The sequence below is a fragment of the Canis lupus genome, chromosome 3 (assembly GCF_048164855.1).
Source record: "Canis lupus baileyi chromosome 3, mCanLup2.hap1, whole genome shotgun sequence".
Classification (NCBI taxonomy): domain Eukaryota; kingdom Metazoa; phylum Chordata; class Mammalia; order Carnivora; family Canidae; genus Canis; species Canis lupus.
In genome coordinates this window covers 51715033-51844336 of record NC_132840.1, presented here as the reverse complement: position 1 = coordinate 51844336, position 129304 = coordinate 51715033, and the positions used below count along the sequence as shown (strand labels likewise).

Sequence of the window (129304 nt, the reverse complement as noted above, 5' to 3'; positions counted from 1 at the left end):
ACAGAGAACACAAGCAGAGGGAGCAGCAGAGGGAAAGGGAGAATCAGGCTCTCTAGTAACCAGGAGCCTGATGTGGGACTCCATCCTAGGACCCCGGAATCATGAAGTTGTGGAGGCAGATGCTTAACTGACTAAGCCACCCAGGCGCCCTGGTCACGTGCATTGTAAAACATACAAATTTTTAAAAAATGTGTTATTTGGTTTCAATGAATCCAAATTCATGCTCAACCTGTAGGAGATCATTCTAGACTTTTCATGATGAGGGATTCTTTGGCAGACAACTGTGAGAAACTCTATTTTACCCGAAGACCTAGAAAGCATGCTTATCCAATATGTGGAAAACACAAAGCTTGCAGGGATGGTTTTATGTTGGATGAAAGAATCGAGATTCTAAAATCCCTTTATAGCCCGACCTTAAAGGATCAAAATAAAAGATAAAAATTGTCCAAGTACAATAAATCATCTGCTCAAGGAAAAGATGGAGAAGAAAGTGTAAAGGTTTTTGAGTAGTGTATTTTTAACATGATCCAACAACAGAGTGGAGGAATGAAAGACAAGCTCATGGACTTTGGGCTAATATGGAAGGAAGCTCCATTTTATTCCAACCACATCTGGTGGGTTGTATTTATCTCTGCACATCATATTTTAAGAAAGCCCTCGGGGTGCCTGGGTAGCTCTGTTGTTTAAGGATCTGACTCTTGGTTTCAGCTCAAGCCATGATCTTAGGGTCCTGAGATAGAGCTTGGCATCAGCTCTGCGCTGAGCATGGAGTCTGCTTGTCCCTCTCCTTCTCCTCCCCCTGCTTTCTCTCTCTTTCATAAATTTAAAAATCTTAAAAAAAAGAAAGTCATTGACAAATTAGAACATATTCAGAAAAGAGTTGACGTGACAATGACAGAAGACATGAAACCATGCTATACAGGCGATGGTGTGATCTAAGAAATCGTAACCTCAAACACTGTGGTGGCCACTTTTCTGGTATTTCACATACCACTATGCTGAGGTCACTAACAAAGTGAATTAACATGACAAAAGTTTTTTTTTTCCCCCTCGTACTCTACATTGGTCATGAGTGCACAGAGCTTTGGCTTTGCACAGTCACACAGGGACCCAGGTTAAGGGAGGCTCCACCATCTTAGCCCTGCCTCGTCTGGAACATGCAGTCTCACCACTCACTGTGACAGAATAAGAGACAACTGGAGTGTCACATACAGGCTCCTGAACATGTCTGCTCAGCAGTGACAGATGGCCCCAATGAACTGTGAAGAGTGGGAAAATATAAACGAGCACCCACGGCCTAATCATTGTTCTACTGATCTTTTAAAAATTCTCAATTTTTAGGGGCACCTGGGTAGCTCAGTGGTTGAATGTCTGCCTTTGGCTCAGGTCATGATCCTGGGGTCCTGCACATCGGGTTCCCCGCAGGGAACCTGCTTCTCCCTCTGCCTGTGTCTCTGCCTCTCTGTGTGTGTCTTTCATGAATAAATAAATAAAATCTTTTGTTTTTAAATTGTCAATTTTTAAACTTTCCATTGTTTTATCATCAACCTAAAGGATAGTATCTAGGAAATCATAGAGTTTGTTATTATATTTTCTCTAATATACATTGGAATCAATGACTTTTAGAAATACAGAACTTAATCTACCCGAAATCATTTCATCTACTACAACGTGTGTCACTTTTAGAGCAAGATGAGCTTGTTGAACGCAGCCAGATGCAAGTGAAGGGAAGAAGGGAAGGTGGCCTATAGGGAAGGGACAGCACAAAGAAGCTGAGAAATGCTACAGGATTCCCGAGTGGAGGGATCCCTGGGTGGCGCAGTGGTTTAGCACCTGCCTTTGGCCCAGGGCGCGATCCTGGAGACCCGGGATCAAATCCCATGTCTGGCTCCTGGTGCATGGAGCCTGCTTCTCCCTCTGCCTATGTCTCTACCTCTCTCTCTCTCTCTCTCTCTCTGTGACCATCATAAAAAAAAAAAAAAAAGAAAAAAAAGGATTCCCGAGTGGAGTTAGGGGTTAAATATAATGGTGTGTCCCCAGACTGGCACAGTAATTCTGACTTGAAAACACTGAACAAAATGGATATGCATAAGAATTAAGCCACGGGGGATTAAAAGTAATAATCAGAAAGAAATGCAACATAAAAATGCATTTAAAGTTTCTGAGTTCTGACCTTTCACTCTTTTTTTTTTTTCTGGTGACTTGTATTGGTCACTTAATGAGGCCAAGGAGCTAATGGAGAAGTAAAGCTGGTTCACTTAAAAATGATTTTGCTTTGGGACCCCTGGGGGGCTCGGTTGTTTAAGTCCCGAGATGGAGTACCGCATGGAGCTCCCTGCTTAGCAGAGAGTCTCGTTCCCCTTTCCCTCTGCCCCTCCCCTTCGCTTGTCCTCTCTCTCTCAAATAAATAAATAAATAAAATCTCTAAAAAAAATTTTTAATGACTTTTCTTTGATAATAATCACTGGTCTTGTTACCACCTGCTGTGCTAAATTCTTTCCCCACGTGACCTCATTTAAACTTTTCAACCATCCTATATATTGAATTCCATTAATGTTCCCATTACATAGATGAGAGATCTGAGGCTGATTTAGAGTAAGATTGTTGTCCACGATCCTAGAGATAAACTTGAAACCTAGGAACTTCTAAAAGCCAAACCTTCCAAACGATCTCTGATTTCCCAGCTTGTTTCGGGGTCTTTCATTTTTCCACTTCTTTGTCTCTTACTATCCTTTTTTTGGAGTAGACAAGGTGTAAAATACAGTAGTTCAATGAGGACTGTTAGATGGATTTTCTGAGTGGTTATTCTGTCTTGTTTCATTTTCTTACTTACATATTTCTTTTTCCCTACTATTTCTTTTTCTTCTTCTTTTTCGCCTTTTTTTTTTTTTTTTTTGTTTAAACATTTTTCCAGTCCAAAGGCCAGAATCAACAAGATCAAAAATCAAACAGAAATCTTGAGCTTCCCTGAGGACACACATAGGGGATTTGGGAATGTCAGCTGTACAAATATGACGCCATCTTTAGACAAACTGTCTGGAAGGATGGGGGGACCTGCCCCTGTGTGTTGCATGCAGATGTCATGTGGTCATGCCTCTAGCCAGCTTTATTATCTGACAGATACGGAGCACAAATATTGACTTTTGCTATTTTTACTGTAACTGCAGCCATAAACATTGATTCCTGCATGAGAGGGGAGACTGAGAAGAAAGCAACAGGGTCTTCACAGGCCAGGAGAGCTTTGTGTTTGCCTCAGGACAGAAAGGAGTAGGATATGAATGAGGTCCTCATGGAATGATTCAATACAGAAATAATAAAATGGTGATGATGTGAAAGATCCCACAGGTTTGACGGACTTGGAAGAAAAATCCCTACTGATTCTGCATTGTCATCTGTATTCATTTAGCACAAGCAAATTCTGAATGTAGGAAGAAGAGAAACTTAAGAGAACTTATCCCCCCCCCCCCCCGAAGGTATGTACTCTCATTGAGTCAGACTTCTTCCTATTCCAATGGCAACGCAAAATCGGTATCTGCATCTCAAAGTTTCACCTCATCCATATCCCAATATGGTGCAGCAAGAGAGAAAAGCAACCACCACTTAGCATTTTATTGGTCCTTTGTTGTAGGAGATGAAAGGATTCCTCTTTTGGTGGTGGTCTCCTCATTTGGCAAATGAAAAACCAAGGGGATTTTTTGATTTAGTGATTTATGTTGTTGTGTTTTAGATCCATAGGTTAAAATTTATGCTGCCAGTAAAGAGTAACTCACATTTCCTATTTGTTCTTTTTATTTAAACTCAATTAGTTGGGCAGTCGGGTGGCTCAGCAGTTTAGCGCTACCTTCAGTCCAGGGCCTGATCCTGGAGACCCGGGATCGAATCCCACATCAGACTCCCTGCATGGAGCCTGCTTCTCCCTCTGCTTGTGTCTCTGCCTCTCTCTCTCTGTTTCTCATGAATAAATAAATGAATATTTTTTAAAAATTTAAAAAATAAACTCAATTAGTTAAAATATAGTGTATTACTAGTTTCAGAGGTAGAGTTCAGTGATGCATCAGTTGCATATAACATCCAATGCTCATTACATCACATACCCTCCTTCATGCCTATCACCCAGTTACCTCCTCCCCCCATCTCCCTCCCATACAGCAACCCTCAGTTTGTTTCCTAGAGTTAAGAGTCTCTCATGGTTTGTCTCCCTCTCTGTGTTTGTCTTATTTTCTTTTTCCCTCCCTTTATCTATGATCCTCTGTTTTTTTTCTTAAATTCCACATATAAGTAAAATCATATAGTTGTCTTTCTCTGATTGATTTATTTTGTTTGTTTGTTTATTTATTTATTTATTTATTTTTAATTGGAGTTCAATTTGCCAACATATAGGATAACACCAAGTGCTCATCCTGCCAAGTACCCATGATTGATTTATTTTGCTTAGCATTATACTCTCTAGTGCCATCCATTGTTGCAAATGGTAAGATTTCATTTTTTGATGGCTGAGTAGTATTCCATTGTATATATACACCACTTCTTCTTTATTTATTCATCTGTCAGTGGATATCTGGGCTCTTCCCATAGTTTGGGTATTGTGGACATTGCTGCTATAAACTTGGGGGTGCAGGTGCCCCTTTGGATCACTATGTTTGTATTTCTTGGGTAAATCCCTAGTAGTGCCATTGCTGGGTTGTAGGGTAGCTCTATTTTTAACTTTTTGAGGAAACTGCATACTGTTTTCCAGAGTGGCTGCATCAGTTTGCATTCCCACCAGCAGTGTCAGAGGGTTCCTCTTTCTCTGCATCCTCTCCAACACCTGTCATATTAATTTTAGCTATTCTGATTGGTGTGAGATGGTATCTCATTGTGGTTTTGATGAGGCAGCTCAACCAGGCACCCAAAGGCTTGTCATAGTACAAGGCTGCAGAGTCTCCAGTCTCAGGGTGCATCTCATGCCAGCATCAGCCCAGAGCAAATGGACGTGCAACTTCTTCAGAGATTCAGGGAGTAGGAATGAAACTCACCAAGTAATTGTCAGAAGTCAAAAAACATTCAGAAGTATTCAGACAAAGCAATGAATGTGGCCCAAAGATGGAAAAGTACCTATGGGTTGAAGGTGGAAGCATATGCTACATGTACTTGAAGGAGAGGTTAAATCCTGTGTTTCCTTTAGAGTTGTTGTCAGGAAACTGAAGACACCCGTTAAGACATTAGACTTAATGTAACAGTGGCTCTATCGTCAAATGCCGCTGGTGTCTGCCTTCAAGAGATCCATTTGTTAATTGATTAAATGAGCTTGCTTAAGGGGTTTCGACTCCGGAGCAGTAGGGTTGGAACATGTGCTTTTAGAGGCAGGCAGATTTGGATGCAAATCTATGATTAGACACACACTTCATGTGATTTCGTGAGAGTTTCTTGGGTTTTCATGAACCTTGTCTTCATTTTCTATAAAAGACAAAAATGATGGTTATTGCCAGGCTGAGAATAAATAACATCTGTACCATGGTTAGTGTATATGCTTACTCCTTCTCTTCATTATGATCCTCCACTTGCCATGAGAAGACCAATCAGTAAAATATAGAATAGTATCTATCAAGAACTCTGCAGAATAGTGTGGGACTGAGCTTAACTTCAAGGGAATTCAGTGTGACCAGTTTCTTAGAAAACTGGCTGACATTGGGGCACCTGGGTGGCTCAATTGGTTAAGCATCTGCCTTTGGCTCAGGTCATAATCCCAGGGTCCTGGGATCAGACCGAGTCCTAAATTGGGTTTCCTATTCATCGGGGAGCCTGCTTGCCTCTTTGCCTCTGCTCCTCCTCTTGCTCATGCTCTTTCTCTTTCTCATTCTCTCTCACTCACAAATAAATAAATAAAATTTAAAAAAAGAAAAGAAAAGAAAACTGGCTGGCATGCCCTGTTTGCAGAGAAGGCTGCAGAAGTACCAAATTTGTTTAAACTTCACATAAAATATTAATCTCCTGTCTACCTTTGTGTGTACCTTCTAGGATGCCTTTTCTTTCAAGCTTTTGTAAAAAGAGTAGAAAAGTGCCATTGATTTTGTTTCTCTCTACCATAAATTGCATAATCCATCAGAAGGAAGGGAGAGAGTCTTTTCAAATTCCTGGCCTTAGAGGTCTTGTCTAATTTCACACTTGGTGATATGAGCTTGTTCTTAGAATCATTCGTTTAAAACATTGTTTTTTAATGACTTGCAATCTTGAAGATTTTCCGTTGAGATTGCATAATAATTTAATTGTCTCAGATATGCATCTTAAGTCTCCAATTGGAATCATGCAGTTCTTTAAATCAAAACACTTAAATCCCCATTCATTGTTACAAATACAAAGCAAGTTCCTTGTTCTCCTTTGCCAATATCCACTGAACTCTCTCACTTTATTTTTTTGAACTCTTCACTTTAAGTGATTATTAGGTGACAGTGAAACCATCCATTTTTCTCTTCTTTTCATTTTTTTTTCTTTCTTTCTTTCTTTCTTTCTTTCTTTCTTTCTTTCTTTCTTTTCTTTCTTTTTCTTTCTTTCTTTCTTTCTTTTTCTTTCTTTCTTTCCTTCCTTCCTTTTTTTTTTCATTTTTATTTTTTTTTATTTTAAGAGAGAGAGAGTATGTGACCAGAGGTGGAGGCAGAGGGAGAAGGAGAGAGAATCTTTTACGTAGGCTCCATGCTCAGTGTGGAGCTGGATGCAGAGCTCGATCTCACGATCCTGAGATCATGACCTGAGCTGAAATCAAGAGTCAGATGCTTAACAGAATGAGCCACCCAGGCACCCCCTAAGGTGAAACCATTTTTGTGTTCAGGGTGTATTTTATATATAGTCATTTTAATTATCCAACGTAACAAAAATGATGACTGCTTTTTGTGAGTTTGTGGGGTGATGTTGACAACAACCGTTGGGTCAATTGGTCATAGGAAGAATATATTATTTTGCAATATCAGTCCTGCCCTTGCTGAAACTAGTGGCATAACATGATATCCTTTTTAAGACAAGCAGTTGGAAGGTGAGGCCAGTGCCAAGGAATATAATAAATAAACTTATGTAAGTTCAACCAATTAGGATCCAGGTCAAGGGCCCACTCTAACAGGGAACATGAGGGTAAGGACAATCTCATAGGCCCCCTGATCATGTATTTCATGGGATTACTAGGCCTAAGTATATGCTCAGCTTCATAAAATGGGAAATTGTTTACAGACCCTTTCCTACTCTAGTGGGAAAAGAAGTACTGTGTGTATTATTTAAAGATCTAAGTAGACAAATACTACCTTATTTTAGTGGTTTGACCATGATAACTTGTGGTCTAACACTAATAGGAGACTATTTAAATGATTTGGGGATGGTTATTGCATTTGAAACTATGGTATCTGCCTTTATGCCATGTTCTACTGGTTGCGTAACCTTCACTAAGTCACTGCTCACTCATGTTTTGATTTCTCAGTCACAAGGTGGGGTTGACCACTTCTGCTTTGCGATGTGGATAGGATTAGGTGCAATTCTGTATGAGAAAAGGCTTCTAAGTTAAAAGTACACCATACTCCTAAGGTCTATTCTTCTGTCCTTCCTCTTCTTACCTCCCCTCCTACCTTTACTCAAAGTAGAACTTTTGGTGACTCTGTTATTTTTTAAAAAGATTTATTTCTTTGAAAGAGAGAGAATGGGGGTGAGGGGTAGAGGGAGAGGGAGAATCTTTCAAGCAGACTCCTCACTGAGTACAGAGCTGGACATGGGGCTCAATCTCATGACCCGAGATCATGACCTGAACCAAAACCAAGAGTTGGATGCTCAACCCACTGTGCCACCCAGGCACCTTGACTTTTTGTTATTTTTAAAACTGTTAAAGCCAAATACATTAGCTTGACATTCAAGGTCTCAACTTGCCCAGTCTTGTTACCCACTATTTCCTTATACACATTTTTAGCTGAAAACAGCAGATCTATTTTTCCCTAAATGTTTTCACTGTAGTTGGGAGATCTCACTAGGATTTCCAGTCATCCTATTAAACAGGACAACACATCCAGCAGCATCACCTCAGTGAAAGAGAGGATTGTTGGCTTTTAGGGACAGAAACTCTGAGGTCAGAATCCTGGCCTAATCCCTGGCTTGGGTCTTGCTAAAAGATTCTAGTGAGTGCCAGAATGCCAGCTTGTTAATGCCCAGATATTAATTGCCAACTATTGATGTTATGCTATAGCAACATCTTCATGGAAATTCACATTATCATCATAGGTTTGCTGGATGACTATGAAATCAGAGCAGAAGGAGTCTATTTGATGATACTGATAATGAATGTGTTGTTAATGCAGAGAGGTCCAGATCCCAATAGGATATAGGTTTGTGGGTTTCCCAGAGGGGCTCTGGTCTCTTGGGAGAGCTCTCAAGGGTGCACTGGTGCAGCAGAGTAGACAGACATGAATGATTGGGACACAGAACTGCTCGCAGGCAGGGCCTGGTGGACGGGGGGGGAGCACCTGAAATTTAGTATATGTCTTTAGAGGAACTTTTAACCAGTCCCCCAGTTGACTTGGAGAGACAGAACAATGTCATATTTAGTAAGTAATGGTAGCGATGGAGAATGGGAGAAATCCCTGCCCACCTCATTTTGGTCTGCTGATGAGTCATTTTTCCCCCAATAAACAAACATCCACCTAAAACAATGAGATCACATTGACTGTCTTTGTAGCTTGTCATATATTTTCTTCCCCTCTTGCCCACATTCTGTCAAAGATGAGGAACTATCTTGCAGAATTCCTGACAAAGCTGAGATCACAGGACAGCCAGCCTGACCTGGAAACCTCATGGTAAATTCTTCTTGAAACATCCCAGCCCCATTTTCAGGGTCTCTGTGGTTAATCCTCAGATAATAATCTTCAGCTCTTTGCAGCTTGTCCATCACCTCATCTATTGCATTTGTCACTCTCAATTTGTGTCCAACTCCAAAGAGGTGCAGGAAAAACATTCTGGGGGCAGCCAGTGCAAGAAAAGTCAAGGTTGATTGGTGGCTTGGTCCTTCCACTCTTTCCCTACTGCACACCAGAGAGCTAAGTTCAAAATAACACTGTGTATAAGCAAGAAAATCACACCATCCTGATGGTTTTGCCATGTTGTTTGAGTCACTACAAGCAATCTTGTAGGATTGTTTATTAATTCACAAGGAAAAGCCCACTCTAGCCTCCCTGAATGAGTTTATCAGTCTGTATTTTTGTTACAAGATCTGTTATGTGTTCTCCATTATTCTCATATGGAACTGTGTTATTATCCCTGTGTACAGAATATAAATGTTTAGTCACCTCTAAGCTATCGACTAGAATATTCCTCAGGGGTATCACGCCACTAGGTGAAAGGGGCGTCGCTAAGTGGAGTGGCAGCCATCTGGTTGTGCTGAACATTCAGGGGCTGGGGAGGTGCAGTCTATGGAGGTGGGGGAGAGCATGTAGTCTTAAAAGGTATATTGAATCCCGTAATTGCCTATTTGTGTTCATCTGTGGTCATTATTGTGAAACCTCAAATAACACCAAAGAAGATCTCTGTGTTCTCTAATTCTGAAGGAAGGCATAGACAGGCTGGGAAATAGCCAGTATATAAATGAGTCTCAGAGCAAACACAGAGACTGTTCCTAAATGAGTTCTTTACCCATAAACATCCCTCTAATGGAGAGTATAAAGGTAATAAAATAAAGAACATGGAGCTTTTTTTTTAATATTTTATTTATTTATTTATTTATTTATTTATTTATTTATTCATTCATTCATTCATTCATTTATTCATGAGAGACAGAGAGAGGCAGAGACATAAGTAGGCAGAGGGAGAGCTGGCTCTCTGCAGGAAGCCTAACGTGGGACTCGATCCCAGGGCCCCAGGATCATGACCTGAGCTGAAGGCAGACACAACCACTAAGTCACCCAGGTGTCCCAAACATGGAGCTTTAAACAGGAAAATCTCACCATCCCATTCAAGGTCCTTTTCAGTTTTTAATTTCATCAAGGAGTAATTGAAAAATGCAATTTTATATATGTAAAGTGTCTAGTGTGATGATTTGACGTATACCTACATGGTGGAATGATTACAGACATCAGGATAATTAAGGTCTTTTCTTCCTTTGACAATTTTTGCATTAATATCCCATAAAGTAACGTTCTCTATTTCCACGGATTCATGTATGAAAGACCCTGAAAGTGAATCCTCCACACTTCTTCCGGTACTTCCCTCTATGAAAGCAGAAGAGTCACTAGGAACTTTATTTTTAGACAAATAGACTATTTGTCAAATATTATGCTGTTAGAAGGTACTCCTCTATTACTTGGGGAAGTTGAGTAGGAGGACAAATTTGTTAAAATTACACAGTACTACAAATCAGATAAGCACACCACAGTGCTAAACCTGCCGAACTGAGCAATTTAGGGAATTTCTTCAAGATTTCTGGAGCTTGGTTTCCTCATCTGAAGGAGATGTTCTTGGTTGTGATTAGAGAGTTTCTCAGGGTCCTCTGTGATTTCCCCCAGCTCCCGGCATGCCTTAGTCTCTGGGATTGGAGGGACCAGGAGGCCCCAGGAGAGGCTGATATGAGAACCCTAAGTGGGTATGAAATGTGGGTGGATGCTAGTGCTCTAAGAGTTTACCCCAGTTCAGATCCAAGCAGCCATGCTCTCACTTTACCTTTTCAAAGTGCCCTTCTGCATTAAACCAAGTCCAGAAAAATGCTGGGCTAGTAGTTTTCTGTCGGAAATTCTAGTTCTATAAAAAAAACCCAAAACCCAACTCAAACACCTGTATGAGATCCTGGATCTACAAGTAGTGTGTTCTGGGCTGAAAGGTACAATCTACGTAGAAGTCACATCGAAGCACTCAGGCTCCCCCACAACCCCACCTCAGCCAAATCATCTTGCCTGTTGAGAGAGGCTGCAAGCAAGGTTAGGTAAACTCATTGCCCAGCCCTCCCTCACTCCCTTACCCTACTATTCTCATCACAGCACTGCTGCTATGCGTGCAAGTCTCATCCCCACTGACTGTGATTCTTTTGTTTTAAGATTCAAACTAAGCGATTTTTTAAAAATCAGTTGGAACATCTCCCATGGCAAATGAGAGAAAACACAATAAAATTTCCTTTTTTAAAAAGGATTTATTTATTTATTTTATTATTATTTTTTATGTAACTGAGTTGCTCAAGACTTTACATTGAGATGAATCCAATGGCTCAGGTGATACAGTTGTCCTATCCTTTTCTTTCTTATTCTCAGATTCCAGGTGGGTGACAAGGTGGCTGTCTCTCAGGTTCAATCCAGCCACAGGGGAATCTCCCTCTCTGGTCGTTTCTCTCTGATCACTTTCATGAAAGTCCAGAGACTTACTGATTCGGCCAACTTCAGTCATTAAAAATCCGGATCCCAACTGCTAGGGAGGAGACATTGGTTACTCCAACTGGCCCAAGTCCAGTCTTCCCTTAGCCAAATGATGCACTGGGATTGGGGATGGGGGATCCTCAAAAAAAAATTACTGTTTCATTGTCTCCTGAAATGTAGAATAAATAGTAGGTCAATTAATAACATCCCTGATGGCTCCTGTGACTACTTTTACAAAAAAGTTCTGAAAACAGTAGAAGGTATGATTCCTTGGGTAACCACTCTGTTACCTCTGAGTCTAAGGTAAGAACCAGGGGCAAATGTCATCTCTCTGCAGCTTAGGTTTCTGAAAATAACTTGCTTTTAACAAATTTTTGAAGTGATAGAGCTTTTTTCTTTAAATGTCAAGCATTTTCAAGTCATGTAAAAATGTATCTCTTCTCTCTTCAGCAAACCCACATCAGTGAGCCCTGAAGTAGGCAGAAGCTGCAGAATGAGTCTCAAGTGGAATAAGAAAAGAGTCGGAGAGAATGAGAGAGTTAGTGCATAAAAAATAGCAATTGTGCACATAATTGGAACCTCCAGCCATGTTATCCTTAACAAAGTGATTTTAGTAAGCGAAGTCTCTATTTAAGCACAAGGAAAACATTATTTTAGTTCATTAAGAATTCCAAAAGTGTCTTCTAATGACATTTTGACAGTAATTTCAAATGGAAACCCATTCATATGCATATGTAGAAATGACTATTTAAAAAGGCACCTATATTCACACACACAGGCACACACGCACGCATGCGCATACACATAACTATTATTTGACTTGAATCTGTAGCCTGAGGTGACGAGGAAATAAAGTCAGACTTCCAAACACAAAACACATGTATATTGAGAGCACCGTAAGCTGGAAGGAGAAAAACCAATTCATTCCTCTATTTTGCATCAGTTTTTTAAAGTCAGGAAGAGTATAGATGCTTCTTATTGGTTAAAATTCCGTAATTCTGGATTCGATCAAATCATAATCAGGCTGTATTTTTTTAAACCATTAAGGATAACTAAGGAAAGATGGAATCAGTAAGAATTCACTAAGAGTATTACATTTTCCCATCTTTATCTTGTTAAGAAGATAAAGTTCCCCAAGTCTCTGAGGGCAGCATGGTTACAGGTGGGCAGCAAATATTGTGTTTTCCACTTCCCCTCTTGGTGCATAGAGTTTGTGTTTCTCTGTTGACTGTTGGAAAGGTCCAGATGAAGCCAGGACCTTCACATTCATGGGCTCGGAACTGAAGAGTGTCCTTGATGTGCAGATTGCTCTCAAATTCCCCCGCTGGCAGTCTCCTAAGAAACTCGGAAAGCTTCTCAGGAATTTGAATTACCCAGTTAATAGAGAGGTGTCTGCTCTGGCTGAGAACTCCGCTTTACTCAAGCTTGATCAGTATTCCAAGGGTAGAGCTTTTCCGAAGTACAAAATGGACTTGTTGCTCATCGCAGGACCAGAAGGGGGAGCCATAGTGTAAAGGTATCCGAGGCCGGTCAGATTTTTCTATGTGGATGAAGAATAGAAACAGAATTTGTGGCACACCACAAACGAAATCAATGCTATTACAGTGCGATGCTGTAAAGAATATTTGGGTAAAGATGGCTGTCTTCATATTCGCATGTATGTAACCAGGAATGAATCGAGAACAATCTGTAGCAGTCTAAGAAATTACTGATAGTTGCCCATCAATGTGTCAGAAATCTTAAGGCTCTTTTACAGCCCAGATGGAAGAAGAGAATTTATTGGCTAATGGGCTTCAGTGCTTGAAGGGACCCCCCAAAAGGAACCCATGTTTCTAGAAGTAGCAGATGCTCCTTAATTCGGACAGGTTGGCGTTGGGGAAAGATGAGTTTTGTTCCTACCTTTGACAGGAACTCAAAGCACCAGAAATCACATGGGGCAGAGAAACCAGCTGTGGCATTTGTCCTTGACCTACCCCAGCAGAGGTTGTACCAGTAATGAAGGCAGGCACTGGTCCAGCTTTTTTCTGACTCTACAACCAGCCAGGAAGTGCAACCTGAGACACAGAGGCTTCATTCCCACTTGTTTTCCATGCTTTCCAGAGGAGCGGACCCCAGTGTCAGCAAAGTAAAACTAGACCTTTCACTCTTTCTTATCCTGAGTCTGAAAGATTTATAGGTATTACAGTTAAAGCAGATCAAACTAAGCCCATTTCAGGTATGCTCACCTTTGTAAGGGTAAGCATATAACACTGTATGTTAATTAACTGGAATTAAAATAGAAACCTAAAAAGAAAGAGAAAGAGAGAGAGAGAGAAGAAAACTCAAAGAAAAGATTCTGCCAAAGAAGAGAAACAATCTGAAAAATCCAGCCAACATGGCCCATGAAATGAAATTCCTACAGGAGATAGAATACAGGCGTCAGGAAATCTCTAATTGGTATGCTGACCAAGTTTGAGAGGACGAGGCATCTTTGCAGCTAGAGTAGGCAGTCATAAAAAGGTACAGATCTGAAGTCAGGCAGATTGTTTACAGACAAAAAGCAGGCTGGTTAAATTTTAAAATGCCATGAAAGAAGTGAACTGAAGAGAGGCTGCCACCAAACACTGAGTCACTCAAGTAGAAGGAAGTTGAAGAAAGTCTCTCAGAACTCAGAGGAAAAGCATCCTGACCCTAGATGAATGAAAAAAAAAAAAAAAAAAAGAAAGGAGACATGGTTTATGTATTAAGAATAACAAAAGTAAAAAAAAAAAAAATTAGGGCAGCTCAAGAAGAAGAAATCACCAAAATGAGAGAAAAGAAAGTCCTTAAAATGAGTAAGGGTTATATTTTAAAGGGTTCAGCATGTCCCAGGAAAGATTTATTTAATAAAGTTATTCATTGGATGAAAATTATCAAGCACTCTTATATAGTAGCCCTGAACAAGGGTGGATGTGGTACCTCTTCTAATAAAATTGAGTCTACCTCATAAGACAGACAAATCACAATCAGCAGCACAAGGCATGGAAAGTTCTGGGAGATAAATGACAAGCTTATTAGAGGGGCATTTTAATTGGCTTAGGGGATCAAGAGTGATTTTCCAGAAGACATGATATTTTAGCAGCTTTGAAGAATATGCAGGCATTACCTAAGTGAATTAAAAAAATCTTAGTGGGCAAAAGGGCTATAGTCCAGGCAGAAGTAATAGCCTAGAGAAAGTCTCAAAGCTGAAAAAGTGACACAAACATCCAAAAAAATTCCTGTAAGCCTGGAAAATCAAATAAAAAATGAATTCATGAGGTTAAAGGAAAACACAGAGGTTATGTTACAAATGATCATGATCTTGTCATCTCTAGGACTCACTTTAACAGTTGTGTTAACATGGAGGATGTAACATAAAGATAAGGACTTTTAGTAATGATTACATGTGTATTTTCAAAGGGGCTCTCCAGTGATAACATGAAGAATGAGCAGTGCAAGAGCAAGACTAATTGTAGGAGACCAATTAGGAGGCTATCATGGGAATTTAGGGAGCAAAAGATAATCTTTAGTGGCCCTGGGAATGGAGAGAAGTAGGTTAAAGGTGAGAAATTTTTAAGAGGCAAACGTGACTTTAACTACATGTAGCTATCAGGATGAAAGCAGAGTCAAGGATGACAATGAAGATGCCATGTGGAGAATCTTGCCCCTGTACTCCACATATATTTGGAATGCTATTTGAAAGGGAAGACTAGGTTTCAAATATGGCATGACAGTGACATGATAAAGGATTTACATGAATTCTTTTCTCATTGAAGAGGTACTTCAACTGGCAGAGTAAAACTTTCTTGGATGAGAGGCAAGAGATTTAAGAAAAAGCAAAAAACAATATGTGGAAAAGAGGAGATAATGGACAAAGGGTTGCACCATGTGTATTGGGAAAGGATAGGAGATGTGATAAGAGGCATGAGACATGGTGAAGTAAAACGAGAACCACATCGAGGTAGATTCTGGACATATATATTTTTTAATGTCCTTTTTAGTGAAAAATGCAATAAGTATATAAGCAGAAGGAAATCAACAACTGAAGTGGAAGCTGAAAAGCCATGTGTTGCCAGATGGTGACTGCAAATATCAGACAACTGTGGGACAACACTTACAGATTTTGAAGTGGAAAGATTGTGAGACCAGAATTTTATACCCAGCTGTTATTTATGTCAGAGGGTGCTAAAAATTCTTGGAAATGTAAGGATGCAGAAAACACAGCAACCAACATATGCTTCTTGCAAATGTACTTGGAGAACTCTAGCAAATTAAGAATTGAATCAAAGTTGGGAATATGGCTTCTATACCAAGATGGCAGACCAAGCAACATACACCTCCCACCAGTTCTTGTTTAAGTCCCAGGAAAATGACCAAAGGAGTGAAAGGATGAAATTAAATCCTTAGCAGTCCCAGAAAACAGAGAAGTTTTGATCAGCAGAAATTTTAAGGAATTTTACAAAATTATAAAGTAGACTGGTTTAATGGAAAATAGAGCCAAGAAAATCACAAACAAATAGAGACATCTGGAATGGGTCACTGAAGAAGGGAGTACCAGTCTTCCCCACAGAGCCCTGGAAAAATGCCAAGATCATCATCAACAAGAGCTGGAAATATTTGTTGAATGATGTTAAATGAATGAGCAGCCTGTGTGGCAATTAGCAGTATAATTAATTGAAGGGTTGCCAGCCCAGCTGGACTGGTCCTCAGCTCTGGTATACAGAGGGCTGGCTGTGGGATTTTCTCTTAGGATGTAACAGATGAGATGAACTCTATAAATAACATGGAGGCTCTGTCTCCCAGAAAGGGAAAAATAATTCCTATTATTACTCCTTTCCAAAGCAGTTGTGCAGGCCAATGGAATGCCCTAAAACTCCCTGCTTCCAGAGAAATATCTCGCTTGGCTTGCTCTGATATTTTTGAGATGAGACCTTCACCTGTTTGTGTGCTCTCTGCACAGCTTGAAAAGAAGTCCATTGGTAGAACATCCTCACCCATCCACCCAAACTGGACTAGAATGTGGTTCCAATCAGGAAACAGTCCTGAGATAGGAAAGAGATCCTCCACAATTGCTGAGAAAGGCAATCGCTGAGTGATCAACATTGATCCACTCCAATCCTTCATTCAGAATAATAAATGGACAAGTGGACACTGAAGGAAAGTGAACCATTAGAAAGAAAAGCAACTATAGGTACACATGGAATAGACAAAAAGATGGTCCCTGAGGGGGACAGCAGAGGATACCTTCACGTTTCAACTGGAAGCATAAAAAATATTTGAAGGAATATTGAATAGGGATGCCTGGGTGGCTCAGTGGTTGAGTGTCTGTCTTTGGTTCAGGTCATGATCCCTGGGTCCTGGGATTGAGTGCATATCCTCCTTTAATAGAACAGATAGATTTTCTTTTATAATGTTGTGATTTTTATACTTCTCCAGTACCTGCCTTTTAATTTTGTGGAACTGCTGCTTTATGCTTTCTTAATTACTCCATACATTTGCCATGTCTCTTAACTTTTCCAGGGAATCAACACTATATCTTTGTGTCTAAAATATTTAAATATGCTCACTGGGCTTAGAAAACATAATTAAAGATTTTTCTTCATGGGACACCTGGGTGGCTCAGCTGTTGAGCGTCTGCCTTTGGCTCAGGGTGTGTTCCCAGAGTTCTGGGATTGAGACCCACATCAGGCTTCCTGCATGGAGCCTGCTTCTCCCTCTGCCTATGTCTCTATCTCTCTCTCTTTCCATGTCTGTCATGAATACAAATAAAATCTTTCTTTAAAAAAGATTTTTCTTCATGTCATTTCCTTCTTTTTGTTCATCTAAACTTTTGAAAATATAATGGAAAAAACTACATTATTTATAAAAATACACATTCAATCATGTTTCCCTCTTTTTGTTTTGTTTTGTTTTGTTTTGTTTTGTTTTGTTTTTTGAGAGAATTTTTGGTATTTTGTTGTAGAGACACAGCCAAACATGTGAAGAGGCAAATAGTCCTAAGGAGTTGATATGCAAATTGTCAGCTCCCTTTTGGTCTATTCTCCCTTCCCCCAAAAAGTCACTATCACCTTGTTCAGTTGATTCCTGTGGTGGTTTCTTGCATATCTCTAAATAATGTGTTGGTCTTCCTGCTTCTTGATTTTTCAGCTTTACATATTATCTTTTGACTTCCTGCTGGGGGTGAGATGAGGCTGTAACTGTTTTTCACCCCATGAGCCCCATCCTTAGAAACCCATCCTTCTCTTTCCCTTCATTCTTTCCATTTCATAATTTCTGTTTTAGCTTTATTGCTTATATTGTTATAATAACATGAAAGCTACTGAGGGCTGAACTCTGGTGACTCTTCCATTCCTGCCCAACTTTTTACGTTTCCAGGAATCAATCTTTTTGTTCATTTGTTGGCTCAATTTAAAACCCAAACTCTCCAGTAGTCATCCAAATCTCTTCTTAATATATCCATTCACTTTAGTCATCCTAACACTTTAATTTTTTAAAAAGATTTATTTCTTTATTTGAAAGAGAGGGAGAGAGCATGAGCAGGATGAGGGGTGGAGGGAGAGGGAAAGAGAGAATCTCAAGCAGACTCCCCACTGAGTGCCAAGTGCGACATGAGGATCAACTCACTCCCTGAGATCATGACCTAAGCTGAAACCAAGAGTCTGATGCTTAGCTGACTGAGCCACTCTGGTGCCCCCATAACACTTTACTTTTCTGAAGAAATTTCTACAAGATTTATTGCAGTGTGGAATGGTTTTCCTCTGCCAAGCTTATCCTAGGTTCTCAGATCTTCACCATCTTAAGTGGGATTTTTTCCTTACTTTTCTTTGATCCCATGACTTCTTTCTGGGTTTACTCTCTTGTTTTGGTGGAGCATGTCCTCCAGTGGTTTTCCTTAGGTGAATGAGAAGTAAATTTTTCTTTAGACCGTCAATTGCTGAAACTGTTTATATTTTTTGCCTGACCCTTGACTGATAATTTAGCTAAGTACATAGTTTTAAGAATAGGAATAAGAGCCTATCACATGCTTTTCCTTTAGTTTTCAATTGTAAGACATCTGAGGCCCCTGGGATTCCTAATACATTTTTTTGTGGAACTTTTCATTCATCTTTCCTTTCTGGGAGGCTACAGGGTTTCTTCTTTGTACTCAATCTTCGTTTGCCCAGTTACATGGATTAGAAACTCATTTCTAAAATGCTTTCAAACAAGCCTTCTTATTTTAGCCCCTCCTCTCTAACTCTACTTTAGAAAAGAGCTGGTATGCATACTCACTGAGACTTTTAAGGGTTCTGTGATATAATCTGTTTTTTCTATCACTGCCTTTTAGATCCAGGCTTCTTAAATAATAAGTCTCTTACTATCTATCCATCTGCTTTTAGATTTAAATAAATTTTGTTGCTTTTGACCCCTCTGCTCTATCTTTGTGTTTATTTTATGAAACCTCCCTGTTTGGGCCTTTAAATGGGGTTTTTGGAGGGAAGGAATGTACATGCATTTAATCTGCCATCTGTATCCAGAAATTGATTTTTTAGTGTATTTGCTAACAGAAATAATTGTGCAGTATTGTACCTGACTATACCCAACTCTCCAAATAAGTGAAGTCTTGGGCATCTGTTTTAGTCAATATAGTCTGGTAATGAGCTGCAGCAACAGCAAATCCAAGATTTGAGTGGCTTCATGCAATAAATTCTAATTTTCACTTTTGTTGAATGTCCGCTATGGGTAGAAGGGGTTTTGTCCCTTGGTCCCTGGGGGTTGACAGGATGTCAACCATCTTGCAGCTGGACAGTCTAAAACATACAACCCTCTTGGTTCCCATAGTCAGGACAGAGAGAGCTGGGGAATCTCACATTGGCAAATGAATATTTTAGCATGAAAGTGATATGGTCACGTTATGTTGGCCAGAATGTTCCATGATCACGATTTACTGAAAGAAGCAGGGAAGTATAGTTCACACAGGTGTTTGAAAGGAAGGGATATGAAGGAGCACTAGAAGTCCCCACCCTGGCACCTACCACACACCTTTAGATAATCTTTGACCTGAGGAGGTTTATCCAACTCATCTCAGTATCTTAAAAGGCTTAAAAGGACATGTAGTTTATTCATTCATCTCTACTGTAACACATTGAGATGAGCATCCAAAGTTGGTGGGTAGCTATGCTCCATACCAGATGCATTTCACCCTCATAACGCTGCTCCTGAGACTCAGAAAAGTTACAAACATTCCAAGAGTCCCTTCCTTGATGGGTAGGAAATATAGAGATAGAATACACTAAGGGCTAAGTTTGGAAGATCCTAGCACTAAGTTCCCAAACCTTTCCTGCTACACCTTCCCACACTCTTCTACAAGAGATGTGCCATTGTGTTTGAAAACACAAGAAAAGATGTTTATGGAAAAAGATGGAAGCTTCTAGTGGAGGATAAGACTGAACATTATGGAAGACTAGTCATGGAAAAGATGAAGAAGATTTCATGCTGGGATTCTCTGAAAAAAGAAAAGAAAAGAAAAAAAAACCCAACCCACTAACTGTGGTGCTTCTGCGGTTACTTTGGTGGGAACTTTGATTCAACATAGCCAAAACTAGAAGGCTTTGTGCTTTGCACAAGTTGCTTTCAAAAAATGTGGTCAGCGTGTCCATTTTTACAAGTAGGAATTGCTTAATTATGGAATAGACATCATGTGATTTCAAATAATACACCATAAATGGGATGTTTTCTTCCTGGTGTTCCTAAATTCATTTTCTTTCAACATGCCTCACCTTAGCTATAATAAGCTTCCAAGTGTATGGAGCTAAAAGATGAAATCTTAAAATCCTGAAATACAGAAGTATCAGGGGAAATAAGAGAGTCAAGGCATTTCTACACTGTCTGCCAGCTTCCTCTGCTCCCACAGTGCTCCTTAGGCTCTCCTAATAAACTGTAACATTTACTCAATCCTAATCCCAGATCAATTATAAGAAGTATCATAGGATGGAGAAACAAACCCGTTTAAATATAATCTCAGATTACAATGCTCTAACTGCTAGTTTAGAAATCTCATAAGAAAATTAATTTTAGAACAGAAGGAAGCATATTAAGTGGACGGTTAAGAACAGTATTGAGAGGTGATTATCAGCTGATTAATAGAGGGCCTGCTAGCAACATTTTGGCACAATGTGGAATGGAAAACACTTCTAGGTCTTCTAGGGCTGTAGATCAAAAAGGGCTTCATTTCCCTGGGAAGGCAGGGGATGCTGGGGGAAGGGAAAGAGAATTGTTTCTGCAGAAGCTGGGGGTGAACTTGATGGCTTAAGGAAATGGGTTCTTGAGTGTGGCCCAGACTGAGCAAAGCAAATAGCAGCTGGATGAGATTGATTGTCCCCTCGTTCAGGGAACTTGATTTTGATTAGACTTTTAAAACATCATGATATGAAAAAGAAATCTTAGATTTCTCTGGGAGCTAAACCCTGGGCCCTTCAGAGGATTTACATGGTATTCATAATTCCCATTTTTAAAAATCTTTTTCACATCTTTGTAAGAGGCTAAGATACACATAGTTACTTTCACTATTGAAAACAAATATAGCTTTCAAAATAAATTCAGGAAAGCCACTTGTCCTCAGTAATTATTGGGTGTGGGCATCAGAGCCACCGTAATCAAAATTGAAAAGTTGATAAAAATGGTAACTGACTTACTCTACTGTGGCCTCTTTCCTCTCTTCCTCATCCGGGTCTTCCACCTACTCAAGGGTTCTCATGCCTCCCAAGCTAATCCTAGGCAAGGAGTGAGCTAATATGTTCAATGATAGGAATGCTTTCCAGAGTATGAGTAAATTTCAGAAGGAAATAGGCTTCAGAAGAAGAAATGGCAAGACAGGCTTTTGGTCTAAGGCTGAATGGTGGGTTTACCAATGGGGTGGCATAAATAAGAAACCAGACGGGGAGAGAGACTTGCAAGTGGATACCAAGAGTGGGATCAGAACACGTGGTAGAGGCCAGCACCAGGCACCCTGTGACAGCCAGCATCCCCCAATGTCCACAGGTGGCCTGGGGTAATCTTCATTTGACTGAAGTACTCGAATATCCTGAAGCACCATATGCCAACTGGAATCCAACAATTACTAATAATTTCTACTAATTAAACTGACTTCTAAAAAATTTAGTTATAAAGTAGTGCAATCCCCTTCTGACTGTTGTTCATATTTTGTAGGCAAGAGGTTGGTCTCCTACTACTCATCCTCCCCACCCCACTTCCGGTCCCCAACAGACACTCCCCATCAGTGGACAAACAGTCCTTAGAGCTGAGAGCAGTCTGTGTCAGCTGGTCAGTGAAACCAAACACTGCAATGGTTCTCTGTGTCTGTCCTTGTCTGTGTGATGGAAGTTTTTCCTCTTCTCTGGAAAATAGTTTCTGTTCTTCCCAGTAACATTGATTCTGGGGTGGATTGCTGGTCACTTGCTGTGAAACATAGGGAGGTAAAAGACACGTTTCTTGAGGATGTAACCCCATGAAGATGCACGCTCTTTCTGAGTATGGTTCTAGCAATACCTTAGGAGAACGCCCTTGTCCTGTCCATTCCTTTCCTGCAGTTAAGGTTTAGAGACAGGGAGGTCAGTTTTAGTCCCTCCTGCATGTTACCGAGTACCATATGAGAGGCATCCATGTGAAAATATCTTTTGTTTGTATTACCATGAAGCTGATTAATATCTATAACTGCATTTTGGATACTGTAAAGTACTGTTAAGACTGACCTACCATTCACAGCTGGACCGCAGTACTATTACCAGCCTGTCTGATGCCCACAGCCAGCCCACTTCTTTTTCCTGGGGCACATAATTCCGCAGAACACCAACCTCAGGCAGGATTACCCTGAGACAATGATAAAATGAAACAAGATAGTGCCAATTCCTAATTTTGTCTTGGATAAAAAATGAGGTCACTGTGGCAGTTACAAAATACCTAATCATAAAATTGCCCTACTCCCTGACAGCATCCAAGCTACAGCGGAGCCTTGCTTCTTTAGACCATTCCCTAAATAACCCCAACCAAAACTCTATTCCTACAATGGGTTTCTTTCTAACATTCTCTTACTGATATACACCCCACCACACACACACACACACACACACACACACACACACACAATTTTCCATGGTGTATGTTCTCCCTTGTGAAAGGAGTAATCAACTCTCTTTTTTTAACCTCAGGTATAGTCTTGTCAGACTTGACTACAGGGCATTGATAAACCTCATGGTTAACCCAAACTTCGCCACTGCAAAGCCACAGTCATTAAGGATCTCCCTCTTACCCTTCTTCTTCTTCTTCTTCTTCTTCTTCTTCTTCTTCTTCTTCTTCTTCTTTTAAAGATTTTATTTATGTATTTGAGAGAGAGAGAGAGAGAGAGAGAGAGAAACACAGGCAGAGGCAGAAGCAGATTCCCTGCAAGGAGTCCGATGTGGGACTCAATCCCGCATCCTGGGATCATGCCTTGAGCCGACATTCAACCCAACTGCTGAGCCACCCAGGCGTCCCTCCCTTTTACCCTTCTTTCCCCCATCCAATGCCTGCAGTTATCATATAGATAAAGATTGTAAGGTGGGACAATTTCTCCCTGTGTTCCTAAGGACAGCATTTATTTCTGCACCCTAAGGGTCAACTTAAAACCTTTCATTTAGGCAAATGGTCAAGTGCCTTGCTTACCGATATGGAGTACATGGTCTCTTCTGTCCTTGTGGTGGACTTTCATGGTTGGGTCTTGAGAATCACCTTCATTCTAGAAAGCATATATACCCTCTAGACTCCACAGGGAAGGGTTTGTACAGAACTGGCTAGTGGAATAATGGGAGGTAGTGGTCACTAAAATGCTTCCTACATGCATAAATGTGTGTAGTTGGGCTCTTGGTCAGAAATTTAATGATTGCAGGGCCAAGTCAGCAAGTATGCTCATGAGTGAGACAGGCCAGGTGTAATGCAGCAAAAGGTCATAGAGTGTTTGGCAAACTGGCAAAAGCATGTCCTTTCTGAAAAGGGGACAATTTAATTGCTGCTTATTGCTGCCATAAGGCAATGGGGTCCCAGTGTGGCTAGACATTTTGATTTTTATAAGTGAAGTAGAAATGCAGATTTTAAAATGTGAAGTCTCCTGATTTTCTGAGGCTGAACATTCAAACATTCAAATATTTAATAATACTGTGGGTATTTTGATGACCACAAAACAAAGCAAATTTAGGCTCTTTGTTTCTGGTTTGTGACTCTGCAACATTACTTTCTCCTCTTTCCCAGATTGAGGCAAAAGAAAGCATAATAACATTTGAATCGTTATTCCTAAGTCTACTTAAAATTTTTTTCTTGCTATAGAAGTTATTCTCTGCATATTTTTCTAGAAAAATAAAATTTTAAATATTTGGTTTTCATTATAAATATACACAAGTCTTAATGATAATTATTGCCATTAGGCTAATCTCCTTGAGCAATTCTATGATAACAAATAGGAACTCAGGGAAATGAGCAAAGTCACTACTTCTTAGGTTGAAGATTACAGTTTGAGCTTATAGTAAAATATTGTAAAAAAAGGGATATATTTTGTTTTGAAAATATTAAAAATATCAAAATTATATTCTTGGTTCTGTCAGGCCCTTTAATAAAGTTATTTCACAAGAATAAATCCTACAAATTTATTTTAAAAAATAAAAGGAAACTATAAAACTATAATGATTTATAAGTTTCTCTCTTATATAGTAAAATGTAACAGAGTTTTTTCTACTTGTCCCATCATGATGTTTATATTTTAAGGTTATGATGTTGTCTGATGATTAGTTGAGGTTTTGTTGACTTGATTGACAAGTGGTGTAATTCTATTTCCTTTAGGAGTTTCTGTGTGTTTTGGGTTTTTTGTCTTGTTATTTTTGTTTTCTGGAAATAACTGTTTATGGGATGCCTGGGTGGCTCAGCGGTTGAGCTCCTGCCTTTGGCTCAGGTCGTGATCCCAGGATTTGGGATCAAGTCCTGCATCAGGCTCCCTGTGAGGAGCCTGCTTCTCCCTCTGCCTATGTCTCTGCCTCTCTCTAAGAGTCTGTGTCTCTCACGAATAAATAAATAAATCTTTTTTAAAAAAGGAAATAATTGTTTAGAACTTGGCAAATTTTCAGTACCTTCAGTGATTCAAAAAAAAAAATCTAGTCATATATGTCAGCCTACTGTGTTATATACTTGCCCTGGGAAAGGTTCTTTAGAATACAAAGACACATAATATAGCACTTGCCCTAAAAGAGCTTATAATCAAGACTCATATAGTAATAAAAATAGAATAGCCTCAATGGCCATTAAGTTCAGCTCCAAGCACTATTTGAGCAAATACTTATCCAGTCTATTCTTAAGTTCTTCCAGTAATACAGAACATAAAAATCCTAACCTTTATCTTGAATAGCTATAATGGAAAGTTCTCTTTTTTCATGGGCTGATCTCTCTCTCTCTCTCTCTCTCTCTCTTTTTTTTTACTTTGTTTTTCACATCAAACCATACAAAATAAGTATGATCCTCCTTCCACAGGGAAACCCTTTAAATTGTTGAAGATAGGTTTCTTATTCTCTCCAGGCTAAACCAAACACCGAGTTCCACAGTGTCTTGACATCATACCTCTTTCAAATATTATTCTGTTTCTTACCATCCTGGCCAGCAATCCTTTATTGTGCTCCAATTTGCCTAAATCTGCTCTGAGGGGTGGTTCCCAGCAATTATGAGGTCAGTACAGAGTGATACTGTTGCCTCCATTCTACTCTCTATCCAGGATAAGCTTGTACTAAATGCTTAAAAATGATCTCATCAGGGGATACCTGCGTGGCTCAGTGGTTGAGCTTCTGCCTTCCACTCCGGTATTGATCCCAGGGGATCGAGTCCTGCATCGGGCTCCCCACAGGGAGCTTGCTTCTCCCTCTGCCTGTGTCTCTGCCTCTCTGTGTCTCTCATGAATAAATAACATCTTTTAAAAAAATGATCTCATCAGGTGTTTGAAACACTTTGAACTTGTGTCAGCTAAAACTCACAAGAATTTCCTCTAATGTACTGCTTCTGAAACACACCTGAACAGTCCTGCATTTGTAAAGTAAGTCCCTTAGATCCAAAGGTGGGATCTTAGATCTGCCCTGGTGAGTTTCATCTGGTCAGATTTGTACTTCAGTCTTGAAATGGTCCAAAGTCTGCTTGGAGCTTTGTGCTCAGATGGAAGCTGATGTCACACTGAGAATTAGCTCCTTTACAAAGCTTTCTTATTTTGTCATACTCTTGATGTGGGTTGTTTTTTTTTTTTTTTTTTTTTTTTTTTTCACTCATCCTACTAGTGGGAGGTTTATATTTATCTTGTATTCAGAATCCGGAGGGATTTGTTCAAAAACGTGCCTAAGTTTCTCTTCAAATATTGAAGGCACAGATAGAGACAATAAGGAAGTTCAGATTTATGCTAGCTTTACGGTGCCAGATTAGAGTTTCATCTGTGTGTGGGGAGCTGAGATCAAGCTACAGCTGGAACCGGCTGTGGGGTATCACCTCAATGACAAATAGTTTCCTTCCTTTGTTTGTTGTGGCAACATGATGTGAGCTGGGACAGTGCCCATGGTTGCTAACTGGTAGGACTTTCAGGAATTCTAAAACATCCCTTGGCTCTCAAGTGTATTCAAGATCCCCAGTGCCATGAAGCACTCTCGACATCAATGGGGTACTTCCCCTCCTTTTTCAGAAAACTTCCTTCTGATGTTGTCCTTGGTCCTAGTCTGTACCTCCACTGTGGCCTGGAGGAATTCTTGTGTGAGCCTCTGGAAGTTTTATCTTCCTTGAGTTCTGAGAAGCAGGTTCCATTTGTATATAGAACCCTCACTTGAGAGCTTTGTTTATGATTCTTCCCCTTGTTTATGACAGAGTACCAAATGTGCTGTTTGAAAAGAGCAGGATAGGAGGAATAAGACCAGTATCAAATCTACCAAGATGAGTAAGTAGAAATAATCTACCAATACAGAATTGTTATAATAACATTGTTTTGGGACATCTGGGTGGCTCAGTTGGTTAGGTGTCCAATGGTTGATTTTGGCTCAGGTTGAGATCTCAGGGTTGTGGCATTAAGCCCTGTATCAGGCTCTGTGCTCCATGCAGAGTCTGCTTGAAATATTCTCTTTCCTTCTCCCTCATCCCCTGCCCTTGCTCTCTCTCCCCCATAAATAAATAAATAAATAAATAAATAAATAAATAAATAAAATCTTAAAAAAATAATAAAATAATATTATATTGCTAAGGGAGCTGGTTGCTAACTAATCCATGGAAATAAACATGAATTCCAATAGTACCGTAGAAGAGCAGATTCTTTTTTTTTTTTAATGATAGTCACAGAGAGAGAGAGAGAGAGAGAGACAGGCAGAGGGAGAAGCAGGCTCCATGCACCGGGAGCCCGATGTGGGATTCGATCCCGGGTCTCCGGGATCGCGCCCTGGGCCAAAGGCAGGCGCCAAACTGCTGCGCCACCCAGGGATCCCAGAAGAGCAGATTCTATTCACAGATCAGGGTTGTAATGGATAAACATTCTGTCATTTGGAGCTCATCTGAAATCTGGTTAAAATCTTGGTTCCTTGGGGAGGATGATCATCTTGGTACGCCAGCTCAGCAAGACATGGTCCATGGACAGTCTTACCAAGTCCCGCTGTCATGAGTGCTAGGCACAGAGAACCAATTGTAAAATACTTCCTAGTTTCCTAGAACTAATGGGATTGGACTCACTGATTCATTTCGCTGATGCACCATTGGACTTCTCCTCAGAGAGCTTTAAAACTATCAACTCTCAGTGTGTTATGGATTTTAAGATGCAAACTCTTTGTTTTTTTGTTTTGTTTTGTCTTGTTTTCTGGAGCAGTTAGGTCAGCTGTGAAATTTCTATCAGAAGGGAGACATAATCCATGACAAGTCATTCTCACACTCCAATCTAGCATTCCCACCTGAGAGACGATGATACTTGACTTTGAATCAAACCAGATGCCCTTGGGCCCAGAGGAGAGCTATTATTTGAGAATCCAGAAGCCAAAATAATGTTTTGTTAGTGAGAAGAATTTCTTGCAGTCCAACAGTCACCACAGTAAAGGGGAAAAGTTAACAGAAGAAAAAAATAAATAAAATCAAAATCTTACTTGAGACAATAAAGCAATGAAATAAACCCCTATGACTGAAGACAAAAGTAGAGAAATGAAAATACTTGGAAAGAGAAAGGAGTTATAATCACAGATGAGAAGACGAGGAGGAGGAGGAGAAGGAAGAGGAGGAGGAGGAGGAGGAGCTGTTAAATGCTTAAATAGCATTCTTTTTTTTTTTTATGTATCAGCTCTGTTCTGGTGTTTTAGAGGTATGAAGTTTTTAATCCTCACAATTCTTTTTTATTTTTTTTAATTGGAGTTCAATTTCTCACAACAATTCCTTTTTTATTTTTTTTAATTGGAGTTCACTTTGCCAACATATAGCATAACACCCAGTGCTCATCCCGCCAAGTGCCCTCCTCAGTGCCCATCACCCAGTCACCCCAACCCCCCGCCCACCTCCCCTTCCACTATCCCTTGTTCATTTCCCAGAGTTAGGTGTCTCTCATGTTTTGTCACCCTCACTGATACTTTCACTCATTTTCTCTCCTTTCCCTTTATTCCCTTTCACTAATTTTTATATTCCTCAAATGAATGAGACCATATATAATGTTTTTATGCCAAGTGAAATAAGTCAATCAGAAAAGGACAAACATTATATGGTCTCACAACAATTCTACAACATAGGTGTTATTAGTATTCTTATTTTATAGGCTAAGAAACCAAATCACCAAGAGGTTACATTAGCACCTGGTGATTTTTAATACTGAGACATTTCTGTGCTTATGTACAAGTTCTTGTGGTAGGATTTATCACAATACAACTTCTTTGATGGTGTCTTTCTCTCAATAACCATATCCAAGATCTCAACAGATCCCATAAATTCTACTTCCAAAATATATGCCAAATCTGTGACTTCTCTTTATCTCTCCTGCTGCTCTCCTTGTCAAGGGCACCATTATTTCACTCAGATGATAGCAGTGGCTTCCAGTTGGCTTTCCTCCTCTCTTGTCCCTCTCATAATCCATTCAGCGATTAAGATGAGCTTGCTAAAGAAATTGGATCCTATTTCTTTCTTGATCAAAACTTTCCAGGGCTCCCCCATTGTACTTAGAGTCCACTCTAATCTCCCCACACTGGTTTATAATTATATGATTTGGCTTCCCCAACTTCATTTCCTTCCATTCTTTTTCACTTTTTTAGTGGTTCCAATAACTTGTCCTTTACCTTAGAAGAAATCTATCCACATGCCCCAAAGCATTGGATCCCTCTGAGGGTCCAGGCAGGGTCCTTGCCACTTCTGCTCATCATATCTGATTAGTATAATATCAATATGATGGATCAATTTGCTGTTCTGTAGAATGTCAAGACAGTCAAGGTATCTGAAATTATATTATGGCAGAGAGTAAGAGAATAAACATAGCCCTGAGCAAGAGGGTGAACATGTACTTACTGCTGTCTTTCTCACATAGAAGCAAATCGCTTGTGATTCTTCTTTACTGATAGATTTGGAAAAGAACACATTCACCAGGTTGATAACCACATGCCAAATGCCAGAAACTGTGTTGTTCTGTTCTAGTAAAGGTCTCTCATCTGACATGGCAGCTCAAACTGGGGCTGATTTTAGGCTTACAGAAGTTCACTTTCATCCACCATGATTCATCTGGTGTTTGCTGAGACTAGACAGCTTAATTAAAAGAGAATGGGGCGAGACCACCAGCCCTGCCTCTTTCGATGTCTTTGATGTTGGTAGTATGCAGGATTTGTCTAATTTACAAACTTGGCTGGGGTACTGCGGAATGGGTAATTTCTGGGTCTTGTACTAGTTCTCTTATCATTGATGACTCTCATTGCATAACCTAGAGAACCCATGTGAGAGTTTGCTAGTTGTTAAGTATCTCCATTCCAATTATGCACTTAGGAATTAGAAAACCACTCTGGACTCCTTGCAGCATTCCTTTATACCCGGCTTTCTTAGGTGTTGGAACATACTTTAACTGGATGCCCATATTGACACTTAGGGATCCTGGATGTTAGTGTCAGTTAAGAATCCTTGTCCAACTATGCTTTTAAAAGTTTGGTATCCCCATTTCCCCAATGTACAATTACCTGGTGAATGGCTGCAGTTTATTTAGGAAAAGTATTGGGGAGGGTTGATGGGCTCTGCTTGTGGTAATGCTGTAGAGTTCTTCCCTCAGGAGGCTGGTATTTACTTTGATGAATAATTTCAGGTTTGTGATCAAATAGGGTAAGGGATGGTGATTTTCCATTGCAGCTAATGTCATACTTAATTTCAATGCCCCTCATTTATTTTCTTTTTCTTTTTATAATTTCAGTAACTCTCCAATTGGCAGTCTATATATCTTGTCCCTTGGAACATTATGATCTTTCTGCAATTGGCAGAGATAATCCCTCTTATTGATTCTCTTCCATTTCTACCCATTTTATTAATAATATCTATTTTGTCTCTGATAACTAAGCATCATTGCCTGGTGCTGCCATTATAGACACCTGTCACCCCTGCTGACACAAAGAGGGCCAGATATGTTGTTGGCTCTCACCCACAAAGGACAGACACCGCTTTCATTGTCTGGAGATGGAAGTGTCCACAGAGGCTCCCTTCCCCCCGAGGGTAGCATCAGCTGGTGGATTTTCTGATCTCATATGATGAATTTGCTCTAACATTCCCACTTCCCTGCCCCTTCTGATATCTTCCATAATACCATATTAAGGCAGCTCTAGCATCTCTACTTCATATGTGTGGGTCATTTTTTTGACGAACCTACAAAAAGTCTTCCCAGCAGTTTTGAAGAATCATTTCCAGGTGGCTTCACCAGGATGTTAAACTGGAGTCACTGGAAAGTGACTATGTTTATTGTCATGTTAACATTTTATAATTATATTAACATTTGTCCATGTTAATAAAACGTCACTGTCTGGTCTTGTATGTACTACCTCGTTCTCCAGTCCAACGCTCTGAGAATACACTATCACAAGTTTCCCTCCAATTCTTGCTGGTGCCAAAATTACCTCAGTGCCTTCCTACTGGAAACAGGAATTACAACAATCTTCCTGGGCTATGGTGAGCTCTGATATGGGTTAAACATAAATCTGGAGGCAGTAAGGTGCTTGTGCAGATCCTGAAAAGGATGTACAGAATAGAAATATGAATTTTAGAACTCAAGGACACGTATTCATGTCAAACAATGATACCTGTATCTGGTCCCTAAATTTTGGCCCCCCGTACAGTTCTCCACTAAAAACAAAACAAAGCAAAAAGCCGACAAAATCAAACAAGAAAACCAATTACAAAAAAACCCTAGGCATTCTTAGAGTAGTGATAATTTCATAACTTGAATATCCTGTTGCTTGGGAGCAGAGGTTCTTAAGTTCAAAGATGATGTTAAAAAGGCAACAGAGACCAAAGTAAAGGTATTTCCAAGGGTTGATCTGTGACATTATGAGAGTCAAAAGAAACAGCAGAAGTTACAGTGAATTAGACAAGTACAGTGTGTCAGGCTCGTAAATTAATCACAGTTCTCAAAAGAAAATTAATTTTTTTTCCAATTAGCTAGTGTCATGTCCAAGTTAATTTATTTCAGAAAATTTGTCTATGGAAAAGCAAACTATCAATGGAATACTTCTAAAGAAGTTAATCTCCAAGTTGAAAATGTCCTTATCCGTGAATAGCAGTAGGGCACATGCTTTATAGGGCAGATGGCAATGAAAGCACATGAAGCTTTACAGAATCAACAACACTATGACTGTTCATGTCATCTGGAATTAGATGAGTCAGTAAAACCTGCAAGTGGGACTTTTTTTCTTTTTAAATGGCCGTTTCCGCAGCCTTGAGACTTTCTGCTAAAACCAGTCATAGTCTTACAAGGACAGTCATCTATTAAATAATATTTTATTTTATTTTTTTAGCTCTTTATAAATTCATAAGGGGTTATGTTGAGACAATCCAGTAAAAAAAAAAAAAAGACATGTTCTTTCTTACAATCCAAATGAGTAGAGTCATAATCACCAGTGTGTTCTGGAGAATAATTCTGTTTCAGATTTCATTACTGCCCAAGGAAAGTGTTTTCTATCCCCAACTTGTCAGCTTTGTGGACCACTCAGCTCTCCACCAGAGTGTTTACTGGACAAATCTCTCAAGCTTTCTTTATCCCAGAGTTCCTTATTTCCATTTCTGACTCAACAGCTTGACTTCCACCACCTGAACTTAAGTCTTAAAACAAAGGGACTGTGTTGATCACCCATTTTCTGCCAGGAGCAAAATGACTGAAATACTTTCTACCATATGAGGGCTGGAATTCTACTTAAGACCAGTGACCTTGTGACAAATTCATTGCACTAAGAACTTCTCCTTTTTTTTTAAAATACAGATTTTATTTATTTGTGAGAAAGAGTGCACATGAGCAGGGGGAGGGGCAGAGGGAAAGGGAGGAGCAGGCTGCCCACTGAGCAGGGAGCCCAACTCCAACTAGGGGCTCAATCCCAGGACCCTGAGATCACAATGTGAGCCAAAGGCAGATGCCCAACCAACTGAGCCACAGGTGGCGCAAGAACTTTAGTTAGTGAAAGGACCTCTAAACTATAATCATGCAAAACCTTTGTAGCTACCTCACTGATGATCTCTAGAGGCTGTACTCACTTGTGCCGGTTGGCAGGTAAAGAGTGAATCCAGGGGCACCTGGTGACTCTGCCTTTGCCTCAGAGCATGATCTCAGGGTCCTGGGATCGAATTTTACAGCCAACTGTCTGCAGGAAGCCTGCTTCTCCCTCTGCCTGTGTCTCTGCCTCTCTCTGTGTGTCTCTCATGAATAAATAAATAAAATCTTTTTAAAAAATGAATCCAAATTCTAAGTGGGGGGGGGGAAATACATGACAAAAATAAAAAAAGTCAAGAGGCTCCACATGCCAACATATACAACACATATTCATATCATGGGTAAAATAGGATAGGAAATAATTGAGAAGAAAATTGCAAAACTTGTACAGATTCAGGTTTCTGATGAAATGGTGTACAAGGTAGAAACACTAAAATGGGGGAACAGAGGGTCAGAATGTATTTTCCTTTCCTTCAGAAGGATATATAGCACCAGAAATCAAAGTTTCTGCATAAAGTGCCATTTAAAGAAATATATTTTATTTATTTATTCATGAGAGACAGAAAGAGAGAGGCAGAGACACAGGCAGAGGAAGAAGCAGGCTCCCTGCGGGGAGCCCAATGTGGGACTCAATCCCAGGACCCCAGGATCACAACCTGAGCCAAAGACAGATGCTCAACCACTGAGCCTCCCAGGTGTTCCTAAATAACAGTTTTTAATTAGCAATTTTCTTGGTCAACAAATACTATTTATTTATTTGTTTATTGACTTATTTATCTAATCTAGCCTTGTACTCTACATTTTTTTGACTTCCTGGCACCCAAGGAGAAAAAAAGATGAGAATTTTACCATCAAATTTAGGAACTTTTGTACTATTACTTCTTCAAATAATGAAAGGATAATATGACTTATGCCCTTTCTTTCTCCCCTTTCCTTCCTGGGCTCCTATTATGAGTATATTGGTCCACTCAATCATGTCCCACAAGTCTTTGAGGTTGTGTTTAGTTCTCTTCATTCTTTTTTTTTTTTTTTTTCTGTTCCTCAGACTGGATAATCTCAATTGATGTGTCTTCAAGTTTGCTGATACGTTCTTCTGATTACTCATATCCACTGTTGATCCTGTGATAAGCAAAATAACGGTCCCCGAAGATGACCATATCCTACTCCACAATCTGCGAATACATTGTTATATTGCAAGGAGGAATTAAGATTGCAGATAGAATCAAGTATGCTAATAAACTGACCTCAAAATAAGATTCTCATGAATTATCTCATGTGCCTAGTGTAATCCTAAACAACAAGAGTCTTGAAATGGGGAAAAAGAGGCAGAACAGTGAAAAACAGAGAAATATCATCATGAGAGACACTTGATCTGTTGGCTTCAAAGATGAGAAAGGGCTATGAGTGAAGGAATGTGAGTAGCCCCTAGAAAGGCCAGAAAATAGTCCTTAGAGTCTCCAGAAAGGAATACAACCCTGCTGATGCCTTGATTTTAGCCTAGTGAAATCCATTTCAGATTTCTGACCTCAAGAACAACTATAAGTAACAAATCTTTGTTGTTCTTAAGCTACCAACTTTGTGGTAATGAATTATATAAACACAATAGGAAAGTAGCACATTTCAGCTATGAAACTTTTCAACTCTAGAATTTATATTTGATTATTGAAAAAATAATAATTCCTTTTTTTTCTTAAGAGAGAGACAGAAAGTGCAAGTGGGGGGTGGGGCAGGGAGAGGGAGAGAGAATCTTGGGAGAGAGAAAGAGGGAGAGAGAGAATCTTAGGCAGCTCCATGCCCAGCACAGAGCCTAGCATGGGGCTCAATCTCATGACCCTGAGATCACAACTTGAGTTGAAATCAAGAGACAGGCACTTAACCAGCTGAGCCAGCCAGGCACCTCCCCAAAATAATTTCTATATCTTTATTAATATTCTCTATTTGGTGAGACATTGATCTCTTTCCATGTAGATACTTTGATATGGTCTCCTTTAGTTCTTTTAACACATTTACAATTGCTGATTTAGAGTCTTTGCCTAGTTAGGCCAATATCTGTGTTTTCTTAGGACAGCTTCTATTGACTCCATTTTCCCTGGTTATGGGTCACACTGTCTTATTCCTTTCCATATCCCTATTTTTTTTGCTGAAAACAACATTTTATGTAATATATTGTAATATCTTTGGAAATTATATTCTCCCTACCTCTACCCTCAAGGTTTGCTGCTGTGACTGTTTTTCTGATGTTTGTTATTTTTTGTTTGTTTAATGACTTTTCTGAAGTGATTCTGTACAATCTCCATTTTTTGTCATGTGTGACCTTTGAAGTCTGGCTTAATTAACTTAATGGTCAGCTAAATGATAGAACAGAGATTTCCTATAATGTGACTCTTGACCTCAGGGTTGTGAGTTCAAGCTCCATGTTGAGTGTAGAGATTATTTAAAAATAAAATGTAAAAAAAAATAGTTTTAAGATTTGGTCATTTTAATTAATTACAAAATCATAAAACTGTGTTTAATGTGAAAAGTAATCGTAGCTCCAAAAGGAATAGTAAGTATAAATGCAACAATAAAAACTTTCTCAGCAACTTAAAGCTTGTTTTCAAAATAATAAATGGATACACTTCATGGTTAAGATGGGAAATCCCAGTTCTTCTCTTCCTGTGACTTCTCAGTTTTTTTGCGATGCCTAAATATAGCTAAGTGTTCTTGTTTTGTTGATTGTTTCTATACCTAGCAAATCTACATGTTGGTATTTACCTCAGAGAAATACAGATAGAAATGTATACATAAAATTAACATCATTGGTTCTTTATTTTTTTAAAGATTTTATGTATTTATTCATGAGAGACACAGAGACAGAGGCAGAGACACAGGCAGAGGGAGAAGCAAGCTCCCTGTGGGGAGCCCGAAGTGGGACTCCATCCCAGGACCCTGGGGTCACACCCTGAGCTGAAGGCAGACGTTCAACCACTGAGCCACCCCAGCATCCCCATCATTGATTATTTCTGATGAAAATTGTGAAATTGAAGCTGGATCTTGGTTGAAGGAGGGGGCATGATGCAGAGAAGAGATGGATTGTATAAAAATATTAACTTTGGGGATGCCTGGGTGGTTCAAAGTTTGAACATCTGCCTTTGGCTCAAGTTGTGATCCTGGAGTCCTGGGATCCAGTCCCACAACAGGTTCCCTGCATGGAACCTGCTTCTCCTTCTGCCTGTGTCTCTGCCTGTCTCTCTCTGTGTCTCTCATGATCAATAAATAAAATCTTTTTAAAAATATTAACTTTGAGATTTAAAAAATTGATTACAGTTATAACTAAATTCATATAAATTAAATCTAGTATAGGTATAACTAAAATGAGTTTTTATGTATGAATATATAAAATTATTGTCAGATATCACAGTAAAAGCCAAATAGTAATTTCCTTCATGGGTCCAGGAGATTAAGTATAAACGCAGTTTTCTTAAGTAGTACTTTTCCAGTTTTTGCATGCTTTTCTATAATAAACATTTATTATTTTGGAATAACAAAACTTTAAAAATTGATACAGGTAATATGGATAATAAATAGTAAACAAGGAATTTCCAAATACTATTCTAATACATTAATAATGTCGATAGTTGGACAAAAAGTATAATTTTGATTCCAAATCAAGCAGTAGTGCCTCTTTCACTTTGTGCAAAATGTGTAATACTTGGGGAAGCGTAGTTTTATGGCTCTAGAACTAAAATCTATCATCATTGATAAAATAATAGTTAAAAACGTTTTTCTTTTCCTTTGTCTTTGAATGAGATTGCTATATATTATAATCGAATTTCTTAGAGCTTCCCAGAAGGCTCTCCTTGAAAATTATACTTCTAAATAACTCTAGCACATGTTAAAATCAATCATGAGCCTGGAAAATAATATGTACTCTAACTGACTATATGTGGTTAAATCCCATAAGATGAACTGAAGTTTATTCAACTTTCCATCATAAGTTCCTAAGCTTTTTGAAGAGAGAGTGATCACAAGACTGGTATCAAAGAGTTTCTCAAGATGTCTTGAAATGAAGCAATTTAATTACAGAGTCTATTTTCTGAGCCTCCACGATGTGTCCTGGTCATTATACCCACCACAACCCTGCTGAAAGATGGCAACACCATATCTGTTTGCCCATAGAAGAATCCCAAGTTGATCTAAATGTTTGGGTGTTCCAACACTACCTGTCAGGCCCCTTCATCTCCCCAGCAAAACTAGTGTGAACCGATGTCAAATCCCTTCCTGGGGCTGTAGAAAAGAAAATGTGACCCGAATAAATAATGTATTGCAAATGTCAAAATAAATTTCAGCTAAAAATGATATTTTTCAAAGAGATCTAATGAGAAAACTGTTCAAAAGGCAGAGTTAGAGTTTCCTGGTTCCACATTTAATTAACTCAATCTGACTTTTATTATGCTTTGTATTATGTGTTTCCCTGTTCAGTAAACAAACAGCAGAAAATTAAACTAGGGCAACTGCCAACTAGCAGTAGATTTAATTGAAAAATAATAAATTGCCATGGGGTACCGTAGGGTTTTGTGCAGATAAACTTATTTTTCCTGGAAAGTTTCCACTTGCATTTGTCACAATTTGATATATAAAAGGAACAAAAGACGTGAAATACGGTACTTGGTGGTAGATGTGTAAGAATGGAATGGCCTTGGAGAATAATTCACAGGCTGGTTTCTGGGGCTTTTAATGGATGAGCCACGTTCTTCCTTCTGAAGAATGGAGCTGGCTTTCAGAGGAGTTCTAACTTTGCCCTCTGGATGTGCCGAACTTCCTGCAACTGGCCCTATCAATTTTCAGAGGAAGCTCACTGGGGAAGAAGTAGGAGCGTACATGATCTAGGGAAAGGGGACACTATAGGCAGAAAGGATAGTTCTAAATAATTCCATGCTACATGCCTAATAACTGCTTAAGTCATTCAAACTTGGCATAAATCAAAGGTATTTTGAAACATTTGGCTGTTTATTTTCCTTCCTTGATATCTTTTCCTGGTGTGTGGGTACTCTTCTTACGGTTCTATGTTAGAGGTTATGTCTGGGCAGGGAGGTTTAAATTAAATCAGGAGAAAAATAAAGTCTTTCTGAGTGATTCGAAAGCTACTACATCTGGTTCTCTGTCCCACAGTGTGGAGGGCAGGTGTCTGTTTATCTGATTGTAGATTCTATCTTTCATGTCCAAGTGCTGGGAATGGAACAAAATTCCCACTCCCTTCCCCAAACCTTCCCCCAAGCAGAAGTGGAACCGCTGAGTTCTACACACAGACCATATTTTCTCCTTTCGCTCCTGTTGCAGAGAAGGATATTGCTCAGTGATTCTTCCTGAATTCTAGCAATAGTTCCCATGATGGACCTCTATTTGTTAGAGCTTCTCTAGGAGGCTGCTTGGCATAAAAGAATCCACTGGTTGGTGTTAGATGTTTGTTTGGACTCTATATTCACTCCTTACTGTTAAATACACTTTGAAGAATCATTTATTCATTCTGCACCTGGCACTCTTCTGAGTACACAGGGCTTTAAAAAAGAGATGAAAAAATCCTCTGACTTCAAGGAGCTTACACTTTCTTGGGGGAAAGGCAGACAGGCAAAATAAGTGGATGTGTCATTAAGCAATGCTAACTAAAGAGAGATATGGGGAGTTCTAGAAGCCAGAAGGTGCTTATGGTAAACATACCTGAGAGGATACCATATGTGCAAAGGCTTGAAGGAAAGGACAGTGTGACTTGAGGATATCTGAGGGCACAACATTGAGACAGAAGAAAGAACTGGTTGCCATTGGCAGGAACATGGCTGAAGTGTCCTCGGAAAAGCACACAGAGGCCAGTACAGAAGTGAATGAGTGAAGGAGACAGAAGATAGAAAGGTAGCAATGGCCAAATGGGGCAGGGCCTTTGCAGCTTCCGCAGGATTCTTAACTCTAACCAAGATGACAAGCTGCAAGAAGGCTTTGGGCAGAAGTGACAAGACCTCACTCTGATTCAGCGTGGCAAGAGACTATAGGAGGCAAGAGGAGGCATAAGGGACCAGTTAGACTGCCCGCAGTCAGCAGGCAAGTGATGATGGTTTGGTTCAGTGTGTTCATCACAAGAAGTGAAGAGCTTCCAGGATAACCTAACATCATTACCCAGTTTCATAAACTCTACAATGAGGAAATAAAACTTGTATTTGGTTACCTAAAGAATTGAAAGAATGTCTGTAAAGGCATATAGCATATAGTAAGGGATCAATAAATGTTCATTCCTTTTCCAAAGCTTCTCACCTAAAAAGTGATGCATGGAATTGCGAGAACACGTGCTTTTTGCAGGCTTTGTAGTCATAAATTTAACTCAAAGGAAGATTTGGAGGCTGTGATTTATAAGTCATATATAATGTCTTTAAAATATCCACAAGGAACAATGCTGACAGCCATACAGAATTAATGGACACGTTTATGTACATGAAATTATATTCTTAAAACAGAACTGGAGTTTATAAAACCCGACTTATGATATTTGTTGTCCCATAAAGGTAGAGAAAAGGAAGGGAGGAGGAAGGAAGAGTGAAGGGAAAGGGGAAGGCAGACAGGGATAGTTAGAAGAAACAATCAGAGGAACCATAATCTACATTAAGTAGATTGCATTTCATTTGGAAATACAGCTTTCTAAATATTGATCAATAGCTAGATGTTAATGGGAAATTATCCACATAATTAGTAACAGTTCTAGCTGACATTGGAATCCCGCTTTATAGATCGTAAAACTCTTCCATGTACTTACTGCATTTAGTTCCCCAAACAACTGGGAACAATAATGTGGCAGTTATGAAATCTCTATTTTACAGGTGAGGAAAAGAACATTCAGAGCCGCTCAATGATTTTCCCAAGGTCTCATGGCATGAAGGTTGCAAGGCTTGGAGTCCAAGGTTTGGGGTCTGAGGATTCAGAAAGCTACTGTCTTCTCAAGTTCTCATAAACCTCATAAACATGTAATGTGAATTTTCAATTTAATTGTAATTTTGTTCTTTTTACTTCATGAGAAACATATGGATTCTATTCTCACTCTAAAAAATCCAAAAAGTAAGGGAAAGCTAAGCATTCCCTTGAATTTTCTGGCACCTTTTCCCAAGCCCTATGACCTATGTTGAGACCATTCACTCCGTACATAACTACTTGTATTATTTTGGTGTGACCCTTCTGGATCCATTCCTATACAATATATATATTGTAATGTATTATATATATACAACATATATGTAGTATATAATATATAATATGTAATATATATTATGCTAACTAAAGAGATATGTAGGGTTCTAGATAATATGTATATACATATTAATAATTAATATGTATTAATATATATTAATAATATATAATTATATGTAATGTATAATATGTACAAAATATATTGTAATATATATATATTTGTACCTTTAAGTATATAATTTTATCTTTAAGGACATAATTTTACTTTTATTTTTAACACAAGTAGGACAACATTACTTCCTAGTAGGATAAGATTATATTTCCTTCTGTAATAAATATTTATCAATTGTCTTCCAAAATGGCTACACCAATAGTAATGCTATATAAGAATCTGCTTTGCACCCACTAGTGTTGGCTATTAATGCCGCTTTTCTTTTACCAACCTAAGAGGGAAACATTTAATGCTATTTTAAGTAGTATTGCTGATTACAAGAGAAATTGAGCATCTTTTTATGTGTTCATTGGCTCTTTGCGTTTCCTCTTCTGTGTCCTTTGTTAATTTGTCTTTTGGATGGTTTGCAATCTTATTGATTGCAAGTTCTCTGTATTTATCCGGCTATTAATTCTTTATGTTTAAATGTGTCTCAAGTATTTTTTTCAGTCTTTTTTTTTGCCTTTTATTATTCTTTATGGTATCTTTTCCTACATAAATAAGTTTCCCATGTTAGTATAGTCAGACTTACCATTTACACATTCTCTCTGGGTCATGTTTTAGAAGGCTACCCCTATTCAGAAACTAAGAAGCACCTTTATTATTTGCCTATAATTTTTCTTTTGCATTTAATTCCTTAACTAACCCTGGAGTTAATTTCTGTGAGAACTTAAAGATTTATTTTCTACATAGAAATACAATAATTTTGAAAGCATTTAATGAAAAGTGTATATTTTGCCCAGTGATCTCAAGTGCCAATTTGGGGTGCCTGGCTGATTTGTTCGAAGGGCATGTGACTCTCGATCCCAGGGTCATGAGTTCAAACCCCATTTAGGTTTAGAGATTACTAAAAAAATAATCTCTAAATAATCTCTAAAAAAAAAATAAAATGCTACCTTTATCCTATACAAAAATCTTTTAAAAATCAAATTTATTGTGTATTTTATACATTTTAGAATTGATGTAGTTCTATGGACACATTTTAGAATTTATTTATTGGTTACATGAAAAGTCCTTTGCATTTGAAAACTCAAGCAACTCAGATTATAGAGCTCATACTTCAGATCTTCTTTCACTTATATTCTCCTGCCCCAACTTTAGGCTCTTCCTCAGAGAAAACCACTACTACTGGTGTTTATTTCTCAAACCCTTTTTAATCTTAAATTTAAGTACCTAACAACATGAATAGAATAGATACTCTATAAAAAATAAAAATGCTAAGAGAAAACCCCAGAGCCAGGAGGCCTGGGTGGCTCAGTGGTTGAGCATTTGCCTTCAGCTCAGAGCATGATCCCAGGGTCCTGGGATCAAGTCTCCCTCTGCCTGTGTCTCTACCTCTTTCTTTGTGTCTCTCATGAATGAATGGGCAAGATCTTTAAAAACAAAACAAAACAAAAAAGAATCCCAAGTGCCTTTGACAATCCTTTGTAGCACCATAGCCCCCTCTGTGGTCACTGCTATGAACAATTTAGTGTATTTCCTTCTAGAACTTTTCTCATATGCATTTACATATGTGTAGGCATTCAATGGGCAGGGCGTTCTATAAGTTATTAAAAATATTGATAGGCTCTTGTACTGTTTGATAGAAAGCTTCTGCCTCTAGTTCCCTCCACTTGCTGGGCCACCCCACACCATCTTCAGCCTCCCCATTTCCAAGTCCCCAATAAACCCTCATTATACAGCAACTGATTATCCTCCAAATCACAAGAGGCCCTTAGCACTGGAGCCAGTATCTATTGTGGTCTGTTGATTTCATGCATACTAGTTGTTAAGTGTTTTAAATGTCATCCCTGACTACATAGAGCACACAGTAAATCTCTAAGATGCCCAATTAAGTTAAAAAAATCAAGCTGGAGAATGTGGTAGGCAGAATAATGGCCCCCCCAAAATAGTTCATGTCTTAATTCCTAGAACCTGTGAACACATATTCTATGACAAGGATGGGGAAAAGGAAGTCAAAGCTACTGATGGAGTTAAGTTATGAACCAGCTGACTTTGAGATGGGGAGATAGGGACTCCTGGGTGGCTCAGTGGTTGAGCGTCTGCCTTTGACTCAGGGTGTGATCCAAGAGTCCAGGGATCAAGTCCTACATCAGGCTCCCTGCATGGAACCTACTTCTCTGCCCCTCTCTCCCTGTGTGTCTCTCATGAATAAATAAATAAAATCTTTTTTAAAAAAAGAGAGAGAGATGGGAAGATAATCCTGGATTATCTGGGGAGGCCCACTAGAATCACAAAAGTCTATAAGCCAGAAGAGAGAGGTTGGAATGTCACAATCAGAGAGAGATGGAAAAGCCCCACCATCCAAGGACTGGTAGGCGACCTCTAAAAGTTAGGAAGATAAAGAAATGAAGACTCTAAGGGAGACAAAAGGCACACAGCCTGGAGTACACTTTGAATTTAGGCCAGGGAGATCCATTCTGACCTCTAGAACTGTAAGATAATTTATACTGTTTTAAGCCACTGAGCTTGTCGTAATTTACTAGAGCAATAGGCAGCTCACACAGAGGAATAAACATCCAGTGTACCATTTATATTAGATTACAATTCATTTCAAACTACTGTGATCTGTCCTTAATCTCTAATTTTTAAGATTTTAAAAATTTATTTGAGAGAGAGAAAGCAAGAGAGAGAGAGAGAGAACAAGCAAGGGAGAGTCAAAGGGAGAGGGAGAAGCAGACTTCCCACTGAGCAGGGAGCCCAATGTGGGACTCGATTCCAGGACCCTGAGATCATGACCTGAGCTGAAGGCAGATGCTTAACTGACTGAGCCACCCAGGGGCCCCTACTCTGTAAATTCTTAGAAAACTTTCCCTTTCTCATCACGGGATTTAATGGACTGTCTTCAGTTCTTATTATATTTGATCTGTGGCATTTTCCAGAAATGCCTCCTCTCTCAGTTTGTACCAACTTCCTGCTTCTCATTTCTCCTCCTGTCCCTTTCACTATTAGCTGTGCCTCATAATCTCTTCCCACACTGCACCCCCACCCCAAGTTTTGTTCTGTCCCTCTCCTAAATCTGTAGTCTTCTTTGATAACCTCATCCACTTCTCTAGCTCCTCCACCCTCTGCTGATAACTCTCAAATCCTCCTCTAGTTCAATTATGAAGATGATCGTATTGTTTTCATCTTTCTTCTCCTTTCTGATTTATGATTCTATAACTTCTACAAAATCAAATAGTACTTGAAGTTGCTTCACAGTTATCAAAATCCCTTGTGGGTTTTTTTTTTAAGATTTTATTTATTCATACATGAGAGGTACAGAGAGAGAGACAGAGACACAGGCAGAGGGAGAAGCAGGCTCCCTGTGGGGAGTCCAATGCGGGACTCAATTCCAGGACCCTGGGATCACACACTGAGCCAAAGGCAGATGCTCGACCACTGGGCCACCCAGGTGCCCAAAATCCCTTATTCCTTCCAGGAAGATGAGCTGGCTCTTGGTTGCTTCCTCAGTTTTCAAACTTCTCAGATTTAGAAGAATAAGATACAGTGAGTCTCACACTTTCTAGTCTGTGACAGACGCCAGCAATGTGTTCATTTCAGTGCTGCAGTCAGACTGTAGGTATAGGGACAGCCTAGGAGAGCTAATTCCCAGAGAGAAGTATGGGAAATAAGTGAGCCCACCACCATCATCATTATCATCTTCAATACAGCAGCAGATCATACTTGAAAGGCATCAGATTTGCTACCGAAGGAGTAGAGCTTTGGAGGAAGATTGGATCAGTTTGAAAGAATAAAGAAAACATATTTTCTTCACCCATTTAAATTCTAGCTTGAGTCGTTCTGTGACTTGCTCCCTGAAGGGCTGTCTGGGAGATATCAGCATCAAAATTTACAACCTGTTATTGGCATTGCACACTGATTACAAACTAAAAAGACTAAAATTCAAGAGCCAAGTTTTACGGAGATGAGGGTGGGACCTGGAGGAAGAGAGAGAGAGAGAGAGAGAGAGAGATTTATTGAGGCAGACATAGGAGAGGTTATCCAATGGAAGAGCAGGAGCAGACGAGGGAAGTTATCGTTTGTGCACTGAGTGATCTGCATTTTTGAAAGGGCAATGAGAAAAACCCTGATTCTGACAGCAGCTGCTCCAGGCCACAACTGCAGTCTCTCCCTACGACAGAGGATTCTCTGATTCTGTGCTTTTTAGAGAAACTCTGGATTCTCCAACTAGTCCAGAGACAGTACTCTCAACTAGTAAGATCTGGTTGAAGGCCATCTTGAAAGATCCTGATAAACCAGACAGAAGAGGCTTCCTGACCTTCCAAGGAGCTCAGCCAGCAACTGTTTCCCCATCAAGTTGAACAGTTGAAACTGCAGACGGAGCAGTCGCAGTGGGGGAGGATGTGACAGGGTGACATGGGGTTGGAGTGGGCTCGTATCTGCTGTAGGCCTTCAGCAGAAACAGCTGCTCACATCTGGTCTGTCCCAGTACAAGGGAACTGTTGGCTGCACGTATGGCTGAGCTTCCCAAAGAGGTTCATGTGGTGAGTTCTAAGAAGAAGCTTTATCTCAGAGGAATGAGAAACAACCCTACTCTAGGAGATGTAAGAGATTTCCCACCAACACTTACTTAAACACGCAGCGAGGCTGGATGATAAACAACGGCAGATTCTAGATGGAGACCTGGAGTCTTCCATCATGGAGTAGAGTGCGCTCTCAGGCAGGGGGTGCATGCCTTTGAGGGGTCATGGCGGCTTACCGGGAAGAGAGGGTGGAGTGTAACAGAACTGTTCTGAAAATTCATACTGAATTTCTTCCACACTTTTTGGGACAAACTCTTTTTAACCAATTGCAAAAATAACCATCGGCCCTGGAGGTGTGGTGGGGCGTAGGTAATTGTTTCTGTGAGGACACAAAGAGAGTGAGTATCATTTTTGGTGTCTATGCTAGGATTTTAGAATAAAATAATGAGCTGGAAAGCCAGGTCTTCTTGGCCCATGCTGATCGCTCTTCCTAAGTGCAAAGATGTTAACCTCTTGGGCTTGCATTATAGATGGCAGCTTCCTCCTGCCTTGCTAGACAGCTCCTTAATCGGAAAAAAAATCAGTGAGTCAGCGAACTCTTCTGTGTTGTTGCCATTCTGCTGTTTTGCTGTGGCTCCCAGGGCCTCCAGGCTGGAAACTGGTCAGCAACTCTCCCTTCTCCAGGGAGTAGCTCCGCCCTTCTTTTGCAGTGTTGACACCCCATCCTATTCACCCTGATCTAATGCAGGGTCAGGATGGTGACTGCTAGCTTCTCCATGAACTTCCTTTTGTAGCCACAAGGATTGGAGGAAAGCACAGAAAACTTTAGCTAAAACAATTAAGAGTCATTCTTTGAGATCTTTTGAGATCTGGAAGCTTTTCAAAGTGAAGCTGGAAAGATGTAAGGTCTGGAAATGGCTGGAGACTTGGTTCTGGTGTTGTAGGGAAAGCCATGCAACAGTAGTGAAGAAACCTGACATTCAGCCTGACACAGTCTAGCGAGGAGTCTGGGTAGCATCCCAGCCCCTGCCAACTCAGCCAACCCAGAGGATTCCGTCCTTCCAGCGGCAGAGCTTTATGAGTCAGTGCTCTTTCTTGTTTTGCCTGATCTTCAAGTTTGGGCTCTTTTTCTTGCCATTAATAGTTCTGACCACAAAGGGCTTCAATGAGTATCAGAGCTAGAACAGCATGGAAAGAAACTGCTCTCATTCTGTCCATGGTAGGAAAGAGTAGTCCTAATACATGAATATGCTTCCTAGACCAGATTTCACCAATGTTTGTCCATTTGATAGAAATTTTAAATAGCTTCTTCTTGGATGCCCATCTTATAAGCAAAGCTAACTCCCTTTTGGAACGAACAGGCAAAAGGAAGAACGGCTCCTCCAAAGATGGGAGATGCTTTGGTGTGATTCATCCGGCCTTACTGTTGGGAATCATTTTGCTGTATCTCTACTTATTTTTCAGAGGTCGGATAAGAAAAAAAACATGTTCTTTTTCTTTTGTGTGTTATAAATGAGGAAAATTGCCAGAAAGTCAACAAAGACTTCTGAGATAAATCTGTATTCGTTGCAGCTAAGCCTCCCTCTGAACACGGCTACATACCTAAGGACCTGGGTAGGCAGATCTATTTTCACAGTTCTTTCCAATTCTAACGAGCTCTGAAGAAGTTTATTTCAAAATAATCCTTCTGTATTAAGCGCTGGCTTATTGACAAGACTTCTTTTATCATAATTGTATGAAGTTTATTTTCTAAACGAAGGTTTATTTTTGCATGGAATTCTGAGGTTTCGCATTGTGTATATGAAGCAATTAGTTTGGGATTTTTGGAATTTATTTGAGACCAGACAGATGTCTTTAATTTACACACTCTCGGAGGTGACAAACCCTATTAACATTCAAAAGCTATCAATTTGCTTTATCTTTGTTCTTCGGCCTTCTCAGCTATGATCTGGGCTAACTCTTTTTTGTTTTGCTTGGGTTTTTTGTTTGCTTTGTGTAGGTTTTTCTTGTTGTTGTTGTTGTTTTTGCACCGTTTGTAGACAGAAGAAGAAATGTAAGGAAGACATGAAAGATAGCATCGGTAATTTTATCACTGTCTAAAATTGGTGGGATACTTTAAGAACCATGGTTTTCACCTGTATTAGGAATGCATTTTTTCCTAAGGACAGTTCCTTCCCCTTAGCAGTCATGGTTTGTGCATTGTACACACACATGTTAGTCGCTCCTTTTTACTTATGTTTTTCTCAATTGTATTGGTGGCCACTGACTTACTGGTGTTGTCTTAGCCTACATTTTCTTTCTTTTAGTTAGTGATAGTTTTACACAGGTCAGATAAATGCACGTCTAAGTGCATATGCTTATGCATGAATCTGGAATACTCTTCCACTCATTGATCCCATCCTTGCAGGTCAGAAGTAATTGCACTCCTTTGTTGATTTGGAGGACTGCTGCTTGGGGAGGTGGGGGGAGGCTCAACGATGTTGTACCACTCATTTCTATTCCTAAATTGAAAACCACACCAGTGTGGTTGTTATGGGGTTTTTTTGTTTGTTTGTTTGTTTGTCTCAGGTGTACCCTTCAGCCACTAGATGGCTCAGTAGATACACTCAGGTGTCCTCCAGGGTCAGGATTTCAAAACCTAAACAATCTGAATTACTCTTTATTTCTCATATGGAAGTCTGAAGCTGCATCAGCGCTTGTGTTGATGACAGAATTAAAAAATGAGGGCACAACAGGCCTGGAACTTGACCCAAACAAACCCAACCCACTCTGCGACAGCCTTGTTTACATGTTTGCTTTTTGTTATGGCTGCCATATTTTATTCTCTGTGAGCATGGAGCATATTACTACCGGCAAGATATTATGGGCTAACGGATGTCATCAGTAGAGCCAGATCTAAATCAAGTGTAGAATGATTATACATTCTGACGCACTTGTTTGTGAAATACAGGATAATCCGTGATGTACAGGATGTCTGACAACTCTAGTTTTAGTGCCATGGTACTCGACTTTGAACTTAACGCTGTTTCCTTTATCTTGGATTAAGTTATTTACATATGAGCCCAAGAGAACTAAAAACACTTACAACTAAGATTAGAAGGATACTTCCCTAACACAACTACTTCAAAAATATGTATCAAAATAGTCAACGTGAAATATCATAGATGTTCCTATGAAAACAAGGAACAAGATAAGTACGTTTGCCTTAAACATTTACAATTTTTCTTCTGGACATTCAAAGATAAGGCAGCAAGTCACGAAAAGTAGAAAAGATCATTGTGGGAAAAGGGAGACGAAATCATTGTGTGTGCATGATATATTATTTTCCACCCAAAAATAGAATGTTATGATAAGGGAGCATGACAAAAAGGAAGAAATTGCAGTCAGCGACAAAGAAATTGTACAAAAATCATTAAACTTAAAAAAAGTAATAGTATGAAAAGTAAACTGCCCTATAAACAGCAATTACTAACTAAGATAAAACAAAAATATATTCCATTTGCAACAATATGCACACATGCTTAAAAGAAATGCATTTGCCATATGGCTAATACTACAAAACTTTTTTGAAAGGCATTAAAAAATACTTTTAAAAAAGGAAAGATGACTCTTCCTGGATGAGGAAAAATGCTCGAAACATATTAATTGTTAACCTCACTTAAAATTTTAATAATAGTCCAACAAATGTCATTCCAGGATTTTTCTTCTCAAATTTCACAAAGTAGTTCTTAAGCTCATGTGATGAGTCAATGAGAAAAAGTACCAAGAAAGTAAGAATGATTCTTCCTTTATTAAGGAAGTACTTTATTAAGTACTTTGTTTATAATTTACCATATACCACAATAGCATAGAGCTCACTACTCAAGGAGAATAATAAAAATTCATATACAATGTATTATATTATTGACTAAATACTAACCTATATTATATAATATTAATATATTCCCATATGATATATTATTACATATAAGTATACACAAATAATATATATTATTATATATAAATTAGTATTTAATAAAGTAGCTCTTCAAATTACTGGATAAAGAATGGATTTATACAACAAATTATATGTGTTGAATGTTTCAAAAATAATTTAATTTCCTACCATAAACTACTTTGCAAAATAAAATCCAGGTGGATTATAGAAAGAAACAGATGAAACAGAAATATATAAGAAAACTAAAAGTATTGATTTGAACATTTACATAATAATAGGGTTAGAAAAGCTTTTAAGCAATTAAAGAGAAAAGTATTCACATATATGATTACCTAAAAATTAATGTTTTTTCCCCAAAACCCTAAGAAGGATAAATTAAATTATCATAAGGAAAGATTTTTTTTCTCTAGACATTAATGAAACAATGCTATTATCCTCAATATATTGAGTTCTTACAAATCAATAAGAAAAAAAACTCCACTAGAGTAGAAATTAAAAGCAAGGATATGAACTGGCAAGTCACCAGCGAAGAAATATAAATGACAAATAAACCGGTTTAAAATTTTTTTTCAACTGCACTAGTAGCCAAAGAAATGAAAATTACAATAACAATGGAATACTGTTTTTGTCTCAAATTGGCAATAGCTAAAAGGAATAATTATGTGAGTGCTGGGCAAGATGCAGAGAAATGGACACTCTCGTATTCCAGTGGTAGGTATGTAAATTGGAACAACATTTCTAGAGGGCAATTTGGCAGTGCATTTCAAACACATTAAAATGTGCATATCTTTTCACCAAGGAATGCCACATTTAGGATTTGATTAGATGTATGTAAAAATATCTGTGCAAGGATGATCACCATTCTATCTATCATTACTGTGAAGATTTGGGCCAGATTTAAGTGTTTAGAAAAACCAGAGAGATTAAGTAAGCCATATAATTCTTTTATCTAGCCATTCAGCAAATATTTATTGGCAGTAATGGAGTATGTACTCAGACATCTAAAAGACAAAGAGCTCAGGAAATGCTCACAGGATACTGCTGAGTGATAGAAGCCATCGATGTAACCATATGCACGAGAGATCCCATTTTTCAGGACACCTAGATGCCTCAGTCCTTAAGAGAATGAAGATAAAATTATAGCAACATTGACACCCATAGTATGCTGGTTTATGGAGCCCGTGTAGATAACTGCGGGATTTCAGATCCCTTCTCAAAATGTCCCTTAGTAGTTAGAATTTTTAGATTCATATAAAATTGACTTGAACCAACTATCCCACATCTGATGTGTAATCCTCAGGGTTTTCCAGAGAAATAGACGACTAGAATGTAGATATATAGACATGTAATTATATATACACACACATATAGAGAGAGTATATATGTATATATAAAAAGAGATTTGTTATTAGGAATTGGCTCATGCAGTATGTAGGCTGAGAAGTCCCACGGGCTGTCCTCTGTAAGCTGGAGATGCAGGAAAGGCAGTGGTATGTACCTGTCAATGCGAAGGCTTGAGAAACAGAGTCCTCTGAGTCTGACGGCAAAAGATAGATTTCTGTCTCAAGCAGTCAGGCACAGAGAGAGAAAATTCTCCCTTCCTCTTCCTTTGGTTCTATTTGGGCCCTCAGTGGGATGGATGATACCTACCCCCATTGAAGAGAGCAACCTGTTTCACTGAGTGCATTGATTCCAATGCTAATCTCTTCCAGAAACATACTTCAGAGACACATTCAGAAATGATGTTCAACCAGATATTTGGGCATTCCATGGCCAGGTCACAATAACACCTAAAATTCATCATCAAGAGTGAAAGATCGAAAACCTTTCCAACACTCCTGAGAACTTTTGGGATTTCACTTTTCATGGTCCCCTCACTGTTCCCATCTTCTCGTTTCACTAAACTCAGAACTCACCAATCCAGTTTTGTGTCTGGGCTCTCCTTTCTGCCCAAAGCTAACCTAGATATGGAACATTGTGCCCTCCAATTTTTTTTTAAGTAGGTTGCATGCTCAGTATGGAGCCCAACAGGGGCTTGAACTCATGACCCTAAGATCAAGACCTGAGCTGACATCAAGGGTTGGATGTTTAAACGACTGAGCCACCCAAGCACCCCAACGCTCTCTAATTTTTAAATAAATATCCCTAGTCCATCATACACACTTAGCATATTTGACATCTTTACTAGACATTTCGGTTGATTTTGTGATACACAATGCACAGTACTCAAAGCCCTCTGGTTGCCATTGTACATACCCAAGGTGTCCTATGTGTGGACAGTTCTCCATCTTGGCTAGCCTGTCTCTTGTGACTCCTTGCATTCTCCATGGTTCCCCAGAGAAATGGAACCAATACAATTTTTAAAATTATACACATGGCAGTGGAGGTAGGAAGAAATATTTACTTTTAAGGAACTGGTTTACATGATTGAGGGGGCTGTTAAATATCAAATCTGTAGGGCAGGTCAGTGGACTGGAAACAAAGGCAGGGTGTACATGTTGCAGTCTTGAGGACAGTTCCTTCCTGGAAAACTTGAAATTTTTGTCCTTAGGACCTTCAACTGATTAGATGGGGCCCACCCGCTTTATAGAGGGCCATCTGCTTTACTCGGTCTACTGATTTAAATGTTTATCTCTTCTAAAAAATGCCTCACAGGAGCATCTAGACTAGTCTTTGGCCAAACAAGCAGGCACCAGAGCCAGGCTAAACTGACCCAAATAAATTATTGTACCACTCTCTCCTTCCTCTATCATCCCTTTCTCTGTACTTTTCATTCCATAGTCTCATTAAGTTTTTATTTAGATTAGTTTGAGTTATTTTCAAATATTTTCAAATAGACCATAACCTGGAGTCTCTTTTATTTCTCTTCAAGCTCTTCAGGATGTCTTATTTACTAAATTCTAGAATGATTTCCTCAGCAGCTGAAGCACTTATATCTTCTCATGGCCTTGAACAGAAGGTAAGAACAGCAGCAACAAACATTCTTAGTATATATACATATATATAAAATACATATAATACTCTATGATGGAAGGAAAGATGGAAGATTTTTGTTTGTTTGTTTTTCACTTTCTCGGCATGGGGAGAGGTTATAGAAATCCATTTAGTTAGGTAGTATCTCTGTTTGTACCTCATTGGTCTTATTTACAAAATGGACCTGAAAGGGACTTAGATTAATTCACACTTAAATAACACATTGCTTCTTATATTCAGTATTTTCTTTTATATCAATTATTTTAATTATATTTTCTACAACTCTGTAAAGTGAGCAAGAAAATTATTTAGTTGTCCTTATAGGTATGGGAGTTGAAGTCTGTAGGAAATGCATGCAGGAGGGTGCCTGGGTGGTTCAGTTGGTTGAGTGTGGGACTCTTGGTTTTGGCTCAGGTTGTGATCTCAGAGTTGTGGGATCGAGCCCCATGTCAGACTCCACACTTATCTCAGCATCTGCTTCTGATTCTCTCTCCCTCTACCCCTCCTACTCATTTTCTCTCTCTTGAATAAATAAATAAATCTAGAAAACAGAAATGCCACAGGAATAGTCAAATAGATCTTCTCACTCTGGGGCAGTGAATTTATCACTTAGAGTAATCCCTGCATTAATATGGGGGCAGATGTTTCCCCTTGCCATGCAGGGGAAACTAGAGACCCATTCCCTTTAAGTGTTTTTCTCCTAGAGACATCCACAGAGATTTCTACTCATATATCCTATGCTATAGACCCCACTGATAAACCTATTAGTGTTTTCCTACCTTGATTAGCTCCTTAGTGCTTTGCTATGTGCTTACCTTCCAACATGAGCTCATTCAACAGCATTTTCTGATTCCTGTTGGACTTTCTCCTCACTAGCCAAGCTAGTCTTAGTTTCTCATAGACCTGTCTGAAAGCCCCAGGGAAAAATTGTTTTTCTTTCCAATAAAACATGTGGAAAGCTATTAAACAGTTTTCATTGTATTGACTCTTTCCTGGGACTAGAAATCAATCAATAGGAAAATAGACCCCAGAAACCCATTTGTTTCTCATTGAGCATCTAAATGAGGAATGGAATCCTCAATGGAAGAAAGCCCTCTAAATACGTCAGCTGTAAGATAATCATTGTGCCAAAAACTTAAACTTTGAAATGTAAGCTAATTGAACATAGAAAACTATTTTAGCTGTTTGTGATTTATATATTATGGATACATGATTCTAGCTTTAACAAAATGTGTATAAAATGCCTATTTAATCAGTTCTCTGTGGGAGGCTCTGTTCTAAATGCTTTAACAAAAAGGATTCATTTAATTTTCATAAAATGCTAAAAGGTAACTTCTGTTATGATTTTTGTCTTTCTAGATAGAGAACCTATAGCATGGAGAAGCTAAGGTACATGGCCAAGGTCATACAAGTAGTAGATGGCAGAAATGGAATTCCAACCCAGAGCTCATTATTTTACTCTATGCTATGGGAGGCTGCACTGATTCTGATCTACCATGTAGGGGGGAAATATAATTTTCTCTCTACCCTTCCAGATTCTTGGCTGAGACCTGCCCCCCCGCTCCACATAACGAAAGATTAGCAGGAGAAAAACAAACAGAAGTTTAATAACATGGACACCTCCTGTATCCATGAGAGATACAGAGGAAAACTGGTCCCTGACTCAGACTCTTGGGATTTCCTAATCTGTAAGAGTAATGGGAGCATCTTCCATTATAATATTTGGTCTTTGGTCCTAAGTTCCTGAAATGGCTTCAGAGCCATAAAGATGATTCAGGTGTCTTATTAATAACATTCCCCTTTCAAACACAGCTGAGTTTATATTAATAAGGGGACTTTTGGAAATCCTGTAAACATAGTCACCAGGGGAACCAACCACAATTAGAGGATTGGAACTTTCAGCTCCAACTCCTGACCTCTGGGGAGGGGAGAGTGTCTGCAGATTGAGTTCAATCACCAATGGCCAATGATTTAATCAGTCATACCTATGCAATGAAGCCTCCATAAAAACTCAAAAAGATGGGGTTCAGAGAAATTCTTTCTATTCTGTGTTCACCAAGGCCTTTGTTGATCAGCAATCATGCTTGATGAGTACACGGAATCTTGGGCCATTGTGTCTGGAGAGGAACCTGAGCTTTGAGCTTTGGGTCTCCTCTTCACATTATTGCTATGTCATTCTGAAAGATTGATTAGTGTCATATGATGTCATATGATTTTAAAGAGTACCATTTAAGCAATGGGAGAAAAATCTTTTCTAGATACTCTAATAAAATCCAGTATCTGATTCTGGGGACTGGAATCCAGTAACTGGGCTGCCTTCAGTTACTGGTCACAGCACTAGCAGGGCCCCTGGGCACATCCTGATGGCAGTTCTTTCACCTTGCCCTGAGTTGGGTCTGCATCCCTTCTAACTTAGCGCCCCCTCTATCAGAACTACCAATTCATAGCCACTGGCTAACATCATTCTCTGTATGTGGTGCCAACTCAGCAGTTACTTATCACATTGAACTGAATTGAATTGAATGATTTCTAAATATTTCTCTCAAAGAATTATCCACTACCATCAGTATGGTACGAACTCTCTTTCTTTCCAGATCTAGCTTATCCTCAAACAGTTAAAGGTCAAAATAGCCCTCTGACCAAAGTAGCTTCAGTAGTGACTAGCCTCTTGACAGAGAGGCCTTTAACTCATTTATTTTTATTTTTTAAATTTCTATTTTATTTTTTTAAAGATTTATTTATTTATTTTAGAGAGCATGTGAGTGAGGTTGGGGGCAGAGAGAGAGAGAGAATCTTTAAGCAGAGAGTTGAATATTTAACCAATTGAGCTACCCTACCTTAGTTTCAGTTCAGGTCATGATCTTGGGGTCATGGGATAGAGCCCCACATCGGGCTCCGTGCTCAGCAAGAGAGGTCAGTTCAAGATTTTCTCTCTCTCTCTCTCTCCCTCTCTCCCTCTGCACCACCCCCTGCTTGTGTTCTTTCTCAAATAAATATATAAATCTTTTTAAAAATTAAAAATAAAATGAAGATATAGTTTATAAACCATGAAATTTATACTTGTGTTGCAACTATCCCTAATATCTGATCCCAGAATCCATTCATAGCCGTGGCTTCCCATCTTCCCTCTCTCAGCCCCTAGCCATCACTTTCTATCTCCATGAATTTGCCTATTTTGGGTATTTCACATAAACGGGACCATGCAATATGTGGCCTTTTACCCTTAACTCACTTCTGATTTCAACTTAACAATTTCATCATTGACCTAAATAATTCACTGATAATCACCAGCAGGGAAAAAATGAAATGAAATGAAATGAAATGAAATAAAATAAAATAAAATAAAATAAAATAAAATAAATAGAATAAAATAAGCTTATTTCAGAAAGGTTCAAGCCAGATAAACACGGGCACCTATCTCCAACATTTAAATAAGAACTTGTCGCAATAATATTTAGGTCTAACCCTCCCTCCACCATATCTCAGTGATTCTGATTTTTTATTACCTGGAAAATACCAACAAATACAAATCTATGGTCCAAATCCACATTTGGCCCCAAAGAGAGTTTCACTCTGGAAATACAGAGCACAGGTTCTGGAGTCCTAGTGCTTTGGTTCAGATTTTCCAGATCTCCTCCAATTCCTGGCTATTTGATTTAGGGCCAATTAACTACCCTCTCTATTCTTCCATCTACAGGTTTGTAGCTCCAACTCCATAGAGTTGGAATGAGTGAAACTGGAATGACTTAGTGCCTATCAAAATTATTGGAAGGAAGCTTGTCACCCAACATGCACTCTGTAGCTATTATTATAAGAACAGATTGCTTTAGAAATGTCCTATTGACTAGAGTTAACGTGGCTTACACCAGAGAACATTTCTCACAATTCTCAGGACCGTAGCCATCTTCACCAAAGGTGATTGTCATATCCAGGACAGAGATTCAACATCTGTAATAACCGGTATCGAATTGCGAGAGGCTGGGGAGGGTGTCTGATGCTGGAGTGAAGACAGAGAGCCCTCCACACACTCTGGGGGGCATCCGTTCACACACCTGTAGGAAAGCGTTTCCCCATTTCACCCCTTGGCAAACTAGATGCCAGCCTGGCTTCACAACCACCATCTGAATCATGTCCTTTCTTACTCTCCCAAACCAAAATCAAGCAGGAAATAAACACGGTTATAAGACAGCATTTTTTTAGACTCCACCCAGTTCCAGAGGAGTGAAAGCCTCTTTCCCTTTAGTGAAATAGAATATTAAGGCAGAAATTGTTTAGATTTTGTGTATCTATTACATTCCCTGAAAAGGGTAAATGGACCGGAACCCGGGTAAATGGCCCTGCACTAACTAGTCGCCTCCATTTGTGAATCTGTGTAGCATGAGTATGTTAGACGAAGGGATGGCTTGGCTCCTTTCATCTCTTTAAACTCTGTTCCTTTTTCTTCTTTAATTATGCAACCTGGGCCTAACGGATAGTCCAGAGCTCCAGAGCTTCGCTCCAGTACCAAAAGGTAAGAATGTTATGATAGATCTACTGGGGAGAAAAAAAAAATATGCACCCAAGCCACAAGAGCGATTCATTTGCCCCGAAAAAGGTTTTGCTGCTACAAATTTTTGTCCAGAACATTTGAGCCAGCAGTAGTTCAGTCTAGACGCAAAGTGGCCAACATGCTTTGAACAAATCTGCTTTTAATGTGTGGAGTGCTCTTGTTATTATTCTGAGTGATTACACAAACTGCCCAAGCTTGGGCCATGCCCGTCATCATTTATTACGGAGATGCTTATTGCGGATTTAATCGCAGCCCATCTGAGACAATATCTTCAGCCTTACGAATTCAAAAGAAAAGAGATGTGTTTTTGGCACCAATTGATAGAGTTTCAAGATTTCTGTAATAGATACATACACAATCATATTGCTGAGTTGAAAGAAATGTGTTTCCAATAAGCGGTATTTACTGGGGTTTAACAACGGTATAATAGTTACCTGTCTATTACATGGTACTCAGAGCTAAAGAAATGTGTTTCTAATAATCAATTGGCATTTCAAATAATGTAAGATAACTGCCATATGAAATCTGAACCTCGAGACAGCCCACGTTACAGACTTGCTCTTGAGTCTCATTCATGAAATCAAGGTAGCAGAGATTGGCCATCGTGGAAAGGATGTGATCATCAAAGAGCTAGAATTTTATTCTCTTCTCTTGCACATTCTCAGCTTTTGTCTTTTTGTTCTTGCTTTTCCTTTACTTAGCATGGATTTCATGATACCTTGTACTATAACTTGCAGAGACTACATTTGGTCTGTATGGAGAAAATGGATCCTTCCTCCCAACTGAGAAGGAAAAGAAAAAAAAGTAACGGAAAAAGTATCTTTTTTTTTTTTTTTAATCCACACCTGGAGAAAGAGACGGGACACATCCCAGGGCCACCAGGATGGACCTGTGGTGACAGATTCTCATGGAACTAACTCTCCCTACAGCTTTGCAATGAGATTTTCACAAATCATTTCTTCTTCACGCACCTCACATTTATATGCTGTTGTGTTGCCAATTATGTGTCAATAAAACTGGGGGAAGAGAAAAGAATTTCATCCACTCTCTCTCTCTCCCTCAGCCTCCTGGAAAGCAGCCTGCTCTTCCACACCGCCACAGGCGCCAGCTTCTTCATTCATACATTTGGCAAATATTTATAAGGTGCCTATCTTATATGAAATCACTCTACCAGGTATTAATGCCACAACACCAAAAGGCAAAGTGTCTGCCTTCAGGGAACTCTTAGAAGGGGAAGGATGAGACAATCCATAATGACAGCAGTGCAGGCTAAGTGAAGGGTGCCACCTATGTGAGCACAAGGGGGCCGACTACCAGCAGCCACCTAGCTGGCTTCCTTCTGTAGAAAATACAGTCAGAAGGGTGCAAGACAAGGACCATCCACATAATGATGCTGATTAAACATTGCTCTCCTGTGCCTTGTGGCTTACAGAGCACCTCCCCACATAGTCCTTCACTTCCAGAGCCTTCTCCCTCTCCCTGTGCACACCCCTCCCTGCCTGGCATGCTCTTCACCCTCTCTGTAACCACGTCCTGTTCATTTATCATGTATCTTAGCTCAGACAACACCACCTCGAATGGGTCTTCCTGACTGCCCTTTCAGGAGTGGTGTTTCCTAACACCAGACCCGGTTTTCCCCCAAATATTAAGCAGATTCTCTGCAGATCTTGTGGGTCAGATGGTTTTGTTATCTGCCTCCTCTCAGTAGAATCCAGGCTCCAGCGAATTCCAACCCTAGTTCCAACCCGCAGTCCTCACAATATGGGAAGAGGATGATTGGACAACAGTGAGGGCTCAAATGAATGAATTCACAAGCCTGTCATGCCACTTAAGCCCTAGAGCAATAGTCACTTGGGGAGCCACTGTTCGAGACTCCTGGGGGCAAGGGAGTGCTCTCTTCTTGAGCCAATAAGACGATGTTCGGGGTGGCTTCTTGCGCAGAAGGCTGGACATCACGTGTGACTGGCTGCCCATCACAGGTGTGTTTCCCTGCCTGCCCAGCCAGCACCTGCTCTTCGGAAGACGCAGACTCAGTGTACCGAGGATCCCCAGAGTTCTGAAGAGTACTGAAGATCACCAGTTCTCCCCTCCATCTGAACCCTGGCAAAGAGTGCTGACGCCCAGGGTCTCCAGCCGGACATGGCCCAATGTGGTATCTCTGCCCCTGGCTAACAGCAGCCCCCTGCACCCCAAGAGCAGGGGAACAGATAACTAGAGGAAGCACATGGCAGAAAGTATGCTCCCGCGATGCCAAAGCCTCTTAGGAATGAGAGCTCATTAAGAGCATGTGCCTCTCTTCTCCCCACCTCTGCCAAGTGTCAGCCTTCATTAAAGGACTTGGGGAAGATCAGTTGCAGAACGCGGAGAGTCTGGGCCAAGGCGGGAGTTCCCTCCCCAAGCTCCGGAGGGCTTGGTTAGCATTTCTGCGGAGATTGGCAACTGTGGTTGAACTTGTCAGACCGTGAGCTTTCCTGAGGATTTATCCGCCCCAACACGTGCACCTTTTGAAAAGCAGGGATCTGTGGAGAGTTGATTCATTCCTCCGTGGGGCCTTCTAATTCTGCCTCCCACCTCTGCTAGCCTGTCCTCCCCTTTCTTTGCTTTCGGAATTCTCAGAGCCCCATGATAGGAAGTGTTCTTCGTTGCTCAAGGTCAGTATTTTTTGGAAGAAACAGATTCCAACAGCAATAATACACTAAATTTCTATGGTCCTTTGACAATGGAAGAGTCTTATTTTTCTAAAGGTACTTTGGAAGGCATTGCCATACACATACGAGCTTACGTCGAGTTTTCAGCCTAATTGAAAATGGTGAGACGGGAACTTTCCAGTTTTACATGAAAGAAAAGTTGTGGCTCAGAGAGGTTTAAAGGTTTGCCCAGGGTCAAACAACTGATGAGGGGTAGCAGGGACAAACACAAGACTTCTCTTCTCTCTACTGTCCCGTCTTAGTAGTGAGCTCTCGGAAATTTCCCTCCAAGACATAGTTTAGAGAGACAGAAGTTGAAGAATTGCCTCCTAGTTTGGGAAACACTCCTTTTCAATCTAAAAAAACACAACAGCGCATTTGCAAATAAATCGTGAGATTAAATAAATCAGCGGACATTCACATATAAGCCTGTATAAATGCAGCTCGCACAATGAGGTGTATGTGGTTTTCAGATATTTTTAATATTTCAAAATATGTCCCTAAGGATGAATTCTTTGCAAATACACACTCAAGTTTCCTTCTCTTTAAAAAGGGCCACAATTTTGTAATTTGATATTTTAAAGGAAGTGATATATAATTTTTACACAGCTTATGCTGTTTTACATGGTATTAAAATTATTGCTTGATATTTTAAGCTTTTGTGAATACTGATCCCATTTCATTAGTTTTATTAATACGCATAAAAACAATTTAATCTGAACTCTACTAATTTGAAATTCATGACCACTCAAACATAGACGTTTACCTTTGTTTGGCTAATGGGGAAAACATGTAGGCAGATGGAAAATGCAAACCCTACATGTTTGATATACTTAAGAAAATACATATTTCAATCTCTTTAGAACCAGCTGCTTCTGTTATATGTATATCTTACTTATTTATTCATTAAGACCAATCCTCCGGGGCTCCTATGTGGCAACAATTATTGGCTTAAGTAAAAAGTATGGTATAATCTTGAAAGTACTTTTTATAATTCATGTTTTCTTAAAACTTCATTTGCAAAACTTTACTGTTCGGGCTACTAGTTCAGATTTGTGATATTTAATAGCACTGAAAGAATGCAGAATGGAGCCCAACATACCCGGTTTCATTTCCAGTGCTGACTCTTTTTAGCTGACTGTCCTTGGACAAGTGGCTTCATCTTCATGAGTCTCGTCATTGTCCAAGCTGGGACACTTCCTAGAATAAAAGAAGTGTTTTCAATAAATGACTCTGGAAAAACAAGCATAATCAGAGACTGGCCTGGCAAGCCAGACAGAAGGTTACTCTATCAAAATGTGACTCATTTTTCAAGCTTCTGGTCTTTGGCATATCTGGGTTGTCGGTGGATGCTGTTTTGTTTCCATTTTTCTATCCTTGACTTCAACTCTAAGGAATCAAACGTAGCCAAGCCTCAGGATGCCATCTTGAATCTGTCCCATTAGTTGTAAGAATATTCTCATTAAGGTTACACGTTCACATGGAGGAAGCCCTAATGTCAAATTTAAAACTTCTTATGTAATTCAACACTTTTCCTCTCCCAGATATCAGACCTGACTTGAGGCCCTCGGGAGCAGCAGAGTTTGGAAAGGGCGAATTCTGTTCTATGTCTCTCATCCTTTTCAATCCTCCTTCTTCTGCTCAGTTCACAGTATCTGGCTCCCCCAGGGTCAAGGTTGTAGAAATGGAAATTGTAGGAAGGGGTTTTATCCCACCTACTTCAGGCTTCCTGAGGCCGTATGCCCACCATGCACCCCACACTTCATCAAAAATCTGTATCAACTGTAGTTTGAATTTGCAGCCCTTTGGCTAACAGTGTTGTTGAATATATTTTTACTTGCACCTCTCTTCTGCAGATTACCTCTTTATATCCTTGGTCAGTGGATCTTTCTTGACTTTTTAAAATCAGATTTTCTTTCACTTTCCTAAAATTAAAAAAAAAAAAAAGATACAAACCATCTCTGTGGGGCAACTGGGTAGGCTCAGTTGATTAAAGTTCTGACACTTTTTTTTTTTAAAGATTTTATTTACTCATGAAAGACACAGAGAGAGAGAGAGAGAGAGAGAGAGAGAAAGAGGCAGAGACACAAGCAGAGGGAGAAGCAGGCTCCACGCAGGGAGCCCGATGTGGGATTCAATCCTGGGATTCTAGGATCACGTCCTGGGCCAAAGGCAGGCATTAAACCACTGAGCCACCCAGAGATCCCAAACTTCAGGCTCTTGATTTTAGCTCAGGTCATGATCTCAGATTTGTGGGATTGAGCCCTATCTTGGTGAGCACAAGTCTGCTTAAAATTCTCTCTCTCCCTCTCCCTCTGCTCCTTTTCACCCCCACTCGTGCTCTCTCTTTTAATAAATAAATACATACATAAATAAAGTCTTAAAAAAATCCTTGTGCCTAGAAATGAGGATGATTAACATTTTATAACATTTTCTCTATCTATCTGTAGTGGAGGAAATGAAGCACTGCTGATAGAGTTGAAATACAGATTAACAATGAATGCTAACTAGTACATTACTTGCGTGTGTTCTAAATTTATATATATGGTAAAATACCATACCCATCTTCTGTAATGCTTCTTCAATCAACAATATGCTTTTTTAGCTCTTCCCATTATATATGTTAAAAAGAGAAATATGTATTGGTAAAAGTTTCTTTTGTTACTTAAGGGTCAACTTGTGGACAAGATTATTTAAAGCCTTGTAACTGCTGTATAAGATTGTACCATGTTTGCGTTCGGTGGTTCCAAGCAATGCTCTCCATGTTTGTGTACAAATATTTCTTGAGGATAATGACTGAGGATGGAATCTCTGAGTGATAAGATTTATGCATTTCAGTTTTACAGGCTATTGACAAAATGTTCTTCGTGTTAGTCATAAAACTTTCTGCCCCTGTTGGCAAGGCATGGCACCACCTATTTCTCCACATTCTTGTCAGCGAGTGATACTGCCAAACATGGAAGTCTGTATCAATTTGATGAATGAGATGTAAAAATGGGTTTTAATTTTTAATTGTCTGATTTCATTCCTGCTTTGCTATCCATTATTCGATTAGTATCGAATGTGAACCGTGTTGTGTTCAATGGCCACTTCTGTGTCTTCATTTGTAAATTCTTTATGCCTTTTGCTTTGGGGGTAAGAGTTCCTACTTGTGTTTTGATAGATACACATTTACTGAGGATATGTGCCTTCATTTTGTTCCAGCTCACATTTTACTTTTAAGTTTTCTTGTGGTGTTTTGGACACTTGGAAATGTTAGTTTTTTGTTTAGTTCGATATTGGCCTTTTTTCCTGTATGATTTACCTCGCGACTTTACAGTTACTCTATTTGGATGCATGAATGGGGATTAATATGACAAAGCTGTTTTTCAGATGAGGAGGGACTTTTACAAAAGAACACATAACATAGGGGCGCCTGGGTGGCTCAGTCAGTTTCACGGCTGCTCAGGTCATGATCTCAGGGTCCTGGGATCGGGTTCCCTGCTCGGTGGGGAGCCTGCTTCTCCTTCTCCCCCACTTGTGCTCTCAAGCATGCTTTCTTTCTCTCTCTTAAATAAATGAATGAATAAATCTTAAAGAAAAAAGAACACATACCTTATACCTTTAATATTCTCCAATGAAGTAGAATTCAAAATTATGTGAAAAAGGGAATACATAAGATGGAAAGAAATTAAAATATTATTATTATTTTTTTACCACATATGTAATTTTGTTTTGCTGGGGTGAGGCCCCATTCCACTAGTGTAGCGACTCAGCTAGTTGATTTTCTCCAGGCACCAGAATAGTCTCAGTTGAATGAACTCCCAAACCATGCTTACTGGGATGATTAGTTATCTCTGGATTTCAGGTCAGAAACAATAGAATACTGCTCAGAGAACTGTTCTGTGACAGGGTGACTTTGAGTAACATGTTCCTCGTAGTGTCTAGATAACCAACAAAATAAAGGGACTCCAGGTGTAACCTGACCCAAACACCACATGGAGAGAAGGGAAGTTTTCACAGAGAGAAAACAACAAACATAAGCATAATCAGCCTTTTCTGACAAGTGACACTAGAAGCTCCTAGGTTCACAAAGTGAGCCTTCTTGATACTATGCAGAGACATTCTCTGACTGACATTTCCTGTGTATAAATTCTGCTCCATCTGTGATTGTCGGAATTGATTATTTAAGAGCCGGCAGGACGCCGTGCTTTTCTGGACCTGGCGTGTGTCTCCGTCACTGCCTCCTAGGGCACAAGGCTTCGTGCAGTGCATGTTGCTCTTCTGTGTCCTTCCAGGACTGAACACCTGAAACGAGGCCAAAGTTTCATGGGACAGACTTGCACGCTGTGGGACCTGGTATGGAGAAAACACTAATTGGCAACTAGATCCTCCATACACAAAAGTCCTGAGTATGTTATATACTCTCCAGCGATTGATTGCTCTGGAAAAGTAAGGAGACAAAATGTGTGACTATATATTAAAGTGGCTTCAAATTCAACTTGTTAACTCCCCACCTTAGAGGCACTCTGTGATGCCTTGGCTGAAAACAAGCTTTAGACTCACACAGAAACTTCACAGCAATGCCGGATACCCGCCACTAATCATCTCTAGGGTTTCAAGTGTAAATATCTTCTGCCACATTTGGGGCAACCTCATTATCTTATTTCTAATGATTCTTTGAATGAGGAGTATTTTCCCAATTTTCCCCGTAGCTGTTGGGATAATGTAATCACCTCTGTTGCATGCAGAATTCCCTTCTGTATCTGTTGGCAGTATCCTTCCTCACTCCAGGGGTGGATGGGGCAAAGGGCAGGTAGTGTCCTGTGCTCAGTCATGAACCAAGCATCTTTAACGCAACTTGCTATGTAATCCTCAGGACAACCCTACAAGTTTGATGTCATGCTGCAGAGCTTTTACAAAGCAGGCTGCTGAGATGCAGAGGGGCCATAGCTACTCAGTTTGGATGTGGGCAGTCCAAGGTTCAAACCCTGCTTATTGGACAATAAACTACTTCCACTTTTAAGGTACATGTTGATGCCCTCATTAAAAAAGAATAATTAGGTGATCTTGGCCAAGGCGCATTATCTTTCTTGGCCTCCTTCATAGTGCATAAAATGAGAGGGATAAACTAAATAATCAGGAGCATTTATTTTTTAAACTCATGAGTCTTCCAATTTTATAAAAGAGGAATAGAAACGTCAATGTTTTCAGATCAGTAAATGATATAAAGAGTTGAACTGTCAAAATGAGACAAAGCCTTGAAAAAACACATTTGAAGGTATGATATCCCTCCATTTAAAATAAGACATTCCTAATTTTAAATTTCGTCATGTACAAAATCACCAGAACATTCACAGTGCAATTTTCACTTCTTTTAGTAACAGTAATTTTTTTTAACATTTATTAGTTTATAGTCCAGTCTTTTTTTTTTCTGTCAAGTATTTGCTTAGGTTTATGCTGTATTAAGATCAAAATACCAAATAATAAATTGGCAGTTCAATAGAAACATAAATATACACAAATTTTAATTAATTTAATTATAAAAATATATAGGAATTAGCCTAATGAGAAATTTGTAAATTCTATACCTACAAACTGAGAAGAAAACTTGAGTGACTACTTGGAAATATTTCCTTGGAAGAAAAGGTTTACTATAGAAACGTGATAGATTCTTTTTGAGTGAACATAAATTTAATGAATTGCCAAAAAATTCTTCATGGTTTCTGGGGAAACTTAATACGACAATTTTAATATTTACCTGGTGGAATAAAGCAGTAAGAAAAGCCAATTGAAAAAAAGAAAGTATGTGGGGTTGCAAAAGTACTCTTGTCCAGTTTCCAGTTGATTGTTGGTTTTGGTTCTTAAAACTATAAGTCAAGTTTTGTTGGAAAAGGTAGAGAATAGATGCTCTGGCTTATCCAGCAAATCAATTTAACCTTCTAAAAATTAAATTGGGGGTATCAAGGAGTCTGGTCATGGGTTGTTTAAAGCACCAAAGAGTGAGATTAGATGCCTTAAGACAAAAAGTGAAGGCACAGTTGTGATGGATTATCACAGAGTTGTCTCATCTCAACACTAACTTTCGATGATTCTAGTAATCGTGTTAAGTGGGAAGGTATGTTGCTCAGGATGGAAGTCATCCGTGAGCATATAGGCTAGAGAGGTAGGAAGCTCTGCTGCAGAATATCATTGGATTTCCTATTCCAGATCACATTTTTTCATTGGTAGAATGATGCTCTCATCCTTGTGATCCAAGATGGCAGCATCTATATTCCAGGCAGTAATTTGCAGAAGGCTAAGCAGAGGAAGAAGACAAATGTCCCTCAAAGAGGATTCCTGAAAGTGGCCTTCTTCTATCACATACATGGACCAAACTGAGTCACATGCTACATCCAGATGCCAGGAAACACTGGAAATTTTGTCCCCTTGTGAGGAATCTGGTACTCAGCTAAAATTCTACTATCCTGGTAGGAATGGGTATTAAAAGACAATCAACAGTCTCCACCACAAAGGGAAGGGTGATCTGGGCAAATATTACCATTTGGGATTTTGGAATATCTTTGTGAAATCTCTGAAACAAGCACAGATGAGGATATTTCTTGGCTCCCTTGGTGTGAATGCAATCAGGAAACAACCCCACATCTCCTAACATTCCTTCAGCCAGAGTCCCAGCCCTCCTATGGTGTTAATTTCTGTTACTCCAGAATTTAAACAACACAGCTTTAGGTAAAATAAGCTTCTGTTTTAGGAAATGAAAAAATAATAATAAATATAATTGATGAAGTCATAGAATCATGGGGTATATAATACCTTAAACCATTTTAAAGCTGGGAAGTCCAATAATATTGTTTGGAACAGCCACCAATACAATGCAAGAAATTCCCAAAATAATTAAGTATTTTTCTAAATCGTTATGCCTCTAATGTTGGCATCACATTTCACTGGAATACCCCCTCGTTGGATTCCCAGTACGTGTAGATTCATCTTGGTAAGGAAAGCGAACGCTAGCTCAACACGATTTAAGGACCACAAGAACGTGTCCTGCCATCAAAATCAGACCAACGACCGTTCAACTGTTGTAGAACCTGTTTACTCCCAGCCCCTTGCTGGGTTTTCTCATTATCAATTGTCCTGGTAAACCGTTAATCCCGACCACTCACTTGGCTTTGAAGGATTTCTTTCCTCTTTCCCTTTAATCAGTGCAACCAAAGGAAACCACAACTAACTTCGACTCTCAGGTATCAAAAGCCGTCTCCCAGGTTTGTGACAGGTTGAATTGAATGTGTACAACAGAAGATGCAGATTGATGCGTGGGCAGGTCTGGTGCCCAGATGGCTTCATCAGTCTTGTTTTGTTTTTCAACTGAGCCAACATACAACAATCAGGATATTTCACATAAACATCTAGGGTCCTGGCTTTTCTTAAAATGTCGGGAGATATGACAGTTTCTGACTACATCCCTCCCGCACCCTCCCGACACATGAGAGCAGTGAATAGGAACTGAGGAATGACCATTCCCTTTACTACATACTCTCTAGGTCCCCTCAGACCTGGACCACTCCGTGTTGTCTCCTTGATTCAGAGACCAAGCATCAGTTGCCTTGATCAGTGCACAAGGAGTATTGCTTTTCTCACTCAAGGGAAACTCTTCCTTCTGACCATGTCTCTATCAAAATCGAGAAAGCCAGAGAAGCATTAAAACCATCTCATGTTTCAAGAATCATGTGAGGGAGCACACAGCTTTGTGGAAGTCCAAGACTTTTAAATCATTGCGAATCTTAAATAATTGCAAATGTTATTACTTTCCTGGCCCTGGTAGGTATTTGGGTTTGAGACCGCTGGGGCACAGCTTACTCCTGAGACATGCATATGATGGAAAATCTGACTTGAAGTCTCATCTAACAAGATAAACCATCTCTGTAAGTCCGTCCATCCCATTCTGCATTGTAAGATGGCTCTGCGTCTAGGTGACTCTCTCACACCCGTAGCCGTGCTCCTGGTCCCGTTCATGCTCAGCATCTGGGAGCCATGTTTCCAAAGCTACGCCTATCTATTTATCACATCTCCACTCTTTTTCTGCCCAAATCCCATCAGCTATAAAGAAAACTGCTCTTCCCCTTAGCTACTGCTTACTCTGCCTTTCTGCCCAGATCCTAAGGCAGATTGTGCATTCTCTGCCTCAAGCTTTGGACCACATGTGCCATCTGCTTAAGCCAACCTTGACTCGTGCAGTATGAGGTCCTTGCCAACAACTTCTCCAATAATCCTCTAATCAAGATGACCAATGGCCCCCTTCTAGTCACTTCCAGTTACTTGGATTTCCTTGAACTTTCTGGGCCTCTTAGCAACATTGATTTTCATGGTCTCTTGAGACTTTGCTGCGCTTGGAGTATATGACAATACATGCTATAGACTTTCCTACTGCAAGTCACTGTAAGAGACTTCCTTTGCTTCTTTATTTTTTCCTCTATATTTACATTTACACTCTAAATTTTCTCCTCTGGAGACTTCACTGATATTCATGGCTTTTATTATTCTATATGCTTATTTTATTTTTTAGGATTTATTTACCTTATAACTGGAATTTGGTACCTTTGGAGCATTTTCACCCATTTTGCCCATCCTCCATCCCTGCCTGGAAAACCATCGATCTGTTCTCTGTATCCACGAGTTATTTATTTACTTATTTATTTTTAGATTCCACATATAAATAAGCTCACCTATAAATGTAGTATCTGCCTTTCTCCATCTGATTTAGCCTCATACCCTCAAGGCAAGATAACTCCATGTTGCCACACATAGCAGGATTTCTTTCTTTTTTGATGATTAAATAAATATTATCCTGTGAATCCATGTGTTTCGGATGGCCCCAACATATACAACTTCACAAAATCTTTTACCCAAATGTGTGTATAGCCTGTAAGATTCTGAAAAGTACTCTGACAATTAGCCGAATGACTCATGCAACATCTGCCCAACAACTGCTAATGTTGATATTATTATTATTACTAACCCCACATCAGGAATAAACTCTAGAGAAGTTAATGTGTGCTTGCTCACAAAGGATTAGGAATTTGCATAAGTTCCAGCTTACTGGCTGAAGGACCATGGTGCCAGGAGACACAGCAGTGGACAAAAGTGATTGGGCATGGTAGGAAGTCCATGTGATGGTGGAGACAGACTTTTAACTCAAGGACCAGCTCTGTCACTTACAAGTTGCATGACTTTATTAGCTATATTAAGTGGTTGCTCTGACTTATATTAAATAATTGCTCTGACAGTATTATGATGAAATGACTTGAAGCTTGGGACTGGAACATAGTTTTTTGTTTTAGACATGAAGAGGTATGTGAGAGTCTTTCTCTACTGATGTTATTGCTTGTCCTGTCTATACCACTGGGTTTTTCTGCCTTCCTTTCCATACCCTCTGTTCCCCCATGCAGCCTTGTCCACTAGCATGCTGACTATCACCTGACTCTTAAAACTCCTGCTGGGGGCTTGGACTGTCCTCCTGTCCTCTGGATGGTGACTGGCCCTCTGCTCAGCTGCAGCCATAATGTTACCTATCTACACTGGTGTTTATCATTCTGGATATGCCCTTATAACTATGGCCTATCTTACAGGGAGCTCCCTAGGATACCAAAGTTAGGTTTCACTGGTGACACTTGACGGTCACTTCAGAATTTCTACACAGGAGGGTCCTAAGCTCAGCCTTTTGTTTGGGGGCAGGAGGGCCTTTCCTAGGAGGCTTTCCTTAAAACCCCACATGGAGAGCAAGTATATTGTTTTTACATACATTGTATGTTTGTTCAAGGTGATTTGGAAAATTTGGAAAAAGACCTGCTCCCCAGTAATTGTGAAGCATCAGGTACTCTCCTCTGTGTGGGGTAGTGGCCCAGCCCCACAGCCATGTTGTTTCCCCAGTCCTGACCCTGGTTTGTTTATCCACCTTCTTCCCTGCATCCCTTTACTGGTGGTTCCACAGCACTCACTGACTCTCCTGAGATGTAACATATTCCTCTAGAAACTATCTCATTCTTCTTTCTGTTAACAAAATGATCACCTGTCATCTGCACTGGTTCTTATCTTTCCTTCACTGAATGGGTCAAGCCATTCACTAAATTCAATAGACTCATCCTTTGTCATTCTTTTTGTCCATGGGATCAGTAATAGTGCCCCTCTTTCACTTCTGATATTGGTAAATTGCGTCTTTTTTTCTTTTATTCCTGTTTAGCAGGGCTAGAGGTATATCAGGTTGTGTTGTTTGTTGTTGTTGTTTTAGATTTTATTTATTTATTTGAGAGAGGGCAAGAGCAGTGGAGAGGGGCAGAGGGAAAAGCAGATTCCCCGCTGAGCAGAGAGCCCGATGCAGGGCTCAATCCCAGAACCCTGGAATCATGACTTGAGCCAAAGACAGACACTCAACCACTGAGCCACCCAGGCTCCCCTAGGTTTATCAGTTTTATGGATCTTTTCAATGAACCAGTTTTGAATTTTGTTGATTTTTCTTACTGTTTTCCTGTTTCCAGTTTTACTGATTTTGATCTAATCTTTACTGTCTCTCTCCTTCTGCTTCTTCTTCTTTCTTTTAAGATTTTCTTTATTCATGAGAGACACAGAGAGAGGCAGGGACATAGGCAGAGGGAGAAGCAGGCTTCCTGCAGGGAGCCTGATGTGGGACTTGATCCCAGGACCCCAGGATCATGACCTGAGTGAGCCAAAGGCAGATGCTCAACCACTGAGCCAGCCAGGTGCCCCTTTCCTGCTTATTTTAACTCTAAATTGCTCTCCTTTCTCCAGTTCCTGAGAAGGAAGCTTCAATGATTGCTTTTCAAAACTTTACTTTTTAAATATAGGCATTTAAAGCTACAAATTTCCCTCCACTCAGTGCTTTTGTTGTGTCACACAAATTTTGAGAGACTGTATTTTCATTTGGTTTAGAAATTTTTTAAAATCTATTTTGAGACTTACACTTTGTGTTATTTAGAATTGTGTTGTTTAATGTCCAAAAATTTGAGAATTTTTTCCACTATCTTTCTGTTCATGATTTGGGTTTAATTTCGTAATGATCTGAGGGCATACTTTGCATGATTGTTATTCTTTTAAATGTGTTAAGGTTTGTTTTATGCACCAGAATTTAATCTATTTTGGTGAATGTTCCATGTGATCTAGAGAAAAATGTTGTAATTGGCTGTTGTTGGGAGAGATATTCTATAAATGCCAAAGAGAACAATTTGATGGATAATACTTTCAGGTCAGCTATATCTTTACTGATGTTTTGACCTATCATTAATTGATAGAAGGGTGCTGAACTCTCCCACTATGGTAGTGATTTTTCTATATTTCCTTAAAGTTTTTGTTTCACATATTTTGTTGCTTTGTTGTTAGGTGCATACTCATTTAGGATTAATATATATTCTTGGACAATTAATGCCTTCTTCACTATGCATTATGTCTCTTTATCTCTAATAATTATCCTTGATCTGAAATTGCTTTGTTTGAAATTAACATAACTATTACAGCTTGTTTTAATAAGTGTTAGCAGGGTATCTCTTTCTCAATTCTCTTATTTTTAATCTATATGTGTCTTTAATGTACATTCCTTGTAAATAACATATAGTTGGGGTCTTGTGTTTTATCTACTCTGACAATCTTGTCTTTTCAATCCTGTATTTAGACCATTTACATTTAACATGACTATTGATATAACTTTGTTAATACCTAGCATGCTTGCAAATGTTTTCGTTGCTCTTCATTCCATTCCTCTTTTTCTGCCTTCTCTGCTTTTAACTGAACATATTATATGATTCCATTTTATCTCCTTCCCTTGAATATAAACTATACTTTAAAAAAATAGTGGTTGCCCTAGAGTTTGTAATATACATCTTTAAATAATCGAAGTCCATCTTCAAATAACACCAAACCACTCCACATGTATTACAGGTACCTTATAACAGAGTATCCCTAATTTCTCCCTCTGCTCTTTATGACTTTGCTGTTATTTGCTTCACTTATCCACAGCTATAATAACAGAATATATTATTGTATTAATAGTATATAATATAATAATATATAAATCATATTTTATATTCAATATAAATATTATAAAATATTAAATTATATATATTAAAGATTTTATTTATTTATTCATGAGAGACACAGAGAGAGAGGCTTAGGCAGAGGGAGAAGCAGGCTCCCTGTGGGAAGCCTGATGCAGGGCTTGATTCCAGGGGGATCCCTGGGTGGCTCAGTGGTTTAGCACCTACCTTCAGCCCAGGACATGATCCTGGAGTCCCAAGATCGAGTCCCACTTCAGGCTCCCTGCATGGAGCCTGCTTCTCCCTCTTCCTGTGTCTCTGCTTCTGTCTCTCTCTTTCTGTGTCTCTTATAAATAAATAAATAAAATCTTTAAAAAAAAAAAGGGATTTGATCCTGGGACCCCAGGATCATGCCGTGAGCTGGAGGCAGATGCTCAACCACTGAGACACCCAGGTACCCCATATAAAATATTAATTTATATTAAACATAAAATATATTTTCTTCAAAGAGTTATATTTTCGATCAGCTAAGAATAATACAAATAAAATATTTTGTTTTCCTTCATGTAATTATTCTCCAATGCTCCTCCTTTCTTTCTGTAGATCTGAGTCTCTAACTCATTTTTCTTCTGCCTGAAGTGTTTCTTTTCTTGCAAGGAAGGCCTGGTGGTGGTAAATTTCCTCAGTTTTTATTTGTCAAAGAAGGTGTTGATTCCCTCTTCACTTTTGAAGAACAGTTTTGCTGATTTAGAATTTTGAGATTGTTGTTTTTGTTTGCTTCTTTTTCATACTTTTAATATGCTATTCTATTCTCTTCTTGTTTGTGTGGTTTCTGATGACAAATCCACTGTAATTCTTACCCTGTTTCTCTATTAGAAAAACTGCCCCATTCCCAACCTGCTTCAAGATTTTCAATTTGTCTTTGGTCTTCTGCAGTTTGAATATAGCTTGCATCGATGTCAATTTTGGGATATTTACATTCCTTGGTGTTCGCTGAACTTCTTGGATCTGGGATTTGGTTAACTGTTTCAGTTAACATATCTTCATACTTACTGATTCTTTCCTAAGCTGTGTCCAGTCTACTGAGGAGCCCATCAAAGGCATTCTTCATTCTGTTATAGTGTTTTTGAAGTCCAACATTTCCTTTTTATTTTTTTTCTTTAGTTTTTACTTATTTATTCATGAGAGACAGAGAGAGAGAGAGGCAGAGGCACAGGCAGAGGGAGATGCAGGCTGCCTTCAGGGAGCCCGATGTGGGACTCGATCCCCAGACTGGGATCACGCCCTGAGCCAAAGGTAAACACTTAACCACTGAGCCACCCAGACATCTCCCTTTTCATTCTTAGTGTATCCATCTTTGTTTTCTTACCCCTCTTTTTTTCTCATGTTATCTATGCCTTTGTTAGAGTATATTAATATAATAATTAATCTCAATGATTTTAACTTCTCAGTCTGATAGTTTCAAATCTGTTTCTATATCTTAGTGTAGTTCTGATGCTTGTGTTGTGTTTTTACATTGTGGGCTTTTTTTTCATCAATTTTTGTCATGCTTAGTAATTTTCTGTTGAAAGCCAGACATGATATAAAGAGATAATAGGAACTGAGGTAAATAGACTGTTCATCTGGCTAGATATTGAGCTATGTTTAATGGTTGCTGTAGTTGCTAGAGGTTTCAATTACCTCTGGCATCCTTGTTTTTATCTCCCCTGTTGACTTTGGGCTCTCTTAGGAACTCCTTAGATAGAATATGTGTCTAGTAGCTCTTTCAGCTGTGATCCACTGTTATTACACTAGAGCCCTATTGGTATAGTGTCACAGTGTGGGGAAGGAAGGTGTTCTATGACTTTATGATTTAATCTCATTCTTTTAATGTGCCTATGTCCCTGTGCTGTGACCTTCAGTGTCATAGGCTGGTGTTTCTTAGCTTCCTTTCTCCTCCTTACACCCTTAGGTAGACAGAAAGTATACAGGAGGCTATAATCACAGAAATGCCCATCCCCCAGGTAAGATAAGGCTCTGGAAAGTCTTTTCCCTAAAGATTAGGACTTCATTACAGAGACTGCTCAGGCTTATTCCACAATACTCCTTTCCTCTGCTTACCTGGGCTGTGAGGAGATATTTTTTAGCTCTTCATTCTGACATTCTGACAACATGATGGGGTTCCTAAAGGTAAAACCTATGAAAGTATGTCCCACCTCCTAAAACTGTGGCTTCCATGATTTTCTCACTCTTGGGCTGGTCTATTCTCTGTCTCCATCATTTCTTCAAATTTAAACATTCCTGCTACTTACTGGCTCCAGGTAACAGATCTGAGCTGTGACTCTCAGGATGTCTTTCTCCAGATTTTGAAGTTTGCTCTGCGACTTCAATTCTCTGACAAGTCCATGAAAAGCACTAATCTTCAGTTGGTCCAGCTTTGTCTTGTTGTAAGGATAAGAGTGACAACATTTAAGCTCTTTCTATGTCAGAGGTGGAAGTAGGGGATTCTAATTCTTTGGAATCATTTCTTCATGTTCCATTTCAATTAAGTGTGTGCCTTTATTGTTCCTTATCTAAGGTGTCCTAGAAGCCATCTAACTGCACATTCTGCCACAATAGTTTTATTTTTCCCCAAATCCAAAACATCACTTCTATTATGTTATTTCTGTGCTCATCAGCTATCAATGACCATACTTTGCTTACTTATAAAAATCAAAAATTTTTATATTGACATGTTAGGCTGTTTGCAGTCTTTGCCCATTGTTTGCCTTTGGCTACTTACCAGTAAGAAACTAATGATTCAGGTGGCACCGGGATGGATCAGTTAGTTGGGCGTCTGCCTCTTGATTTCAGCTCGGGTCATGATCTCAGGGTCCTGGGATGGAGCCTCGTGTCAGGCTCCCTGCTCGTCAGGGAGTCTGCTTATCTCTCTGCCTCTGCCCCTACCCCCTTTTTCTCTCTCACTTTCTCTTTCTCAAATAAATAAATAAAAGATTTTTAAAAATAAAAATAAATAAATATGGCAGGTGAGATTCTGGAGCCTGTGTAGACCCCACTGGACTCACTTATATGAAAATCCTGTCATTTGTAATCCTGCTGACCATAGGTAAACCCCATTAATGTTCATGCAGTTCCCTGCAGTCCTTTTGAAAGCATAGGAGTGTAATACTGAAAAGTTTGGCTTTTGGAGACAAAATGGGCTTAGTTCAATTTCTGACTTTGACATTAACCTTGTGAATTTGAGTAAGTTTTTTTGGGTTTCTTTGTTTTGTTCTATTTTTTAATTTTCTCGAGTCTCAGTTCTCTCAGTGGTAAAATTGGGAGAACAATATTTAACTTGTGACCGAGAACTATTTAATAATACAACTGTTAAGAAGCACTTAGCACTGTGTCTAACTGGTTATAAGGACTCCATAAATGTTAAAGGACTCTGTAAATGCTACAATAAATAAATAAATATTTAAATCAAAATTCATCATTTATCTTTTTAAGATTTAGAGTCACATGGAAAATAGTTTTATATACTCCTTATTCTGCTTAAATTTATAACCTAGTTCAGCCAAGTGTTCAAATGTTTGCACTGCACACTCTCCTAAGAAAATTTACCTTGCCCATAGCCATGTTTATCATATGTGACTGTCTACTATCCCATCCCTCGCCCCCAGCTGATCAGAAGTAGGAAAGGCAACTGGTACAAAGAGGAGTGATCCAGCAGCTGAGCAGTGACCTATGGCCTACTTCAAATAGTTAGGCTGAGCTTTTAGAAGAGGCAACTGAGAAATACTAAGAAACTGGACCAGTTGACAGAGGATCTGCAATGAGAGAAGAAAGGTGTTATGAGACCAGGACAGCCTCAGAGAATAGTTGGTAAAGCAAGAAGACATGTGGGAAGCCCATAGACAGTGAAGAAATGAGAGAAAGAGAAAATGGAGTCCCAAAGCTGTATCTGCCTCCAGCTCTGATTCCATCATTTCCAGAAAGATCTCAGGGGGAATTTTACTTGTAATTTCCAACATGATTCTTAAGTTGGAATAATAAACACTCAGAAATAACTAAAAAATGAGTAACGAAGAGGGTCTTTCCCTGTCACTTAAATGATATGCATTAAAATACGAGAAAGAATGTGGGTTTAGATAGACTGATGGACGGAGCAGCATGTGAAGTCCAGAAACTGATTGCAAGCATATAAAAATTACCATATAATGAATGTGCATTTTAATTTAGTGAGGACGGGATGGATTTGCCAAAAACAAAAAACAAAAACAAAAAACAAACATGGTATTAAAGTAATTGCCTCATCTTTTTGAAAACTACAAAGCCAGATCTTTACTGCACAATTTTTACCAGCTTTAGTTCCATGGGGGTTAATGATTCACTTCAGAAAAGAAAACCATAAAAGTTTAACATGAACAGGTGATTCTTCCTATATCTTTGGGTGGATGAGAGTTTTCTAAAGACAGTATCAATGGTATAAATTATAAAGGAAAATATAAGGCATTTAACTACATAAAAATTAAAAACATTTGCATGCAAGCAGGATTAGCCAATAAGAGACTAAAATTTGGCATACTGTTGCAACATATGTAACTAACAAAGGATTCGACCTCTTAATATATAAAGGACTCACAAATGATGAAGAAAACACATTAGAAAAATGGGAAACAAATACCGTATTTGCAATAGGGTCTACTTTATGTAGTATACTTTTTTTTTTTTTTGCAGCAGTACATCTATATGTATTCCTATGTGTGGGATACCTAAATATGCCTTTTGTAAAAATACATCTTTCTGGAAGACAAAAGAAAATGAGCACATTTTATAGTTAAACAACAATAACTGAAGAGATTTACCCCAAATTGTAAAAAGCATTATAGGATTTTTGTTATATGGGTACTTTGTATTTGCTTCCTTTCTATCTTTCTGTATTTTCCAAATATTCACACGTTTTACTTCTGGAATGAGAAAGGAAAGCTGTAAAAATTAGAAGAAATATGAACAAAGGGATGAATCACAACGTGATGTTTTTCTGCCCTGTTTGGTTTCCTCAGCGTGCTTTCATTTGTGGGGAGCAGAACCTTGGGGACTCTCACTGAACTCTCATGGGGTTTGGGTGTTTTACACAGAGGAGGCTCATTGTGAGGACTGGTTTTGCCAGCCGAGTCTGCCTCCAAAAGGCGTATTCCTGGGACCAAACAGAGCACAATAAAGAAAGAACGGGAAATAGCCATAGGCTTACAGCACAAAAAAGAGAGAGCATGGCTCCAAGAACTTTCCAGGGCGTTTCCTACTTGACATTTCCTGCCTTGACCTTTTGGTTCTCCACTGCCCTTCACATATACTGGCCCAGAGCTAGATTGAACAGGCGGTTTTTCCCCCCAAACTTAAATTGTAGATTCCTGAGCTCAAGAAGGCAAATTCAAAGACAACTCTGCACAGGGGCACTTGTTTTGTAGAGTTATATGCCCTTGGAATAACTCCCTTGTGACTCAGGAGGGTAGACAGGTAGCTTCTCAGACATGAGCAAGACTTGGATAATGCATGGTCTTTTGTGTGGACAGAGGTACGATATCCTAGAGTGCTCATGCAGACTCATGATCACATCATTCTGCACTTTCTCTTCACTCGTTTCCCTTGATCTGCCTCCAAACATAAAGAGATGTTGTTTTTGCTTTTAACACCGAGGAGAGCCTCAATACTTTTGGTGATGTGGGTCATGGTAGAAGTCAGCAAACATAGTTAGATTTTTATGGCTCTGAGCCCCCCTTTGGGTCCATAATCATCTCTCAACAAGTCCCAGCCACTTCCTGGCCTGTGTTTCAGTCATGCACAATTGCTTGGGTCCTCTGAGCTACTCCTGTGCTTGGAGAGTCTCTGGTCCCTGTCTTGGAACATTGGCTCTGCCTCACCCTCTTCACCTGGTTATTCCCCATGCAAGCCGTGGCTGATCCCTCAGCCTTGTCCAGATTGCTGTGAGCATCCTCTGATTTCCTTGAGCCAAGACTTTGTATTCCTATTGCCTGTTTACTCTCCAGCTCCCTTGCTCCTCGGGTGCCATACAATAACCAGGGGCAGCAGAATAGACTGTGTATGTGGCTGCGCTCTGGCACCAAAATGCTTGGGTTCAAATGACTCTTCTCTGACCTTCTATGTTGTTGGCTGTGTGTGTTAGGCAGTAGACTCTAGATTTTACTCTCATTTCTCACTTATAAAGTGTGGATGATGATAATGATGCTTCTCTCATACATTTGGAGTGAGATAAAACATGCGGATGGCTTAGCCTACGTGCCCACTATGTAACCACACTCTGTAAGAGTCAGCAAATATAGTTAGCCAATATTCTTTTCAGTTTATAGCACAGTGCCCACCACGTACAAGCAGCTATTCACATTTCTCTCTTGTCAATCTTCCCCTCCCTAGCTTTCTCTGGCCATGTCAGTCTGTTATGTTCCTAAAACATGCATTCTTCCCTGACACGGGGCCTTTGCACTTGCTGTTCCCCCATGCCTGCTGCACATCTCCCTGATTCTTTCCCTGTGTGGCTGGATTCTGCTCTCCTTTTCTATTTCAGCTCAATCACCACCTCCTCCAGGGGGTTTTGGGACTTACTTTAGGTGAAATAGGTCAACTGATTTCCTGTTTTATCTCCTATCACAGAACTAGATTTATTTGTCCTACCATTTACTTATTTACTTCTATATTGCTTGCCCCTCACACCAGCCTGGAAACCTTCTGGGAGCACAGGCCTTTCTTCTTTTCTTGGTATCCCCAGCCCTGTGCAGTATCTGGCACGATTTTCACTAAATATTTCTTGAAGGACTAAAAGAATAGGTTAATAAAGAGCTTAAAGGAATGCACTCTCTTACAAAATTTATCAAACAAAACAGTTGGAGAACACTGACAAGCTTAGCAGGAAATCCAAGTTCTCCCTGAGTCAGCTGCTAACATAGAAGTAAGTCTGTCTCCATTTTCCCTTATCAAGACCGACAAGACTATGCAAAGTCCTTTGAGCTTCTTAGAGGGGAAGAGCGAGGCGTAAACACAAAAGATAATCTTGTTTCTCTTTATGAATTCGAAATAATTTTTGAAAAGGAACAGGCCCTCTCAAAGCATTATGCCCACACAGTCTTTCCTTTAAGTAGCAAAAAACCCCAAATAGTTTTATGATCTGTAATGTAACGCAGATGTAGAGGGTAAGAATTTGATGGTCAATTAATTTAGAAAATATCCAGGGCCTCACAGAGGTTCAACTTATGGACTTTGAAATTTGACTCATGATTACAATGCCCTTCCCCCTGTTCTTTCCCCCATTCCTAGATATAAAAAGAAAGGAAAGCTTGTAATATTGCTTATGGAATGTTCTAGAGGGATTGTTAAGCCACTCTTCATAAAAACTCTTGGACCAAGTTTTCCTGGCCTTTTCCAGTTGGGACTTTTCCTGAGCATTGAAGTGAAGCAATATTAAACTGGCAGGCTGCTGAGAGCCGATTATTGTGGCGAGTTGAAAGGAAAGGGCTGGCATCTTTGTGCTTCATTAATCTTCGAAGGAAAGAAAGGTCTGGCCACTGGACCAAATGCCCATATGTCAGAGATCGATTTCCTGTTCTTCTGGGTTTGGTCTGAATGCAAAGCAAATGTTTTTGGGAACTCCAGGCAGCTAGGGGGTATGATTCTCTCCCTGATGATCAGGCCCTGATTTCATGAATTAATATCCAGCTCTGAGAAAGCCAAGAGCTATTGAGGCTAAAAGCAATATGGTGCCGAACGCTGTAGGCGCAACTAGTCATCAGTTAGTCAATCAATCAACTAACACACGGTTGTTCAGCTTTCTTGAAACTTAAAATAATTCCCTTCCTCTGTCCGCTTTGCATCCTAAGTTCTCTGTACAAAACTTTAACGCTGTATTTTCCACCTTATTTGAATACAATGTTTTCCTCCAGAGAGAACAAACTACGTAATAGTACTTTTTGAGATATAATTGGCACACCATATAGTTCATCCATTAAAGTGTGCAATTCAGTGGGTTTTATTATATGCACAGTTGTGCAACTCTCACCGTAATCAATCGTGGGATATTTTTATCACCCCTAAAAAGAGCTCCCATACCCTTTGGCTATCACCCCACCAAACTCCACATCATCCCTCCCCAAGCCCTAGGCAATCACATGTCTGCTTTCTGCCTTTATAGATATGCCAAGTCTGGACATTTCATATAAGTAGAATCATGCCATATGTGGTCTTTTGTAACTGGCTGTAATAGCATTTTATTGATGACTCATTTATCTTTGCACCAAGTCCAAAAAAGGTACCTAGTAAACAAAGGTTGTTTGAATGAACAAGTGTGCTTCTCCTATCAATTCACCACCGTGCAATAATTGTATGGAAGGAATAAGACTCAGCAAATCTTGACCACAGGTTATGTCCAATTCAGATGATGAGAAACGATGGATCTAAAATACTAAAATTAGCTGCATTATATGACCAAAGATGCTCAATTAAGCGGTACATACACCTGGAAGAATAAGATGATGTACCATAAGGTGCTGTTTTTGAGTAAGTTTCAAAGAAAAATTGTTTAGTATTACAGATGTGGTTTTGGCTTGATGAAAAAAAGATTCTTTCCTCGGTACTATTACTTGACTCATCAAAACACCTGACCTACGTTCACGTCTACGTGTTTGCTCATCTGGGTCATCTATTTGTACTCCTTTCTATAACATATTTATCACTTATCTTTTTTATTTTTTTGAGAATCATCACAAAGTTTCTATTTTTTCAGTCACTGCTGTGGTCCCTTCTCCTGACCCATGAACAAGGAAACCTATAATTTGATTGGTGAAGACCAGGGAGCCTCCCGGAAGCAGCCCTTCAGTGGCTCCCCAAACTCTTTTCCCTCCTCCTGTTTTCTGATGGGGCCTTGTCCCAATCTAGTCTACAGTTTGCTTAGAGGTGACACATCACTCCTCTCTCCAAAGTAGGAGTTCCAGTTTCCGACAGTTCCTTCTTACTCAGATATTCCATCCTTCTGCCAGCCCCAAATGTTTAAAACAGACAAATCTCTCTCTTTTTTTTCTTTCATACCGTCTTTTTAACTCCTGTTTCAATGAAACCATGCATGCTAAGAACCGTATTTGATTCCTCCCTGTCTTCATAGTCTATGCCCAATTGATGATCAAAGTCTGGTAATGTTTTGCCATGGCTTGTATTTGACCACTTATTCACATTTGCTCACCTCCAGTGACCTGGTTACAAAATACAGATAACTATTTCCAACCCCACAAAGGAAATGGTGAGGGAGAAAAAGTCTCGGGCATCCAGTTCTTTCCTTTAAAAGAGAGCATCCACATTCCTAAGCAGCATCCTCGACTCTGGCATCTGCCTGAGGGTGGCTCTGTGGCTTTGGAAAAGTAATGTAACTTCTCTGCATCTTTGTACAACAGAGACATCTTATATTAATAATAAGATGGGGTAGTAGGGGTTAGATGAGATGCTCAATGGGAAGTGCTTGGAAGGATGCTTGGAGCAGAGGTAAGGACTCAGAAAATGCTGCCCCTTGGTAGACATATACATTTTGTGCGTGCCTCACTTTGTCAGAAGTGGGGGAGCCCAAGGTTCCCTTTATGGGATATTCTATGCACAGATATGTAGGCAGGTGACCACCACCCACACTCTCATCATCATGAATTTACCCAGGTGTACGATTTTTGGCTCCTTTTTTTGCTCTGGATATAAAGGGAGTGGTGGGTTTTGGTGGCTATGACCTTCTCTGAGATTATCGTTAATGAAAAGTCAAATATTTATAAGGATTTAATGGTATTCCTTGCTTTCAATTTTTTTTAAAGGATAAAATTTGAAGTTTGCTATGACACAGGGAGTCTTGACTGATGCTGAATGAGCATCAGTCAGCCACTTGAAACTGTCAGACCTACTTTGCATTAAGCCAATTTCTAGCTTAAGAACCAACCTTGAACTTCCACAGGGATGTGAAGACATGGCCATGTGCTAAATCATCCCATGGCACTGCAGTATGTCTCACACCAACTCTCTCCCCCTTTTCCTGTCTGTAAAGGAAGTATACCTTTTAATCATGCATCCTATTCACCATTAAAGCTCTGAGAGATTTTTGACTCTTTTCAAAGGAATGTGTCATAGGCTCAGGGGCCATGCCCATAAGGGGTTCCAGAAAGGATGTGAGCAGGGGAAGCGTGGTTTTCATAAATGCACAGCTTCTCCAGGGACCTACATTCAAGATTCCTGAACTCACTTATGTTCATAACGTCTGGTATGTTTGATACAAGAAATCAGAGTCATTGCCTACCTAACTTGGGGAAAAAAAAAAAATCTCATTATCTTTGAATAAAATCAAACTGTATTTATTCTGGTATGTAGCCATCTCCAAAATGCATTTTCTTTGGCTGTTGATTTTACACATGTTCACAAGGAAAATCTAAAAAGCCCATTCAGCAGGATCGCAAATGTGGGTTAAGGAGAGTCCCTATAAAATTTTCCGAAAAGGGCCAATTCGCTATTGGACTCTCAAATCCTTCCTCCACTGTGAATATCAGTTACAAATGCATTGAGAAGCCTCATGGTTTTACCATCTTCTCCTAACACAAACAGCCAACATAATCACACAGAGATTTGTGCAGGCACATTGCAATCTGCAGGCCTTTGGCTCTCCTGGGGCAAAAAGCCGCCTTCCTCTGAAGCAACAGTACATTCTCTTTGCCGGAGGTTTGGGCAGCAAGCAGTTCTCGCTAAGGCGGTGAGGTTGTAGATATGAGACTTCCCCACTCTGTGTTCCAAATGGCAAGGAGGTGGCAATCATTAAAAAGAGATCACTGCTAATAGCATATTTAGAAAATTCAGCCAACAGCCTGGTTTCTTTTTTTAGCCCTCATGAAAGAGTAATATAAACCAGCCCAACAGCATTGGAACTTTATGCTTTAAAATGGTGCCAGCTACTCCCCAACAGCAGCTCAAGAAAGAGGGTAAGTGTTGATTTAAGAGAACTATTCCTTTGTACACTTTCCTCTTCTTTTAATATTTTGATGAGTGTTTACTGATTGTCCGCTACGGACCAGATACTAGTGTGCAGATGCCATGGAACCTACCCCCAAAGAGCGTATGGTCTAGTGTGGCAAACAGAAGGACAGTGCTTCTTAAAGACATGAAGAAACATTTAATCTGACTGTGAGGGGGTCAAGGTTGACTTGCGAGGGTAAGTGCCATCTCAGCTGAGACTTGTAATATGATGAGGAGAGAAGCAGAAAGAAAGAACATTCTAGGTGCCAGGAAAGCTTGTGCCTAAATTGGTATGTGAGAGAGAGTCTGGTACATTTGGAGAAACTAGACTAAGGGAAAGAGAAGAGGGGAGCAGTCTCATACAGGTCCTATTGAGCCATGTTAAGGAATCTAGGGTCTGTTTGTGTGTGTGCTGGCAGGGAGGGTGGCATGGGGCCGTGTAATTTACTAGATCAGCATTTCAGACAAAGCACTGTGACTGAAGTGTATAGAATGGATGGGAAGGTTCAGGACTGTGAGCAGGGATGTCAGTGGGAGGCTGGCATCCAAATCTATGTAGGAAGATGGTTGTATGAACTAAAGTAGCCTCAGTGGTCATGAATAGACATCTACAGAGTCCAAAGTGTCCAATAGTATTGCCAGATGTTGACAGCATCCTAGTTGCAAGAAGATTCCTCTGTGGAAGTTGGGCCCATACTATTGATGGGGTTGCTGAGATCTAGAACATATGTATGACCAGGCATGCATTTTTCTGAATGATCATATCCAAGTATGAGTTGGTCAGGTCTGCTTTGTGAGCCCTACATGGAAAAAAGTGACCAGACTTTAAGGTAGTTGAGATTTGGAAGATACCAGAAGCCTTCAGCTATTTATCTTTCTATCAATATCAAACATCCTAGAATACTATGACTTTAAAAGTTGGGTAGAATTAGCTTTCCAAGCGTGGTTTTTTTTTTTTCCAAATTGTTTGGGTTATTGTAGGTCTTTCTTGCTTCCGTAGGGGTTTTAGAATGAGCTTGTCAATTAGAAAAAAAAAATTACTGCTAAGAGTTTCATTGTAAATGCCTGATGGCAAATAATAAGGTTTCCAAGTATGCAAAGATTAAGAAAATTCGCCTTTCATGTACCATTCTGAGGAAATTATTTGAGGATTTACACCAGCAAAAATAGAGAGAGATCAAAGGGAGGAAATGGTGGAATGCAGGAAACGTTGATAGACCCCAGTGGTATCCATGAAGCCTAGAGAGCATCTGGTCTAGATTGTAGCAAGAGGTCAGGGGGTGGATGAGTGTCCCCAAGAAGAAAGCAGATTCCATGCAGGAGTAGACCACATAATGGAAAGGCTGAAATATTTTGAAGATAGAGTGGGGCACACTACACATACTAAAGCAAGAAAAAAGAAAGGCACACAAGGCAAGGTGGGGGGAAAACAATGAGAGAAATCTAAGGTCAGAATAGAAAACAAAAATTGAAAAGAACATTTTTAAAAAGCTGTTGTTAGAGCATAAGAGAAGAAAATTCATCTAACCTCGATTCAAAAAGTACTCTACTTTAAGCGGTCCAGAGACAATCATGTTGAAACAGTAAAGGAAGAAACGTGATACTTACTCATGACCAGGCTAAGCAGTAAAGAATAACTAACATATAATGAGTCTTTGCTGTGTGCTGTGAGCCAGTGTTATAATCTTCACAGCAACCCTGAAGATAGGTATTACTTCCCTCCTTTTAGAGATGAAGAACAAAGGCAAAAAGAAGTTAAGTGACTTGACCAAGATCACAAAGCCAGTAAGTGATTGAGCAAGACTCTTATTAACATTATTGTATGTTGTCACTGTTAAGAAGTATAAAATTTATGACAATAATATAGTATATGTTATATATAAGTATATAATAATGATATAATAAATAATATATATACATATAACATTCTAGAGTAGAATGTTAATGCTATCAATCTCACTATATACAAACATATAAACAGTTAATGGAAGTCGGTAGGTAGGATGGAGGAAAGGTGGAAGAGAGAATAAGGAGGGTAATAGTCTCATCTTATGTAATAGGCAATAAGGAAACAATGTCTAAAATTGATGAACCAGGGGTGCCTGAGTGGTGCAATCAGCTGGACACCTGGCTCTTGGTTTTGGCTCAGGTTGTGATCTCAAGGTCATGAGATCGAGCCTCACGTCAGGCTCCATGCTCAGCATGAAACTGCCTGAGTTTCTCTCTCCCTTTCCCTCAGCAGCCCTCTCTCTCTAAAAATAAATTTAAGGACCTTTAAAAGAAAATATAAAATAAAACAAAATTGATGAACCAGACATAGAGGTATCAGCATTTGTTCCAAATTATAAATACAACCAATGGAAAAAAACATTCATAATTATGAACTACCCAAAGTGAGAAACATGGGGAAGGGGAAATATGAGAGATGTACAAGCAAACTAAATCTCCAGTTCTCATAAAATAAAATTAAGGAATGGTTTATAAAATGGGTAGATCAAGCAATTATTGTATAAGTGTATTATATAGCTTAACTCTTAACTTTCAAGATGCAGCAAAATTACCTTCTAGACATTAAAATTAATACCATTGCATGAGTCCCACCCCCAGGAGTCCAGACCAATTAAAGTTAGGGAAAGGTCAGTATGGAGAAATTTAGAGGATTCCTGAGTAATTTTTTTTTTTTTTTTTTGAGAGAGGGATTGTGTGCAGGCTGGGGAAAGGGCAGAGAAAGAGGGAGAGAGATAATCTCCAGCAGACTCCCTGCTGAGCACAGAGCCCAAAGTAGGGCTTGATCTCATGCCCCTGAAATCATGACCTGAGCCAAAATCAAAACTTGGATGCTTAACTAACTGAGCCACCCAGGTGCCCACCCCTCATCTTCTTGAGTAATTTTTAATGTGAAGTCAGAAATGAGAAACTCTGATTTAAAGACAGAAAGATCCATCAGAAATATCAAAAACAGAAACTGATAAAAGTGCTCACATCTAGCAAGTAGGATTTGAGTTGAGAAAGATCGCAGTGGGAGACTTTATGCTTTTTAGAATAGAACTATCTGCATCATTAGATTTCATTATGTGCATAGCCTTACTTTGTAAATATCAACAAGACACATACAATAACAAAATAAATAACTGGTAAAATAATAATTACATTTATATAGTAGATTACAAAAGAACCAGAAAAAAGAAAAGCATCCAGGCTTGTGAGAAACATTTTCCACAAGTATGAATCAAAATGAAAACAGTGGCCATCTCAGGGCTATACTATCAAGTTTTATACCATTGTTTGCCTGCTTATTTACATTCTCTAAATCTCTCATGAAAGTGTTCATGTGCAGCCTGTGGTGATCCTGTTTCTTGGGGCACCTGGGTGGCTCAGTCAGTGGTTGAGCATTTGTCTTAGGCTCAGGGCATGACCCCGGAGTCCTGGGATCGAGTCCCGATGGGGCTCCCCACAGGGAGCCTGCTTCTCCCTCTGCCTGTGTCTCTGCCTCTCTCTCAAGAATAAATAAATAAAATCTTTTTTAAAATCCTGTTTCTTATATTTTTAAAGAAGACATGACACATTACATCTCAGAGAATATGCCAGTGAACCTGTAGAGGCATAGGTTTCTCAACCTGAGAAAGAATTACTTAGTGACTCTAAACTCATAGGCTGTGAAAATAGCTTCTCACTATAAATTATCAGCACAGCATGTTTGTTCAAAGTAATTGAATGATAGAATATTGCCATGAGACTCCTAAATTTGAATCCCCAAAGCTAAGAAAAGCGTAACAAATCCCACAGATCCTCAGTCCTAAATCAAAGTGCAAGGACCACCAACAGATTGCGGATTTGGTGCTGCCAGCATTAGCTCGTCACCCAATCTGAGGGTGGGAGAAAAGTTGACACAGAGGAAATTGCTTTGGAGAGAATGGTGGAAGTGGTGGCAATTAGCCTCCTTGCTTTCCTCCTTCATCAACTTGGGGAGGAGGAGGGTGTCTCCCCTGCTCCCCAAGGCAAGTAAAAATCCTTGAAGACTCAGATATATGTTCTCTGACATTAGAGACAAAGAGTCTAGTGTGTGACACAGGCCCAAGAAAACGTAGCTGACAGAAAAGGGAGATGAAGTCACGCTTGGGGAGGGGGGTGGTTTGCATTTCCACTGGTGGCAAAAAAAATGGGTTTTCCTTGGGATGAGATATGGATGTAATGAAAGGGAGCCACCCTAGTGTCATCTTTCAAAGGGTTCCCATCCAAGAAGATGTCTGGAATGGGGGAGGAACTCCAACACAGAGTTGGATTACATGAATCCCAGTCTGTCTAACCCTACTGGAATCATAGAAACCACAGCTGGAAGACCCCAGAAGAGGATCTGCAGAAGAGTCACACATAAGGCCACATCAAAAGAATCAGTTTGTGGAATCTACCAAGACATGTTGTCAAGGTGCCATGTGAGTCCTTTCTGCCCTCCCTTCATCCCGTCCTCGTTCTGACATTGCAGGACCCAAGAGGAGCTGCTAAGGAATGGGAGGAGCCATGGAGTCAGGAGTCTGTGAAGAAGCAGCCTAGGGGTTTTTAAATTGCTCTGGACTGGAGTTAGATGTTTATTAAGACAGGGTTGGGTTCTCTATTGTATGATAGAGACAAAAAAAGCTGTGGAACCCATGTGAGATGCAAGTTAGGAGTAGGTAGAGAATTTTTCCACAGAACAAGTTTAACAGAATATGGTAAAAAAAAAAAAAAAAAAAAAAAAAGATTTCAAGCTACAATTCATTGAGTCCAGCTCATTCAGTTGCGAAAATAATGTTCTTGAGTTACTGTTATTAATTTCAGGGTTTTCTTTGCTTTGCTTTTTTTTTTTTTATTTTTTTTTTGTGGAGGGCTTAGAATTAACTTGAGAAGTAGCTTGTGTGCACAGAAGGGACTCTTCAGAAGTAGATTCACTTTCTAAAATTAGCATTCAATCCATTATAGTCAAAAAGTTAAAACCCTAGTTCATCCTGGTATTTTTAAATTCTGCTTGTAAATGGTATTATTCTTTTTACTCTCTTAGCAGTTTTACCATTCACTCTTAAGGCTCTTTTGATTAATGCTTGGTCCCAGTTATAAATTTAAATCATTTAATTCCTGTGAACATTTTAGATTGCCTATTTGAATATGATATATTTGACTTCCTTCACTACTTTGTGCAACTTAAACCATCCCTCAGACATCTAATAAGCAAAGATAAATACAATGAGCTTTGAGTTCTCTTAGATATTCCAACCAAGCATATACACTTAGAAAGGTTGAAAGTTAAAATCACGAGTCTTAAGTTAAATATGTAATTCACATTTTAATTTGAGGTTACCAGACTGCCACTCTATTATTTCTTTTTTTAAAAGATTTTATTTATTTATTTATTTATTTATTTATTTATTTATTTATTCATGAGAGACACAGAGAGAGAGAGGCAGGGACACAGGCAGAGGGAGAAACAGGCTCCCTGAGGGGAGCCCAATGCGGGACTCACTCCCAGGACCCCGGGATCACGACCTGAGCTGAAGGCAGATGCTCAACCACTGAGCTACCCAGGTGCTCCAGGGCCAAACTTTCTTAAACATCACAAGTTCTTAACACCAAATATTAAAACCAGTGCATTCTTTTACTTGCACATTTGAGTGCTGGGTTCTAACTCTTGGGGGGAGCTTGTAAGGTGCATACCACTAAGGAAGATTTTTACCCTTTGTTGTAACTAATGAGAAATTGAACAAGACATTTCTGATAGGTGGGAGGTCCAGTGTTGTGTGCATTCAGGACAGCTGTTTCTGCCAAGTAAGAACACTGTTATATTAACCCACGGATAATGTAGGGTTACTTTCTCAGCATATTTGGGGGTTGCAAAAAATTTCAGCCAGGATGCTGACTGGATTCTTGGCGGCACCTTTGACGTGGTGCCTTCAACCGTATCGATAATTATTTCACATCAATGACTCTGTAACTCAAAAGAAGTTTTCAGGGAGTGCCAAGACCTCTTGATTCATGTCTCGTGAGTCTCTTAATTCTTTTGTCTACTTTTGGACACCTGCAAGTTGAACTCAGGTTGATTACCTCCTCAGATTTTCTATTGCTTTGGATCTTACATCATGTTGGTGTATTTTCTGTCTACTGCACACCTTTGAACTTGACAGGAGCCTGCAAACTTTCATCATCCCAGACCACCCAATGCTTTTGGATATTAAAATGATAATCAATTGCCTTCTGAATACCTCACATAGCTACAAGGCCATTCTGCTAGCAGTTCCTAACATGAAACTACAAATTTTTAAAAAATGAAGAAAAATGAGTGGAGACCTCACTTGTAGATCTCTGCTGTGATCAGTTCTGTGTTTTTTCTATTTAACATTCTTAGGAATGAGGCCACTCAGGTATTTCTATTTTACAAATGAGGACATTTGAATGTAAAGAGGCTAGCTAATTTATCCCCAAAATAGGTAGACAGTAGCAGAATTAGGGCCCAAACCCAGTTTTAATGGCAAACATCCTGTGTATTATTCTACTGTGCCTCCTTGCCTCTTGTTAAAAGTTCACCAAAGGCAGACTAAAAGAATACATGTTGAAAGAAAATTGGTCAGGATTTTTGAGCTTCATGAAAAAAAAAAAAAAGAAAGAAAAACTGCTTTTAAAAAGGGTGTGTGTTATTTTTGTTAAGTGTTTCTGACCAACTGTGATTCTTCAGGAGCACAAAACGATGCTAAATCCTCTGGTACAAGGCATTGATTATCTATGTAAAGTGGACTCATTAAGGGTTGGTAATGTCCATAGTCAGGAGCACTGGCATTTCTCTCTGCGGTATGTCAAATCTTGTAGGGGGAGACACTCGGGTGGTTCAGTGGTTAAGCATCTGCCTTTGGCTCAGATCGGGGTCCTTCTCCCTCTGCCTGTGCCTCTGCCTCTCCTGTGTCTCTCATGAATAAATAAATAAAATCTTTTAAAAAATATTGTAGAAATTTCTCAAAACAGAGTCACAGAGGCTATGCTCCAAATCCATCCCATGCTATGGGTTGTTGCTGGCTACCGCTACCCACAATGGGACGCAAGAAAATCTGTAAAGCAAAAGCATCATGTCATAGATATGATTTTCAAGCCCTCCTCGCCCCTTCTTCTTAAAAGCAGTAAAACTGTTCCTTTACTCTATAGCTCTTATGTAGGAAGCCAATATTTAAAGAAATAAGAGTAGGGCAGCTCTAAATGCAAGTTAGAGATCTTTCCTCTTCTGCTTCATGCTCCCATGGGGATCTTAAGCACTTTTGCAATGTTCGTGGTTCATGAAGGACTGTTTATATATTTTTAAAAAGATTTTATTTATTTTGAGAGAGAGAGAGAGCACAAGCAGGGGAAGAGGCAGAGGGAGAAGGTGAGGGAACAGGACTCCCCACTGAGCAGGGAGCCTGATGGGCGGTTCAGTCCCATGACCCTGAAAGGGACTCGATATCAGGACCCTGAGATCATGACCTGAGCCGAAGGCAGACACTTAACCGACTGAGCCACCCAGGCATCCCTGAAGGACAGTTTTAATATCACTCTCATGGAAAGAGCATAGCATTTCTCCAGAAAAATCTATAGAGGACACTTCTTAGATTTCTCTCTTTGCCCCAAGGTGGGGAGCCAGAACACAGTGTCTATAGGGGCAGATGTCATTCTGACTCCATCTCTACCATCTGATATTAAAACAATGGTATTATTGTTCTAGCTGCACAGAAGCCTCATGTGATGCTTGCCAGATGGAGCACATCTCGAGCATTTTGTCTAAAGCAAATATGTATTTGTCAGAGAATAATTAGTAAGTATGACTGCTACAGTTGGTCTCTGTGGGAGAGATTTCCCGTCCTCTGTTTTATCTCATGGCTAATGTGGTCTTAGCTCACGCGACGGGAGTTTATCAGAATAAAGCAATTCCGGGAAAGGGGGTGAGTCTAGTTACTCCCTAATTCTGCTTTTCTCACCAGATCTCAATTGGCTCTTGGGCATCAGGAAGAAAAATAATGGAACAGGGAGGAAAGTGTGTCCAGGCCAACCTCGTCGGTTAACGTTGGCTTTCTGGAGACGCAGACTCTGTAATGCTTGAATGCTCAATCCACATGTAATTTATATTATAGTTATTGATTGCTCCTGCTACCTCAGAATTATGGAAACAGACTTGGAAGTCACCAGGAAAAAAGGTAGAGACTATTATTATAGTGCTTACACATCCAATAGTTTGTGGTTTTCCTTTCACATAAACTTGGGACTTGAAACCCAAGGCCAAGCGGGAATCGTAGCCATAAAAAACATGGGCATCTATTTTACTCCCTCAAACCATCTTGAAGAGCTCTGACTATATCATCCACCCCAAACCCCACCCCCCACCCCCAAATTCAACCCCAAATCCCCTTAAAGATTAACAAGCTGACAAACCTTGCTAATGTCAAGGAGAGGAGAACAGCTCCCTGCTAGCTGCCGGAAATGGACTCCAGACTTCCTCTTTCCTCAGCAAAGGACAGTATGTAACTGTTCAAAAATGTGAAGGTTGCTTAAAGCGTGATGACTATTACAGGACAGAGACACAGGCTTCTCCGGGAGCCAGGTAGCAGCATTCAGCCAATGAATCAGCCCCCAGTCGGGCCTGATGTTCAACAACGAGGTGATTTATAATGGGATACTGGGCAGCCGGCGGATACACCTCAGAGGTTGGATAATCCAGACCAGCTGGGCAGACACTGTGACACTTCTCTCCCCCTCCACGTCATCTGCTCCCTGCAGAACGTGGGGAGAGCTTGGAGACAGTGAGCACACAAACATGCCAGTTTATCAAGAACTGGTGCCACCGTATGTCTTTCTGAAACCAGTGTCAGCCCAGAGGAACTATTCCAGCAGGAATTAGACTCAGTGGAACTCTGGAAGTTGTAAGAAAGTCATGGTACATAGAAAGATGATTTCTTCACCTCTTCCTGGGTTTTCCCCCTTCTCTGGTGCGTGTGTTGAGGGATACTCTGGCTGAGTGTACAAAAGAGCATCATTTACATCAACATTTATTTCAAAATTTCTACAGTGTATAATATACTTTGGGCCATAGTAAGTGGATTATTTTAGGTTCTGCAGATATATAATAATATGTTATATTTACTTACCATAAATACACATGGTATTTACTAGCGTAACATTATGCTAGGTATATTTTATTTCTCCAATATTACTATTGGAGAATTATTTTATAATAATCTTATTATATTTTTTCTCCAATAAATTATTATTATTATTTCTCTGATACAGGACACTTATTTCACCAATAAACAGGACACTTAAATACTACACAACTGTTATTCTAAAAATAGATAATGTCCAAAGATGTAATGGTAATATGAGGGGCGATTTTCACAAAGCGGTGAAACACACATATTGTGTTTCCAGAAACATTTGTAGATCTCTTTCTATAGGAAACAAATATGAAATTTTACTGTGATCTTATTTTCTTCACTTTAATTGAAACTAAGCCCATGAAACTGAATGAATGTGGGTCAACTGTCAGTAGTCATCATCTCCACCTTGTTTCTTTGTTTTCTGTTCAGGACTACCCTCCTCTTTCTCCTTAACTCTCTTGTTTATAACCAAGCTCTAGGGCAGAAAACTTGTTTTCCTAAACTATACCATGATTTCCTATTCACAATCCTATTCTGTCCTTTGGGAAAGAATGCTCTAAACAGATCAGTCTTTATTTTCATGATAAGTTACGAGGACCAAGTTAAAATGTAGTTTAAACTTTTACAATTAAAATTATATTGCAAAGCCCACGAGCTCATTATGGGGAGCTCATTGGATGAAGAGACCTACCTAGTAAATTCTTTTCAGACCAAACGAGGATCAGGAAGGGCTGAGACTTCTCTTCTGAGATACTAAATGCTTGAAGTCATTGGAGAAATCCATAAAGAGTTTTGAGAGGAAAATTTACTAACCCCCAGATTCCTAGACAAAATGCTATTCATGTGTGAAGATAATGGGAAAAGCTCCCAGATATGCAAATACTCAGAGCATGCAACCCACATACCTATCCAGAAAAATGTTACCCAAAGCTGAACTCAAATGTAATAAGAAACTGTAGCAATTTCTAAAAACTCAAACTCAGTAATGAAGAAGTAGAATAAAAGGCTAGAAGTGAAACCTGAAATTGTTTACATATATAATTAAGACTTAATAAATTTAAAATATAGTTGCAAAGCACTATGGAATTGCCATAAGTGATTTTGAAAGATTAGAAGGCTTTAAAATGAGAAAAAAACATAATAAGCAGCTTCCAAAATCTCATATTACGCATAAAATAGGGAATGGAAAAAAGGAAGGAATTTTATAACTTTCTGAACTGAAGAGAACTAGTAGATACTATTTCCAGTTTAAGGTTGATAATTAAAGAGTTAATGGATGCAATTTTTTTTAATAAAATGAAATTGTAATTGAATTAAAAGTAGGATTTAGATCTTAAAATTCCCTAGAGAAAATAAAGAAACATATAGAGCTCATATAACAAAAGACAGGAAAAGAAAACCAATGTACAAGCCTATAGAGGAAAGAATAAAGCAAGATGGCAAGGAGACAATATATGTAAATTGGAACCTGGCTAAACATTAAAAAACAAAGACCTTGGAACTTGTAGCATAAAAAGAGAGGTTAACTATTCTGTGAATCAGTACACAATGAAAACAAAGGCACCTAGAAAAGTTACATTTGAAGGATATGTAAACATACCAGATAAATGCAAGCAGAAAGAAGCCAAGTATCACAATATTAATATTAGGAAGCATAGAATTCACAACAACATTAATAGTTAAAATATATGAAGATAATTCCACCATGTATTTTATAGTGGAATATTATATGAAGAGTAATATATATATATTATATTTTACCTTTCATATTATGATTTTATCTATGGACTTTATCTATTTTTAGAATAACTATTGTGTAGTATTTAAGTGTCCTGTTTATTGGGGTAATAATATTACATACTGAGCATATTACTATGTCAGTAAATGTCATGTGTATCTATGGTGAGTAAATATATTATTATATATCTACAAAATCCAAAATAATCCACTTACTATGGCCCAAAGTATATTATACACTTTAGAACTTTTGACATATCAATCTATCTATCTATCTAGATATAGATATATTACACACACACACACACACACAGTCAGGACTCTCTACTGGGCTCAGTTCCCAATGCAAATGACCAAATGAGTATACTAGAGAAAATTCTATGTGATGACCAGAACTCACAGGGAATAGAGAGATGTTACCCACTTACACTGAGAGTAGCATGGCAGGTCATGCTAGAAGCAAAGGCAGACAGAGGGGTTGCAAGGAGGGGAATCTCCACCAGGTGAGACCAAACAGGTAAGAAGTTACTGGCTTCCTACTGAAACTGTGTTCATGGTCTATAAAAGAACTACACCCAGGGACAAATGATAAGTAACCAATGATATATATATATATAATATATAATATATATATAATATATAATAACTCACTGCTCATTACAGGGAATTATTTATTAAGGTAAGAAGACAATGGAACATTTTTAAAGCACTGAATGAAAACCTCAGAATTCTATATGCAGTGAAAGTAGCCTTCCAAATGAGGGTGTAATAAAGATGTTTCAGATAAAATAACCAACGAAGGGAATTTGTTACAAGAAGACCCGAATGACAAGATCTACTAAATTATGCTCTTTGGGCTGAAGGGAAATGATACCAGATGCTAAATTACATCTACAGGAAGGTAAAAAGAGCACCAGAAATACTAAATATGTGGGAAAATAAAAGACAACTGACTATAATTACGTAGAAGTAAAATATACGCTGGTAGCACAAAGGAGAGGAAAAATGTAATTACACTATGGTAAGGTTCTTATACTGTATGTGAAGTGGTATATTAATTTTAAGTCCGTTGTGATAAATTAAAAAAAGAACTTTAGAGCCCTTGGGACAACTAAAAATAATGCTAACCAACAGGAAAACAAAGGTATAGCTGAATAATAAAGATAAAATATTAAAAATATGCAATTGATCCCAAATAAGACAGGATAAAAGAAAGAAGAAAAAAAGATGGAACGAACAGACAAAAAATTCATAACATTCAAATTATACTCAATCATATCATTACCTACATTAAATGTAAATGTCTAAGCAGTTCAGTTAATAGGTAGAAATTAGTACTCTCTTTAAATTGCAAAATTCAATTTTGATGCATAAGAGATGCATTTTTGTTTTAAGGCACAGATAGGTTAAATTGAAGGATGGTGAAAAATAATATGCAAATTGTATTCTAAATATGACATATCAAAGTTTGCCAAATGCAACTAAAGCAATGTTTCAAGTGAAATTTATAGATTTAAATGCTTATATTAGAAGAGAGGTGTGGTCTAAAACCACAAATCAAGTTCCATCTTAAGAAATTACGAAAAGTAAGGACGCTTGGTTGGCTCAGTGGTTGAGCCTCTGCCTTCAGCTCAGGGCCTGATCCTGGGCTCCTCCCTCTGCCTGTGTCTTTGCCTCTATCTCTGTGTCTCTCATGAATAAATAAATAAAATCTTTTTTAAAAAAAGAAATTATGTAAAGGAGAATAAATTACAACTTAAATAGGAATGATAGCATAATAAAGAAAAAAATCAACCAAATAGGAAAAATAATAGACAATAATAGAATTCATGCTTGGATCTTTAAAAAGACTAAATAAAATTGATACAATGCCTAGGAATGCTAATCAAGAAAAAAAAAGACACAAATTAAAACCAGAAATGACGGAGGTGATATCATCACAGATCCTATAGACTTTTTAAAAAGATTATGGGGGACTTTACTCACAACTGTATGTTAATAAAATAATTACTCAAATGAAATTAGCACATGCTTTTAAAAACACAATTTACCAAAACTGACTCAGGAAGAAATAGAAAATCCGAATAGTTTCTACTCTTTTAAAGATATTTCATTCATAATGAAATACCATCCCGCCCCCCAGCCCTACCCAAGGAGCTTCAATTGTGTCAAACATTTAAGGAAAAACTACTACCAATTTTACATGAACTCTGAAAATGATAGGAGGAGGGAATGCTTCCCAATTTATTTTATGAGTCTGGCATAACCGGGTGATGGTTGGGATGGGAAGCAACTGTATCTTCTTGGCTTCTTAGTTGTAAATTAATTGACCGTATGTGCCTGGATTTCTTTCTGCATTCTCTGCTCTGTTACATTCATCTATATGTCTGTTTCCATGCCAACAGCTTTGAATATTTAAAATTTTCTCTTTATTTTTTTCCTGTGGTTCCTTCCCTTTTCTTACTAGTAATATTATTTCTCACTTCCCCCCTCCTTTTTGCTTTTGATTAGAATAAGCAAAAGTTTATCAATTTCATTTTTCTTAAAAAGCCAGCCCTTCAATGATTGATTCTATGATTTACTTCTTTCTAATTGCTTTTCTGATTTTAGATGCGTTAGTTTGTTTTTTTTCTCCTGCATTTTGTAGTTTCATGGTCCATTTTCCATCTCATGGAATTCATAATTTCAGTTAGTTTTTCTTATTCTTTTTTGAAGTAAAAGCACTTAATCTATAATTTGCATCTGACTACAGTTTGGACTGCATTCTGAGGTTTTTACGCATAATGTTCTCAGTTTTGTTTTCATCAAATATTCTGCAATTAAAATTTGTATTATCCTCTTTGCAACTATTTATAGGACAATGTTAGGGTCTTTTTTCCCCATTTCTAAGTATTTAGGATTTTGTTTCTATAGTTGTTATAAATTTTATCAATTTCTAGTTTTATTGCATTGTGACCACATAAGATAGCCACACATTCTTTTCCTTCTGGAAATCACTGAAGATTTTTTGTACTGTAGATTATGATCAATTCTCTAAATTCTCCCTGGAGCTTTGTAAAGAATATGTATTCTCTGTTGGTTAAAAAGTTTGACATATCTAGTAAATCAACCTTACTTCTTTTATTATCCAATTACGCATGTTATGTCTACTTGACCGAATGTGGTGTGTTAAAATCATCAACATTCGTATTTCTGTTAATGTTGTCTACACTTAGAAGATTTTTCCTTCATATATTGTAAGGTCATTTCATTTGATAGATCAAGTTTCGTGCAATTATATCTTTATTGAGGTAGATAATTATTATCAAACTGAAATGAGTTATTTCCCCTCTAATACATTTTACCCTTCATTTTATCTTGTTGAATGGTAATGTTGTTTCCTTGTTTTCTTTTTTGCTTAAACTTGCCCTAATACATTCTTATCCATCACACACACACACACACACACACACACACACATATATCCTGTGATACTTTGTTTTGGATGTGTTTCTTACACCGCTGGGCTTTTTAAATTAATTTTTTTCCTTTTTTTAAAGATTTATTTATTTAAGAGAAAGAGAGAGTGTGTGAGTGAGGGGAGGGGAGGGGCACAGGGAGAGAGAAAACCTCAAGAAGCCTCCCCGCTAAGTGCAGAGCCCGACTTAGGGTTTGATCCCATGATCCTGAGATCATGACCTAAGCCTAAACCAAGAGTTGGACTCTGAATTGATTGAGCCACCCAAGTGGCCTTTAAATTAATTTAAGTATGCTTTAAAAAAAAATTGGTTTTGAAAGAATTTCAGATTACCAGAAGATTTCCCAAAGGTTACAGAAAGCTCCTAGATATTCTCCTCCAGTCGACTTCTGCTATTCTTAACATCCTATACAGCCATGGCATAATCCTGTTAACTAAATTAACAGTTCACTGGGACTTTACTAGTTTTTACACTGATGTTCTTTTCCTGTTTCTGGTTTCAATTCAGAATATCACATTGCATTCAGTTATAATGTCTCCTTGGTCTCCTCCCACCTAACAGTCTCTTAATCTTCTCATGTTTTTCATGTCAACATCAGAAAAGTACTGTCCAGGTATTTTTAGTAGAATGTCCTCAATTTAGATTTGTCTCCTGTCTTCTCCTGATTAGACTAGAGTTACAGATTTGGGGAGAAAATCTGTTACAGAGGAAGTGGCTCCTCATCACATACTATCAGGAAGCATAAGGTACCATGATTTAGAACTGGTGATATTACTTCACTCACTTATGACGGTGTCTGCTGGGTTTCTCCACTCCAAAATTATTGCTTTCCCTTTCTATGCCAGTCATTAGAACCCATCACTAAATCTGGCTCAAATTCAAGGGGGTAAGGTGGGGATGAATTCTTCCTGGAGGGAGGAATACCAAAATTAGAGGACACATGTTAAAACCACCACAGTTAATTAAATACAATGGGCAGAACTTTGAGGCTGTGCAAATATCCTATTTAAAATACCTTTTGTGTTTGAGGCCCCTGGATGGTGCAATGACCGACTCTTGATTTTGGCTCAGGTTGTGGTCTCGGGATCTCAGGATCATGAGATTAAGCTCAGCAGAGAGCCTGCTTTAGATTCTCTCTCTCTCTGTACTCCCCACTCCCTCCCCCTGCTCTCTCTCTCTCTCTCTCTCAAGTAAATAAGTAAATCATAAGAAAAATACACCTTCTATGTTTCATCCACTGGCTTTAGCATCCATCAGTGGTCTTGCCTGCAATAATTATTACCATGGTGCTCCAATAGTGGTGTTTTCATTCCCTCATTCCTTCTACATTTATTCATTGAAATTTTTTTGTAAGGAATATTTGTTCTTTCTCCAATTACTGATTGATTGATTGATTGATTGACTGACTAATGATTCTTTTTTAATTTTAATTCCAGTGTAGTTCACCTACATGTTATATTAGTTTCAGGTGACAATCTAGTGATTTGACACTTCCATATACTATTCAGTGCTCATCAAGATAAGTGTACTCTTGCGGCATCTGGGCAGCTCAGTGGTTGAGTGTCAGATTGTGGCTCAGATTGTGATCCTGGAGTCCTGGGATCGAGTCCCACGTTGGGCTCCCTGCATGGAGCCTGCTTTTCCCTCTTCCTGTGTCTCGCCTCTCTCTGTCGCTCATGAATAAATAAATTAAAAGATTTTATATATTTATTCATTAGAGACACACAGAGAGACATAGGCTGAGGGAGAAGCAGGTTCCCTTCAGGAAGCCTGATGTGAGACTCGATCCCGGGACTCCAGGATCACGCCCTGGGCCAAAGGCAGGTGCCAAACCACTGAGCCACCCAGGGATCCCCAATACATAAAATCTTTAAGAAAATAGATAAGTATACTCTTAATCCTCTTCACCTATTTATTCAATCAAGTGTTTATATCAGTGTGGACTTGTGGATATTTATTGTATTCTTAGATTATGATCCAAAGCTAAATACTATTATCATATATTAGGTTGCTCACCTTTTTGCAGCTTGACCACTGGGGTCTCTTTGGGTAACTCTTCTATCTTTTAGATATGCCCGTATCTTTTTTTAAGCTTTTCATTGGGGTTTTTTTCTGGCACTACAAGACCCTCATCTTGTGTTTTCCCTGCTCAGCCTTAGAATCAGCCACTACTGTAGAGAGCCTTGGTCCCTTTCATTGGAGAATAGTACTTAGATACTGCTGTATGCTGAATATTTGGGTCCCCTGCAAATTCATATGTTAAATGCAAATGCCCTGTGTGGTGACATTTGGGTGTGAAATCTTTGGGAAATGATGAGGTCATGAGGGAAGAACCCTTATGCAAGACACCCTGGGGAGTCCGCCCCCTGTCCCTCCTGCCATGTGAGGACACAATAAAAGGATGGCCAGCCGGGAACCAGGGTGGGTTCTCACTGGACCCTGAATCTGCTGGCACCTCAATCTTGGGCTTACCAGCCTCCAGATCATGAGAAATAGGGGTGTCTGGGTGACTCAGTCAGTTAAGTATCTGCCTTTGATTCTGGTCATGATCCTGGGTCCTGGGATCAAGCCCCATATCAGGCTTCCTGCTCAGCAATGAGTATGTTTCTGCCTCTACCCTTCTACCAGCTTTTGTGCTTGCTCGCTCTCTCAAATAAATAAATAAAACCTTTAAAAAAAGAACTATGAAAAGTAAATTTCTGTTGCTTATAAACTACTCAGTCTATAGCATTCTGCTCTAACAACCTGAACAGACCAAGACAGAAGTCAAGATCTGAGTGCTAAGTGGACTTGTTGCCACTGGGATGTCACTTCTAGGAAGCGCTCAGCATAGAGAACAAGATAATACACACGTATATTCTAACCCATATATACCAACCTGTTTATACTTCTGAACTTACTTGTTTACATATTAAATAACACAATCATGATAATAATAATCATGAGGTTGTCCTAGCAGCTCGGGCTCTTACCCAGCACCAGAGGCTTCATCCTCGCTTCTTCTCTTTGTTTATTGATGTTTTCTCTGACTGAGAGAAACCTGACTCCCCGCATCAATACTTGCTTATTTGTTTGTTCAACTGTCACATACACATGGTTTCAGACTTGCAAAACCCTTACCCACTCGAGAAACAAATTCCACAATGTGTATGAACACTTTGTGTTGTCTTCAGCCTTATGGTAACCAATCCAAACCCTGTTTTCTAATGTACCGAGACCTTCTCCCCCTCTTTTCTTCTGTGTTTGTGTTTTCGTGGAGTGGTTAAGCCATTTATGTATCTCTACAGTTTTTCTCACTCTTTTCTGGAATTTTAGAAATAGAGAAGGATCTAACACCAGTCTGCTTTTTGCTTCTTTGGGTTTAGATTCTACCCCTTACCTCACCCCACTTGGATATATTTGTAGTAATTTCCTTGAAACTCTAAATTCTCATCAAGGTAAGTCTGGATCTTAGCCCTGTTTCTTAAAATGTACATGATGCCTAATAAACCAATTAGTTCTGCTGACTCAGGGCTTTCTTTGGCTGGGGAAAAATTTTACTTTTTCATCCGAGGCAAAAATGAAAATGTTCTAAGTTCTAAGTTTAAATGGCCTGTGTGCTTAGACTGGCTCGGGGACAAGGCAGGTGGTTTCCGTTTAGGAGACGTATAGAAAGTCTGAGAAAAAAGCATACTTTGTCTTTAGCCCCAGCAGGTTTCCTTTCTTTTTTCTTTTTAAGATTGTATTGTGCTAAGATACACTTCACATGATATTTACCCTTTTAATAGATTGTCAAGTGTACAATCTCGTACTGTTCTCTCCCGGCTCAGTGTGGTATAGCTGATCTCTAGAACTTATTCATCTTGTATAAATGAAATTTTATACGTGTGGACTAGCAGCTCCTCATTTTTCTTTCTCTCCATTCTCTGGTAACCACCATTCTATTTTTGCTTCCATTTTTAAAATATTTGATCTACCTTAGACATCTTATATTAGTGGAATCGTGCAGTATTTGTCCTTTTGTGTCTGGCTTATTTCACTTAGCATAATGTCCTCCAGGTTTATCTGTGTTGTTGCATATGGCAGGATTCCCTTTCTTTTTGAAGTGTGTGTGTGTGTGTGTGTGTGTGTGTGGTTTTTTAATCCACTCATTTGTCAAGGGATATTTTCATTGTTTCTACATTTGGGTTATTGCAAATAGTGCTGTAGTGAATATGGGACAATGAGTATCTGAGATCCTGATTTAAATTCTTCCAGATAGGGGGATTGTTGGATCACATGGTGGCTCTATTTGTCATTTTTTGAGGATTTGCCATATTATTTTCTGTTAGTGGCTGCACCAATTTGTATTCCTGCCAACAGTGCAAAAGGGCTTCCATTTCTCTGCAACCTTGTTAGTCATCAGGAAAATGCAAACCAAATCATAATGTGCTGTGGCCCCAGCAGGTTTTCAAGTGGTTCCTTAGGTGCAGAAGTTCCTTCTGAAAACCCCAATGACTGTGAGGGAGCTAACTCCTCCACTGTTGACATCTTCTAGGCTGCATTCATGCAAACTGGAATTGAGAACCACTACTGAAAGTTGGGCAGCTGTGAATGAGTCAATGAGAGACAGTGAGGACTTGGTGCAGCGCCGGGTGGTCATTTGGTGGCATTACAATAGCTACTTCGACATCAGTACAAATCTCTGGTTGGAACTCGGTAGAAAGGCATGCATTTCCACTGGCAGGCAGACACTGTGGAGACAGGGCAATCAGAAGGATTGGCCAGGATTGGCCACCAATCCAAGGGTGAGGTTGTGTGTGGACAACTGGGACTGGGGCACCGCCAAGCCCCATGAGCATCAGAGTCTCCCTTACACACTCCTGCAGGCCGTGTTCGCACATCAGCTCCCAATGCGTTGATCTGGTCCCAAGGACTCAAGTGCCATCTGGAAAGCTGGCAAAAGATTATGGCAGAGGCTGTTAGTTACCTGTCACGAGATTATTCTGAAGCAGAAGTGAGTGAGCAGGTGAGAGTTTTCCTCATGCAAATAATGTGATTTGCTCACACCCTCAGGGCACATTGGTCACTCTCAACTCCCCCGGTTAGGGGCTCAGAATATGAGTCTCAGGATGCTGGAAACACATCATGTGATTTTGTGACATTGGACCCTCCCCAACAGGAGACTGCTTTGTTATCAGCAAGTCTGGCTTTGGGTCCTGGATCTTCCATGCACTCTGGGAAGATCCTTCAGTTTCTTCAAACATGGAATAGGGAAGTAATCCTGGTGCTACCCCCACACACAGGGATGTTTGGAGGCTCACCTCGAAGATAGAGCATGGACATGAATGGGAAACTGGCATTGCCAGTTCAACTGTCCATAAACATGTGATAAGAAGATGCAGGCATTAATGAAACAGCCTCTGGACTCTGACCATCAGTTGCCTTTCAGCAGGTGTGAACTCGGAAGGTCGATTAATCACTGTGCCTCAGTTTCCCGGGGAAGGAATGCTACCAGCTCCTGCCCTAGAGTTGTGCTGTCAATATAATATACATAGGTCATATTTCTCTGTGCCTGGCACAGAGCAAATGTAATTAAACAGGCCCTATTGACTTGGAGCTGTTATCCAGCCCCATAGGGTTCCTGCTCTATTAGACATCTTGAATGTTCAGAAAAGTCTTATTCCTGCATCTTTCCAGATTAATTGGAAGAAAGCCACAGAACTGGCCCCTGTGAAATGTATACCTCCACGGACTTCACTTTATTTTCTGTTTCATACAAGCATCCTATGGCTTCTTTGTAATAATGCATTGTGGAGCATTTTGGATATTCTGATCCAAAGCCATCCTTTTATAGTGAAGGAAACTGAGTCAGAAAGTTTAGACAACTTGACATAGGAGTAAATTGGTGCTGGAGCTGGTCCTTCTCACCCTGCAGCCAGGGTTCTTTCCATGAAAGCTTGACCTGTTCCAGTAAATTTCACAAGATGATAATGCCCCCTACTCTAGAAACTGCCCTGAATCCCCTTTCTCACAATTTGTGGAAAATCCCTAGGGTTTCTGAGAATTCCCCCAAAAGCTTCTATTCTTATTTCCTCATGAGCTGGCTTCATCTGTGAATGAGCTTCCCATCTTGCACTATGCTGACATTTTTGGTTTAATTTCATTTTCAAATTCAGTTTTCTTTAGGCCCCTAGTCAGTCTCCAAATTCAAAAAGGAGGTCCCATTCCTGGGTTTTTTCTTGCTCTGTTTTTTCACTCATGCCCCTCTGTCCTACCTCCTACTCCCATGTCCCTTCTGCTCTTCCATTCTCCACATCACCCCCAGGGTATGCTGTTAGGTGGCATCCTTTTAAAGAAAGTTTAGTTTAACAGGCATTAATTAAGAAAAACAAAAACAAATTCTTCCCATTTTCTCAGGTAGAACAATTCAACTCTCAGACTCAGCTCTGGGCCACTTCCTTTTGCCACTGAAGCTTAGAATTTACCACTTGTAAACACTTGGATTAAGCTTGGAAATCAGAAAATTCTCCTATGTTGTGCAAAATGGCTGCTGTGGCCCCTCAACCACAAATATCTCCTTTGCAATTTTAATTGGAGAATTTCTTAATAGTTCTGGCATGAAAGCACTAGGAAGGACTCAGACTGTCCTGACTTGGGTCATATGTTCACTGCTAGACTAAAACTCATGGTTACGGTACGTTTCACTCTACACAGAACTGCATAGCCATCTCACTTCATGATGAGAGGCCATCCATCCTAGCCACGTGAAGGGGTTCTATGCCAGGGGGAGGACTTCTGGTATTAGAAGAAGCAAGGAAACTATGCTGACTGGACAAGAACAGTATCTGTCTCAAGCATCAGCATTAAGGTTAGGAGTCCCTTGATCTGAGCCATTGTCCACATTGCTGGGGAAGGGGTAGCAAATTTTGCCACCCTAAAATAATGCCTCTGTGGCATATTGATGATTTTAAGCTAGTTACTTTTCAGAAACTGCAGACACAAGAGAAGCTGTGAAAACCAAGAAGGTGTCTTTCTGTGGGAGACATTTACATTTATAAGAGAAATCTCCATTTGTAAGGGTGTGTCCCTCACTCTACCAGAAGGGGGGATGACTCAGTCTCTAGAAGTTTTTATCAATGCAGAAAGCAAAGACTTCAACTTGCGCAAATCCTTATCCTTGTTTAGTCTGCTTTTCCTGGTGACCTCCCAGGCCTGACTTCCTACCCCCAACATCTTTTGGCTTTAGCTGAAGATGGTATTTAAGGATATGGCTTTCCTGGGTCTTTCCTCTACACAGGCAGGTACATGTTATTAAACTTGTTTTTCTCCTGTTAATTTGTTAATCTATCTCAGTCAATTTAATTACCCCAGCAAATAATCTAGAAGGGAAGAAGGAAAAACTTTTCCACCCTTGCATCACTATGTTGATCTTTCTGGAACACTGATGTTCTGAAGTTCTTCCATATTCAAAAATTTGTAAAGACTTCTCATTGCTCGGTAGATAAATCTGGGTTAGGGATCGTTCAGGGGAAGCACTCAGGGTCATCTATGACCTTATCCCAATTTCCCCTCAATTTTAGATCCCAGATCTCCCCACGCCCTCTGTATAGAGACCTCCTTTGGGACAAAAAGACTAGCTGCTGTCCCAGAAATACACTTCATCTAATCTTGCCCTTGTGTCATTACTCAAGCTGTTGCACCATTGAAATGTCTGTCCTTATTCATTTACAAAATCTTAACCATCCTACAAGATGCTTTCTAACCCCACCAGTTGGGTGAAACCTTGCATGACCTACTTTCTACCATCCAGGACAGTAATAGATAAGAAAACGGACAACGGGAAGACAGTGGCTGTAGACAGAGCTCCCTTCTCAGAGTGTTAAAAGGGAGGATGCCGGCTAAGGATGCTTCATTTTTAAATTTAAACATCATGACATTTACACTGTATGTACTCCACTTACTCTTCAGCCATAGAAGTGTTGAATTACATGATTTGTAAGGTCCTATCTAACTCCATTATTCGAGAAGTCATTCCTCTTACAGGAGCTGTTTGTACTTTTTCAGGAAGACATAAATAAACACCTACCTCTCATAGTATTCACTGCTCCCTCAAAAAATGAATGGAAGAGGCATACTGAATGTCAGCCTCTCTTCCTATTTGGGGAAAACAGAAATAAAGTCCCTTTTGGTACATGTCTCTTCCCTCCAGTGGAATCAATCAACCTTTAGAACTGTATTTGTTCATCCATTGACTTTCCTAGAGTGTGGGATAGTGCCAAACTCTGCCAAGAAAACAAGAAACAGTATAATGGATGACGGTAGACGGTACCAGTTTAGAAATTTGCATGCAAGGTGATTTTTAAATTATGGTTTATTAAGCATAACATATGAATAAATTTCCAAGAAACGGGCTACACACAAAGGCGTAATGAATATAATCATCTTCATTTCCAACATTTCATTTTGCAGCTCCATTTACTTGAAATGATCTGATGCAAAAAGATACTGTACGACACATTTCCTTTCATGAGTGTACTTAGGCACTGTGAGAGAACACGGGATCATTGCAGTTCGATTCGATAGTGGGTAGAAAAGTAAGGAAACATGCAGGGTGGATTTCGAGCTGACGCCTGTGTCCTGCGTTTTGTGCAGTAGTCAAATGAATTTCACATTATCTTGTCCCTAGGTATTGCTCCAGCAGAAGTGTCAGGAGATGTCATTATGCTGTCATCTGGTCTGACAATCATATTAGTAAACGCCAGCAGCTCCATAGGTCATGCATCTTTCTGGCAAACGCTGATGAGTATATTAACATATACAGCATCACTTTGTCAAGCCTGCTTGTTAATCTACCTTTACAGAGCACAGTGGTTGATGGGGTTGAAACGTTCCCCTGGTTAGGGCATGCCACAGCCCCAAACCAGAACCTGTGGTAGAAACAGCAAATTGGTTGCAAGGTTGGAGGTGGAAAGTCTCCTTTATTTTATGAATCCAAATATCTATGGGTTGCTGATAAACTCTGTACACTCATATTTTTCTAACAAATGATTCTCTGGAAAAGCTTAAGAACACCAAACAGATACAAGATTTCCTTCGCGATGGTACAGAACATGCGGTAATCCACAAATCAGTCTGCTTGGTGCACACTACCTGTGTGGCCTTTGACTAGCAAGGGTAGTCGACTGCTCAATCTTAGTTTTCTTATCGGTAAAATGGGACTCATTTATCGACCCATGTGTTCATTCATGGACTTCCTCCTTCCCTCCCCAGACTGGAAGGTTCTAGAGAGTCAGAGTTCTGTTACCTAGGTACTTTCTCCCTGAAGCAGGTGTTTCTCCCCATCAACCTGATCGTCCTCCCACTGCTATAGATGTGTTAGGTCCCACGTTTTCCTGCGCTACAGGTCACCATACAGGTACCATCTCTGGTGTTCTCATGGATGTCGCCCTATTACCAGTCCGTTTGCAGCCCTGTCACAAAGGGTCATAGTCAGTAATATTATGCTTTCTCTTATCTGAAGAGCCTGTTTTCATAAGCCATGTGATTTGTCCAGGGTCATTCACTGGGGTCTGCTTACCCATGCAGAATGTCTTTTGCCTTACTCAGGCTGTCATCAACCCCCCGCCTCCCCTGCCCTGAAGAACACACAAGCCCTGTGTAAGAGTCCATCAGCAGTGGCTACATGGGAAGAAAGGGGTGGCACTGGAGTCCTTCTGGGGACTGGACATCCCAGCTGAGGACTGGAAACATTACCCAAGAACGAAGTGGAGCCTGAGTCAAAGGCAACGGCTGGTCTGAGACATGCCAGGCTGGAGGAATAAGCAGAAAGAGAACATCAGAGCATTGGAAGCCAAGGGTGAAAGCAAAAGAGATGTGGCCAACTGGAAAATAAAGTCTCAGTCCTCCAAGCAGATGAAAATGATAATGACACCAGATTGCTTGAAATCTTACCAAGTATCAGGCACTATGCTAAGTGCTTTTCATGCATCATCTCATTTAGTCCTCAAAACATCTCCAAGGGGTATTATTATCCCCTTCTTAGAGATGAGGACACTCTGCTTCACAGTTAAGTATCTTGCCCGCAGACACACATGCAGCCAACAAGTGGCAGAACCAAGATTCAGACCCAAGGTATCCAATGCCAGACCTCAGTGTTAACCACTCCTGGCATAGCCTCCCTGCCGCCAAAATCAAGAGCGGTTCCTGGAAGAAAGGAACAGAGGGATGTTGCCTCCCTACATGTGTTAGAAACCCATACTCTGCACTTTTGCAGCTTTACTTCACTCTTCTTAATGAAATAATTTCTATTTCTGCCCTTTTTCTTTCTAAGGAGCAACTTTAGATGCTTTGGGCCATGAATAACCAACACTGAACAAAAGTATCAGGAGGGCTTCATCCTCTCCTATAACAACACGTCTAGAGACAGGTCAATTTGGAAATTTTAATTCAATGGCACAACTATGTCCCATGTTTCTTCTCTGCCCATTCAGCCAATCAAGGAAATTGTTCCTCACAATCACAAGATGGCTGCAGCACCTCCAGGTATCAAACTCAAGTTAAGGGTGTCCCTTAAAGAAATGGACACCCATTTCTCCCACACATCTCTATTTAGTAGAGAGGAAAACCTTTACCATAAGCTTCTTTGAATATTTCCTCTTGGCCTTTATGTCCATGTCCATGCCTAACCCAATCACTGGCAAGAAGGATAGAACTGCCATGAGTAGCTTACATCAATAGTGATTCACTCGTGGATCTAAGGAGGGCTTTAACCCTTTTTACCCACATGGGGAAGCAAAGTCCAAAACAAAAGCAGGGAGGAAAAAGTTGTGTTTGTGGGGTAGGGAAGCAGGCTACTGAGTAAGCAAAAAAGTACCTGCCATGCTGGAGTGGGAGGAAAGAGATTGTTGGATTATTTAATCCCTTCCTATTTTTTCCCATATGATTAATTATGCAAACTGGGAATAGACATAGACCAGAAATAAAGAAACTCAGGGAATCACATTGGGAATCACATCCACCACACAAATGATCTCTACTCGATTTGTTCAACGGATTTGTTCAATGGTTCTACATGGATCCCTGTGGACCCTTTAAAAACATAGTAGTGGTCAAATCGTATCCCCCCCCCCCATTGTTGTTTCACTCCCAAAGAAATCTCCTTTTGGGGGATCTTCACTAAACTCCTGTTGAAGAATACACACATAATAATAAAATAGTAAGGCCATCATCCAGTTGCATGCCAATCACATTCACTCCACCTCCGGACATGTTTTCATTTTGAGGGGAACAAGTTAGCTATTATGTGTCACGATGATTCCACTTCAAACAGCACATCTTTATATATAAGAGATGCTGGGAAACTTAGGATCTGGGTGACTTTTTAAGCATGTCAGATGTATCCTGTTTACCAGAATGGTTCCAAGCAGAGCTTTTCAGTTTGCATGCGAACTGCATGAGAATATGTAATCAACTGGGTCCCCTCCTTGGTGGCAAGCAAGAAACCAAATGACTCCATGGAAATTTATGTTAGCAGTAGAGTTATTTCTACCTCTGAGAGGAATCCTTCAAGTCAGCAGATTATTAGGCTGATGTTAATACAAACAAAGTTGTGAATTCCCCCACTGTCTTTCCCTGCACTTAATTCTAACCACATACTCCTCACTCAGGAAGACTGACCTAGTTACTAGCTCTATTCTGTGACTCATTGAATGCCACACCCACCTCCTGCTCTTGAATCCTGGCCATCCGCTCCCACTTCTTTAGGAATCATATAAGATTCAAGTGAGTCAGGAATGGCCCCCAGCTCAAGATACTTCATTTTTAATCCTTTGCTTCTCTCTGTGACACCTGCGGTGAGTATGGATATCCAATATGGGAGATATGGCATGGGGGTGTAGGGCAGTTGATAAACTTGCCCACAGTATACCTGTTAACTGATTTGGACACAAATCCTTCTGCATTTAAATTCTTAATCCTTCCTACTAAACCAGGCTTTTATATTTCAGGACAAGTTTTGTGGAGGAAAAGAGACCAAGAGCAAATGGGTCTACTAATAAATAAGAAGTCCAAAAACTGCACCCCTTTTCTCTAGCATCCTTCAACCCCCATGGCAAGATGATAAGGATCAATGGAAACCAAGCTATTCACAACAAGAATTGTCACACTATTCATAAAAAGCCTACATGTATGATATTTGTTGCCATGTTGAGCCTCACATTCCAGTGGTGCTATGGAGTTGTTACTGATTTTACAGAATCTCTGAGTCCTAATGGAAATCCACTCTGTGAACATGAAGTCTTCTTCGCTGAACAGCCTTCCTCCTGGTTCCCCAGCAGTACATGGTTATGGTGGGTCATATGCTGTTCCTCCATCTCCAAACACTCAAATGGGAAGCACATCCATGGAAGCACTGATACTGAAATTGATGAAATGCCTCATGTAGATTCTGTTCCTTTTCCCTAGCCATGCAAAGACTACAATGATTGAATACATATCCAACACTGAATATCTGTGATATTCAGGCACACTTTGGGTACTTTTATTATAAGATTTTATTTTTATTTTAGAGGTAGAGATGGGCAGGGGAAAGAACAGGAGAGGGACAAGCAGACTCCATGTTGAGCATGGAGTCCAATGTGGGGCTCGATCCCATGATTCTGAGATCATGACCTGAGCCGAAATCAGGAGTTGGACACCACCCAGGTGCATCTGGGCACTTCTACCTGCCATTTCCTTTAAATCTCATAATGAACAACATTTGTCTAAACAAACGAGCCCTGAGAAATTAAAGGATTTGCTCAGGCTTATTCAGGAAGTGGCAAAGCTGTGTGATACAGAGCCAGGCCTTTCCCCTCACGTCTCATGCTCTTCATACGACCTCACTTTTTTCCCATCTGCACTGACATATAAATATATAAAATAAATAAAATATAAATAAATAAAAATTTATTTTTGGAGAATTATTATATGCACAACTCCACATGGAGGATCTTGAGCTGGGCCTTTTGATCTGGGCAGGGTTCAGATAAGAAGGGAAGCAGAGAAGCCACTGAGGTTGGGAGAGAAGTAATTGAGGTGTTTACTTTTCTTTATTTGCTCCGCATATTTTGCATTTTTTTAAAAGAGGCACAAAACTGAATTCAAATCAAATCAGAACTTCTTTGAGTACTGAAGCTTGGTGAGACTGGCAGCAAGCCCTAACCTTGACCTTAACTTGGATTTGATCCTCAAAGCAGCATCCCTGTGAATGGATCTGTTTATATGGTGAAGCTTCCACAGGAATGTGTTTGTTTTAGGGGAGAATTTAGGGAAAAAAATTGGAAATAAAGACCAAAAAACCCCCCAAAAACCCAGTTGTCCAGCTTTCACTTACCATCCTCAGTTTTGCTTTTTTTTTTTTTCTTTTCTATCAAACATGTGTTTCTATTTTCCCTGTAGACAAAGAAACCAACTGGCTCAAGCCTTGGTCTGTGTTGTTTCTGGAATTCCAGCAGAACTCGGCCAACTGGTAAGAGGTTCTCCCCCGTTATTCATCTGTACGGAGACATCATCAGGGGCTGGGAAACTGTTTCCCCCATAGGAAGGTTCATCTGTCTTCACAGGTCCTGTGGTGGACTGGTAAAGACAATATGGAAAAAAAAATACAGGGACAGTCATTAGAACTAACTTTCTTGTGACATATAGTTAGGTCTTATCCCCTCTGTGGCTTGAATGTGTCCTCACAATCCTGAAGTGTGCTTTTCTACAAAAGAATAGGTGGGCATCTCTTCCCTGTTAATGCCCACACAGGCCTATAACTTCCAATCCTTTCTTTGGTGTGTCCTAATATATATGACAGAAATACAAAATGTATTTATGAATAATCTTAAAAGTCTCACGGTTCACCAGGGAAATTGGAAAAAAAAATATCTCCATGAATACTCTTTAATTACAACTGTGTGGTTGTGACAGTTGGTGCTAGGAAAGGTGAATCATAAACTATAAGAATGGTTTCACATTATCCATCCATCCAGACTGAACTAGTCCATAATGAAGATAAATGTGCTATTTGTAGACCTAAAAATGAAAAGGTAGGGAATATTGATCTGAGAGTAAGAAAATCATCAAAAAGTTTAAACTCACTATACCCAGAATTAAACAATTGAAGTTCATAATTGTTCTTCAAAAATGTTGGCTAAGAAAGCATTATCATGGAAAAATGAAATGTTATCCAGCAATCACTCTGGATTTCTCAGGCAAAGTGAGGAAAGCACAAGAGACAGATATGACAAAGGTACATGAGTGCGTGTGTGTGTGTCTGTGTGTGTGTCCAGAGGTGAAACAGTGGCTTGAAACAATAACCACCATTTATCTGCATATGGTTACACAATATGGACAGGGCTTTGCAGAGGTGGCCCACGCCTACTTCACAAGCCATGAGCTGGATCTTCACAAGGCTCATTCAACCAGGAAGTTGGCTGAGGTTGGACATCCAAAGAGGCTTCACTGTCACGTCTCGGGCCTCAGCTCTGATGGATGGAATGCTGGGCACTGACTGGGCCTCTCTTTCCAATTGGGACAGTTAGGCTACCTAAGTTGTGACTAGGGTTCTACAAGAATGTAAGGGCTAGAAATTTCTGCTGCACGCTATTAATCAAAACAAATTTCCAGACAAGATTCAAGGAGATGAAAGTCAAATCCACCTATTCCTGGGAGGAGTAACACATAGGTACAGAGATGGAAGGAAATGTTGGAAGCCATATTTGAGACCAACTCCTACTATTTCTTGTGTTAGAATAATGACAAAGACTCTCTTCTTGATCAAAGTCTAGCCGGGCTCTGAGAAGGGAGCCCTCTTTTCAACCAGTCCTCAACATTGACCTATAGAAACTGCAGCTTACAGCATAAACAATTTTGCTCTATCATCCACACTAAGAGACTTGAACACATACTAGTGTAGTTTCTATCAGTTCAAGGCTGTGTCTCTAGGATAATGACCTCCAATCTTTTTAAATGGCTGCCAAGATAATTTACCATTTGTTCTAGCCAAAACCCAACTATAAGCCTCTGACATCCGTTTTCTTAGAACATTGGCTTTAGAAAACTTGCAGCTGTAAATCCTTTCTCTGTTCCTTTGAGATATATCTTCTACAACCCTGGAATGTCTTTTCCAAGAAGCTGGGGCCATCCCTTTGAAACATAATCATCAAGAAAGATAGAGCCCTTGTCTCCCAATCTCTGCGGAGGAGTAGGAGGCTAACTTCAATAAACATCAGTCAGAGGACACAGATGGGCTTAATCACATTGTGCAGTCCCTCTACCTGGTTCTTGTCATTTTACACTTCCATGACTCTGAAACCCTGTTCTCTCCTTCTCCCTCGTTATCCCTTTAAAATGCCTGGTCACTTCTATGGAATTGACTGGATTGGAGTTGAGCTCTGTCTGTCTCCCCCTCTACTGCAGTAGTTTGAATAAAATCTGTCTTATAGTTTTTAATGAGAGTCTGGTGAATAGTTTTTCTTTGCCAGTGACCCTAGTGAAAGATACTGCTGAACTAGGGTATTTACATTGAGGATGGAGAGAGGGAAACAGATCTGAGATGTATTTAGATACTAGACTCAAAGTTCTTGGAGATTAAGGAAATGAGAAAAAAATCAAGAGTCACAGGTGAAATTTAAGATTCAGATTTTGAGCACTGAACCTGGCACCATGAAGGGGAAGAGTAGCCTGGGTTCAGTTCCTAAATGCTGATTTGGAAAAATCTTCCAAATGGAGATGCCTGTTAGGCATTTGGGTGTATAACTTTGAAGGTCTGAAAAAGATGATCAAGAGGAGATCATCTTGAAACCCTAAACATTTCAGGGGCTAATTAGAGTCGTGTCAGTAGTTGAGACAAACTAAAGAGAGCTCTTAGAAGGAAAAAAAAACAGGGCTTCAAACATTTGGAAATTGGTAAATAGAAGGAGCAGCCAGAGAGAACCCAGCCAGAGAGGTCTGGGTAGCGAAGATCACCAGGCTAGCATCCCTCCATGTTACAGGAGTGATGGAGGCTGGGCTTACATGCAGGCCATCCCAGCAAATGAAAGATGTCCTTTCTGACAGCTTCAATGTATCTGGGAAATGAGGAAATTTTGGCTGCTGAGAATAAGAGCAATAGAAAGAATAAGACAAGGTAGGAGGAAAGTGGGAAGGTTTACAATATCTGTTATAACAAATGAGAGGGAAAAAGAAAACCTGAATCCAGTTCAAGTTATATTCCCAGGACACCACATCCAATGGTATAAAGATAGGAACTGGCTGCCCAGTACCCAGGATAAATAAGACTAACTCAATGTTCTAGTACAAAAAGATGGAGTCTCTCCAAACTTCATTTGTAAAATACATCAGTATATGCTTGGATATATTCCTTATTCTTGGAGATTATCTGTCTAGAGGTTGGAGAACATGTGGGAAATAACAAATCCTGTGTTTTGGTTGTTTTTGTCTTTTTTTTTTTTTTCCTGTTACTGCATTAAAATTCTCCAAATCACACAATTTTCCCTATGGTGAAACAGTGACTAGAGGGGTTTCCTGACTTTTTATGAACAATAAGTAATGCCAATAGAATCCGTTCTAAGCAGATAGTTCTGTCTCCACAGTCTACCCTCTGTCCCCAGCCATGGATAGGATCTAGGTATGTGCTCTATACTCTTGAGTTCCAAGTCTGTAAAGCAACCGCAAATACTACTGAATGCCCATCATATGCTGACACTGTGCTTCCTTACCTTTCACAACTAGATATTTAAGAGTTCTTAAACTTAGGGTATTGAAAGATGTACTTAAATAACTGCCTGGATGAGATTTACCAAGGAAAATTCTAGTTTGAAGGCCATATATAATCCTCAACCTGAATTCATGTATCCTCAGAGAAAGGATCAAATGCTAAAATGTTGAGGTATTCCCAGAAATCAGAAAATACCATGTCACACTCAAACAGTGACTTAGCCCCAATATCTGAAGTGAGCATAAGAGAGACATGTTTTCTGTGTCCCTTTCTTACTTACTGGTAGTGAATATAGACTAAATGTACATTGTTTTAGCATTTGGTGACTAGGACTATATATTCCTTTTCAAAATTAAATAAAAAGGTGGTCTTTGTTGTAAATCTTCCATGTCTTTTACTCACTTTTTTCTTCTAAAGCTTATTGGCTCATGATAAATGAAAGAAATGTCCCATCTCTGTACCAGCCAACAAGGTTCAGATGATGATTGGTAAATAATTCAATTTTTAAAGGAAAAGGTGACATGAGCCAGATGTCTCCAGAATATTTATCTTTTTCCCTCTTTTTTCTTTTTCTAATTAGCCCCATGCAGCCTCTTTGAAAACACACAGGAGACAAACATGATTTCAGATGACATCAGCTGGCAAACAAATGTGGCTTTCCTTTATCCACTCTGATATTTACTTTTGTTTATCTAAATCTTAGATAAATGTAATTTTGTTCACAGAATGTAAGCCATCGTAAGGGCAAAGACTGTGACTTTCAAGTTATTTTTTCACTGAGAACCCAGAATGAGTCTATGATCTTGAAGAGGTCCAGTGGACAAAATCATGTTTTGATCTGTTGTTCTTGAAAAAAAGATTGATTTTATTTGGACACTTCCGGGTGCCACCAATGCCACGGGGAGGGGAGCTTTTCAGCCAGAAAGTAGGTTTTATCTTCGTAGAACAAAGCATGAGAAATATGCTTAATTTTAGTTCTTTCTTTCTGCCTTAGTTTTATGCTGGAATTACAGATAGAAAGAGAATAGTAGGTACTAAAAGCAAATGCTTATATAGTGATGATTATGTGCTAGACATTACAAGCTCTCTGCATGGATAAACTAACTTAATTCCCTAACAACCGTATGGAGTAAGTAACATAATCGTGTCCTCCTTTTTCAGGCGAAGAAGCAGAAGCACAAAGAAATTAACAAGCTATACAAGGTCTTAGCTGGTCTCTTGGGGAGCTGGTCTGTGCTCCTGATCAGTTGACTGTGATGCTTCTACTGAGTAAAATACAGTCATTATCTGCACAGAGGGCAGGCTGGTGGGGGACAAAGATCCCTCCATAGATATTTATAATAAAAGGTGGAAATGTAATAATCAAGATATGGCCAAATGTCATGGGAACCCAGGTAGGATATGCCTGAACCAGCTGGAGGAGAGAGCGATCTGAGAACACCTCCTGCAAGGGGAGTTCCTGAGCTGAGCCTCAAAAAAACAAGAAAGCATGAAAGAGGCAAAGGTGGGAACATGCAACCATACTTCTACAAATTTAAGATGTGATTGATTGTAAAAATCTCCATTGTTGTGCACATGCTAGGAAGAACAAATGCTGTCCATGACCATGTGATTCATCATCAGTTGAAATAAGCTTGCTGACTTCAGAGATACTACAATGGGGGAAAAAGTGAACCCTAGAATAGTAAAATATGGTACAAGGAGTTTGATACAGCTAGGGAATTAAGTGAAAGAGAAAAAGAAGGACGTTGTTGCAAAATCCAGCCCTTTGGTGGTGAGGGAAGAGAAATAACACCAAATCTGAGTTGTTTTTGAGATAAATCCACAGGATTTGGTGATCACCTGGTGCCTCATGGACTTCCAAGTAGTTGCTAAGTAGTTATGATAAGTAATACTGGGTTTTGTACTTATGGAAGAGGTATAAAGCTATAGATAGTCAGATAGATAGATAGATAGATAGATAGATAGATAATAGATTGATATAGATAGATAAGATAAATAGAGATATATAAAGAGTAAATCAACTTAAAGAAAAATACTAAGTTGTAACACAAGTAGCATATAGCCATGATCTTCATTTTTGTGAAGATAGTTCTGATAAAAACTCATAAAGAATAGCAGGGTTTTGGCCTGGATATATGGATGTGAGCATTCATCATGGAGATGGTAGATGGCCGAATATGGGAGGGTGGTCACCCCCAGAGAAAGTGCATAACTTTGCTACAAATTGATATGGAAAAGAACAATCTTCCAAATAAAAAGAGTGAAACATTTAAATGTACCTCAAGGACAAGGTGGGATAAGTGTCCTTGGCATCCAGTCTAAGGAAGAGATATCAGATTAAATTCATCTGTCATTTCCCGAAATGACCTTATGAGCTCATAAAATCACTTCTGCCAAATGAAGTGTGTCTGGCAGAGGAACACTCGAGCCTTCATGAATGGTGGCTATTGCAGAAGGTGGTGAAAAGTGGGAGCCAGACTCATTAGTCACCGAGGGAATAACAGAGCTATCTATAGAATGAATGGAAAGTTCTGAAACTTCGCTGATTTCCAAGGTCAGCAGGGCATATCCACAAATACTTACTGAGCACCTACTTGTTGCAAGGCGTACTCCTTCATGATTCCTTGGCCAGGCAGCCCAAACTCAGAGCCATTAAGTATGGATCTCATTTCATCTGATAACAGCAGTGGTGATGTCACTTTTGGCTTCTTGCAGATGTCCTTCAAAGTGCTTGTACACAGGAGCCCACAGAGGATGGTTGTAAACCTCACTGCTTGCCAAAAATGTGGGTGGCAGGCCAGGCTCCCTTACTCAAATCACACTCAGAAAACACAGAAATCCAAGCTGTTGCCTGATATTCAACTAAAGAGTGTTTAGATTGTACACTTAGCTCGGGTTCTTGCTATGAGGTCTCCTTCCATTTATGAGCAGACCTCTATTCAGGAGGCCAACATGACACTATGTCTTGCACAGACTACAAACCCCTCACATTCCTTTTGGAGGAGACAAGTAGTGTCTTTCTGTTTTATAGATAAAATACTTAAAGCACTAGGAAGTAAATTGAGTTGCCTGAGTTCTCCTAAGTTAATCTCTGAAGGGAGAAAGATCTCCCCCCACCAATGCTTCATAAAATTGTGAGTTTAAGAAAAAATGACTCTGTCTTGGGGTGCCTGGGTGGCTCAGTGGGTTAAGTGTTAGCCTTCAGCTCAGGTCATGATCCCAGGGGCCTGGATCCAGTCCCACATTGGGCTCCCTGTTCAGCGGGGAATCTGCTTCTCCCTCTCCCTCTGCCCCTCCTTCTGCTTGTGCACACCCTCTCATTCTCTCAAATAAATAAGGAAAATCTTTAAAAAAATAATCTTGGAAAAAACATGAGGTAAAGATCAGTCAGACTTGACTCAGGTTTGCTAACACACAAGCAAGCCGTTAATGCTATAAAAAAATATCATTCAATCATTGTATGATTTAAAAAACCTATATGTAAGATGGATGGATGGATGGATGGATGGATGGATGATTAGTGAATAGATACATGATAGATGATGGATGGATGATACAGATAGATACTAGATACATGAATGGAGAGAGAGAGTGCACACTCAACATTACTTCACACTAAATACTGAAGTGTGAGTCAATCATAACACAACGAAAAAAATACTGAATTTGGCCTCTTTAGAGCAAATTCATGGCATCAGCCTCTCAAGTTCTTGAGGCTGCCTTGCCTTCATATAGCCCTTATGGAGTTATAAGTAATAGTACCATGATTATTAATAACAAACATTCTACTTAATATTAGTCATTGGGTTCAGAATTTTACATAGAGAATCTCAGGCAATCCTATGACAGAGATGATTGGACTATTACCCTTTTTCAGATGAGGAAAATGAGGTGCAGAGATATTCCCTCCATGGTCTGAGGTCACATAGCCATCATGTTGAGAAAACACATACCAAAGGCTGTGTATTTTTTACCACTGTGCTTGAGACATGGGGCATGAGGATATTTGGGAAGTTGCCAAGTGAAATACATAACAAACACATATCAGTAAAATACATATAAAGTGCATAAACATATAAAATGAAATTTCCTGAAGCAAATGGCACATCATCAACCAATAAGCACATCTTGCCTGTGACTTGGTTTTAATTTCAGGGAATGACAAATCCTAGCACTGGTTTCTACAGAGCCATTTGTGCCGGAGTCCTGGAGGGTGCTGGGAAATGGGGTGAGGTCTGGGTAGCATCTTATTGTAAAAAGCCACAGATACTCACTCCCCATCTGCTCCCCCTGACATCAGGGCAAGGCTCCAAAAGCAAACCTGTGCTTGGGTGGAGAAGGAGGCAATGGATTAATGTTCTTGCCTTCGGAACTCACATGGAGTGATGTGACCCACCCCTCCGCCCCCACCAGTCATGGCAGGGGAGGGAAAGCCATAACAGGAAATATAGTTGCAAACCCAAACAGGGATTCTTGGAAAGGAGAGCAGAGGACACCTCACTGGAAATGAGAGTTGTGGGGACTGAGGGAAGTCAGGGAGGAAGAACTCTGTGTCTACTGCTAAGTTATATGAAGATACCGAATGGATATGCAGATACATGTTGAGAGGGCAGCTATCTACATACCAGACTTACAGCCTAGGCAAATCAAATGGGTGTGAACGTGTACTAGAAGGACGATTACATTATTATTCTTTGCCACATATTTATTTTCAATTTACATTACCATTCCCATTTGACATTATTATACTTTATAGGCCTTTGACTTCATCTACGATAACGAATAGCAGATGTTAAATCATCCGCAGTCTGTGGGACTTACCTGCCCTGTCTTCACCTCTGTCCCAAGTGGAGATGGAAGTGTCTCTGTAATCCACCCTCTTTGTCTTATCTTGACATCTGCTACCTTCTCTCTGCTGACTCAGCCTCCAGTCTGTATGCTCAGGGTCACCCCTTCCAGATAAGCAGACTCTCCACACTCAGCGTCTTCACAAATGTCTTCTCCTCCTCTGTGCTTGACTGAATTGTGGCCATCCCAACTTCTCATAGAGAACCACAGCCCACTCCCATTCTAGGTATCTCAGGGTCAAAGCCCGGGCTTGTTTCTTACTCCTCAGAGCAGCTTCCAGAACCAAATGAATTCTTCAACTTCAAATAAAACTCTGTTTCTTCAAGATTCATGTTGAGTGGCTGTGGCTCTCTTTACTTTTGGTGACCTTTGTCCCTGTCATCTAATAAAAGGAGGGGAGGACCTAATATAACATCACAACCAGTCTTTCTTTGGTGGGACCACATCTGGTCCATGGGAAATGCCAACCCAGTTGTCACTCTTCCTGACTCCAAGAGTGCAGGAGGAATCTCTCCTTTGACTAGTTAGCCTTTGGGACTTCTTAGAAGGAAGCAAGACCCTAGTATTTTCTCTCATATAACAGGATTCACAGAGGGAATTCTCCAGAGAGTTCCATTGTTCTCTTCCACCCCTCTTTCAGGAGAGGACATCAAACATGACTTTCTCCAGGGAAAAACCTCCTTTAATAGATATCTCTCCTCATAGCCAACAACTGGTATTTTCATTTTATTCCCTCCATGTAGGTAAGGGGTCTAAGAAGCATAAATTGGTTCTAGTTTTTGTGTTTTTGTGTTTATGTTGGATATTTTCTCTGATAATTTACACTCCCTCAGGCTCCTCGCTTTGGAAGCTGATATCTATTGTCTTAGGGTCTTGGCATCTTGACTGAGTGTTTACCATGTGCCATTAATTTTCACACAATAATCCAACGATTGTAAGAGAACAGCAGCATTATGATTATCCCCCATTCACAGATGAGGACAAGGAGGCATAGGGAGCAGTAAGGTGAACAGTTCAGTCTCACACAGTAAGGGACAAGTCTGGATGTTAAACTGTTTCTTGGACTTTGGAGCCCAGGCTATTATACTGCTGTCTATATTCCTTTTTTCTGTTTAAGATTTTATGTATTTATTCATGAGAGACCCAGAGAGAGAGGCATAGGCATAGGCAGAGGGAGTGGGAGGCTCCCTGCAGGGAGTCTGATGTGGGACTTGACCCCAGGACCCCAGGATCATGACCTGAGCCAAAGGCAGATACTCAATCACTGAGCCACCCAGGTGCCACTGCTGTCTATATTTCTTGAGTGTATTCATTTAAATAGGTCTCTTCCTCAAGTACTGAAATCTTTAGTGCAGAGCTTACGGACCTCTGCCCCACCCCCAGGGCTGCCTGAATGGGTTCAGCTTCCCTGTTGACAGTCTATCCAATAGTCAAGTGGGTTCGGCTGTTCTGATGACCCCAGCTTTAATTCTTTGCAGTCACTCACACCCCCAGCCATCACCTCCTCTTCATACAACTCACTACATACAATTCTAATAGTTGTATCACACTATCTGTATTCCTCAGATAATCATATCCAGACTGGCAGTCCCTTCTTGATGCATCCACATATTTTGTTTGTATCAGTCATTTTCTATACTTTCCCTAACCCATCCTATTTCTTTCCAATCTTGCATAGCCAAGTTTTTGGAAAGAGTTGGCTAGTGTGCTTTCTCTGTTTCATTATCATTCAATCTACGGAAACATGACTCTGCTTCCATTGTCTCTTTGCTCCAGATAGCCACTACTGTGGGATAACATTTGTAATAAGTCCTTTTTTTTCTTTATCTCAGCTGAAAAATTATCCCCTTAAGGAAGGCTTCCCTAAGCCAATATAACCAAGTGAGGCGTCTTATGCTAAATGCATCCATGGTACCTGTACTCACCCTGTCATAACATTAGTCCTTTCCAGAATGTGAATTCCTTGAGGACAGGAATGGTATTTTGTATAAAGGGGAATTCCCTTCACTTAGCAGAGAACATGACAACTGCAAGGGCTACTCAAATACTTGTTTGTTTGGGTTTTTTTATTGCTCCATTTGACATACAACAGTATGTAAGTTTAAGGCATACAACATACTGATTTGGTACTCTTACATTGCAAGGTGAGTGCCGTAGCAGCATACTTAACATTTTTGTCAGGTCATAATTGTCATTTCTTCTGGTACATGGAACAAGTACAATCTAGTTTCTTAAGTTTGATGATTATAATAAAGTTTTGTTGTGTATAATCACTGTACTATGTATTAGGTCTCCAGGATTTATTTATCTACTACAGATTTTTCTTGATTTACAATGGGGCTACATCTTGATAAACCCAATCATAAATAGAAAATATCATAAGCTGACAATGCACCTCCTACACCTAACCTACCAAACATCATAGCTTAGCCTCATCTCCCTTAAAAGTGCTCAGATCACTTACAGTTGCCTGCACTTGGGCAAAATCATCTAACACAAAGCCTATTTCCATAACAAAGTGTTAACTACCTTGGGTAATGTATTGAATACTCTACTGAAAGTGAAACTCGGAATGACTGAATGTGTGCAGAATGGCTGTCAGTCTATTGGTGTCTTACTTCATGATGGCGGGGCTGACTGGGAGCTGTGGCTCGCCACCCCGCTTGATGACAGAGAGTCGTACCATTTATTGCTAGCCCCAGAAAAGATCAAAATTCAGAGTTCGGTTTCTACTGAATGTGTATCACTTTCTCATCATCAGAAAGTTGAAAAATCCTAAGTGAAAAAAATGGTAAATTGGGGACCATACACAGTGACACGGATGTATCCATCTCCCCCATTCCCCTACCCCACCGCCCCTGGTAATCACCATTTTATGCTCTCCTATTACAATTTAGGTTTGTTTGTTTGTTGTTCAATTCCACATATAAGAGATATCGTATAGCACTTATCTTTGTCGATATGATTTATTTCACATAGTAGAATGTCCCCCAAAGTCCAGTCCATTAGCATGTTGTTGCTAATGGCAGTATGTCCTTTTTTCTCATGGCTGAATAATATTCTATTAAATGTCTATACACCCCACATCTTCTTTATCCACTCATCTATTCATGGACTTTATCCACTTACCCATCCGTTTCCACATCTTAGCTATTGTGAATAATGCTGTAGTGGGGAACAGTCTGGAGCTTCCTCAGACAGATTAAAAATAAAATCCCATACAATCTAGGAATCCCACTTCTGGATATATATCTAAGGGAAATGAAAACAGGTTACTAAAGACACATAAGCATTCCCATGTTTATTGCAGCATTATTCACAATAGTCAAATACTTGCTGATTGCATAAAGGACACGGCTATAGAGGGATCCAAGGAGCCCGGCAGAAAGATGGATGAAGAGACAGGTAGATATAAAGTTAAGAAGGCAGCTTTGTAGAATAATCCAAATGGAAGGAAATGTGTGGAACTTGGCCTCAAGATATGACTGGGAATCTTGCAGGAAGGAATTGAGGGGAAAACACTAGTGAGCAGTTGTCAGGGCAATTTTCACTTTCCAGAGGGAGAAGGAAAACCAAAGAAATGCCTCATGTTATTATTCATGAAAAGAGCTTAATGGCCGAGTGGGAACATTTGTTAGGGGAAAAACTGAAAGGAAGAGTTTAAAAGCTAAGACAGCCTGGTGACTATTTTAGAATAGCTTGCTCAAAGTCCAGGATAAATGCATGCCAAGGAACCAAAAGACCTGGCACTTTAAAGAAAACAACAAAAGCACACATACAACTCTTCATGGTCAACTGGCAAAATAAAATAGGTTTTTCTCCTGCCATTTTTCAAAAATGGAAAGACAGGCTAAGTGAGGAAAACAGGAAGGCATACACTAGAAATTAGACATGCCTAAAAAAAAAAAAAAAAAAAAGATTTTAAGAGAGTATTGGTAAGGGACTCCAAGGCTAAAAATAATAGACTCTTTATATCCACAAAAAAGGCAAGGTCAGTGAGAGGCTCAGGGAGCCAGTTAAGTGGATGTTGTGCAAATGTAGAACTCAGATGAACTACAGTAGCACCGCCACCAACAAAACAACATTTTTAGTGACTACTAGCCATTCACTAGACACCACGCCAAGTATTTTACATACATTGCTTCCTTTAATCCCCCCAACTTCCTTCTATTAATCCCATCTTACAGATGAGCAGACTGAGGCACAGAAAGGTTACGTATTTGCCCAATGTCACACCATTGGCAAGTGATAGGTTTGAGATAGGAACACATGTGTGAGTTTAGAGTCTGCATACTCCATCCCTTAGACTTTGCTAGCAAATTACCAAATAGATCAGAGTTATTGGATCAATTACTGAAAAACACACAGAGTGAAACTGTCAAGCCAGATATAAATATAGCACGTAAAGACCAGATGGCACCTCCATGAGAGGTCACTGGAAAACTGTGGGATTATTGACATAGCCTGTGAGCTGGAGAGATGAGTAATGTGATCTATGCTCCACCCTCAACTTGCTCCCCACCCCCAAAATCATCCCAGGGGAAACTACAGACCAGTGAGTTTAGATTTCATACCAGATAAATTAGAGCCACCTATAACCAAAGTTAGTTAATGGGTATTTAACAAAGTATCATCTAGCTAAAAAAACAAACAAAAAAACCCCAAAAAACAAACCACATCATGGTTTGTGAAAAAAGAAAGCATGCTTGTCTCCTTTACTAAAAGGAGTTCCATGCCTTAATTTGCACCTTCAAAGGGTTAAAGAAAAAACGAATGGCTTTGATAGATTTTGACATTATTTATTTTGACATTATTTGAGACCTTGCCTTGCTCCAAAGGGGCTTAGGAGAGCTGAAGAAAACCCAAGTTAAATTGAAAGAGAAAGCAAGAGAAGACAAGGGAAGAGGGGGAACAAAAACTATGGCCGGAAATTGCGCTATACTCTTTGTTATATTGGTGCACAAATTTAGATTCACAGCTTTCTAACATGTAACATGCTCATACACACAGGTACAAAAAGAAACACCGTCAATTACATAATTTATTGTTTCAAAGAGATGAAAGTAAATCAACTTTTAGGAGAATATATTTGTTGTTGATACTAGCACCAGGCAAGAATTGATTGTGGGGGTTCTCATAAAGAGGACTGTGTCATAAAACTAACAACTCATCATCAATTATGGTGAACATGGTGCAGAGTATCAAAAAGGTATTTCTTGGGGCACCTGAGTGGTGCACTAGGTTGAGCTTCCGACTCTTGGCTTCAGCTCAGGTCTCGATCTCAGTGTCAAGCCCCGCATCAGGCTCTACACTCTATGCTCTACACTCAGCCTGGAAGCTGTTGGAGATTCTCTCTCCTCCCTCTGCCCCTCTCACTTGTGCTTGTTCTCTCTAGCTCTAAAACAAATAAATCTTTCTTTAAAAAAAGCTCTTTTTTACATTTACTCTCAATATAGATGGAAAGCATCAAAACAAAGCCATGTATATATTAAAAAACCCACAGGGGGCAGACTTTGATGCCTTTGAAAGAGTTTTGTGCCAAAGACTGATTTCTTTATTTGGGTTACTAAAGGATTGTACACCGGTTTAATTACTGGTTACTTGGCAGGGAAAATTAGGGATAAATTGTCAATTCTCTGAACCAAGAAGTATTAATATCTTTCTCAGGAATGAGTATGCAATCTGAAGGGATTTAGGCTTAGAGTGAAATTTTTGGGATTGGTGTTGGTGCTAAATTATCTGGGATTGTACGCTTATTCATTTACTTACTCACCAAATATTTATTATACACTATTATTTTCCAGGCAAATATAATATTAAGTTCTGAAGCTACATTAGTCTTCTTCTTCATGGAAATTCCATTTTGCTGATAAACCACAGGACTTTTTCATAAAACTGGACAAGAAGGCAGAATGTTGTCAGATGCTTTCAATGAAAAATGCAGGCTGGTTGAACTTTGTGCAAGAGATGCATTCCTGAAAACCTACCATTATTCAAGACTAATTTTCCCTTAGGAACAAATGTAAAAGGGGAGTGGAGAGCAAATTTAATTTGGAGACCATATACTCTTTCAAGTGTTATTACATATTTTTGCTTTAAGACCACTTTTTATTTCCTCAGCAGTGTCTCTAATGTTCTCTAGTACTCTCTCCAAAATTAACAGCACAGCACATTTTCGTAGTTTGACCTACTTTATAGTGTTTTTATCACATCCAACATGTTTCTCGAACTTAGTGATTTCCAGGTGCAATTTTCAGCTGCAGCTCCAGCCCCATAGTGTAGTGAACATTTGGATGACATTGTTAAAGGAGTTATTTTGTCAGGACTGAATTACTAATAAGAATGCATATTAAGGGGCACCCGGGTGGTTCAGCGGTTGATATCTGCCTTTCCCTCAGGTCATGATCTTGGGGTCCTGAGATCGAGTCTTGTATTGGGCATCCCTCAGGGAGCCTGCTTCTCCCTCTGCCTGTGTCTCTGCCTCTCTCTCTGTCTCTCATGAATAAATAAATAAAATCTTTTAAAAAAAAGAATGCACATTTAATAATAAATTACAATGAAGAAACATATTAAGACCAACATAAGGCTTACCGAAATTTCTCAGGAGTACCCACCTGTACATGTTAATTGTCATACTGCTTCATGAAATACTGACAAAAATCATAAGTAGTGTAATTTTTAAAAATATTTATTTATTTATTTATTTTAGAGAGAGAGAGCATACATGAGTGGGGGAGGAACAGAGGGAGATGGAGAGGGAGAAAAGCAGACTTTGAGCACAGAGCCAGATGCAGGGCTCAATCTCAGGACTCAGAGATCATGACCTGAGCTGAAACCAAGAGTCTGCCACTTGACCAACTGAGCCACCCAGGTGCCCCTGAGTGATTTTTTTTTTTTATTTTTTTTTTTAACCAGACAAATTATAGTACAATGTGGCGATGAAATTAAAAACTTACTGTTGAATCCTGTCAATCTGTAAAATTTTGCAGTTTCCAACTTAAAAAAATTGAGATCTATATACTTTATTTTGGCATAAAACATGCTAAATAATATTTTGTACACACTACTTCAGATTCGTCCAATTCATATTCACATAAAATGTGACTGCTTCCTTGGAACCAGGCAGGCTTGACTCCTAGCTTCACCTCCAGTCAAGAGTTATACATCTTTGGCACCTGGCTGGCTTAGTTAGTTAATCATCCAACTCTTGATTTTGGCTCAGGTCATGATCTCGGGGTGGGCTCTGTGCTTAGCACAGAGTGCTTAAGATTCTTTCCCTCTCCCTCTGCTCCTGCTCTCACTCACACACTCTCTCTCTCTCTGAAATAAACAAATCTTAAAAAAATAAAGACTCCTACATCTTTAAGCCTTAGAATCAAGAGTCATAAATTAGGAAACTAGAAAGTAAATAAAGCTAAGGAGATAGGTCCCAGGGATGAACTACCAAACACTTGTCCTTCATCCCAATTAAGTCTCTTTTTGTTTAGTTAGTCTTGATTTTCAGAAACAGTTGCCTTTCCACCTTATCTGAAGGAGCTATGTTCTAAGACCTCCAGTGCATGCCTGAAACCTCAGACGCACCAAACTCTGTATGTGCTATGCTTGTTCCTATACATATATATCTATAAGGTTTAATGTATAAATTACACACAGAAAGATATTAACAAAATAACTAAATAAAATAGAACAATTATATCAGTACACCATAATAAAAGTTATGTGAATGTGGTCTTTCTCTCTCAAAATGTCTTATACTTACCCTTCTTGCAATGAAATGAGCTTATAAAATGTCTATGTGATGAGGGGAAGTAAGGTGAATGATGTAGGCTTTGTGATGTGACATTAGGTTACTTTTGCCTTTTTGATGATGTCAGAAGGAGGATCATATGCTTCTGGACTGTGGTTTAAAATGGATAATAAAAACACAAGAAAGTGAAGCTAAGGATAACTACTACACTGTTGTGAAATATTTTTATTGGAATCCCCTTGAATATTGCCTAAATCATCATTACTTCCAACTGAGTAGGTTGGAGTGAGGTTCTTCTGTCCAAACAAACCATGCATTTCATTCCTTGTTAAGTAAAGTGATGCCCACTATCAACATTCTTATCTAGTCCACAATTACAGGAAGAAAATCCTTCCAACTAAGTCATATGTGTGTGTGTGATGAAAGTGGGAGAGAACTAATCGAACTAAGAGCTTTAAAATCCTTTTTATTTCTATGACATCAGTTGCAAGGTCTCCTCTTTCATTTCTGTTTTTATTTGAGCCTTCTCTCACTTTTTACAGTTAGTCCAGCTAAAGTTGATAAGTTTTGTTGGTTCTTCAAATCATCAACTCTTAATTTCATTGATTTTTCTATTATTTTTTATGTCTCTATTTTGTTTATTTTTGCTCTTTTCTTTAGTATTTCCTTTCTTCTTCAATTATATGCCAACAAATCAGATAGCCTAGAAGAAATGGATAAATTCCTAGAAATACAATCTACCAACATTAAATCATGAAGAAATAGAAAATCTGAACAAATTAACTAGTACAAATATTGAATTAGTAATCATAAATTTCCCAAAAAGGAAAAGCCCAGGTCCAGATGGTTTCATTGGTCAGTTCCACCAAACGTTAAAGAAGAATTAACACTCATCCTTTTCAAACACTTCCAAAAAATTGAGAAGGCAAGGCTTCCAAACTTATTTTATGAGAATAGCATTACCCTCATATCAAAGCTAGAAGAGGACACTAGAAGAAAAGCAAAAAACTATAGGCCAACATCCCTGAAGAATATATGTACAAAAATCCTCAATAAAATACACCACATTAAAAGAATCACACACCATAAGTGAGTGCAATTCACCCTTGGGATTCAAGGATAGTTCAATATATAAAAATGAATAAATGCGATGTAGCATATTACCAGAACAAAGGATCAAAATCACATAAGTGTCCTGAGAGATGCAGAAAACCATCTGACAAAATATAACACCATTTCATGATAAAATACAACAAACTAAAAAGAGGAAATTGCTTCCATATAATGAAAGTCCACAGCTAACACCATACTCAATGAAAAACATAAAACATAAGTTTTTCTTCCAAGATCAGGAACAAAGCAAGGATGCCTAGCTTACCACTTCTATTCAACATAGTACTAGAAGTTCTAGCCATGGCAGTTAGGCAAGAAAAAGAAATAATAAGAATCAGATTGGAAAAGGAGAAGTAAAAGTCTCTCTGTTTGTAGATGAAATTATTTTATAAGTAGAAAACCCTAAAAGAATCCACAAAAATACTGTTAGAACTAATGAACAAATTCACTAAAGTTTCAGGATACAAAACCAGCACATAAAAATCAGTTCCATTCCTATATGCCAGCAACAAACAGCACAAAAAGGAAATTTAAACATTTAAAAAAGCATAAATAAGAATAAAATACTTAGGAATAAGTATTACCAAGAAAGCAAAAGATTTGTGCACTGGAAACTATAAAACAGCATTGAAAGAAATTAAAGGAGACACAAATAAGCAGAATGACAGCCTTCCAATGTTTATGGATTGGAAGAGTTTAAATGTTCATACTACCCAAAGTGATATACAGATTTAGTGAAATCCTTATCAAAACCCCAATGGCATTTTCCACAGAAATAGAAAAAACAATCCTAAAATTCATATGGGCCCACCAATAACACAGAACAACCAAAACTATCTTTTAAAAATGGGGCAGCTGGATGGTGCGGTTGGTCAAGCATCTGACTTGGTTTTGGCTCAGGTCGTGATCTCAGGATCATGGAATTGAGTTCTGTGTTGGGCTCTGAGCTCCTCACAGAGTCTGCTTAAAGTTTCTCTGTCTCTCTCTCCCTGCCCTTCCCCACTGCATGGCACTCTCTCTCTCAAATAAAAAAAAAAATTTTTTTTTTAAAAGAACAGGGGCGCCAGGGTGGTTCAGTCAGTTAAGCATCTGCCTTCAGCTCAGGTCATAATCCTAGGCCCTGCTCAGGGAGAAGTCTGCTTCTGCCTCTCCCTCTACACCTCCCTCCCCCACCCCACTCATGCTCACTCTTTCAAATAAATAAAAAAATCTTAAAAAAACAAAATAAAACAAAGCTAGAGGTCTCACATTTCTTGATTTCAAAGCACATTGCAAAGCTACAGTAACCCAAATAACATGGTACAGTATACAAAACTATAGACACATAGATCAGTGGAACAGAATAGATAACTCAGAAATAAGCCCATCATCAACTCATCTTTGACAAAATGTGCCAAGAATACATACCAGGGAAAAGATAGATTTTTTTCAATAAATAGTTTTGTGAAAAGTGGATATCCACATGCAAAAGAATGAAATTGGACTCTTGGCTTACACCATACACAAAAATCAACTCAAAATGGATTAAAGCCTTAAATGTAAGACCTAGAACTATAAATTTACTGGAAGAAAACATAGGGGAAAGTCTTCATGGCATTGGACTTGGCAATGATTTCCCAGATATGACACCAAAAGCATAGGTGAAAAAGCAAAAACAAACGAGTCAGACTACGTCAAACTAAAAAGCTTCTGCACAGCAATGGAAACAATCAACAGAGTGAATAGGCAACCTACAGAATCAGAGAAAATATTTGAAGACCACATATCTGCTAAGGGGTTAATATCCAAAATACATAAGAAATTCCTACAAACCAATAACAACAGAAACAAAAAACAGAATTACTTGATAAAAAATATAGGCAAAGGATTTGAATGGACATATATCCAAAGAAGATAGACAAATGGCTGATGGATATATGAAAAGATGCTCAACATCACTCCTCATCAGGAAAATGCAAATCAAAACCACAATGAGCTATGAGATGTTATGTCACATCTGTTAGGATAGTAACAATCAGAAAATCAGAAAACAAAAAATGCTGGCAAGGATGTGGAGAATTTGGAAGACTTGTGCCCTGTTGGTGTGAATAAAAACTGGTGCAGTGGTATAGAAAATAATATGAAGATTTCTAAAAAAAAATTTTTTAATGGAACTGCTATATGTTCTAGCTTTTTCACTTCTGTGTATTTATCCAAAAGATAAATCATGATCTTAAAGGGATATCTACACTCCCATGTTCATTGCAATATTATTTACAAAAGCTGAGGTGGAAACAACCTAAAACATATGCCAACAGATGAACCAATAAAGAAAATGTGATATAGACATACAATGGAATATTACTCAGCCACAAAAAAGATTGAAATCTTGCCATTTGCATCACTATGGATGGACCTAGAGGGTATTCTGCTTCGTGAAATAAGTCAGGCAGAGAAAGACAAACATTATATGATTTCACTTAAGTGTGGAATCTAAAAGACAAAGCAGATGGGCTAACAGAAAAAATAGAAACAGATTCACAAATACAGGGAACAAACGGGGTTGCTGGGGGAGGATGGGCAAAATAGGTGAAGGGGATGAAGAGGTGCAAACTTCCAGTTATAAAATAAATAAGTCATGGAGATGAAAACTACAACAAAGGGAATGTGGTCAATAATATTGTAATGTAGTATGGTGACCACACTTAGGGTGGTGAGGTGAGCACTGAATAATGGATAGAACTATCACACAACCATGTTGTGTGCACCTAAAACTAATATAACATTCTATGTCAACTATATTTCAACATTAAAAATGTTTAGAAATGAATTAAAAGAAAAAGAAACCCTGAGCCAAATAATAATAATAATAATAAGTAAAATAAGAAGCAGGAAACTTAAGTTCTCAAATAAGTTTTCCTCCAAGGAAAGGGATTTGATATCTCTGGTCCCAGATTTTGTAGATGTCCCCAAATTTAAGGACAACTTGATTCACGTTCTGTATTCCCCTCCTAACTGCAGACGTGCAGGCTTGTTTCCCAGGCAGCGTCTGGACACCACACTCACCCACCCTGGAAGGGGACTCAAGCCAGAATGGAATGTTGGTCTGATTGCCTCTTCTATGGGCACTCAGCCCACCCTGTCACTGTGGTCTAGCTGGCAGAGAGCTATGTGGTGGCTTCCCAGGAAGACACAGCAGATTATAACCTCAACCCTTTCTTGGTCAGCTGTTAGTAACATAGCCACTCAGTTTTTCATATTTAAGTTGGAAAGCCTTGTCTCCATTTATCCTTTCCTTGTGAAGCAACTGGAATCCACAAGAATCTCTTGTTTAAATGTCTTTTTTAAAAAGTAGAGATGTAATTGAAATAAAATATGAGTTTTAAGTGTTCACAGTGATTTATGCAGGCGTATACATTGTGTAATGATCACCACAATGAGTTTAGTTAACATTCATCACCTCATATAGCTCTTTTTTTCCTCTGCTGAGAACTTT

The 129304-nt window shown here is 39.4% G+C and overlaps 3 long non-coding RNA genes across 38 annotated transcripts; 1 reads left to right on the top strand and 2 right to left on the bottom strand.

Annotated features, from left to right (window-relative positions):
* Positions 1-11099: 11099 nt before the first annotated feature.
* LOC140630594 (uncharacterized) lies at positions 11100-26147 on the bottom strand. 17 transcript variants are annotated; one of them, XR_012028334.1, is made up of 6 exons: positions 25391-26147; positions 23013-23140; positions 22621-22751; positions 22068-22181; positions 12435-12879; positions 11100-11508 (listed from the first exon to the last, which is right to left on the bottom strand). It is a non-coding gene; the product is annotated as an uncharacterized lncRNA (long non-coding RNA). The 17 variants fall into 17 exon arrangements; XR_012028340.1 differs by having other exon boundaries at positions 23013-23136; XR_012028337.1 differs by having other exon boundaries at positions 23013-23085; positions 25391-26146.
* On the top strand, positions 25144-113776 carry LOC140630593 (uncharacterized). 19 transcript variants are annotated; one of them, XR_012028320.1, is made up of 17 exons: positions 25144-25413; positions 26223-26292; positions 33077-33257; positions 38874-39017; positions 50724-50810; positions 52184-52213; positions 55300-55334; positions 80951-81047; positions 82811-82866; positions 85308-85514; positions 88796-88885; positions 89052-89264; positions 104984-105442; positions 105708-105919; positions 107383-107724; positions 108815-108884; positions 113280-113776. It is a non-coding gene; the product is annotated as an uncharacterized lncRNA (long non-coding RNA). The 19 variants fall into 19 exon arrangements; XR_012028322.1 differs by lacking the exon at positions 52184-52213 and having other exon boundaries at positions 55305-55334; XR_012028321.1 differs by lacking the exons at positions 52184-52213; positions 113280-113776 and adding an exon at positions 110495-110797.
* Positions 103806-124774, bottom strand: LOC140630595 (uncharacterized). Of its 2 annotated transcripts, XR_012028351.1 has the most exons (5): positions 124729-124774; positions 116943-117351; positions 108750-108991; positions 105131-107792; positions 103806-104304 (listed from the first exon to the last, which is right to left on the bottom strand). It is a non-coding gene; the product is annotated as an uncharacterized lncRNA (long non-coding RNA). The 2 variants fall into 2 exon arrangements; XR_012028350.1 differs by lacking the exon at positions 103806-104304 and having other exon boundaries at positions 104316-107792.
* Between the last annotated feature and the right edge of the window lie 4530 nt (positions 124775-129304).